The sequence below is a fragment of the Marmota monax genome, unplaced genomic scaffold (assembly GCF_021218885.2).
Source record: "Marmota monax isolate L192 unplaced genomic scaffold, Marmota_monax_Labrador192_F-V1.1 WCK01_AAM20220418_F8-fsc00337, whole genome shotgun sequence".
NCBI lineage: Eukaryota > Metazoa > Chordata > Mammalia > Rodentia > Sciuridae > Marmota > Marmota monax.
This window is the reverse complement of record NW_026691996.1, coordinates 749,916-894,094: the sequence shown is the minus strand read 5'-3', so window position 1 is coordinate 894,094 and position 144,179 is coordinate 749,916.

Below are 144,179 nucleotides of genomic sequence, written 5' to 3'. Positions count from 1 at the left end.
TACTACATGGTCATAAATCACCCTTCTAAACCTTCGAAGTTCAATGCCACCTTTTCCACATGGCTTTAATTAGTGCCTACACATACATATTCTCTCTCTCTAGCCTGTTAAAATAGACAAATCATTTACGTGAAATCCAGCAATATGAAAATACCCCTGCTTGATTTTCACACAGAGTACAGTGTTTTCCATCTCAAGGTCAGCATTCAAGTGGTGTACTGTTAGGACATTAAAAGATTTATAAGTCATAGCTAGCCTTTTAGTAGATCCTTCTGTAAAGCAAATAGAATCTTATTGGTTTATCAGTCAACAATGGGTTCCTTTTCCCTAAGCTAAAGACAGAGAAGATTAGCAAAATAGAAATGAGATGTACCTAATTAACTCCTGAGATCTCTCTAGATGATATTGCTAGTTTTGATTAGCAGAACATCGTGACTAAAATGAAAAATATGTACAGTAGTTGCAATCATGAACAAAAGAGAAATAAGTTTTCCTAGTACAGAGATATTCTAGATAAAACTAACAATGTAGTTTATAATGATACTTTATGATTTCAAATTTGTTTCAAAGACCCTTATTCCTAATGATATAACTTTTAAAAGAAAATCATCTGGATTAAGGATGTGGCTAAGTGATAGAGCACTGGCATAACATGTTTGAGGTCCTAGATTCAATCCCCTGTACTGCAAAAACAACCAAACAAATAAGGAATGGAAATCTCCTTTGGTGAGCTACCTGGATTTTCAGAAGGGGTTTGGAGGAATAATTCACCTAGTCTTGATGCTCACTTTCATCACTTCTGTGTTAATCTCCTAGTCTGTCACTCATAATAAACTTTGCAAAATTAAAACAAACCAAAACATTAAAAAATGCCTTTGTCTCTTATTTCTATTGTGTATGTGGAAACACACATTTTTTAGCTCCTAGAAATTACATTCCATGTGAATTTTAGGCCCAATTAGGATATTTATATTTCTTTGTGGCAATTACATAACTGTAAAAAAGTGCCTCCCTTTCAATAGAAAAAGACAGAAATAATTTGGGAGCTAATTACCAATTATAATTTGGATCATTTAAATGTCTGCCATTTCCTTGTACCTGTCATCAAACTATTGCATTTGATGAGAGTCTTAGCAACATCAAGATTTAAGAGGAGAAAAAAAGAAAACAACAGCTCTGTGAGTGTTTCCATTTGTTTCCTGGAACTATAAAAAAAGAAAATGAGCTCAGTCATGAAAAGGAAAAAAAAGAACCCTCAATTGGGTTATTTCCTATTGAATAATAGGTACATTTTATTAGGAGTCATAAGAATTATTCTTTGTAGTTTGAGCTTGTTCACAATTTCTTTTGCTGTATTTAGGAACAAAGCACAGCTGCATGTTGTAAACTGTTAAATTTACTAGATATTGCTGAATGTTATAGCAACACATGATGCTCCAATGGCGGAAGGGAAGGCTTTCCAAAGAGGCAATGAGTGGTTATTGTGAGCACCTCTGGGTCTATGAAAAAGATTAACAGGGTCAGATGTTCTCCAAACACATCATAATAAAAGGATGCCACCTTATGGTAAGAGATACATTAAGGCAAAAAATAAAAATAAAAACATGTGGAACTCAAGGAAAGATGTCCTACAGATGTATTTGAAGTTATTTTTTCCAAAGGCATTTTCTAGATTAGTGATTCTTAATGGGATGGTTATGGGTTTGAATATATCTGCATTTCATGGATGACAGAAGGAAGTGCTGCATTGTTGGGAAAGACTTATTCAGTAGGATGAGTTTATATGGAAAACAAATGGGGAACTTGGTTGCTTTTATAACTGCAGAAAATAGCTGGACAAAATTCTTCCGCTGAGGGTGCATAATTTTAGGAAATAGAGGGATGTTAGGTATGGGTATAAAGATGGCAAATTGTGCAAAATAGGTGAAATAGGGCTGACATTAACTCTGTCCTCCACTCGCCAAGCCATGAACGCCAACTCTTGAGATCAGCAGCATCTTGTGTCTACATTATGAGGGGAGCCACACATATTTTCAGTAGGCAGACTACTCACTTAAACACAAGTCTTTAGCAGCTAGGTTGCTCTACAGAGTTTGATCTCTGACCAAGACACAAATCACAAGCCCAATTAAACAGCACTGGACAAACATGAGACATATGAGGCTCACACTTAGCTCAGTGGCCACTGGTTCTTATCTATCTTCCACAAATCCTACTCTTAAAACTATTTTGTTATACAATGGAGCTTCCTAAATTATGGCAATTCCATAGGTATCCAACCACCAGGGGTTATCTCTGTCCACACAACGGGCATATGTTCTTCTGCCTGTTGCAAAGTCCCTTATGTGTTATGACTTTGTTTCTTTGTAAACTTGATCCTTGACTTTATTCTTTCTTCATCATCAGATTGTTTGTTTTGTTTTGCAGTCTTCAACCCATTCCTGAAATGATTCAGAAAATCTGGTAGGCAAGAGAGAAGTGGACTGACTCTACTGGTTACTAGCAAATAAGGTGTCTTCTATGCAATTATATGAAATTTATCTTCTTCTACAATGTCTGGGTCATTACTATTGTCTTTAAAGTTTTCTGCCTGAATTAAGTAACATGGTAACAAGAAATCTACAAAATAGGGTATGTGATATACCATAAGCCAGGCCTCCAGGGACCACCTTTGATGTCCTTTGGAAACTAGTGGCTCTTACCGCTACTCTCTGCTGGGTGTGTGTCCATTGCAAGTTAACATGCAAGCACAAACATTTTCCTTCTCTATCCTTATTCTAGATTCTAACTTTTAAGTGGCTATGTTCAATCTTATCTTTGAAACTACTGCTAAAATATGACTTACTGCTCTGCAAGTTGTAAGGAAATACTCCTACATACTTATGCCAAAATCTGACCTCTGGAAATCCAGTCTGGATCTAGCTTTCCAGGAATGGTTAACTAAAAAGGAATTCAGAAATGTGCTAAGAAGAAAATCAGAACCAACTGTGTCTTTTCAATTAAAAAGATTGTACATGCAGATTTGAAAATTAGAAACTGGTATCTCTTCCATGGCAACATTTCAAGTGTTTTATTTATCACACTTATATATAGAAACAACACAGTCTTTTGAAAATATGATTTTGTGTGTGCATGTGGTAAGTTTTAGCTTTTTTGGTGGTAGGTCACCAAGTGGAACAGGGATAAACCTCAGGGTATCAAGATTGCTGTTCAATTTCCTGTTCACTGTTACACAGGCATAAATTCTCTGTGTCTCTGTCCTTGTAAAGATGAAAACAAAAGTCATTCTCTCCTTAGAAAAATATGGTTGACTAGGCATCACTTATATTTTGTGACTTTGACTTTGGAGAACTAAGAGTTAGTCCAAAAGTTAGCAAACACAAAGATGAAGATAAATATTAGAGTATTAGAAGACTGTGAATATTAGTATGTATTATAACATATAATAAGTCTTAAAATATCATTTATTCATTATTTGGTGCAAGATAAATGTTTTCATAGCAATCTAGAAAAACTGAAACCTTTGCTGAGTGAGTATCCACTGAATTAGAGGTTATAATAATTATAAAATGAACATTTAGAAATTCAGCGTGATCTTTGAACTCTGGCCATGTATATACTCCTGAGGAAGTTACATTACTTCTCTGTATGATAGACTAAGAAGTAAAATATCAGAATCATCTGAAAAAGTGACTAACTTGTGGCTGAGATTATTAATAAGGTTACCAATTGTTTAATCTGAACCTAAAAATGAATCAATATAATAAACTGCTTGAGATTGGAATGATATAAAGAGAAAATTACAGTAGAAAGAAACTAGAATATGGGCTTTAGAGTCAAGCAGTTCTTGTCTTGTCAGTACCTGGTTATGTGATCAAGGACTCACAACCAATAGCTATGTCATTTACGTCATCAGTGGAATGTGGGCAGTGACAGCTACCTGTGTATGACAGTGAGGACATAAGGGATTGTCTAGTTTAGTGCCTGTCACACAATAAATGCTGAAATATGAGCCAATAAATTACACTATTGACATAAAATAATATATAGCAAAAATTATACTGTGGATAAGCCTCTAGATTGCTTCAAGTTTATCTAGTTTTTATGTGTCTACACAATTTTATTATCTGTTTTATATATAAATCATGATTCTCTTCAAACAGGTTAATAAGAATGCCAAGCAAAATACATTAATCCATTGATTAAAACCTTAGAAATATTTGAATATCATCTTATATTCCTCTTTTGTAGGTGAGCTCTGCCATTGATATTGTAATATTTTAGCTACACATAGATGGAAAAATAAATACACATTCTCAAATGGAAAATGTCTTTCACTTCACCTTCACATTTTAAGTGACCAGAAACTAGCTATTTCTCTGAATATTCTCATGGATTGTTTATTGAGCACTTGTTTAAAAATCTACTGAAGGTACCAAAAGAATCATCTGTTTAGCCAACACCTTATTAAGAATTTGCATAATAATTAAGCTGCACAAATGTTTCTGAAAGGAAATATATGTAGTCTGACCATAGTATTATGCAAATTTTGTTTTTACAGCCATTTAGTTTTTCCATAATACCTTCTGCCACTTCACAAGCAGTGCATTAAGCCATGTCAGTGCTGACAACAGCATTCAAGAGCTGGACTCTAAAGCCTGCAGCTCCAGCCGAAATGTATGGTTGCCTTAGGGGCATTCTACCTATTAATTTAACATTCTAAAACTAATTATGTATGTCAGGGTGACCTCTGTCTAATCTACATTCATCAGAGAGTCCGAGCCGTCTGTCTCTATTGTTCCCATAATAAAATAGCTGTTGATAGACTTATATAATTGACTATGTCGGAAGTGAACTCACCCTACATGACTACATGCAAATGGTGTACAGTCCCACTAGAATAAAGATAAGCAAAAAATAATCCAACTATCTTCAGTAATTAACTTTAGAGGTTTCACAACAACAGTAGGAAATATATTTCCCGTTGCCTTAAAAATGAAAGTAGGGAGTACATAGGAGTCACATCTGGAGTAATTAAAAAGTTTTCATGGAGTAAAGTTGGATAAAAGAAATATACCCTGCACATCTTTATGTAAATAATGCATATCATACTTGCCACTTATGATGGTTTGAATACATGTGGTGTCCCCCAAAACATCATTGTGAGAAAATGCAAGAAGATTTGCAGGTACAATGACTGGGGGATGAGAACCTTAACCTAATCAGTGCATAGGGATTAGCTGATGGTAACTGAAGGCAGGTAGGGTGTGGCTGGAGGAGGGAGGTCACTGGGGGCGTGCCTTTGGGGTTTATATTTTGTCTCTGGTGAGCAAAGCACTCATTTTTCTGTCCCCACCCCATCCCCCTCATTCCTGATTGCCATGTCCTGAGTCACTTTGCTCTTCCACACTCTTCTGCCACGATGTTCTGCCTCAGCTTAAGTTAGGCCAGAGCAATAGAGCTAGCAGTCTGTGAATTGAGGTCTCTGAAACCAGGATCCAAATAAAATTTTCCTCCTTAAATTGTTCTTGTCAAGTCTTTTAGTTATACTGATGGAAAAAAGCCAGGTAAAGCAGTGTTCTTTCAGTTTTTCACTATTTTATGTCAATAGTGTAATTTATTGGCTCATATTTCAGCAATGCCATGTATAAACACTCTTACACACTTTCATAAGGGACATTCATAATCACCTGTGCAATTTCAAATGTCCATTTGTTGTGGAAATACTAAGATGTGTAGTAGGTGCTTTCCTTCTCAAATATCTATGGCATCTTTTCATGTATCCTGGGGAACTCATACTATAAAAAACCTCTTTAAAAATTAATTTGTTGGTTGTACTACTGCAGCTATACTCCCTACACTGCTTCAACTTTATCTAGTTCCTATATGCCTAGACTATTTTATTAGCTGTTTTATACAAAAATCATACTTGCAGGTGAATGGCTTCCCTTTTGTTTAAAGGGATTTAGGAAAGGTAGCAGAATACAACAGTTACTAATATGGCATTATGTAAAAATGTGGATGTGTTACCAATGTGATTCTGCAATCTGTATTTGGGGAAAAAATGGGAGTTCATAACCCACTTGAATCTAATGTGTGAAATATGATATGTCAAGAGCTTTGTAATGTTGTGAACAACCAATAAAAAATAAATAAAAATAAAGGGATTTTTTTGTGATAAAAGCAACACTTTTATCAGAGGTTTTCAATCATAAATATTGATGAAGTAGCACTGCATGTTGAATATTGGACCAGGTTTGGAGGAGACTTGAAAAGGAGAGAAACAGCAAAATGTGCCTGTGAAAACCTCCCTGTCATGAAGGATCCCGACCTTTCTCCAGAGGCAATAAGCTCAATTAATTCCATTGCATTCTCCCTGAATTTTTTACTTGAAACTTACTATTTTTTTTTTCAGCTTTATAGTAGATCTAGAAGAACACAATGAAGACATGAAATATGGTACATGTTCTTGAAGGCATCACTAAGAACCTAGTACAACAGTCAGGAGGAGATCCTTTGGGGCCACAATTCAAGAGGCTTCATTCCACCCCTGGCATTCCAGAGTTGTGTGACTTCAGGCTAGTTTTTAAAACATCATGCCTAAATTTCTTCATCTGTAAATTAAGCCTACCTAGAATCATGTAAGTTTGTTATAAGAATTTACATTTAGAACTACATTAAGAAAGAGTCAATGTAGAATGCATGAGGCCACTCAATTTGAGTTTGAGGTGTGGAAGTGCCTCGACCGTAATGTGTTGTATGAGAAAATGTTTAATTATGTCTTTTAAAAGCTCAAAAAATGAGTCTAAAAATCAAGGCTAGAAAGACATAGCTTGAATCCTATGCCTACTTTGTAAAAATAGGCAAGTTGTTTAAATGTTATAAAGCCTTATTTTCGTGTAATTAAAATTCACGTAATAGTACCTATCTTATCTGACTACATAACAGTAAAATGAAATCACATGTGTCAAGCTCTTCAAGTACTGTCCAGTGTTCAGGAAAACTCATGAAATGTATGCGGTTTTGATTTGATTTAAAATAATATTACTGATGAGTGACAAATTATATTAATAAAGAAGGAGATGATCAGAATAGTGGCCCTACAGATGGTATTATGACTATCCAAAGTACCACCAACTGAGTGACTAAGAACAACACCATGATTTTGTGTCTCAGTTATGGAGGCCTGGGACCTGAAATTGAGGTGTCAGCAGGCCCACACTCAGGCAGCAGGTATTAGGTGGGATCTGTTCCAGGCCCTTCTCTTGGCTTCTGACAGTATTTTAGCTTGTGGAATCATCACTCAAAGCTTCACCTGGTGTTCTCACTGTGTGAGTTCTTTTTATGAGGCTACCAGTGCATTGTATTTAGGGGCCAATCCTACTCCAATATGATTTAAAGAATCTTAAAAAAAATCATATCTTAAAAATTACACCTTAAAAAGAATTATATCTGCAACAACCCTATTTCCTAAAAGTTCACATTCTGAGATATTTGAGGACAGGGGTTAGGCATTCAACATATAAGGCTTAGGGGGACACAATTCAATCCACAACAAATAGAGATTAATCAATTCTGGAAGGGCATAAATAGGGGGAAAATAGAATGCAACCACAAAAGAACATAAGGATAAATAAAGAAGCCCAGGTACAGTTAACTTAGGAGATAAAAAGAGTTTGCACACCTAAGTGAAGGGATATAAGGGAGAAGAGACTGCATTAGGTACAGCTGGGGTTATGCAATATACAATGACAAATACAGGCAAATCAGTTAGTCATCAGAGTAGACACAGGCTATGGCAGAGCAACCAGGAAGAAATTAGTTCATAAGAAAGTCAGAAATCGGGTAAACTGACGTCACCATACCTGTTTTCGACTGACCGCAGCTCATTCAGCCATAGAACAGGTAATTTCAGGCTGCAATTCGCCTGCGGCTTGCAGACAGATTGCTAGGGTTCAGCGCCTGGGTGCTTCTTAGAATCTGATCTTATCGGAGTGAACACCGAGCGCGGGCCGCCGAGTTCCGGCTCCCGGAACCGTCCCGGAACCGCCCTGGCTCAGGGCTGCGGAGCCTGCGGAGGCTGCTTCTTGGACCCTGCTACTATCAGAGCATACACCAAGCACTAAGCAGCCGAATTCCGGCTCCCGGAACTGAGCCCGCGGGGACTGCTTCTTGGAGCTTACACTTATAGGAGCTTACACCGAGCACGGAGCGGCCGAGTTCCGGCTCCCGGAACTTCCCTGGACCGGGGCTAGGAGCCCGCGGAAACTGCGTCTCGGTCCGGGTCCTGCTGAGGGCCGGTCAGGACTCACCCGTTGCTTGGGTTGCCCGGCAAGGGGAACGAAATGCTGCCATTCGCATAGGATACCAACATGGCAGAGATCTGATGTCAGCAGAAAGCGGCGGAGGAGAGAACTTCATCAATACCAGCGGTGACATAAGCAGTTGGTCTCCTGGTAGGGGGGGTGAGGCACAGTCACCCGAGTCTCCTCAATTTGTCGTCGAGCCAGAGGGGAGGAGCCGGGCCGCCGCCAGCCCCCGGAGCAGGCCCAGCGGCTCGCCAGTGTGGTGACCGCGTGACCCCAATTGGAGAGGGGGCGGAGCGGAGCCGCCACCCACACCCGCCAGGTGGGCAGACCCACGACCCAGTAGTACATGGGCGTGGTAGGAGGGGCAGGGCAGAGCCGCCCTTCGCGCTTGCAAGGTAAACAGACCTGTGACAGCCTGGCGGGTCAGGCCCAGTGGCCTGCCAGTGTGGTACACACGTCACCCCAACTGGAGTAGGGGCAGAGCAGATCCTTCTCCCACGCCCGGATCAGGCCCTGCCTGTGTGGTGGTCACGTGACCCCAATTGGAGTGGGGGCGGAGCGGAACCGCCACCCGTGCCCGCAGGGTGAGCAGACCAGTGATCAACCTGCAGATCAGGCCAAGGGGTCCGCAGGTGTGGTAGGAGGGGCAGGGCAGATCCGCCGCCCGCGCCTCCAAGGTAGGCAGACCTACAACAGACCGGCGGATCAGGCCCAGGAGCCTGCCGGCGTGGTACAAACACCACCCTAATTGGAGTAGTGACAGAGCAGAGTCGCCTCCCTTGCCAGGAACAGGCCCAGCGTCCTACAGGCAGGGTAGTCACGACACCCCAATTGGAATAGGGGCAGAGCAGAGCCTCCACCCATGCCCGAAAGGTGGGCAGATCTGCGACCGACCAGCGGGACAGGCCCAGTGGCCTGCCGGTAACACAGACACGTCACCCCATTTGGAGTAGGGGCAGAGTAGAGCTGCCGCCCGCGCCTGCAGGGTAGGCAAACCTGCAACCGACCGGCGGATCAGGCCCGGTGGCCTGCCGGCGTGGTACACTCGTCACCCCAATTGGAGTAGGGGCAGAACAGAGCCGCCGCCAGCTCCCAGAACAGGCCCAGTGACCTGCCGGCGTGGTAGCCACGACACCCCAATTGGAATAAGGAGAGAGCAGAGCCGCCGCCCGCACCTGCAGGAAAGATACGCAAGCAGTATGAAAAGACAAGGAAAGAAAGGACCACAAGCAATGCAGGTCAACACAACTTTAGAAGAGGTAACAGCTGCAGCAGATGGAATGTCAGATAAAGAATTCAGGATATACATGCTTCAGAGGATCTGGAGTATCAAGGAAGACATTAAACAGCAAAATCAGACAATGAAAGATCACTTCGACAACGAATTACGCAAACAAATCCAGGAAGCAAAGGATCAACTATACAGGGAGATAGAGGTTATAAAAAACAAGCAATCAGAAATCCTAGAAATGCAGGAAGCAATAAACCAACTTAAAAACTCAATGGAGAATACTACCAGCAGAGTAGAACACTTAGAAGATAGAACATCAGACAATGAAGACAAAGTATTTCAACTGGAAAAGAACATAGACAGCTCAGCAAGACTGTTAAGAAACCATGAGCAGAACATCCAAGAAATATGGGATAACATTAAGAGACCAAACTTAAGAGTCATTGGGATACAGGAAGGTACAGAGCTCCAAACCAAAGGAATGAGCAGTCTATTCAATGAAATAATACAAGAAAACTTCCCAGACTTGAAGAATGAGACAGAATCCCAAATCCTAGAAGCCTACAGGACGCCGAATGTGCAAAATCATAAGAGATCCACACCTAGACACATTATAATGAAGATGCCCAACATACAGAATAAGGAGAGAATTTTAAAAGCTACAAGAGAAAGAAAGCAGATTACATTTAGGGGTAAGCCAATCAGGATAACAGCTGATCTTTCAACACAGACTCTGAAAGCTAGAAGATCCTGGAATAACATATATCAAACACTGAAAGAAAATGGGTTCCAACCAAGAATTGTGTTTCCAGCGAAATTAAGCTTCAGGATGGAAGATGAAATTAAAACCTTCCACGATAAACAAAAGTTAAAAGAATTTGCAGCTAGAAAACCATCTCTTCAAAACATCCTTGGCAAAACATTACAGGAAGAGGAAATGGAAAATAACAATGAAAACCAACAGTGGGAGGTAGGACAGTAAAGGGGGGGGGGAAATAATCAAAGAGGAAAACAAACCATGTTTAGTAACATAAATAAACAAATATGGCTGGAAGAACAACCCATATCTCAATAATAACCCTAAATGTTAATGGCTTAAAATCACCAATTAAGAGACACAGGCTAGTAGAATGGATCACAAAACAAGACCCAACAATATGCTGCCTACAGGAGACGCATTTGATAGGAAAAGACATACATAGGCTGAAGGTGAAAGGTTGGGAAAAATCATATCACTCATATGGACTTCGGAAACAAGCAGGCGTGTCCATACTCATATCAAATAAAATAGATTTCAAGCCAAAGTTAATCAAAAGAGATAAAGAGGGACACTACATACTGCTTAAGGGAACCATACACCAACAAGACATAACAATCATAAATATCTATGCCCCAAACAATGGTGCAGCTATGTTCGTCAAACAAACTCTTCTCAAGTTCAAGAGTCTAATAGACCACCACACCATAATCATGGGAGACTTCAACACACCTCTCTCGCCACTGGACAGATCTTCCAAACAAAAGTTGAATAAGGAAACTATAGAACTCAATAACACTATTAATAACCTAGACCTAATTGGCATATATAGAGTATACCACCCAACATCAAGCAGTTACACTTTTTTCTCAGCAGCACATGGATCCTTCTCAAAAATAGATCATATATTATGTCACAGGGCAACTCTTAGACAATATAAAGGAGTAGAGATAATACCATGCATCTTATCTGATCATAATGGAATGAAACTGAAAATCAACGATAAAAGAAGAAAGGAAAAAGCATACATCACTTGGAGAATGAACAATAGGTTACTGAATGATCAATGGGTTATAGAAGACATCAAGGAGGAAATTAAAAAATTCTTAGAGATAAATGAAAACACAGACACAACATATCGGAATCTATGGGACACATTGAAAGCAGTTCTAAGAGGAAAATTCATTGCTTGGAGTTCATTCCTTAAAAAAAGAAAAAACCAACAAATAAATGATCTCATACTTCATCTCAAAATCCTTGAAAAAGAAGAGCAAAACAACAGCAAAAGAAGTAGAAGGCAAGAAATAATTAAAATCAGAGCTGAAATTAATGAAATCTAAACAAAAGAAACAATTGAAAAAATTGACAAAACTAAAAGTTGGTTCTTTGAAAAAATAAACAAAATCGACAGACCCTTAGCGATGCTAGCGAAGAGAAGAAGAGAGAGAACTCAAATTACTAGCATACGGGATGAAAAAGGCAATATCACAACAGACACTTCAGAAATACAGAAGATAATCAAAAACTATTTTGAATCCTTATACTCCAATAAATTAGAAGATAGTGAAGGCATAGATAAATTTCTTAAGTCATATGATCTGCCCAGATTGAGTCAGGAGGATATAGAAAACCTAAACAGACCAATATCAATTGAGGAAATAGAAGAAACCATCAAAATACTACCAACTAAGAAAAGCCCAGGTCCAGATGGGTATACAGCAGAATTTTACAAAACCTTTAAAGAAGTACTAATACCAATACTTTTCAAGCTACTTCAGGAAATAGAAAAGGAGGGAGAACTTCCAAATTCATTCTATGAGGCCAAATCACCCTGATACCTAAACCAGACAAAGACACTTCAAAGAAAGAAAACTACAGACCAATATCTCTAATGAACCTAGATGCAAAAATCCTCAATAAAATTCTGGCGAATCGGATACAAAAACATATCAAAAAAATTGTACACCATGATCAAGTAGGATTCATCCCTGGGATGCAAGGCTGGTTCAATATACGGAAATCAATAAATGTTATTCACCACATCAATAGACTTAAAAATAAGAACCATATGATCATCTCGATAGATGCGGAAAAAGCATTCGACAAAGTACAGCATCCCTTTATGTTCAAAACTCTAGAAAAACTAGGGATAACAGGAACATACCTCAATATTGTAAAAGCAATCTATGCTAAGCCTCAGGCTAGCATCATTCTGAATGGAGAAAAACTGAAGGCATTCCCTCTAAAATCTGGAACAAGACAGGGATGCCCTCTCTCTCCACTTCTCTTCAACATAGTTCTCGAAACACTGGCCAGAGCAATTAGACAGACGAAAGAAATTAAAGGCATAAAAATAGGAAAAGAAGAAATTAAATTATCACTATTTGCAGATGATATGATTCTATACCTAGCAGACCCAAAAGGCTCTACAAAGAAACTATTAGAGCTAATAAATGAATTCAGCAAGTGGCAGGATTTAAAATCAACACGCATAAATCAAAGGCATTCCTGTATATCAGCGACAAATCCTCTGAAATGGAAATGAGGACAACTACTCCATTCACAATATCTTCAAAAAAAATAAAATACTTGGGAATCAACCTAACAAAAGAGGTGAAAGACTTATACAATGAAAACTACAGAACCCTAAAGAGAGAAATAGAAGAAGATCTTAGAAGATGGAAAAATATACCCTGTTCATGGATAGGCAGAACTAACATCATCAAAATGGCGATATTACCAAAAGTTCTCTATAGGTTTAATGCAATGCCAATCAAAATCCCAACGGCATTTCTTGTAGAAATAGAGAAAGCAATCATGAAATTCATATGGAAAAATAAAAGACCCAGAATAGCAAAAACAATGCTAAGCAAGAAGTGTGAATCAGGCGGTATAGTGATACCAGACTTCAAACTATACTACAGAGCAATAGTAACAAAAACAGCATGGTACTGGTACCAAAACAGGCGGGTGGACCAATGGTACAGAATAGAGGACACAGAAACCAATCCACAAAACTACAACTATCTTATATTTGATAAAGGGGCTAAAAGCATGCAATGGAGGAAGGATAGCATCTTCAACAAATGGTGCTGGGAAAACTGGAAATCCATATGCAACAAAATGAAACTGAATCCCTTTCTCTCGCCATGCACAAAAGTGAATTCAAAATGGATCAAGGAGCTTGACATCAAATCAGAGACGCGCCGTCTGATAGAAGAAAAAGTTGGCTACGATCTACAGTCGGTGGGGTCGGGCTCCAAATTCCTCAATAGGACACCCATAGCACAAAAGTTAATAACTAGAATCAACAAATGGGACTTACTCAAACTAAAAAGTTTTTTCTCAGCAAAAGAAACAATAAGAGAGGTAAATAGGGAGCCTACACCCTGGGAACAAATCTTTACTCCTCACACTTCAGATAGAGCCCTAATATCCAGAGTATACAAAGAACTCAAAAAATTAGACAATAAGAGAACAAACAACCCAATCAACAAATGGGCCAAGGACCTGAACAGACACTTCTCAGAGGAGGACATACAGTCAATCAACAAGTACATGAATAAATGCTCAACATCTCTAGCTGTCAGAGAAATGCAAATCAAAACCACCCTAAGATACCATCTCACTCCAGTAAGATTGGCAGCCATTAGGAAGTCAAACAACAACAAGTGCTGGCGAGGATGTGGGGAAAAGGGTACACTTGTACATTGCTGGTGGGACTGCAGATTGGTGCAGCCAATTTGGAAAGCAGTATGGAGATTTCTTGGAAAGCTGGGAATGGAGCCACCATTTGACCCAGCTATTCCCCTTCTTGGTCTATTCCCTAAAGACCTAAAAAGAGCATGCTACAGGGACACTGCTACATCGATGTTCATAGCAGCACAGTTCACAATAGCAAGACTGTGGAACCAACCTAGATGCCCTTCAATAGATGAATGGATAAAAAAAATGTGGCATTTATACACAATGGAGTATTACTCTGCATTAAAAAATGACAAAATCATAGAATTTACAGGGAAATGGATGGCATTAGAGCAGATTATGCTAAGTGAAGCTAGCCAATCCCTAAAAAACAAATGCCAAATGTCTTCTTTGATATAAGGAAAGTAACTAAGAACAGAGTAGGGACGAAGAGCAGGAGAAGAAGATTAACATTTAACAGGGATGAGAGGTGGGAGGGAAAGGGAGAGAGAAGGGAAATTGCACGGTAATGGAAGGAGACCCTCAGGGTTATACAGTGGAGGGGGTAGAGAGAGAGGAGGGGAGGGGAGGGGAGAGGTGGGGAGGGGGAGGGTGGAGGATGGGAAAGGCAGCGGAGCACAACAGACACTAGTATGGCAATTTGTAAATCAATGGATGTGTAACTGATGTGATTCTGCAATCTGTGTATGGGGTGAAGGTGGGAGTTCATAACCCACTTGAATCAAAGTGTGGAATATGATATGTCAAGAAATTTGTAATGTTTTGAACAACCCACAATAAAAAATTAAAAAAAAAAAATTAAAAAAATAGAAAAAAAAAAAAAAAGAAAGTCAGAAATCTTAAAGGTACAGTAAAGGAGTTTAGATGCAACCTTCGGGCATAAAAATCTGGGTCTAAAATAAGAGATTCCCTACCCAGGGTACACACGGTCAATATGAAGGCAGTGTTATAAACTAGAGATAAAAAGAAATGACTTGAAATATAGAACAGGAAAGGTGTGTACATGCTGTTGGTACACATAGTCTCAAAGTGCTCTTTCATTCCAAGAGAGTGTGGGAGGCAAAGTGCATGGTGTGGCAGGTGGATGGCTGGCCCTCCTTCCTCTCGGTTTTTGTTAAACAAGATATTAATATTTATTCCCAGAAAAACCTGCTGTGAGAATTTAACAACAGAATGATATTATCTCAGGTAAATCTTTCACATGGTGAGTGAAACAAAAAATGTTAGTCAGGGTAAGTATTATTTTAATCATTGATCATTCTTAAATAAGGGAGGCAATTGACAAAATAATTGACAGAAACATCTTGTCATTTCCTGCAAAATCGTCCCTTTCATTTTTTGTACTCTCCCTGTTACGTTTCTACACTGTTTTCTCTTAAAGTTTCTTTTTTCTCTCTATTTCTACTTGTCCCTGTTAACCTTTTCTCTCTTAAAAAAATAAAAAATCTAGTCTTTTTATTCTGACATATTTAGATAAATCCCAAATGCTAAGTGAGAACACTCTTGGTAAAATTAGGGAAAGGAGAGATCTGGGTGTATTTAAAGACAGCAAACTATACTCTGTACTTTTGTTAAATCAGAACATATAGTGGTTTGTGGGAGTTGCTACCCAGTGCACGTATATTTGAATTTTAAGCTCTACTCTGGCATCTCTGTTTCCATTTGTTTGAATTCTCACTTGTTCTAGTGTGCCGAAAGAGTATTTCTAGAAATGGCTTGTACTATCATTTTGCTATTCTTTTTACCACCCACTTTCTTTCTGTTATTATTCTTCCTTTCTTTATCTCTTGTAGGGCTTGGCGTGGAATTTGTTTTCCACTTACTAAGGGGTACATGCTAAATGTCCTTCTTCCCAAAGTTGATATTTGCATTTAAAATTGGATTTTTCCCCTTTTGTGTTTGTTCATTCTTTGCATATTTTTAAATGGTATCCTCTAAGGCCTGTGCTGTAAGCTAACAGCCACTGATGTTGAGGAGTTAACAATCTATGGAGGACAGAGTCAAACAGATAATAATTCAGTGTGATCAGGGCTCAAGGAACTAAATACACAGACCCTTGTGAATGGAACTGGCGAAACTCTGAGGCAGTTGATGGTGAATCAGGTTCTGACAGGTTCTGAAGGGTTCAGCAGAGGTGTCCCGGAAAGAAAACTTGAAAACACCTTCTAGCTTTTAAAACTAGTCTCTTCTTGGCTTCCATACTATACTGTTATGGGTCAGATAAGAGGTGTCCCCCCAAAACTCATGTGTGAGACAATGCAAAAAGTTTAGAGGTGAAAAGATTGGGTTAGGAGAAACCTAACTCTAATCAGTGAATTTAATGCCTACTGGATTGGGCAGTAACTGTAGGCAGGTAGGATGTATCTGGAGGAGGTGGGTCATTTGTGTGCTTTTGAGGGTACACATTTTGTCAGTGGTGAAGGAAGTCAGTCTCTGCTTCCTGGTGAGATGTCCTGAACTACTTTCTTCTGCTATGCCTTCTGCTATAATGTTCCTCTTCACTTCTGGCCCAGAACAATGGAGTTGGCCGTCTATGGACTGAGACCTTTGAAACTGTGAGTGCCAAATAAACTTTTCCTCCTCTAAAATTGTTCTTGTCAGAGCTTTTAGTCATAGCAGTACAAACTCTGACTAAAACAACTGCAATACATCATGGAGGCCTTAATGCTTCCATAAGTAAAACATTTGCAGAGTTTTTCTGGGTCTGAGGTCCTTCTAAAAAAAAATATTAGTCTGCCAACCGCACACTACATTACAAGCCACTGTCCCCTTCTGGATATCAGTCTTCTTGTATGCAGTATGGCTCTCCCCATTACATGGCTTTAGGACCCTCAGATCTTGGGTTTATTAATTTCTCTGATATTTTTCTTCCTTTCTGGGAAGTTAATGTGACAACAAAAGGAAGAATTTTCTTTTTTTATTGTAAATAGTTGGAATTTATTGAAAACACATTCACCAACAGAAAAGAATTTTCCACAATGAGACACCATACTTTGTTTTCGTGTTAAATAAAAGGAATTACCTACAATAGACAAAACAATTAAACCTGCCTAACTCCAAAGAAGATGTGGTATAGAATGAAAGAAACGAGACATGCATTAAAAAAAAAAAATAAGGCATTCCAGGCCATAAAATAATGTCTAACCTCCTTAGAGAGAGCAATAATTATAAAAAGAAAAATAACATTTGATAGACCAGGATTTTTTTCTCTTATTTATTTCTTCAGATGTAGAGTAGTATGCAACCATATCTAAAATATGTGAGCTATGATGTCAATACAAATTTAAGTAGATAAAAACTTTAAATTCAAAGGTTAAAAATTCATTCACAATAAAAGTCCCCTCCATTTCATTCCATGGTCACCATGTTTTTCTTTATATAGCAACCAAATTTAAAAATTTCATGTGTACTCTCCTAATGATATTTTCTGTGCACATGTTTAATTATTCTTCATATTCCTCTTAGATAAATATTATAATGTATGCAAATACTCAATAGCATGCTATTCACAATTTTTTTTCATGTAATGCTGAAGCTTGGAACTAACTTCATATAAACAGAGTACTGCCTTATTCTTAAAGTGCATTATGTAAGGACTTATCATTTGTTTAACCTTATAAATTAAAACCCAGACTGTTTTTAAATGTTTATGTATTAAAAACAATACTATGTGGCAATGATAGCACCCAGTGCCAGGGATCTTCATTCCTAGTACTACCCTGAAATAAAAGACACTAGAGTTCCCTGGAGAAATGGCTTCATCTAGGGCTGAAGTAAGGACAAGTCAAGAGAGTTTGGTACATTTTGTAAGCTCCAAAAACTAAGTAGGTGCCCAAAAACAAAAGGATTGTGAACATGTCAAAGTGACACACAAGTAAACCTGAAAGAATAATATGGTACTGGGCTATAAAGCACAAAGCATGGTTGGTATGCAAACTATATGAGGTATACAAAATATTAAATATCTTTGAATCCATACAAATATATGTCGATGACATAAATGGAGGGTGCAGACAAATCTTGCATAGAGAAGAATCCCCCACATTAATGAGGGGGTATTGAATTTACACTCCTAGAGTAAGTTGCATTTGAATGTAAGCTTCTAAGAAATATAACATGGAAATGAGGTAAAGTAACTCCACAGTATAGAAACCTAACAATATGATGGAGGAGGATAATACCACAAGTGATTAGTCATATTGATAATACATATGTGCTATGCTGAGAGTGACACTCTACTTCCATGGTTGTCTTCCCACAAATGCCTAATCTCAGGCTACCCATGAGAAAGACATAAACACACACACACACACACACACACACACACGGGCATGATACAAATACCTGACCTGCACTCAAAACTACTAACATGATCAAAACTAAGGAAGTCTGAAAAATGAAACAAGGAAGTGGACACTAAGGACACAGGACAATGAAATTCAATGTGGTATCTTAGCTGAGATCCTGGAACAGAATAATGACACTAGGAAAAAAGTCTGGTAAAATCTAAATCAAGTGCAGCATTTCTTTAAGAACTGTGAGACAATGTAAGTGCCTTAATAGTGGCACATGTTCTCCTAGTAAGGTTGATGCTAACATTGGGGAAAACCAGGTGCAGCACACATGGAAGCTCTGTGTTCTATTTTTTAACTTTTTTGTAAATCTACAACTGTATCAAACTGAGAAATTTTATCTAAAAATGTGCTACTATAAATAGTCTTGTATACAGATCATTTGACATGCATGATATTATAAGTTGTAGGAGAGATTTATTTAAGCCAAACTGCTGTGATAAAGGGTTTACATAAAAACCTTGATGTCATCTCTGGCTCTTTAAATCATTTAGTCTATCCCCTATATTTAATCAGTTAAGAAATCCTATTGCGTTCACCTTCAAATTCATGAGAATCGGACACTTATCATCAACCTTTGCTATTGTGCTCCATGCCTACATTATGGTAAAAGCCTTTGAAGGAAACTCCTGCTTCCCCCTTAACTTTGACTATATATTCTCCAGTAGCAGCCAGAATGATATTCCTAGTACAGTAAGACATATCTTGTCACCTTCCACTAAGATGCTTCAAGTGTCTTCGTGTCTCCCTTAAAGTTAAAATCTTGCAAAGGCTCTGTGCACCCTGCCCTCCATCACCAGTTCGATTCGTTCCTTTCTGTCTTTCATGTCGTGCATTCTGAGCCAGCTACCTTGCTCCCTGCTGTTTTGAATGCACAAGTAAAGTTTCATTCTCAAGAATTTTGCACTTAGGATTCCTACAGCTTATGATCTCCCTCCTTCTTCTATCCACAAGTCTTGATCCCTCATCTCTTTCAAGTATTAGCTTAACTTACCAAGTATTAACTTACCTTGTCAGTGAGATCATTGACACCAGTGGTGGACAAGCCCTGCATTGCCATGCCCTTTTATAATCCTTTCTCTAGGGTCATTCTCTGTGTGATCCCTTTCCCCAAGTGTGGTTTGAAACTGAATTGCTTCTAACGAGTAGCATATATATCACAGGGAGATAGGGCATTTCTCCTGTCATGTTAGGTGATATGACAAAGACAAGGGGATTCTGCAGATGTAATGAAGGTCCTTAGTCAGTTGATTACTGAGCAGTTCAAAGTGAGGATTAACCTGAGTGAGCCTCACTTAATGAAACTAACCTCTTTTTTCTTTTCATGTATAATGTATATTTCTTAATTATAAACACAGTATTGTATGTCACATCTCTAGAACATTTTTATCTTGCATGACTGAGTCTCTATTCCCATTGAGCAGCAGCTGCCCATTTCTCCCTCCTTCCATGCTCTGCAAGCACCAACCTACCTTTTGTGTCTATGAGTTTGATGACTTTAGGTATTTCATGAGAGTAGAATCATGCACTGTTTGTCCTTGTGACTGGCTTATTGCATTGAACATAATGCCTACAAGGGTTGTCCATGTTGTTTCATGTCAGAATATCTTTTTTATAGCTGAATAATTTTCCTGTGTGTGTGTGTGCGTGTGCTTTCTTTATCCACTCATCCATGAGTGGGTATTTAGATAGTTTCCACTTTGTGGCTATTGTGAATGACACAATTTACATGGGTGCTATGGTGTCAATGTGTCCGCCCAAAAACATGCATTGGAAACTTAATCCCCATTGCAGCAGTGTAGGGAGGTGGGACCTAATGGGAGGTGTTTAGATCATGAGGGCTCCACCTACATGTGTGGATTTATGCTTTCTATTAAAAGGCTTGAAGCTGGGAATTCAATCTCTTGCTCTCAATCTTGTTCTCTCACCCATGTTCTGACACAGCAGAAAATTCCTCACCATCTGCAGCTGCTCAATCCTAGACTCCCCAGCCTCCACAACTGAAAGAAATATGCCTTTGTTCTTTGTAAATTACTTAATCTCAGGTATTCTGCCAAAGCGGTGGCATACAACACACTAAGACAATGTGACTACAGCTATCTCTTCAAGAACTGACCTCAATTATTTGGATGTACACCCAGAAGTTGAATTGCTAAACCACAGAGTTATTCTATTTTTAATTTTTTGAGGAATCTCCAGTTTTTCATAGTGGCAACACTGATATTCCCACCAACTGGGTACAATAGTTTCAATTTCTTCACAGTCAACAATACTTGCTATTTTGTGTTTTTGGTTGGCTGGTTGGTTGTTTTATAACAGCCACCTTAACAAGTGTGAGGTGATACTTCATTGTGATTTAGTTTGCCTTTTTATGATAATCAGTGGTGTTGAGCAACTTTTCACATTTGTATTTTCTTCTTTGGAGAAATATCTACTCAAGTCCTTTGTCCAATTTTTCAATCTGGTTATTTATTGTTTTGTTGTTGTTATTGTTTTATTATTGAGCTGTAGGATTTCCTTAATGAACAAACTATGGTTTCCCCACTCTGGTATCTTGGCATTCCTGTCAAAGATCATTTGACTGTATATGTGTTTGTTTTTTTCTGGGCTCTCTCTTCAGTTCCATTGGTCTGTATGTCTTTGTGAAGTACCACACTGTATAGACCACATAGCTTTGTAATATTCTTTAAAATCGGGAAATGTGAAGCTTCCAACTTTTTTGTTCTTTCTCAGGATTGTTTTGGCTATTTTGGATTCTTCTGCATTCCAAATGAATTTTAGGATTTTTTTTTCTATTTCTATTAAAAATATATATATGAGTGTTAAGAATCTGATAGGAAATGTATTAGATCTGTGGATCACTTTAGAAAGTATGGACATTTAACAATATTAAGTCTCCCAATCCATGAACACAAGCTGTCCTTCAGGAATGCTTTTTAGTTTTCAGTGTATAACCCTTTCACCTCTCTTACTAAGTTTACTCCTAAATTGTTTTGGTTTTAGAAATAGAGTCCAGGTCTTCTCTGAAGTCAAAGACTTTCATCAGCAGAGATTCTGTCTCTCCATGGCTGGTTTTGAATAAGTAAGCTACCAAGAATCCTATAGGAGAAGAAAATGAACTCCTCCAACAACTTGAGAGAGCATAGACCAAGATTTTTATCTCCTTAAGTCCTCAGATAAGACTGGAACCCAGATACAATCTTGGTTTTGAACTTGTGAGATCCTAATAAAAGAGCTAATAAACCCTGGACTTCCTACACAATATAATAAATAACATAATAAATAAATTTTATAATAAACAGGAGTGTTTTTACCAATGACTTTGATAAGCTGTGTCTCAGCAATCGGAAATAAATTCACCATCTTATTTCATGTGCAATGTCATGTTCCTGGTATCTCTAGTTTATTACTTTTTTATATTTAGTTTCTTAGCAATTGCTATCACTTTTAATTTTATATTCTGTACTTGTTTATTCTGTTTATCAATATCTGCTGTCATTAAACTATATGCAGATAGATAACCTCATATTATTCACTTCCATGAAACCCACTGCCTAGGAAAGTGCTTTAGTATAGCTGTAATGGTTAATTTGAATTGTCAACTTGTTTAGATTAAAAGATGCTGAGGATTAAGAGGCTTATGGGTGTGTCAGTGAGGGTGTGTCTAGGAATGATTGGCATGTGGGATAGCTAACTGAAAGGAGACCAAAGTTGGGTAGCCCCATCCATCAGGATGATGGCTTGGATGGAATAAATGTTGGGAGAACAAGGAACCAGCAGCAGATGCAAGCTCCGCTCTTCTTGAACAGCTTCTTGGTTGCTCCTTCAATCATCTGAGGATATCAGACTCTTGCTCTTTACTCTTTCAAAGCAGACTCTGCCACTGATTGTCCAGAGGGCTTTGGTCTTGTACTAAGGTAACAGTTGTTGATCCCTCTTGGGGCGTCAGCCTCTTGGACTGCACAGCTACTGGTTCTTCCAGCTCTCCAGCCTGCAGACAGCCATTGTGGACTATCCAGCTTCTGTTCATGTAAGCCAACCTAATAAGTCCTCTTTTAATAATTATACTTCCTTTTGATTCTATTCCTCTAGAGAACCCTGATACAGTAGCAGATCATTAGTTGATTGAATGAGGGACACATGGATGCCAGTAAAGTGAAACAGAAGCTGCCAACATGTTAGCACTCACATACATTTCCATATATCACCTCACATGCTTATGCTTTTGTTCCTGAAAGCACTCAGGGAGCCGGGGTCAATGTCTTATACAGATTCAGAGAAAAGGATCGTATGATGCTCCATTCCAGGTTAGGTGCCATCACATGGTAGAATGCATAATTTTGTCATATGTTCAGATAAAATTCAAGGTACTCTGTAGTTACTGTGGAGGGTAAGAATGATATTCCATAGCATCACTTGATTACACAAAACTCCAAATCCAGGAACTGGAAGAAAGGAACCATTTATATACTGAGCCCTGAGGAAGAAACAGGAAAAAGCCATGCTGACCAGGTAATCTGCTTTGTCAACAATCTGAGCCAACAGGCTTGGCACCCAAAATGAGCCCTACTATTTACTAGTTGTATCACAGGAGGAGAAGCTGTACAACTATACTGAAAAATCTATGATAATACCAACTCACAATGATGTCACCAGCTTTGTTTTTTTTTTTTTTAAATTTAAGTTGTAGATGGACCTTTCTTTTTGTAAATGCCTATTGTGTTTCTTTTAAAATATTTTTAGTTACAGATGAATACAAGGCCTTTATTTTATTTATTTATTTTTATGTGGTGCTGAGAGTCGAACCCAGTGCCTCACACATGCTACGCAAGTGCTTCACCACTGAGCTTCAACCCCAGCCCTGTCATGAGCTTTCCTGAGGATCAGTGGATGCAGTATAGAAGCTCCACACAGAGACAGCGTGACTTGATGGCTTGTACCTCTATCTCTAGAGTGACACCCACAAGACTAAACCCTCTACATTTACTAATTCTGTGACTTTCAAAAACTTTTTTAATCTTTTTATGTCAGGTTTTTCTCATCTAAAAATTGGGGATTGTTTATATCTTTCAGACATAAGATGAATCTTGTTGTGAAGATTAAGTAAAGTTATGCATATAAAAAAAACCAAAGCAGTTTCTAGCATATTGTAAATGTTCAGCATATGTATTTCTTTTCTATTGTTTTGTTTAATACGTGAAAATGCTTTATAAAAGGAAGAACCTTACTAATGAAAAGTATTATTATTTGGGACATTCATCGATTCGTATTCCAGTCAAGAATATAATATGTAATATAATGTGATCTGTCACACTCTAAGATTAGAAAATATTTTCCTCAAATACTATTTTCCTTAAGTACAAAAATGCATTTAGAATGAGTTTCAAAGGAAGAGTTTCCATTTAAATTTAATGTAATGCAGCCACATGTTTTCTTGCTGGCAATATCTTATTTCATTTTTAGCTTTCACCTAATTCCATATACTTTATTTTGTGGATTCATTACTATGCAAATACATATGCACTATATTCAAATACATGCTTTGAGGATTATGTTACATTATATCACTTCACAATTAAACAGCCTGCATCCAGTTTCCTCAAGTCGCAAATGTTTTATCTAAGTTGGTACCAGTTACTGAGTTAAGTAAATAGGCAAGTTCTTCCTTTTGAACTGAGGAAACACTAAAAGGAATCTCTACAGATGTTAATGATAAAAAGTTTGTTAAAAATCAATTGCAGTACTAAAAAGATGCATATCTCCTATTGAATTATACGAAACACAATTTAAAATCATCTGATGCATATTTTTTATCTATATATATGAAGATTAATTTACTAAGATTTTTCTGAGTTTTGGTTTAAAGCATCTAAAATTCTCATTTCTCTTCTTCACGCTGGTACTATCTGTATGGTATTTTTATTGTTTGATAATATCCCCAGATTGTACAAAATTAAAAAGAAAATGAGCCGGTGTGGTGGTGCATGCCTGTAATCTCAGTAATTCAAGAGGCTGAGGCAGGAGGATTGCAAGTTCAAGACTCACCTCAGCAACTTAGTGAAGTCCTAAGGACTTAGTGAGACCCACAATAAAACATTAAAAAAAACCAATAAATTAAACAAAAGACCCGGGGATCTGGATCTATAGTTACATGACTGTGGATTCAATTCCCTATAGCAAAAAGAAAATAATAAGTAAAAATAAATAATATTAAAAGATGTTTTAACATGAATGCTGCTACTTTCATTAGAACTGGTAAAATATTGCATGAGAAGAAACTAAAACCAATTGTTTGAAAGATCTTTAATAATTAAGGTCAATCTTTATGGCTTCAGATGAAATGGTATTATGAAAAAATACCTATTCATTCTCTTACTCTGAAGCAAAAATTAGGGTATTGTACATTTTGAGAAGATTTTTAAATATTAAATGCCAGTATACTAAGATTCTTGGGAGTTATTTAGAAAACAAAAAGTGAAGAGATACTTGAAATTGAAATATTTAAAACATATGGCTTTAAATATTAACTTGTGAAACACTTTCAACTGCATGTTTTATTCAAAATTAACTATATATTACTGTGGTAATTCTTTGAATTTTACCTATATAGTAGGTCCCCCTTATGCACAGGGATGTGTTCTAAAACCCACAGTAAGTACCTGAAACTGAAATCATACATAGTAAAAAATCCTACTATAATGGTGTTGTTTCTTTCATGCCCTGCAGGATTGCCACAGAGTACTATAGTTAATGCATTCATCTATGTTTCATGTGTTGTTATCTCTTTTGTATCACTACTCCAATACTTGGTGGGCCATTGATAAATGCAATAAGGGTTACTTTAATTTTTTTAATTTTTTATTTTTTTTAAAGAGAGAGAGAGAGATTTTTTTTTTAATATTTATTTTTCAGTTTTCGGTGGACACAACATCTTTATTTTATTTTTATGTGTTGCTGAGGATCGAACCCAGCACCCTGCGCATGCCAGGCGAGCATGTTATCGCTTGAGCCACATCCCCAGCCCAATAAGGGTTACTTTAACACAAGCACCACAACACGACAAGTGACCTAACTTACCAAGTTGTTTATAATCCCCTATACCTAAGCACTAGATGATTAACAGGTAGGTAGCCAATACAGTGTGAGTACACTGGACAAAAGGATGATTTACATCCCAGATTTGTCAAGACTTCATTATGTCACTGAGAATAGTGTGAAATTTGAAACTTGTTAATTATTTACTTTTAAACTTTGTATTTAAAATTTTGGAGCCACATTTGGCTATAGGTAACTAAAACTGCCAAAAGGAAGTAACTACTATATGAAGAAATACCATCATGTATTTTAAAAGGCAATTTGGCATGGACTTTATTTTATTGACTCCTGTTGCTCGGTATCTACAACAGTATCTGGAATGTACCTTGTCCATCGAATACATGTTTAACTGAATGAATGAAGGGAGTGCACTCATGTCAATATGACTTGCTTTCTACCCTGCTCCCTACCTTTGCAATTTAGGCTGAGTCTGCACTGGGCAATCAGGCACTGCATTTTGATAGAAATTCTCACTTCATCTTAACTGGTAGTGGTGAAATCACATTTCATTCATAAGGAATAACATGGGGAGATTTTTTTAAAAATTGAACTCATAAAAGTTATATCCCAAGGTGAAAGAATACAGAGATGACACTACATATTATTTAAATGTTTTCTCTTTTTGTGTTTTCTTTACTGTTTATATATACAGTACAGCTGCCATTTATAGTTTTAGTGACCTTTTGTGGTATACAAAGTAATGAGCTATGTAGATAGCTTTTCCATCACTATGACCAAAATACCCAACAAGAACAACTTAGAGGACAAAAAGTTTATTTGGGGTTTAGTTTCAGAAGTGTCACTCCATAGATAGCCAACTCCATTGCTCTGTGCCCCAAGTGGGACAGTACATCATGGGAGAAGGATCCAACAGAAGAGAGTTGTTCAGCTTGGTGAGGCCAGGAAGCAGAATGCCCCCAGTTACCTTCTTCCTCTAGCCACACCCCATCTGCCTACAGTTACCACCCAGGCCATTTGAACTAAGATGGACAAATGAGGTTATAGCTCTCACAATCAAATCATTTCTACACTGAATGTTTATTTCTGCAAAAACACAGGAATTTTGGAGGGACACCTCATATCTAAACCATAACAACTAGTTATCTCATTTTGCATATATGAATATAAATTAAAACCCTTTGAATAATTGTAAACAACTTGGTAAATTTAGGTTTGCCAAACTTTACATACAAATATTTCATAAATACATGTGTTTACCTAACTAGAATGTTAAAATTTAAGGATATTAGGTATCTAATTCTCCCCTACTCCATGAGATTCACAGCTTGAAGCCCTAATACCCAGTAGTTTGTAATGTAAATGTATTTAGAGATTTGGTCTTTACTGAGGTCATTAAATTAAAATGAGGTCATTATGTGAAGACCAATGCCAATATGACTAGCATCCTTATGAGAAGAAGAAATATGGACACAGATGTACTGAAGAAATAATGTGAAGATACAGAGAGAAGACTGCACATCTACAATAAAAGGACAGAGGCCTAGAATGGATCTTTTCCTCACAGCACTCAGAAAGAATCAGCCCTCATGACACTCTGATCTTCAACTACTCGCCTTCAGATCCACGAGAAAACAGATTCTGTTGTTTAAGCTACCCAGTTATGGAAGTCCTAGCAACCTAATATAGAGGTGGAAATATGCAAACATATATGCTTATCACTTTATTATTTAATTTTTTTTCTTTTTTATAGTATTTTGTTTCTCTCCAGTAGCTTATAAGCTATACAAAAAGATTGAGAACAATAATCCCAAAATAATAATAATTTAAAAAAACCTTAGCTGATAAAATGTTCATTGTCAATTTTACTGTGAGATTTTCTTTTCAGTTTGACTCCTGCTCAGCTACGGGCAGATCTTTATAGTGTTACTGTGATGGCAATGGCTTTCAATACAGTAAGTGACATCCTCAAGCCATCAATAAAACAGCACATTTTTCCTAAGGTAGTACAAATTTTTGGTTATAAGAACATTGTTAATACAATAGGAGAACCATTAGCATATACAATGGTATTGCTTTATTAACAGCCCTGTTCATGTTAGCAATTTTGATCTAATTTAAGTGATGTCCCCATTATAGTAGCAAATTGTGTTTTCATTAATACAGTGAGAAAGCCATTAATATGAAAATTGCTCATTCAGAATCACATTAGTGAAGTGCTTATCCTATTATCACTAAGCTGATTCTAACCTAGGTGCTAAGCAAGATGAGTCGAAGCATCCTACAGTAAAGAGGTCAACATATTTCCTTAGGAGACTCTCACTGGCTTTCTCACAGTCTTTTAATACATGTTATATTATTAATTAAAGCTATACAAATATCAACATCATTATTTGTTTATTGCTGATTCTATACATTTTATATAATGGCACATATGTCCTATAAGTTCACATTTGGATACTCTTAACTATCCTCAGCATATTCTCAGAATATTAATAAGTACTATGTATGAATTTAGATTCTTTGTGTATAAGCAACAGAATCTAATTCCACTATCTATTAACCCCCCCGCCGCCAAAACAACAACAACAAAAAGCACTGAAAGGTTATTGTAAGGGAATTCATGGAATAAACAAGGGAAACAGAAAGCAAGGGGTTTATAGGGATCATTGATTGACTCAGCTTAGGTTCTACACCAGCTTTTTGCTGTGCTAGACTGGATCTGTCTATTTTCAGTTCTTCATATAAGAACACACAAAATGCTGTAGAGGAAATCATTGCCTACCAATTACTGTGATGTTATTAAGAAGGAAGTAATGGAAGTAGGAGGCACCCAAAGTAAAAGATTCTGCTAGAGTTATAAAATACATGATGTGTATCCTGCCTCATAGGAAACTGCTGAGCTCTGCTCCCACTCACAGTGACCAGACCCTCTTGAAAGTCCATTCTCTGGATCCATGGCCATGTTAGGTACTTTAGCTCATGAAATGTGAGCGTTTATGTTTTTAATTACTGTTGCTCAACTTCCTAGTTCTCTTTTCCCTGCCACCCAAATCAGCAACCTTCTAGATGGTGCGGTTTCTGCTAAATTACAGTCTCGGAATACAGCCATGTATTTCTCACAGCCATGGCTTTGAGAATTTCTGACAAGCAGCAATATGTGCAGCAGCCAGAGGAGAACATTGCCTAAGCCGTAGAAATAGTGTGGGTCTTGTTACCATGGCCTATCCTGCACCAAAGAGATACAGGTAGGTGGTAGAAGGAAGATGAACATTGTTCAAATTCAAGTTCTGATTCTTACTGAATTAGGACCTTGGAAGAATTTTGCTAACTTGTCTGTGTATCAATTTTATCACTTATGGGAGAAGAGATGTCAAAAGCACCTGGGTAAATGTTATATGTTACCTAGAAGGAAAAAAAAAAGCTGAAGTCAGAACACTTGGAAACATCACTAAGTAAGAGCTCAGTGGGCATTGTGGCTCAGTGGTAGAGTGTTTGCCTAGCACAGGTGATGCACTGGGTTCTATTCTTAGCACCACATAAGAATAAATAAATAAAATAAAGGTATTGTGTCCATCTACAACTAAAAAATATTTAAAAAAAACAGAAAAGAAGAACAAAATATTATAGAAGCATAAACTATCCTGGTTCATTAAATAACAACTAGGACATTATCTACTGAAAATAGATTACTTCCTTTTGTCCCAAAGGATATAAAAACTGTACTTTATATTAGAATATTCAGAACTAAGAATACTATTAAAATGGAGAAAACAGAAAATATCTGGGTTGGGGTGGGTAGGGGAAGAATGCATGCAAAGGTAAGATAGAAGGCTGAGACTACCATTGATGGAGAACGTCTCCCCGCATCCTAACAACCACGTTAAAATTAAACATAGATATTTAAAAAAACAAAATTAAATTAAATTTTTTAAACAAATAAAAGAAAACAGTGTTCAAAGAACTAATGAAATTAAATAAGATATACTGTGAAATTATTTTTAGGTAGACTCTTCCAAAGATAACCTGAATTAACTTTAAGTCTGATGACTCGTAAGGTCATTTTCCCCATGTACGTACACTCTTCCTCTCACTGTTTCTGAGAAAATTCACCCGCTGAATGGAAACCCTCATTCTGTGACAGCGTTAGTGAGTGGTGGTACTATTAATTACATAACTAAGGTTCCCATTCTTGGTAAATCTACAGATTTCTTGGATTAAGAACACTAAAAACGAAGATGTGGTTGCATTTAAAATATTTTTAAGTTTGTATCTGCCATCTCTAGAATGAATCCTGATATATTCTGCTTTAACCTGATAACATTAATGTAAGAATACCGTATTAACTTCTTACCCCAAAACTTGCATTAAAATTTCCCAAAGCCTTCCCATTTATAATACCTTGCACCACAGTTTTCAGATATCTTAAAAAGTATCATGTGAACATAAATCTGCCTTGCTGCAAAAGGCATAGTTTTATGATACCATGCTACCTCTTTGGGGCCAAGAGTTTCATTTTGAGTTCTTCTCTGATAGGTAATGGTCTGGGAACATTACCTTTTGTGACTCATTTTCTCCATTTATAAAATGAGGGGGAAAAATCCAATCTCTTTTGAATAAAAGATAAAACACATTCCATGGGTACAAATTGCCCAATTTTGAAGAGTATAAATTCAAACATGATGAATTACATTAGGCTATCTCTAACTTCCTATGCCTCATGTCCTTTAAAATAGAAAAGAGGAAAAATTCATAATAGATTGTGAATGCCTCATAATTTCTTTTTGGAAAACTTATTTGATTTTCCCCTACACCTCAATGCAATCTCTTCTTCAATTTGAAATATTTAGCTTTGGATTAAAATCGTCCAGTTGTTTATGTGTGTTTGTGTGTGTGTGTGTGTGTGTGTGTGTTGCATTGAGTTAATAGCAATGTGAAAATACAATTTATGAAAGTAAAAAAGAAAACAGTTACCTTTTACTTTCCAACAGGGCCTACATGAATTAGGTAAAATATGATCCTCTGTGTATTTATTTCCAACTTAGACTAGGGTTCTTTCATCATTTTTATCATGTGTACACACATGGCATGCTATGGAATGAAGCTGTTCAACCAACCCATTAGATACACACTGTGTTTTCAATGCTGGCACTGCTAAGAAAGCAGGCTTTCCACTTGGAACCATGCCCATATTCATCCTGGGGTTACGGCCAATCGCTATGGCAAGTCTTGGGAGTTTATTGCTAATCACTGCAGGAAGTGGTCAGGCAGACCTCTAGGAGCTCAAGATTCTCCATTCTCTTTTAGGGGACAGATGTGTCATCTGAGTCACAGGAATAATGATGTACACAAACAACAGATCAGGGATGGTGACGTTCAGAAAGAATGAGGGTGAATCAGCACAGTATTCACTGCATTCTAGACTACCCACAGGTCATTCTCTCCTTCTTGCTCTCTGGATTGCCTCCAAAAATATTTTTAATGAGATTTTCATTGAATTTCAAATCAATATGCCAACCTAAAGAGAGATCTGGGAAAAAAAAAAATGAAATGTAATGGGATTACAAAGTGGAAAATATAATGGTCATTGGCCGTTAAAATAGATTTTATTATTATGTTTATTTCTGTTTTTCAAGAGGCAGAGGATATAGCATTTGTCCTTATTTTGAAGTTAAAGTAAAATACTAACAGAGTGTTGGGGGGTGGGGATCAATTTACTGATTAATATCCTGTTGCTCAATTTAAAAAAAATGGTTCTCTTTTCCTGTGGGCAATATTTTCTTATTCAGTATACTTTTTCCTGCCTGTTTCTAGTTCTATCATTATCCCATGGTGAATCTTTCCTATCTAGGATTGAACCTATTACTACTGAGGACAGGTATTCAAATCTTACCTTATTTCAAGCATAGATATCTTTGGGCTTTTTAAAACTCCTCTGGGATTTTCTTTCCAGCTTTCTAAAAATTAGGAATTCAACAGCCCCTGCTCTTTTTGGTCCTAAGCAGATAATTACCAGCAGAACTAGTTACTGGGAACAAGTTATGGTTCACAAGCTATTAAACTTTAGGCTGAGACTTCTTGACAGTTTCTTCTCAGATTTCTGAAATCGTAAAGTTTGCCTAAGTTGACTGTAACTCTTCTGCTATTATCTACTGGAAAAAAAAGCACATCAATCTACTATAGAAAGGATTATCAGATTTTTTTTTTAAAGATAAAAATTTCCTTGGTCAATTTCTTTAACGGAGTGTACGCTCATTATCTACATAGAGGCCACATTGCAGAACAACAGAAGGACACTGACTTTGTAACTAGTTTGTTGGGTATACGAAAAAAGTCAATTGTATTTATGTTCAAGATTGAAAGTAATATTTATAAAAATGTGTGGCATTATGGGGGATCCAAGAGGTGGGCTGGGGGTGGGGGTGGGGGCTGCATTCTGTGTTTCTCTGTGGCCTGAGATTCAAGTAGTGGGAACACTGTTTCTCTGGGAGTGATTAGAGGACTCCTGACAGCTGCTCCCACAGGAATCACAGCCACCATGCTGCGCAGGTCTCTAGGCCTCAGTATCAGTGCAAAACTCCCAGTCACTCGCCCACGCAGGACCTCTGGGTGTCCAAGCAGCACCACCAGCACCAGTACCTACACAGGATTCCCAGCTGCCACTCCCTGGGCAGGACACCCAGCTGCTGCCCACACACAGTAACTCTGGCCTCTATTCCCATGTGGACTCCCATCTACTAACATTGGGCTCCCCCTGTTGCCTCCACCTTGGGATACTGCTCCCACCGCCATAGTCATCACATGTGGTAGCCTGCACCAGGGGACACTGCACAGGGTCTACAGACAGCCACTAGCTGCATCTCTGAAGATTCTGCCCAATGCTACCACCGGGCCCCACATGATCTGACACCCCATGGCTGAAAGCAGCCACCTCCATCTTGGGACACCTTCATCTTCACCTTTAGTTGGGGCAACCCCCAGCTTGGGTCACCGGTTAGGGCTTAGAAGCAATATCAAGGTATCTTTGGCCCCCAAATCCCCAATCTCCCTGGCAGTTGCTAACCCAGTACAGTGCTTGCAGCCACATCGCCAGTCCAATGCTCAAAAAATCTGGCCCTGAACTGCCCAATACAAAACAGCTCTCCACGACCAGTGCACAACCCCCAGAGCACAGCCAACAAGACCTCCAGAGAGAAAGGTTCCTGACTGGGAAGTAAAAAGGGAGGGGGTGAGTGAGATACAGTTTAGAGACTAAATTAGAGACCAGGAATTGTGAAGTTTACAGGCAATATAAAGAGATAAGACCAGGCACACACATCACACCGGCCACTCCCAAAAGAGATCCTTGGGGTACAATCTCCCATCAGGGACCTGCAAATACCCAACTTCTAGGAGCTTCACCCCCCAAGACCAACTCTCCCACCCTAATAACCTTCACCATTCTGAGGGTGGAGATATCAGCAAACAATAGACAACCCCAACTATTGGATGAGAAGGGAAGCAGAAAAGATACTGATCTCCAACAAAAACAATCCTTGTATCTTCCTTAGACATATTCATTCTCTCTCTCTCTCTCTCTCTCTCTCTCTCTCTCCCTCTCCCTCTCCCTCTCCCCCCCCCCCGCCTTTACATCCCCAACATTTGTGAAACCAAGTACTTTTCATGAATTAGGCTACTGAGGACTAGGATGTCTGAAGAGTATATTACAGTTGTGTTGTATATTCTTTTATCTCCTATTTTTCCATTTTTTACTTTTCTTAGTATTTCTGTTTGTTTTTTGTACTCTACTATCTTCCCACTTACTTGTCTTCCCATCTCTTCTCCTGCTGTTAACCAACTTCGTTCAATTCCTCTTTTATGCTTCTAAGATCTAATAAGTCTATATCATCACTTTCTACACCCTCAACATCTCATCCTACACCTCACCAACAGTTCTTTGTCCACCATCAGAAACTGTAGACCCTTTTGCAAACCTACTATTTATATTGTAGATAATAATTGAACTTATCATTTCTGTATATTGTGATAAAACTGTAAACGACTTAATAGCAGCTATGTGGTTTAAGATTGTATATTATTTGTACTGGGATCTATTAATATTGTTCTCCCCCATAAAGAAGAGGTATTGGAATCCTGCAGAGGCACTATAAACCTATAGGATAAAAACTGAAATGCCTCAGAATCGCAGTGATAGAAGAAAAGACACACGAACAACATGAAATAACAAGGGAAGAAATGCTCCAAATAAACTAAGATACTACACTATTACAATCTATGGCCAGAACAACAGAAGAAATGATAGAGCTGGAGTTCAGGAAGTACATAGTTAAAATGTTTTGTGAACTAAAGGATAATATAAGAGAGCAAATACAGGCAGCAAAAGATCATTTTGACAAAGAGCTATATAAGCAAATATAGAATCAAAAGATTACTTCAATAAGGAGATAGACATTCTGAAAAAAAAAGAAATCCTTGAAATGAAGAAAATAATAAACCAAATTAAAAACATAATATAAAGAACAACCAACAGATTAGATCACTTGGAAGAGAGAATCTCAGGAAATGAAGACAAAATATATAATCTTAAAAGTAAAGTTGACCACACAGTGAAGATGGTAAGAAACCATGAGCAGAACATTCAAGAATTATGGGATAACATAAAAAGACCAAATTTAATAATTATTGGGATACAAGAAGGCATAGAGTTTTTACAAATCAAAGGAATGAAGAATTTATTCAATGAAATAATATCAAAAATATTCCAAACATGAAGAATGAATTGGAAAATCATATACAAGAGGCATATAGGATAACAAATGTACAAAATCACAAAAGATACATACCAAGGCACATTATAATGAAAATGCCTAACATATAGAATAAGGAGAAAATTATAAAAGCTACAAGAACAAGGAATCAAATTACATATAGGGGAAAACCAACCAGGATATCTGAAGATTTTTCAACCCAGACCCTGAAAGCTAGAAGATCGTGGAACAACACATACCAAGCTCTGAAAGAAAACCAACCAAGAATCATATCCAGCAAAATTAAGCTTTAGATTTGATGATGAAGTAAAAACCTTTCATGATAAATGAAAGTTAAAAGAATTTGCAACTAGAAAGCCTGCAGTACAGAACATCCTCAGCAAAATATTCCATGAGGATCAAATAGGAAACAATAATGAAAATAAGCAGAAGGAGATATAACACTAAAGGAAATACTAATCAAAGCAGAAACCAAGTCAAGTTAAATACCAAAAATAAACAAAAATGACCAGGAATACAAATCATGTGTCAATAATAACACTGAATGTTAATGGCCTAAACTCACCAATCAAAAGACATAGCTGATTGGATTAAATAAGAAAAAAAGACCCAACAATATGCTGCCTTCAAGAGACTCATCTCATAGGAAAATATAGCCACAAACTGAAGGTGAAAAGTTGGGAAAAAACACACCACTCACATGGACTATGGGAAAAGCAGGGGTTTCTATCCTCATATCAAATAAAGTGGACTTCAAGCTAAAGTTAATCAAAAGGGATAAAGAAGGACTTTTCATACTGTTTAAGAGAATCATAAATCAACAAGACATAACAATTATAAATACATATTCCCCAAACAATGGAGCATCTAATTCAACAAACTCTTCTTAAGTTCAGGAGTCAAATAGACCACAACAGAATAATTCTGGGTGACTTTAACACACCTCTTTCACCACTGGATAGATCTTCCAAACAAAAGCTAAACAAAGAAACTATAGAACTTAATAATACAATCAGTAACTTAGACTTAACAGATATATTCTATGGGATAAAATACATAGAATATTTCATCCATCTATGAGTGAATACACTTTCTTCTCAGAAGAACATGGGTACTTCTCTAAAGTAGACCATATGTTATGCCACAAAACAATTCTCAGCAAATACAAAAAAAGTAGAGATTCTACCTTGAATTCTATCAGATCTTCATGGAATGAAATTAGAAATCAATTATAAAATATGAAATAGAAGCTACTCCAACACCTAGAAAATAAACAATATGCTATTGAATGAACAATTGGTTGTGAAAGACATCAAAGAGGAGATTAAAAAATACTTACAGGTACATGAGAACACTGATACAACATATTGAAATTTCTGTGACACTGTGAAGACAATACTAAGAAGAAAGTTCATTGCATGGAATTCATTCCTTAAAAGAAGAAAAAGTCAACATATAAATGACCTACCATTGCATCTCATATCCCTATAAAAACAAAAAAAAAATCAATACCAAAAGCAGTGGAAGACAGGAAATAATTAAAATCAGAACTGGAATCAATGAAATTGAAACAAAAGAAACAATTGTTCCTCATTCTTAGATAGGCAGAATTAATATTGTCAAAATGACCATACTGCCAAAAGCACTATACAGATTCAATGCAGTTCCAATCAAAATCCTAATAACATTCCTTATAGAAATAGAAAAACCAGTGATGAAATTTATCTGGAAAAATAAAAAGACCCAGAATAGCTAAAACAATCCTTAGAAGGAAGGGTGAAGCTGGTGGCACCACTATATGAAACCTTAAACTATATTCAGAGCAATACAAACAAAAATATCATGGCATTGCTACAAAATAGACGGTAGACCAATGGTACAGAATAGAAGACACAGAGATCAACCCACATAAATACAGTTATTTCATATTAGACAAAGGTCCAAAAAACATATTGGAGAAAAGATAGCCTTTTCAACAAATGCTGGGAGAAGTGGAAATCCATATGCAGATAAATGAAATCAAGCCCTATCTCTCACAATGTGGAAAACTCTACTCAAAGTGGATTAAGGACCTAGGAATTAAACCAGAGACCCTGCACCTAACAGAAGAAAAAGTAGGTCTAAATCTTCATCATGTCAGATTAGACTCCAATTTTCTTAATAAGATGCCTATAGCACAAGTAATAAAATCAAGAATCAATGAATGGGATGGATTCAAACTAAAACATTTCTTCTCAGCAAAAGAAACAATCAGTGAAATGAATGGAGAGCCTACAGAATGGTAGTAAATTTTTACCACATGCACACAGATAGGGCACTAATTTCTAGAATATTTAAAGAACTCAAAATCTTAACATCAAATAATAATAATAATAAAATAACTAATCAATAAATGGGCCAAGGAAGTAAACAGACCCTTCTCTGTAGATGATATATAATCAATCAACAAATATATGAAAAAATGCTCAACATCTCTAGCAATTGTGAAATGTAAGTCAAAACTACTCTAAGATTTCATCTCACTCCATTCATAATGGTAGCTATTAAAAATACAAACAACAGTAAGAGTTGGCAAGGAAGTGGGGGAAGAGGCACATTCATACATTGCTGATGGAACTGCAAATTGGTGCAACCAATTTGCAGTATGGAGATTCCTTGGAAAACTAGGAATGGAAACACCATTTGACCCAGCTATCCCATTCCTCAGTCCACACACAAAGGACTTAAAAACAGCATATTACAGGGACACAGCCACATCAATGTTTATAGCAGCACAATTCACATTAGCTAAATTGTGAAACCAACCTACATGTCCTTCAGTAGATAAAGAAAATGTGATATATATGATTTTATATCCTGCTACTTTGCTGAATTGATTTATTAATTTTAGATGTTTTCTGGTGAAATTTTTTTGGATCTCCTAGGTATAGAATCATATTCTCAGCAAATAGTGATAGTTTCAGTTCTTCTTTTCCTATCTGTACCACTTTAATTCTTTCATCTGTCTGTATATATATATATATATATATATATATATACACATACATACACACACACACACACATACTCACACACACACAATGGAATATTACTCAGTATTAAAAGAGAATAATAAAATTATGGCATTTACAGGTAAACGGATGCAGTTGGAGAATATTATGTTAAGTAAGCCAATCCCAAAACATGAAATACTGAATGTTTTCTCTGATATGAGGATGCTGACCCACGATGGGAATTGGAGGAGCATGGGAGGAATGAAGAAACTTTAGAAAGGGAAAAGGGGAAGGAGAGGAAGGAAGGAAGCAGGGGACTAGGAAAGGTGATGGAATGAGATGGACATCATTACCCGAAGTACATGTATGAAGACACGAATAGTGTGACTCCACTTTGTGTACAACCAGAGACATGAAAAATTGTGCTCTATATGTGTGCTATGAATTGAAATGCATTCTGCTGTCATGCATAACAAATTATAATAAATAACTAATTAAAAAAATAAATACATAAATTAATAAAATGTGTAACATTACAGATCAGGGTGTTTGCTCACTGCAAGGCATTTTCATTAAATCCCAGCTCAACTAGATGTGGACCTCATTCTGACCTTTCCAATTTAAATTTTGTTGTTTTCATGCTTTCTTACAAAGAATTTTCTTTGTTATTTTTGCCCTATTATGTTCACCCTCCACTGTTTTGTTTTGGATACCCATACTATGACAGAATCAGATCCAGCAGCCAGGAAGGAGTTGAGTTCAGGAAGTTTGTTTAAAAGGTAATCTCAGGATCAAACCGAGGGGAGTGAGAAAGTAAGACACAGAGAGGAAGACAACCAGAGAGGAAGATTAAGGGATGATTGTTCGGTTGCTGGCAGCTGAGCCTCAGCCTGCTGACCATCTCTAGGAGATGTACAGAACATGCCTCCACTGTCCCACCTCAAGAGTTCAGAAGCTGAAGCTTTTTAGTTTGAATCCATCCATTCATTGATTCTTGATTTTATTTCTTGCACTTTAGTGGTTTTGTTAAAGAAGTTAGGGCCTAATCAAACGTGATATGATTGGGGCCTACTTTTTCTTCTATTAGGTGTAGATTCTCTGGTCTAATTCCTAAGTTCTTAATACACCTTGAGTTGAGTTTTGTGCATGGTGAGAGACAGGGGCTTAATTTCATTTTGCTACATATGGATTTCCAGTTTTCCCAGCACCATTTGTTGAAGAGGCTATCCTTTCTCCAGTGTATGTTTTTGGCACTTTTGTCTAGTATGAGATAACTGTATTTACATAGTTTGGTTTCTGTATCTTCTATTCTGTACCATTGGTCTACAAGTCTATTTTGGTGCCAATACCATGCTACTTCTGTTTCTATTGCTCTGTAGTATAGTTTAAGTTCTGGTATTGTGATGCCTCCTGCTTCAATTTTTTGCTAAGGATTACATTGGCTATTCTGGGTCTCTTATTTTTCCAAATGAATTTAATGATTGCTTTTTCTAGTTCTATAAAGAATGTCATTGGGATTTTAATAGGAATTGCATTAAATCTGTATAACAATTTTGGTAGTATGGTCATTTTGACAATATTAACTCTGCCCATCCAAGAGCATGGGAGATCTTTCGATTTCTAAGGTCTTCTTCAATTTCCTTCTTTATTGTTCTGTAGTTTTCATTATAGAGGTCTTTTACCTCTTTCGTTGATTCCCAAGTATTTTATATTTTTTGAGGCTATTTTGATTGGGGTAGTTTTCCTAATTTCTCTTTCAGTGGATTCATCACTTATGTATAGAAATATTTACCCTCTTGTTCCCTTTCATCACTGGCTGAAGATGCTTCCTGCGGAGTCATGAACTCGCTCACCCTTCAGAGTTAGACCTCATGAGGCCAAAGAAAGGCTATATGTGGAGAGCTTCAGGTACCTGTTGGGAAGAGCCATCAGTGTGCCCTGAAGCAGTGAAAACCACCCTGAGAGAAAGCAGAGTAGATCTGGCTGTGATCACCAACACCAGGAGTCACATTTCCATCTCCATAGCTCTTATTTAGGGAACAAAGTATCAAGTATTAATCTGGTTTATGATCAGTAATTCTTACCAGAGAATGTATTGCTTTTCATTATGGATAGTATGGTGGAAGTAGTTTATTTCCCACTAATCCCAATAATGGTATGCCAATGTGGCATCTAGATTATTTAAGAATTCTTCATGAACACACACATAGAACTCTGTGCTCAAAACCCTATTGCTATTTTAGCCTATTATAGCACAACATCCTTCCTCCCACATTTCTTGGAGTCCAAGATTAGATGTCTTAATCACCTGTCACTGATTTTGCTGCTTTTCTCTTACTCTCAGTCATACCTACTATACCAGTTAGATTTCTTTTATTCTCTGATGTAGGAAGATTCAACTTGAACTGGCTAACCAATAAAGAAAAAAAATTTATTTACAAAACAAAAATGTTTTAGAAGAGCTTCAATTTCAGGGGTGACTGTCCCCAAGAACTTAATATCGAGCAGGACATATTGGGTCAATCTGCATGCTTTACTCTTTCTATCTCTTGGTTCTGCCCTGAGATGAATTGTCACCTTAAAATGCAAAGTGGACACCAGGAACTCCATACATCCTGCTCATAGTTCCAATTTATCAGAAAGAAAAGCTTTATTCCTACTGATAGCTCAAATAAAACCCTGAGCCTGACTCTCAGAAATCCATTTGGAGAATTGGATTGTATTTAAATCCCTCTGAATCCTAGAACTAAAAACTTTCACTGGGAAATAGGATTATCTGATTGTCTTGACCAGAGAGGTAAGTCCCCAGTAGGAGTGTAGATAGCTTTCCCAGAGGATCATGGATTGAGAGAGAACAGAGGTTAATGTGAGTTACGTTTCCCATCATTTGATTCTCCAGATAAAAATCAAGGGATTGGTATAAAAAGAAGATGGTCTCGATTCCCACCAGTTTAGTAAATATCTATGGTTATAATGTGTCACTTCTTTTCATACCATCACCCCAATGCTGGTTTGACTGTATTCCTGCTCCCCCATTCCTACCTTGATCCACGTCTGCAAAAGCTGGTTCTTGATGGGGTTATGTCTTGATAAACCAATCTACAGTTGAAAATATCTTAAGTCAAAAAAATCATATACTACCTTTAACCCACTGAACATTAGAGCTAAGCTATGTGGCATACTGTATGTTTATCTGGTGTTTAATCTCATAATTGTGTGGCTAAGTGGGAGCTGTGGCTCACCGCCCAGCATCAAAAAAAAATAATAATAATAAGGCATATTTCTAACCTGGGAAAAGTTCAAAATTCAGTATGTAAATTTTGGTTTCTACTGAATTTGTTTGCTTTTGTATCATCATAAATTTAAAAAATCTTAAATCACATACTATCTTTAGCTTTGACCAGTTGTGATGTTTTCCATCTCAGCATCCCCCTGCAGAATAGCTCTCTGTGTCCCCAATGTAGAAATGGTCAGCAAACCTCCCATTAGATTCCTTACCCACAACTGGGATTCACACACTCCCGGGGCTATTTTGAAACACATCATTATTGATATACTTTTAAAAAGTGACTGATAAAAAAAAATGGATCAAAGACCTTGGAATCAGACCCAAAACTACGCAACTTAAAGGGTGAACACTCCAGAAAACAGGCAATGACTTTCTTGATAGGATCCCTGAAACTCAGGAAATAATGCCGAGAGTTAATAAATGGAGCAGCATAAAATTAAAAAGCTTCTGCACAGCAAAGGAAACAATTCGGAATGTGAAGAAAGAATCCACAGAATGCAGGAAAATCTTTGCTAGCTATTCTTCTGACAGAGGATTTATATCTAGAATATATAAAGAACTCAAAGAACTTTCCACCAAAAAGTCAAATAACCCAATTAATAAATGGGAAAATGAACAAAACAGATACTTCTCAAAAGAAGAAATACAAATGGACAACAAATACATGAAAAAAAGGTTCAACATCACTGGCAATTAGAAAGATGCAAATCAAAACTACAGAGACTTCATTTCATATCAGTCAGATTGGCAGTCAACAAGAATACAAATAATAATAAATGCTAGAGAAGATACGGAGAAAAAGGAACACTGTTCAGCTGTTGGTGGAACTGTAAAATAGTACAACCACTAATTGAAATCAGTATAGAGGTTTCTCCAGGTTCTAGACACGGAACCACCATATGACCCGGCTATACCACTTCTTGGTATTTATCCTGTAGAATTAAAGGCATCTTACTACAGTGATAAATTCATGCTTGGATCACATTTCTTATTCATGACATCTGTTTCATACTTACCTGCTTCCTTCATTTCCTGAAGTACTATTTACACAGGGCTGAGAAAAATAGCAAACTTTTGCTAAGGCTTGGGTCGGAGACTCTCAAGCTTTAGCACATATTACAAGCTGTTACTTATCCCAGTTATGCAGCTTACAGAATTCTTGATTCAGTAGCTCTGGGGAAGGTTCCGGAGAATGCACCCCATACAAGGTTCTCCATCATGCTGAGGTGCTGGTCAGAGGATCACATTTTGAGACCCATTTGTTTGGAGTACTAAGGAAAACCTGAGGGAGGATCACATTACTAAGCAAATAACATAATATTACAAAAAAAAAAAAAAAAAACCTTTCTAGTTTTAAAAAGTCCTTCAGCCACTTACACCTTCAAGAACTTCTCAGTAATTCAGTCCAGGTGGAGTCTGTCTCTTCCTCCTCTTCCCTTTCTTTTCACATCTCTTCCTCTCTAAAGAAATGACCTGGGAAACTCAAAATTCCTCTTCCTTCTTTCTACAGAACACCTGAGTTGCTGTACCTTTGTCTTGGACTTTGTCTATCCTGGACAGGCTGATGGGCTGTTAATTTTTCTGAAGTGATTTACTACATGAAGTCACGTCTGTCCTACTTAACCTGTTTCCACCACTGACTCTTAAACTCACAGTCTTATTCCACCAATGACATTTTGCTATTTGTTTCCTGAATCTAAGTCCTGATGTGTGTCTGTGTGAACCTAAGAAAATTATGTGTGTCTGTAGCTAAAGCAGAGGCTCCTATCCTTGTCCACATCATTTATTGTATAGGCTTTGATTAAAACAAAAGTTGACTGAATGAATAGGCACATGAATTTTTGATGTCACTTTTTACATTAACATTGGTAAATACAACCTGTATTCAGACTAATGATGACAGGACACTGAAATGACTGGAAGCTAGGATCACATTGACACTGTGAAATCACAGCTCCCAAGCTAGACTGCCTTGCTTCAAATACAGCTCTGCAATTTTATAGCTGTGTGAACCTAAGAAAATTATTTAATGCCTCTGGATCTGTTTTTCCTCATATAAAATACAACTGATTATAGTGTTTTCTTCATAAGGTCATTGTGTGACTAAATAATATCATATATGTAAATCCCTTAAACGAGGGGCTGGCACGAGAACTCATTAAACATCAGTTCCTCTTGTTATGAGGAAGTATATCTTACAAGTAATTACCACTTTTGGTTCTGACTAGATCTTTCAATTGTATTCTTTATAAGAAAATGCTCAGTTGGGAAGAAAAAGATAGTCCTGTTTTTAGGGAGAAATCTATAAGAACTTGAAAAGTTACTGTGTAGCATTAGATCAGGCATGAAAAAATAAGGAAAGGCTCTTTTAGATTTTATTAATTGCCTCCTTATTCAACAGAAAATGAGGAAAATTTCAGTATTAAAAAAGACCTTTTCAAGTTGTACTTTCCTTCAGATTGGAGGTATGCCAAATTTTAGTATTTAAGGAAACCCTCAGATAAAGTACACTAAATGCTTTCAAAATTCATTTGAAATGAATTGAAATGACCTGTATTACAGAAAAATATTTCACTGGTGAATTTTTTGTTGAGGTAAGAAATATCTTCAAATAAATTGTATTGAAAACTGATTTGAAACAGTTTTAAAACTCCATGAGCCAACTGGGGTGTGTGTGTGTGTGTGTGTGTGTGTATGTGTGTGTATGCACAGCAGTATGATCACTATTCCTGCTGTAATTTCATCTCCCTAGCTGAAGCAAGATTTGTTCAATAGTTTGGGGAACAATAAACCCCTTCATATGTATATATTTCCAAGGTAAAATAGCACTTCATTTTTATTCTCATCAAACAGAGAAAAATAGAAAACGTTTTCTTTTCATCATCCTAATTTTTACACCCCAAATTTTAGGGTTGCTTCAACTGATCTCTTCCTTATCTTAGCTGTTTCATGGGAATTATCTCCCTTCTCACCTAAATAAGCAATAAAAATATATGCTTAAATGAGTTTATTGTCCTGTAAAAATGACACTGGCCATCAATACTAGCAACTTCCCTAATGTACATACAAAAAAAGATCAAAAGACCTTATTTTTACACAATCTGAAATCCTACTAAACCATGTTATAAACTGTTTAGTATAAAAAAAATCAGATGCTTTTCATTTCAGTGACCTAATTTTTATATGTAAAATAACAAAGAAAGTCCTTGTTTCCTATCAGTTCTACAGGAAGCAAATGATGCAAAACCAATAATCTTTTAATATCTTTAGCACACCTGAATGTCTTCATTTCATTTATACAGTGCCAGATTAAGCCATTTATTTTCTCTTTTCAAAAAGTAAAGGAAACTGTGAAAGACTTTATTTAGTGAGGGTGAGGGATTTTTATTGTCGGTAGTAGTGCTGAATCATTCAGGTTTTCTTCAAGAAAATCACCCTTTTATAGAATGCATGATGATTACAACCAGAATCATATTAATTGCTGGTACATATTTGTTGTTTCTAAAGAAATCAGACAAAATGTCCATATCTCTCTTCCTGTTCCACTGACTCTCTGCTTCCAGCCAAATCTAAATGTAATCCTGCAGAGTAGCCCCTGACTGAGTCAGTTTATTCAGATGTCCAGAAACCATGCTGACTCCTTTTTCAGGCTTCTTTTCCTTCAGCAGATGTAGTAATGCCATTGGTACATCTTTGGGGAATTTTCCTTTCTGCTCTTCACCCTCATTACTTCTGCCATCTGGTCTACTTCTATTTTGCTTCATGCAACAGATGTGTTCCCACCTCCCCGCCCACCATGACCTGAATGAATCTCTGGTGGCTCAGCATACCCCAGAGTCTGGCAGGTACAGAGACAGAGTAGGACAATGCCTAAACCTTGAACCCATACAGAGAGCACTTTGTATGTGTTCAAAGCAAGGAGGAGGCTTATGTCTATACTTCTCTACAAACCCAATATATGTTTCTTTCTGTTGGATTTCTAAAGTCAACATGAAAGCTAAATCATCATTTATGGTCCCCCAAAAGCCTTACTTTACAGGATCCAAATTTCTGGAGTTTCTTTTTTGGTCAAAATATTGTGACCCATGCCACTGGAATTTGCACAACTTTCGACATGCGTGGAGTAAAGTTATGTACTAGCATGTGACTTACAGATTTGCCTATTGTTGATGAGTTACACATGTACGTATATATGGAAACTCAATAACATACTCATTCTTACAGGAATATTGAAGTATAAGATAAATTCTTTCCCAAATTAGATATTAGTTCTTTTGAGAAATGTGATTAAGCCATGAAATTACTATTATCAGTGTAAAACCACATTTAGTCCTGAATTGAGATACAGATTAGGAAATACAATAGACATGCAAAGAATGGAGAGTGAGTTCCACTTCCAGGAGAGAGGAGAGAGAGAAAAGTGATAAAAGCAGATGATGAGGGCAGTTTGCCCACTGAGATGAAAAGTCTTTATACATCTATTTAAAGCCTAAATTCCATTTAAATGTTATTCTAGATATAATGATCTGAAATAAAGATTAAAGTGTAAAAAAGTATTCCACATTCAAACCTGCAGAGAAGCTGAGGATTAGATTAAGCAGTAATTGATAAAAGTTATCAATTACACATAAAAGTTATACTTTAGCATTTAAGTCTTTCTTCATCAAAGAATCTTTTTTTTTTTTGTAAAAAAGAATTCTGCATCGTTATGCCAACATAATTAATTTATGGCACTTTTTGAATATAACAGTGAAGATATTAATTCTTCATTTTAATATATGTGAAACTTTTTAGAATAACATGCTTTGGAATCCTGCTGACTTTGAGGGTCCATCACTGACAAGTGGGCCCAAAAGATAAAGGTGAAAAAGTGATTGTGCTGGAATCTTTCCCACATGATGAAGATCTCCTTGTCTAGACCCTTTGAGGAAGAACTTGAACTCCATGAACACTGGAAAGAAGTGTACCTCTTTGGAAAACTTTTGAATAAAATTATGGATGTAAAAGCATGCTAAGGAGGCTTCCAATGTAAAGAAATGAAAATTGATAAACATCGAGGTTTCAGTATTACTCATACATCACCCTACTTAAAGGATGGTGTTTGTATCAAATAAATAAATATAATTAATTTATAGAAAAACAGACCTACCATCTGTAGACCTATTAGAAATCATCAGTAAAATGTATTTCACAAATAAACTTTTTTCCCCATATAAAATATGATCTTTATATAAATTCAGATAGCTGAGGGGAAAAAAAAAGAGAAGAACTCACTGGTTATAAGGTTAGAAGGACATGAAGCTTCATTATGTCCAACAACATTTTGTTATATTTAAAGTACCCAAATAGCAAGTTTTAAAATCTATCATCTTTTTAGATAATTATGCTCACAAGAAAACTGAGATGTTCAAACCTGAAAGAAACCAAGACTCACCTGTTTGTAGCCTATTAAAATTATGACTTTAATACCAACTAAAAATAAATTTCTTATTCAGTAGTATAAATATACCCAATTAGCATTTCACATGATGGAATAATACACATGTTGATTTGGGAAATTATAAAAACTTGAAACACTGGAAAGATTGTGGGGATATGAACATGAGATTCAGTGAACAAGCATTAGACATTTCAATTTGGAACAGGCTGATATGAGGATCAGAAAAACAATAAGGTACCTAGGGAATATTTTATGAGATGCCAAAATAAGACCTATGTGTCGTTTTTGAAGAACTTTGAACAAGGAAACAAACCACCCATCAGAGAAGTAGGCACCCTCAACTGTTTCCAGTTGTCACATAGAGTATCCACATACCACAAGGATACAACAAGACAACGGGAATGAGAACAGGAAAGCCGAGAGGAGAAATCCAGTTAAAGAAAGAATTCAAGCTCAAAACCAGAAGGGAAAGTATAGTAGCAAAGAGTCTCTCTAGATGGGCATGATGGAATCTGAGGTCAGAGTGTAAGAATTGACTGCCAATGTAAAAAGAAAGGGAGAGGTTTTCCCTGAACTCTGAAAGAAAGAAGAAAGGGTAGGTGCAAACAGAATTCAATCTTCCCAATTCCATGGGAAATGGGAGAGAAGAAACCTGAACAGAATCAAAAAGGTCTACCTTAGCTTAGGTTGAGCACAGTGAAGAACCAGTAGGAGATAAATGAAGGGGTTATTCAGTAGGAATAAGAAACAAGCTGCAGTTGAATCTACTTACCTTACAGGACAGGCTAAGAGCAGTAGTTTTATATTGAAGACTTTGACTTGTGATTTGATGCCATAATTATTTGGTCAGATTGCATTACAGAGATTATTTTTTAAAAACTAAAGTGTATGCGGCATACTTAAGATGTACAATATTATGTTCATGAGTGTACATAGAAGTAAAAGGGCTATTATAATGAAGAAAATGTACATATTCATCATCTCATGGTCACTCATTTTTGTTTCATTATTGTGGCAAAAGCAGCTAAACGCTACTCATTTACTACCTACAGTCCTGGTTTTATACATTAGGTCTCTGGATTTGTTCAATGTACATATTTGCTACTTTCAATTTCCTGATCTACATCTCATTTTCTACCCACCCTACGCCTGTTAACCAGTTTTATTTTCTCTATATATATCTGAGGTTTTTTCAGATCTTATACCTAAGTCAGGTCACACATTTTTTTTCTTTCTGTTGTGTGCTTATTCACTTAGCACAATGTCCACCAGTTTATCCAGATGTGGCAAATAGCAATTATCTGTTCTTTCTTATGGTTTATACTATTTCACTGTTATATGAATGTGTATGTATATGTGTTCATTCCTTCCTTTATCCATGCATCTGTCAATGGGTGCTTAGGTTGTTTCCTTATCATGGCTGTTATGAATGACACTGCATTTAACATGGGAGTACAATATCTCTAAGAGGAAATAACTCTATTTCCTTCTGATGTACAGCCATAGGAGGGATACTAGGTGTATATTAGTCTTAATTTAAAAAAAATAACTTTCTAACAATTTTCTGTGTTTACTAAAATTTTATATATATATATATATATATATATATATATATCAGGTTACTGAATCTATGCAAAACATACATGACAATGTACTTAGAAGAAATCTATGTATTCATTATTATTTACATTTACTAGGTATAAAAAAATCTTGAGCTGTCTTGATCAACTTTATTTCTGCCATCAGGATCATTGTTCACTTGTATTCAACTCATTTTTATTATAGGTCCAAGAAAGAAAGAGAGAAAGAACATGAATAGAAAACGTGTTTCTTCCCCAGGTGAGTTCAAAATGAGGAAAAAAAAATCTGCAAAAACCCCACAACTGAAAAGCCAGGAAATCTAGTCTGCTCCCCTGGAGGAAACAATGACATAGCTGAATCCTAAGGTAATGCTGGAAATGAGGTCACCCTGCTATTATCTCAACAAGGCATTTTCTGTTTGTTTTGTTTCATTTATGTATTGGGCTTTGGAAAAGAAGAGAAAGGATTAAGCAGTTGAAAAACACTCTATGTTTTAAATTTATACAACATTGCCAAATCTCAATGAGCAAAATACTGTTCATTTTCTATGTCTTGGTGCATAACAAATGGACACAAATATGTAAGTGTCTCTTTCCAAAACATAAGCAGGACATGTAAGCAGAATGAAGCCTTTCTAAATGCCTGGCTTACAGAATGGATATTCAGAAAACAAACAGAGAAGGAATGTGAAAAATTTCTAAGATATTTTATAATTGAAGTAAAAGGAACTTATGTAAGAAAATGGTTTCTCTATACATTGATTTTAGAATGTACAATCTGCTGAGCTGAAGCAAAAAACAGAAGGTGATCAAGTGATGTTCACAGTGAACACTGACTTAAACTTCAAGACAGGTCAAAAGGTCCAGTCAGATACTGCCAGGGGATTACCATCATTGTAAGGTTAAGCAGAAAGAGATAAATATGTAGGGCCTGGGGCTTACTGATTTCAACCTGTAAGCATAAACTACCAAACATCTCTGAAATCTATGTGCAAACCTTTAACTGACTGCCAATGTGAGACCTATGGACAAAACATGGATACTTGTCAAAAAAAAAAAAAAAAAAAAAAACTAAAAAACTCTAAACCACCTGCAGTTTTAAATGAAAGTTGATATTCCAATGGTTGTAAGTAACTATTAGGCCTGAATTATAATTTGTGTCTACATTATTTGAGTTAGAGTATAGTTCAAGATACATTCAACAGACAAAGAATGCTCTGGATATGCGTATGCACAAAGGTCATAAAAAGTACTAGAGGAATTATATTCACTTCATTTCAATGTCTAGCTATTTCCCATAATTTCTGAAGAGAGTAAGAGGAAGAGAAACCATGTGAGAGAAATAGCCCTAGCTAACTGAATGGTAAATTCACTTCTAATTTAAGAAATGGCCTGATACTGACTAAAGACCTAGTAAAAATCTAACTTCATAATCTTCAGTGGGTCACAGCCTATATAGAAGTCAATTTCTCCCTGAGGACTTAGAGTGGAATTAAAGGTCCAAATGATTTCTTAGGCAACTGCTAGGTTTCAAATATCATGATTTTAACCTAATTGTTTCTTAATCAATACCAAAATAAAAGACACTTATTGGAGGCCCAGAAAGGATTAAGAATTATTTTTGAAAAATCATAGATGATTGTAGTTCCAGAAGAAAAGTTTGATTGTTGGCTTACTCTATTCTAACACATATTCTTTTTTTACACTGATTGGCAATAATTGGCAAATGCATCTCTGTCAGATTTATTGATCATTTTGAAGGCAACCCAACTAGGTTTATATGTGGATATAATCCTGTGGGAGTAACAATCCCATGGAATACATGATATTCTCCTGCTACCCAAAATGCAATGCTTCTATATTCTAATTTTCTTTCTTGCTTCATCCACTATATTTTCAACAACAATGACAACAACTAAAACTTATTGCTTCATGCTTAGGTTGTATAATTGTCTTTCCCTCAATTGTATAGATCTTTTTTAGTGTATAAATTATTTATCATAATAATGACTTGATATTACCATGAGTTAATCATTAGTTGCCTTCTAAATATTTTTAATTCCTTGTAGTCATCAAGTCTTCTATGAAGAGGTCAGAAATTTAAAATATAATCAAAATTAAAATTTGATTTGTTTTAAATTTAAATGAAATTTACATTTGATTCAAAATTTTGCCAAATTTAAAATATAATCAGATATTTTCCTGAAACAACACTACTAATAACTAGGTGCACATGTCTATGCAGTCCTTGTCAGAGACTGAAGACAACAAATCAGAGGCATCATCTATCTGACCAGAATATCATATGACTCTCCTTTTAGTTTTCCACTTATTTTAACTATAATCATTTTTCTAAATTAAATTAAATATATATTCTCTACCAAGTCAGAGTTGATATGGAAAAAATATACAGAAGGAAAATAATAAGAGCTCTTTCATCAACTGCTAGGTTTGAAACCAGTATTGTTTATTTTCCAGCTAGAGGACCCTGGGCAACCACATTGGATTTTTGTGACTATTAAATTGCATAGATAGATAGATAAGTTACCTAGGGAAGTGCCTGATAGGTGATATAAAATCTGTAAGAGCTATGGATCCATATAATCTAGTATCCATAACATGACTGTTCTAATTTTCATACTATTTGAGGATACATTAGGTCACTGCAAAATATAATTATGTTTTCTGAGATATAAATTAATCCATGAAAGTATTTCATGTAATAAATGATTCATATTATAAAGAAATCCTCGCTGTGTGGGCTTACTTGAACAACAAAAGAAGAGCATGAATAGTTATTGCCTACACTATGCTAGAATAACATTATATGCATTTACATGTTGATTCATTTAATTTGGCAATGAAAGCATGTGGAGGACTTAAGATGTCTAACCAAGAAATAACCTCTTAACATATAGTCCTTTAACAAATATCCAAATAAACCACTTCTCTATTATCATTCTTTTTACACACACATATACATACACATATATATGTATGTATTTAGAATCTATTTTATCTCCTCCTCCTCCTCCTTTCTACATAAACTTTCATGATTTTTGTGTTTCCTAAAATCGTTAAGTTTCAAAAAAATATAAAATTAGAGGTAGATAGTATGATATGTCAAGATCATTGTATTGTCTTGAGCCACTAATAAAAAATAAATAAATAAAATAAAGATGAAAAAAAGAAAGGTAGATATTTTCATTAAAATCTTCCTAAATATTTTTACTTATTTATTCAAAAAGATACCATCTAAGGCTGGGATTGTTGCTCAGTGGTAGAGTACTTGCCTAGCACATGTGAGGCACTGGGTTCAATTCTCAGCACCACATATAAATAAATGAATAAAATAAAGGTCCATCAACAACTGAAACAAAATATTTTTTAAAAAGATACCATCTAAAAAGGCTGAGGGAAGAAAAAGACCATTAAGTACAAAGGAGACTATATGTATTCTATATTATAAGGCAAACACTGATATTTTATGACCAATAATTCATGGTCAAGATCATTTTTCCTATAGATTGCTTTTTTTACTTGATATTTTTAAGCACTCTCTCACACATTTATTCAACAAATATTTAGGAAATGCTTTTTTTTTGCATTTTTTCATCATTTTGAATATGTCTGTTTCTAAATACAGCCAACTCTAAAATGACTACTCAGTAAGACAAGTATGTGAAGTTGCTGAAAAGTTTGATGAGGATAAATTCAGCCTCATATGGAATGTTCCCCCTGACTTTGACAAAAATGCAGAATGCATATAATATGGTTTATAGGTAAATAGTTCTCTCCATCCTTAAAATTTCACAGGATTTGAAGAAATGAGGGTATTGCGGGTTGAAAGAGGAGTAAGGACAATTCTAGTTCTTAATGTTTATTTTATACTATACCCTTTACAACGGAATTTCAGATTATTGATCGGCATTGCCTGATTCCATTTCATTGTGTCCCATGAGAGTTGAAATTGCAGACTGAGATAAACTAAAAGTACCAAGTTCATCATGTTTAAAACTGCTTTTTCAGGGTATTGCTTTCTCCCAGCTCATTCAGTGCTGTTCCTCTTCCACTGATAGGTTGTAATTGCAAAATGGATGGGGGGAAAGCGAAAAAGAAAAAAAAAATGGCAGATATGGTCTGATGTGATACAGTCTGTGATGTGTGTCTGAAAGATTTATGTCCTGATTAAAGAAGCTGTGATTGAATTTTCTGATAGAAAATTGTTTTGGTCATTGGCACATGTGCCGCATATTCTTTGATCCAAAGTCTTTTTCACTTATTGCTTTGAGAAACTGAAAAGAAAGACTGAGGGAAGAAAAAGACCATTAAGTAGAAAGGAGATTATATGTATTCTATATTATAAGGCAAACACTGATACTTAATGACCAATAATTCATGGTCAAGCACATTTCTCCTATACATTGCTTTCTTACTTGAGATTTCGAGTACTCTCTTATTCATTTATTCAACAAATATTTATTAAATTCTCCTTTGTACCAAGCCTGGTTTAGGCATATAGGTTATTTCAGTAAATATCATGACAGAGACAATGCTGCCAGTTTGTAGTGATGGTTGTTAGTCAGTAAATAAAGAAAGGTACCATTGAGGGAGAATTCCAATAGAGATTGATCCCACGCAGATTTTGAAGACATGAAAAATAATGCAGATGGGGAAACTCTGAGATTTGACATAGGCTAAAAAAAAATGGCCTGTTGGAAGTGATATTTAAATAAGCCAGCTGCACAGCCATCTATCTGTAAGAGATGACAATAGTAAAACGAAGGAGTGGTGAACATCAGAACATTCAAAGAAGAAGAAGGAGAGCATGAATATAAGATCTCACATGGAGTTGAACTTTGCTTAATTTTATGGAGTATACGTTTAGTGGTGGGTGGGATATAGTGGGTGTGAGATGATGGCAGGGATAGATATTATGAAATTAGGGAAAATGAAGAGTGTTAACACAGAAGTCATTGTTTCTCAATTCTTGTTGCATATTTGAATCACCTGGGGAATACTTAAAACTGGCGCTGCCTAGGATATACATGAAACCAGTTCAGTCAGAATCTCTGAGTTGTACCGTGCATCAGCTGAGAATCACTCACATGGAGATCAACAGCCATGAAATGGATTCTGCATCCTACTCAAAATGCTTGGGAACATGTCTCCCTTTGAGTGTCAGTTTCTGTCTTATATCTAAGAGTAGACAATGACAATAAAATCCTCACTAAACACAAATACCACCATCTCACCGCATTAACTCTTTAAATAGTAAAACTTAAAAAATGACATTTACCACCACCAACTATTTAATCAATACATTCCACCTTTCATAATTCACTTTCCTATAAGCCTTTCAAACCACTAGTACCTCTTCTACCTCCCAAGGATATCCTCTCCTCTGTCTTATGATTCTCTGAGCACAGATACAGGCACCAGTGATTTCAAATTTATAACAAGCAAACTCCTTCAAGTGTCCAGGGTGTAACACCCTTGAAATCCCATGAGAATGTGTTGACTCCTTAAGCAGATTTTCTTTGCCTGATGGAGTGGAAACATTTTAGTGTACCATTAGTTATTTTTACTTTTGTGATGCAAACTTGTCTTCAGTTGATTCCAAGTATCAGGCTTATATAACACCATCAATCTTGGCTTTCAGTTCAATATGAAATTGGCCCTGGGAGTTCTGAGTGCTTCTCTCCCCATACATGCACTCTGGGCTTTTTAGGAGTTACATCAGAACAGTTCAAAGTATGTCATGCTTTTAAAATAAGCAAGTTTAAAAAATTATATGTGATCGTAATTCCTAGCCCTCTGTCTGCTAGCTCGCATTTTGCTGCCAACATGCTTTAATGGGTTGCTATCTACCAAGTTATTGATGATAATGCACTGGGGACTAGAGGTAGGGTGGAAAAAGTGAGATAGACCTGAGATGGCCTTATTGCCTTCTGCCATGAAGTTAATGCCTTCTGAGGAAGGTGGAGAGAAGGGAGGGATTAATTTGACTTTTGAACATTAAGGGAAGATTTAAGAAATCAGAATAATATTCTAAGGTTATCAAACCTTAGAAGCTAATATACTATTAACTTCATCTCCTGTTCTTTTGACTAAAAGAACTAGCATGGGGCTGGGGATGTGGCTCAAGCGGTAGCGCGCTCGCCTGTCATGCGTGCGGCCCGGGTTCGATCCTCAGCACCACATACAAACAAAGATGTTGTGTCCGCCGAGAACTAAAAAAATAAATAAATATTTAAAAAAAAAAAAAAAAAAAAAGAACTAGCACTGTTTTCTGATCCAGAAGCAAATAGTTCAGATTTTACATATTTCATTACCTTGGTATTGAAGAAAATTTATGGCAGAAAGAACCATGAAGCCAAATAAAAGAAGATTCAATTCCGCTGTGGACATTTATCAGATCCTTTGAGATTAACCCCATTGAAATACAATTCTCATTAGAAGATTTTTGTTTCCCTGAAGGACATTGACTCCCTGGTGCCCTGATCCCAAATCGGAATTTTATGAATCTTGATTACCTTGTAGAAAATGAAATGTATCTAAGAATTCAGCTTTGCATCTATTTGTGTGGGGGAGTTAAATTTATTTCCTGCCAACATCAGCAAGTCTGATTTTAGAGAATGCAGCTCATTAGAATAAGTTAACCATATTAGAATAATGCAGCTCCATTCTCCCATGCCAGCTGCTCTGGTGTTACAATGCACCCTGAAAGCCAGAGAAAACCCGCCTACACTCACCCTCTTTCACTAATTTTGTTAAGATGATATAATTGTTACAAACAAAGAGCGACCTTTCTGAGAGTCCGGGGATAGCATGCACCCTGCCATCAGGTCCCACGTAAGAGAAACTCCTATGAGAAACTGGAAAGGTACCATCGAGCCCCACATTCAAGCCACATGAAACAAAAGGAGAGTTGGTAAGCCGAAAAACAGCAGCCAGTGGTACCTTTGAATTGTTGTTTTCTCTTAACTTGAAACTGTAGACACACTTTGCTTATATTCTGTGCTCAAGATGCATTGATTCAGTATCTCACTTTTTCTGAATCTCCCCTTCAACATATATATTCTATCCCATCCACATTCCCAAGGTTGCCAGTGTTTTCCAGGCTCTTATCATCTTGACTTTTGTTCTCCAAGTTGATCTCTACCCCTAAATTCTCAGAGTCTGGCTACTGTCTCCTACACACACACACAGGCTCACACTTGTACTCATTCATAGAAAAGCCATAATTCCCAAACTTAGATTAATCTTGCTAAAATATTATTTTTATAAAATTTTGCCAACAATAGTCACCAAAAACCTATGTAATAAGATACTGACATAAAATATCAACTTTATTGTATCATTTCCCTACTTAAAAACCTAGGTGTCTCTCCATTCAGGATGAAAGAGGAGTACCTTGGTTTTGTCCGAGGTACCCTCACTCCCTGCTATAACTCGGGTTGCCAACCAGATGGAGTTGCTGAAGAAAGGCATCAATGGGACCTTGTACATGTGGTGCATAGCACAGAGTGTGACACAAGGAAAGCACTCAAAAGAGACAGTGTACTCCGTACTGGGGATGTGGCTCAAGCGGTAGCGTGCTCATATGGCATGTGCGTGGCGCTGGGTTCGATCCTCAGCACCACATACAATTAAAGATGCTGTGTCCGCAGAAAACTAAAAAATAAATATGAAAAAAAAATCTCTCTCTTTAAAAAAAAGAGACACTGTATTCATTATCATCATTTTGATATTTTAATATGCTCAAGTGTCCTTAAAGAAAATCAAGCTTATCAACTATTTCCTCAATCACTTGAAATTGTCAGTTGAATTGCCATTATCTTTAATAATGTTTCCCTCCCTGTCACCTATATATTTTACTTTTCTTTGAGATTAAGATAGGAAGAACAAGAAGGGTAGTAAAGAGGAACAAATGATTCAGCTCTCTACCTGATTTTGACCCCTGTCTTTGCTATTTTGTAGTTGTGTTCAAGTGCTTAGCTTCTCTAAGCCTCAGTTTCCCTAGAGGTTATGTGAATAATCATAATACTCTTGGACATGTGAGGATTAAAGGAAATCATGCATACTGCATATAGAGTGAAATGCATGGTACACATTCAAATAACATCTTCTGAATGAGCAAGTTCAAGTTCCATGTTCTATGAAAATCTTTCTGGATGGCCCAGCCCCTACTGGCACAATCTTTATTTTAAAATGATCTGTGCCACTTACTTGACAGAGAATCTTTGCCTTATTACAGCACCATTTGAAATATTTATTATCAACCTCAGCTCTTCAAAATGGCTTTCAAACTTTTAGACTAGCAAAGGAATTATACTGACTCTGCTCCTTACAATGTCTGATGTGATTTTTCTTAATCGTTTAATTTTTCACTCATTCATTCATTCATTCCAAAAATATGCATTGTGTTATTAGTTTAACTGAGACTACTTGTCTTAAAGCTTTGTATTTCATGATATTGGAGAGTTTTGTGGAGAAAAGACAGATACAATATTAGGAAAAGCAAAAGTAATTAAAGCAAACATATTGCTTTCATATCACTGATAGAATATGTATTTATATACACATCTCACATTTTCTATTTATGTACAGAGGTTAGAACTAGGAAGAGCAGTGAGTCCATATCATGCCATAGTTAAGAATCAATGTCTTAATGTTTTTAAATTCTAGAACTATAACTTACCATTGCCTTTAAGATGATATGAATCATCAAGGGGGATACTCATTGCTCAGTTCCCCTGGCTTTGATAACTCTTTCCTTTAAGAATTCTGACTTATTTCAAAGTATGAGCATGATTCAGAGACTTATATCACGAGACTAGTATTTCTTAATAATTCCTATCAAAATAATTTAATGTCTTTGACACATGATTGGTACTCAGGCTGTTGCTGAGCTGCTGAAAAGGAAACAGGATATTTAGGAGGGAACAGTGTGTCAGTAACAGCTGCTCAAACCTCATATGTAGAATCTGTTAGCTGGGCAATCAGTCAAAAGTAACATTTATCAAGAGCATTTATCAGGGGGAAAGGGAACACAGAGGATAAAGTCATGTTCGATTGATCCACATGAAGTTTATTTTTCCATTCTACAATGTTAAAGTAATCAATTTCTTAAATAAAGCAAAAATGTGGGTATTACTAATCCCAATGATGGTTTAAGTTTTCTAGGACAACAGAGGTATCATATTGATGCTGTAATAACACAAATGCCAGGCTTGATTGTGTTTGACAAATTCGCTGGTGGGTTTTGATTACTGGAATTAATCCCTCAGTGGGAAAAAGATGTTTTCAAGATGTTTAGTTTAGGGCTAGTGAATTAGAAGAACACAAAGACTTTCTATTTCACTGTCCCTTGACAACTAGAGATGTTTCATGGTCACAGAAAGTCAAGAAAAGAAGGCGGGGCGGTATCATAAAAGTAACAGAGTAATTAAAAAAAAAAAAACTGATCACTTCTAGTCTTGAATTATGAAACAATTCCAAAGACTCTAATTTTGAGTGCAAATGCTCATAATTGATATTTATTTAAAATACTAATAATATGTATTTTAAATGTTATTTAATTGTGTGTTTTTTAAAGACCTTTCTAACCCAGATTCTCATGCTAGAGATCATCATACAGTGAAATACCCACTACCCATTCCCATTCTGGAGCTGAAGTTAGTCAGACCCAACCTCACTGTGCACCTTGCCAAATTTGTGAATACAGTAACAGGTAAGGAGATTGAGGATAAGGCAACAAACACAGGAAGTTTTTATTTAAATCACAGATAGTAATATGTCTCAGTGTCATCAGTAGTTTCTATCTTTGGTCAATTCACAGCACATTTTTCAACAGTCTGTGTTCCAGTTGCCCAAATCAGTGATACAAAAGCATAAATATTCATATTAGCCCTTGGTATGTCCTCTTCCTCCTCTTAGATTACTTCTCTTATTTTCTACTATTCAGACTGAAGAATGTAATAGAAACATTCTTATTATGTGCATATCATTGATTATATGAAAGAGATCCCCACAAGCTCAAGAGGAATGCGATAAGATACACATTATAATCACTGTTATTTTTTTTAAAGTCAGTATATCAATATATGCTGGTTCAGATAAAACCCTTATAAACCCATGCAAAACTAGAAAGGGAACAAAAAGCAACTGAGCATATTTTTCAAATCTCTTATAAATCATTAGCGAAAAAAAATATTTTAAATATTTTTAAAAATCAGTCTATTTTTGTCAACTATACACTATGGGCAGTCATTTAAAATATTGCACAAAAATGAAATCACACTGCTTATACAAATCTTCAGTAAACAAGTCCACATAGACACAGTACACAACTAAACACAGACTGTTTTTTTTAATGAAATTCATTTTGGGAAAAAAATTATCCTCTGTAATAGGTGTTATTGAAAGGTCAATTGCATAAAGAAGTGATATAGGCTAAAAAAAAAGAGACTCCTTGGGAAATGGTGGAATCCTTTATATATATATTTGCCAACATCTTTTGCAAGATGGTGTCACAAGAAAAGAGAAGAAACAAAATTTACACTTAGAGTGTAGTATGTGTAATACATTTAACACCTTGCTCAGAGAAATTTTACTTGCAAAAGCAATTTATTTTAGCGCAGATACAACACACTTTTCTGGAAGTATCTTGTCAAATAGCTGTAAAATTAGTCAATTAAATGTTATTTAATGATAAAGGAGAAAGGTGTGGGTGGTTCTCCTGATAGAAGCATAGTGCTTGAGTATTGTTGGGAAAAATGCAGAAAGAAGGGAAATAACAACAAAGACAGTTGAGAGAATAAAAAGACAGAGAAGCAGAATTTTAGTGTCTGCTGTGAAAAGGAGGTGCCAAAATTCACTTTCAGGAGTATTTCCATGTGAGACAATGGGTGGATTTTCCATAACATCCCTATAAGGGCCTCTTATTAAAGAATCACAGAATCCTTTGAGAGTTCTAGAGCAGACTTGTTGCTTATGTTGAAGAGCAAAGGAAGGCTCATGATTGCTCAGAAATATTTGCCTTCTGTTTTGAATAGTGTAGTCTTCAAGGTTTACTGAGATGATAATGTGTTGGAATGAGGTATACAATGGTGCCTAGTTTGAGACTGTTGTCTGATCCAATTAAATAAGTGTCAACAAAATCAACCAAGCTACAACTTCCTGGTGAAATTACTAGCCAATTTAATGAGCTTCAAAAAACACTAAATTTCTTAAAAACAGAGTTTTTTTTAATGAATTGAGAATAAAAATATCTCTGAGACTATCCATGTAGTAGGATCGTGGGACTATTTTCTTATAGACAGTGCTGCAGAATATGACCAGACCTGTCATCTAGTCTGCTTAGGAAGACTGACTCCATTTTTCAGTCTCTCCTATTAGGACCTTAGGGACCTGTGACAAGTTTGCACTAATGCAAGTGAGCTGAAATGATTTGTCCCATGCAGACCAAGGTTGACATGAGGTGCATTGATGGTGGTTACTGTTTTTCATTTTATTCTGATAAAACCCTTTTAAATATAACAGGTTCTTAATACAAAGAGAGAGCATGAGTAGGGTGAGTTTTCAGAGTCGCAACTGTTGGGAAATAACAAGGAGACCCTGATTGGGTTATAGCCTCCATATTTATTGGATACTGTAACCTTTCACACTTTTTACAGCTACAACTATTAACCATGGAAAACACATTATGACAATATTTTTATCAGACAGACAAATCTGATCACTCTTCATGCTTTCTTTTTCCATACTGTTTATTTAACACCAAGGAATCCAATCTTATCTTTCCCTCACACTCCACGGCACTGAATGTTGCCCATTGATAAGAACCTGGACCAAAAGGAATTAGCCTTCCATGTATGGAAAAGTACCTTCCATACCATGTAAACTCTTCATTCTAGAAAAAGTTAGTTTAAGGCATTCTAAGGGTATTAGAAAAAAATTAAAATTCATAATACATATTAAAATACTCAAGATTTTATAGCCCTGGTGATTTAGGTTGTTAGATGTGCCAAAGGAATTTTTTTTCCCTCTGCTTTTATTTCATCTGTCATTAATTGGTGCTGTTTTTACACAGAACTGTCTTCCTCTGGAGTCACCACCTGCAGTAACTTATTATAGATTCTTCAGTTCCATTATTCATATTTGTGCTTCTGCATCCAGATACCACCCTACTGTCATCCACTTCATGTGACACATGGTGCTTAGAACTTGCAACCATCAAGAGTTGCAAAATAAAACAGGGGTCTGCTTCATCTAATGTTAATATAATTTGGCAAGTTTTCCAAGGGCAGAAGAATTATAACTTTTAAGATTCTGTGCAGCTGGCAGTTTAGAAATCCAGTAGTTACTTTATGGAAATAGTAAAATACCTAAAGTATATGTGATATATAGATATTAAGCCTTTAAATATAAAACTGATAATGGCAAAGACTGTCTCCTTAGTGTGCTTTATGAAAATAACTCCTGTTATGAGGGCATAGCATATTGCAGCAGCCTATTGAATAAATGTTCTTTGTTAACCACAGTGTCTAACATATTTTTGCAGTCACATCAAGTATATACATTTAGAAATCTCAAATCTTTTCAAAGGACTCATTTTGCAAGGCTTAGCTTTTTTCAAAGCTACCCTAAGAATACGTCTGATATATTTGATAAAACAGGTTAAATCTAACAAATCCTTTAAAATAGTTCCATTTTCCTTTCTTATTTGATGGATTCTAAACAATACATGGGAACCCTGAAGTAACCCTGGTACATGCAAACAAAGCTTCCAATAAGATTTTTTTTTTTAGTTCTGTATCCAAGAGATTTAATCATAAACATTTCAGATAGATCTTATTATAGAATAGTGTCATGTAATTAAGTGCCCAAACATAAACCTTAAATAAAGCACTTAAAAAGATGCCCCATAGATCTACACAAAGGATGTTCTTCATGTTAACAGGTGAAACTGACTGCATTTGACGGCTTAAAATAGCTAATACTTATTTAACTGAAGAATAAACATGCCCATCTTATTCCATTGAGAGCATTTATCTTCACTATATACTAACTAGAATGTTTGTAAGCCATGTTCTCCAAGAACTGACCTCCAGATATTTGACTAAAGCATGATAAACATTTTGTCTCTCTGATCACTACAAAGGGATATAAAATGGCTTTTCTTTAAGATACTCAATTTTTACTAAAATGTTGCCTTGATGAGCTGATCACTGTAACATCTGAGCTCTATTTTAAATTATATGAACCCATTCAAACAAGTGAAAAAAGAAAAAGAGGAAATTATTTTGTTAATATCTGGAAAACCCATGAGTAAATGCAGCTGCTTTCACACCAGAAAGATTAAATGCCTCATGCGGTGTCATTTGGAGGGTCTGTCTTAACTGGTTCTCTGTGAATGTGGACTTCATTGTAGGCAGGCTTCTCATTAAAGAAAACAAGTGACAGCTGTAGTTTGTAATTGCCAAAAAGAGAATCCCTCTTTCTTTTCATCCATTTTCTTACTTCACCTACCTATTACAGGCTCCGTATCCACGAGGGTGGGGATAGAATTGATGTTTGCAATTGGGGTATGGATCACATGCATGTCCCATCCATGAGGTCAGATGAACCAGGCACCAAGAGCAATAGTCTCACTAAGAAAATATGCAATAGATAACTTGCAACTGCCTGCCTTTCACATTAGAAAAATTAAAAAAAAAAATGCTGGCATTTTCATACCACATGACCACTTCTCTTACTTTCTATAGACTGAAATCATTCATTCATGATAAAGAATGGATAGGATATAACTTGGTCACAACATGCTTTGCCATACCCATTTTAGCTATATTGGAATCAAGCATACTCAGTTCATTTACTTCAGGGATTATGGAATAGAGTAAGGGTGCATGCCTTCAGGAGGTAGATAAAGCCTAAAATAAATATGTTCTTCAATAGGATGGAATAAAACATTACAGGGAGGACCTCTAAAATGCATACACACACATAAAAAAAACAGCAATAAGACAATATTTTATTTTAAAAATCATATTTTGCATAATTTTCTTCCATAAATATTGTGTATTAGTACTAATGAGTATTCCCATTCCATAATGTCATTTTAAACTAATAGGTTTGCATAAATTATATTATAGCACCTAATACATGTTAGCTAAAATAATAACAATTATAACTTTGTCTACATATACTTGTTGCGAGATTCAAAACACAAAGACTTTCCCAGCCATATTTTTGTTGTCATATGCTTTAGAGAAGAATTTAAGTAGATTTTCATAACCTAAATTCTCTGACTTTAGAATAGGGACCAAAACAATAAAGTACATTACATTTGAAAACAGTAGCTATTTTGATTCTTTAAGTGCATGCTGGATTTCAAAGGCTTAGGGAGAAGAAAGGAATATAAAATATCTTGTTCATCCTGTTTACATTTATTGCATGCTAAAATAAGAGTTGGATGGATTAAATAAAAGAGGTTATTAAAATTAAAAAAATAAATGAGTGGTAAAATTTTGGGGATGTCAGTCAGATGGCTTAGTAGAGACACCTTGCCTGCTTCCCTACACAAGAAACTCAAACAAAGGAAACAACAACTGGAGTATTTGAAGCAGTAATGGAGTGAAGAGGGATATGGCGGCAATGTCACAGAGCACAGTCACACATGATGCCTCATAAAGAAAGGTGCCACACACACACTGCATCTATCATCTTCTCTCTTAAGAACAGCCCTGGACCCAGAGGAACTTGACACAGCAGAGGGAAGGTGCAAAGGAGGCTGTTAGCAGTGCCTAACAAAACCACAGACTCTTGAACTAATTGTTGCCAGAAAATGCATAGTCCACAGACGCCCTGAGACCAGTTTGGGGAGACCAAACACATTGAATGCTTTCCCCCTTACCCCCAGGCTTCCACGCACAGGGCCATATTGAGACTCTGCCCAGCTTGGGTCCTATGAAGCAGCTGGTCCAATCCAGCAACTCTGCCAACCAAGCCCTGCAGACAAGCTGGGTGAGTACATCTATCCTCCCTTGGCCTTGTGAAGCAGCCAGATATTGCTGCCCACTCTCCTACTGCCCCAGGAAACAGCTGGGTAGTTCTATATAAGTACCCATAATCCCAGAAAGCAGACCCAGGGGCCTAGCTCACTAAGGCCCCGAGGATATAGATGCTGCTCTAATATTCTGCCCACAGAAGCAGCCAAGTAGCCTGACCTGATCAGCTTTACCTTCAGAGGCCTGCTGGAAAGAGTCAAGTAGCCCTGGTCCACATTCAGCTCCAGAAAGCAGCTGAACAGCACTGCCTACCCTCTACCAGCCCTAAAAAGCAGAAGAACAGCCTATCTGAGAAACCTGATCCTCAGAGGCCCCAAGAAACAACCAGGTGGTGCTACCCAACCTGCCCACAACCCTAGAAAATAGGCAAGCATCCTGCTCTAGATGGCGAGGCCTGTCAGGGTACCCTAGAAATTAATGGGCCACCTTCCAACACACCCACCCTACCTCATCCCTGACAAGCTATTACACAACTCATCCTGAGCAGTTCAGCCGCCTAAGCCCCTATTGGGACAACAGCATGGTTCTCAGACACTCACAGGTGCCCATCTGTGCCCATTGATAATGGTTCCGCTCCATACAGCCCTTAGACACTAGCAGCATCTTGCACTGACAGCATGTCCACTTGAGCCTTCTGGAATATCCTAACATCATGTATCTCTCAAAAACTGATAGTTTCTCTGCTTTCACCATTAAAACAGCTGTGCCTGGCCTTCACCAGCTCACCAGAGTGGAAAAACACGACCTAATCAATGGAAATTAACAGAAGCCCAGACCTGTGATCAGGGATATTGTACCCAGGACCTCAAATAAACCTGTCTGTGCCACAGTTTGTGGGCAATCCCACAAACCCCTGCAGCCTAGACTACTGAGGCAATTGCAGGCATCACTGATGTGGGATACAGCCAAAGAAGCTACCAAGAGAGCACTCTGCTACGCCCAGTTGGAACCACCATCAATGTAGCCTATTCAGTCAGCTCCCTATGACACACTGCCAATCAAAGTATTTCACTTTGAAAGCAACCCTATAAAATTGATAGGAGCAACGGACCCATCAGATAGGTAAAAATCAAGCAGCATGAGGAAACAAGGTAAAATACTGCCTCCAAAGAAACATAGAAACAGACTGAAACGGTCCCCCCACCACAGCCTCCTGAGTAAATGGGACTACAAGTGTGCCCCACAACATTTGGCGAAGAAAGAATTCTAAGAACAGAAAAAAAAATGTTGGGGGGCAGTCACATGTAAGGGGATCCCAGTTACACTGCTCAACGAATTCTCAGCAAAAAATGTTACAGGCCACAAGAAAAAGGCATATCCAAAGTTCTGAAAGAAAAATTAAAATGGCCCTCCAAGAATATTACACTAGCAAAGCTATCCTTCAGAAATGAAGAGTAAAGTCTTTGCAAGACAAACCTAAACTGAGGGAAACCATTATTACCATGCTGACTCTATAAAAATGCTTAAGGAAAGTATGACAATTCCTCAAGAAAAAAAAAAAAAGAGAGAGAGAGAAAGAAAGAAAATTGAATAGAACCACTACATGACCCAGTGGTCTCACTTCTCAGTATTTATCCAAAAGAACTAAAATCAGCATACTACTGACACAGCTTCATTAAAAGTTATAGCAGCACAATTCACAATAGACAAATTATAAAACCAGTCCAGAAACTCATCAACAGATGAATGGATAAAGAAAACGTGGTATGTATACACTGTGGAGTTTTACTCAGCCATAAAGAAGAATGAGATTGTGGCATATGCTAGTAAATGAACGGAACTAGAAAACATCATGCTAAGTGAAATAAGCCAGATTTAAAACATCAAGGGTTGAATATCTTTCTTCATATGCGGAAGCTAAAGCAAAATAAGGAAAAAACCTGGCAGGGTCAGATAACATAAAGGTAAAGGAAGAGGCATGACAAAGGGGAGGAAATATAGAATGAATTCAACAAAATTATACTATGTACATACACTAATACAACACAGTGAATTCCATCTTTATACCTATAGGGCACCAATTTAACAAATATATAAATGAAGGAAGACTAGTAGAGTAGACAAAGGGAAATAGGGGGAGAGAAGAGAAAAGGAATAGAGAAGGCACTAGGGATTGAAAGGGAGCCAATTAAATTCCATGCATGTATGATTATGTCAAAATAAACCCACTGTTCTGAATAACTATAATACACTAATAAAAGCATTTAAAAAAAATGCTTAAGGGAGTCCTTGTTAGAAAAGAAAGGAAAATAATCACCACCACGAAAGCACTTTGAAATACAAAATGCACCAGTGGAGCAGATACACAAAAGGCAAAAAGAAGAGAGTCAAATTTATTTGTTCAGAAACTACCAAGCCATAAAGATGGACAAGAAGAAAACAGAAGCAACAAAGGATATATAAAACAAACAGGAGGAAATTTAACACAATGAGAGGACTATGGCTTTACTTGTCAATATTAACCTTGAGTGTGAAAGATTGAATTTCCCAGTTAGAAGATTTAGACTGACTGAAGAGTTGCAAAAATAAGACCCAATGATATGCTGCCTACAAGAAACTTACTTCACCATTAAAGACACACATCGTCTGAAAGTGAAGGAATGGAAATGTAAGCCAGGCCAATACAAATGAGAAATGAGCACGAACAGCCACAGTTATAACAGATAAAATAGACTTGAAGTCAAAACTGTAAAAAGAAACAAAGCTCCCCATATAATGATAAAGGCATCAAATCAATAAGAGCAAATAACTATAAATAAAGCACCCAATATTGGATCTTAAAGAAAAATAGATTCTATCATAATAATAGTTGGAGCTTCAACATCCCACTTTCCAATAGATAGATCATCCAGACAAAATAATCAACAAAGACTCATGGGATTTGAACTACACTGTACAGCAAATAGACCTAATAGACATTTAGAGTGTTTCATCCAGTATCTATGGAATTCATATTTTTTTTTTCTCATCAGTACATGGAACTTTCTCCAGAATAGACCATATGTCAGGCCACAAGTTTCAGCAAATAAAAAATATCCTATTATTTACTGCCTGTGAGCACAATGGAATAAATAGAAATCAGGAGCAAGAAGGCCTTTAGAAATTGTACAAAGGCATGGAAATTGAACAACATTCTCTTCAACAACTAGTGGGTCAATTAAGAAATCAAAAGTGGCATTAAAATTTTTCTTGAAACAGATAAAAATTGGAACACAATATGCCAAAGCCAATTAGATACAGCAAAAGTAATTAAAAAGCAAGTTTATAGCAATTTTCATCTACATCAAAAAAATAGAAATATTTTAAATCAATAACTATTAAATACTTTAAATCAATAACAGACAATTGTCTGTTACCAAAAATACACAAAGGATCATTATTCTCACAATATCCTTTAAATGTTATTGTCCCAATTTAAACAAAATCTCAGAAGCATTACAATGACCTAATCAATATTAAAGGACTTTTTAAAGTTATGACTCTGGAACTAGACTGTAGATTACTCCACAGTTCAGTTCTTCCTTTAAGACACTGCCCACATGCAACTTATTTTTTTTTCATATTGCTACAATAGATCCATGTCTGTTTCACTTTATTCTATAATAATATTCAGAATGTGTTGAATATATTTTATAGGTACTCTCCTGGAAATTGGATATGAGGATGCATTTCACAGCTTTGTGGCTTTGAGGAGTCCCAAGTCTAGTGATTCCTGCCCAGGACACAACTGTTTATTTTGTCCCAAGTTGTTCTCTTCCACCCTCTATGCTTACTACTAGATGATCTCTCATGCCATCATTTCTATTTTTATTTTATGGGTGTAAACATAAGTAAATACACAGATGCAAGAAAATACATAGCAAGAGGAATATGTTTGCTTTGAACTCAGAAGGTCTGATGGCAAGAAGGTGTACTGTCTGTCGTTTCTTTAAAATACCTCTCAGAATCAGAAACACACCCTTTTTATTTCATTCCTTGATTAATAAAGACGATCACTCCCTGTTCTCATTTTGAAAAGGGTATGGCTGTCTTTTCTAGTTCCCCACTATTATGTTGTGTCTTCTCTGGTAACTTTCTTTTATAGATCCCCTGTTTTATAATTGACACCAGTTTTCTTCCTTTCTCAAAATCGTCTCTCCACTTTGGTCATGGTATTCCTTTAGCTTAAAATTTGCCCTCCTTACTCACACTTATGTGCTTAAAAAAAAGTTCCTGCTCATCTTTGAAATCTTTGTTCATATTATCCAAATCACTAGGACTCATTTTTATGACAGAAAGATTATTCCAGCACAAAGAACAATTCAGGGATTCAGGGTACGCTCTAATCTATTTATTTCTATTCTTCATATTTATTTAACTTATTTGTCCAAACAAAGCCTTGGCTTGAATAAACATATCACATAAACTAGCATAATATTAGGTATTAAGTGTTCGTTTAAAATTTATTGATGGATTAACTTCAAAGTTGCCTAAATTATACTTTAAAGAAAAGCACAAAGCCTTACACAAATATTTAAATTAAAAAGCAAACACAAAAATACAAAATTTTCCCAATTTTGACAAAAACAGATTGCTTTTGTTAAATAATTCTTAGGGTTTGAAAATGTAAAATCATTTACCTGAATAATTCAGGCACTAATATGTCACTGAGTACAAAAAAGAGAAACTTTAAGACCACCATATTTCCAAGTGGCTGTCTACATTGATTAAGTGGCAAAGGTAATATAGCTTTCACCTCTGTGAAATTCATGTGTTTTCTACTGAAATTACTCAATTCAACTCAATAGAGATTTATAACTTATTTCCCATACCTAGCCAAACATGGCAAATTTACAACCTAGAAACACTGGCATGTTTGACCTCTGGCCGAGATACATGAAAATTCTCTCATTTCATGAATGGCCTTTCCAGCCACCTACTTTTTTTTTTAACACTTTAAGATATTGGAGGCACAATGCTAGAATCTAAAATTTTTCTTTAGTGTCAAGGTTTAAATCTTAATTTGTTCAAGTCTTTCCCAGAAGCAAGACAAATTCAGGTACCTGTATTGTATGATCTACTCATAATTTTACCTTATTGCAATTCTAATGATTTCTCATTTTAAATTTAAAATATCCAATTAGCTTACAATGCCAAGGGAGAATTCTAGAAAACCTGCTTGGCCAGCAAACTCACCATTTTTTAAACCAAATGATTAAGAACCAAACAAAGGACTTTTTTTTCAAGCTAGTGCTATCAAAACCAGTGAGTAACATAAAATATGCAAAGGAGAAATGAGGACACAGGACTTCACTAACTCAACTGCTTGGTTATCAAGTTAAGTGTCCTTTTCCTGCAAGATAGTCAGTGTAAAAGTTATCAACTTTTGAAGGCTGGTAGGATGATTATGGAAAAGTAAATTGGTGAAGATTTTCCTTTATTCAGTGTTCAACCCTTCTCAAAACTTGATTTGGAAGTATCTCATTAATATCTACAAAAGGCCATACTTGATGGTGCATTTGGTGGCAAGAAGGGATTGCCAAAGATTTCTGGAACTTTGATATCTGTGAACAGGAGTGCCAATGCCAGTTTGGCTATTTGGTTTTTCATGGGATTACACCTAAGAGCATGTAAACATGAAAAGATTCTATTGTATTAATAAACAATACCTTAGTTACTTAGTTCATCAATGTTTACAGGTTTCCTGTTCTGGTCATGCTTTATTTTTTTATGTTATCTCATCTAATCCCCTCAACAAAAGATACAACGCATATCACTGGGTTTTACCTTTTACCAAGGTTATAAGCAGTTAAAAAGTGTCAAAGCCAGTAAAGAAAATAAAATACAAATGGTAGAATTTGACATGACTACAATGTGTCTTGTAAACCCATAGACTTTTTGCTATTCTCTTTATGTTTTCCAGATAACCCAGTGGGATCATATTTAAGGAAGGACTATCAGCAATTATAAATTTTGAAGACAAATTGCAAACTCTTTCTTCCACTTTAAAATTTCATTAGAACTGTTTTCAGCCCAGGCAATTTATCTTGTTCAGGAGTTAAGGAATTTCTCTTAAACATATCTTTCAGATTACACTTGAAAAGCAAAGTTTTAGGATGTAAATTCCAACCCCTGCATGCCAGGTGAAATATTACATGAGTCGTTTTTCATCTTCTTCAAAGAGGAAATGTTCTCCTCATTGAAATCAAGGCTAGAGGATTTTAAGTAACTTTTAAACTGTGTATCAGTCATAAAGAAAACACTTTTGTCACCCAAATGATCATAACCAAGATTTTTATCCTGGAAATATTTCTTGACAGCACAAGCATTTTTTTCAAAGCATTGTTTTGGTTGTTGCAACAGCAACCAGTAAAATATTGTTGATGCATTTATATAAAATGGCATATAAAACTTTTCCCCTTAAAACACTTGCTTGTAGAGTCAAAGATGACTCCATGCCAATATAAGCTGACATGGTGAAAATTATTATGTACTCTGTTTTATAGCACTTCACCTCTACTACCCATACACAGAGTGCCCACACAGATCAAATGAAATATTCAAATAAGTGTAGACATCAGTCCTGCAGACATTGGCCATCATAATGATAAAACAATTTGGTCATTAAAATTTAGGTCCACACTTTTGAACGCTATCAGTTAAAAACTATTCATGTGCAAATTTCACCAAGTATTTATCAGACATCCATATGTGCAAAACCTTAAACCAGGGGTCAATAACTATTTCCTGCACAGAGCCAGAGAGTAATTTGATTTGTGAGCTGAATGATCTCTTCCATAGCCACTCATCAGATGCTGCTGTAGCGCAAAACTTGTCATAAGCAGTACATAGTGACTGGCAGGCCTATGTTAAAATAAAGTGTTTTTTACCAACACGGGGGCAACCCACATCTGGTAAATGAGCTGTTTTTTGGCTAACACTTTTCCTATACTTTGGAGGCACAAAAAATGTTTCATGAGCAACAAACATATGATTTAAGATTTCATAGCTCAGAGGGAATGACAGTTTAGTACACTTGAAATAGAGAGATCATGAAATGACATGATAAAAATGCAACAAGTGCCAGGCAGAGAAGGGAAGATGGCAGCCACTGTGCTGGTTTCTGTCGGATGATCAGGGTTTTACCAACTGACTATTGGGGTGGAAGGGACCCCCCAGTATGCTAAAACTGGGGAATCAAGTGTCACTGGAACAATTGGACCTTAAGGGACTAAAGTAGGAGAGTGGGGAAAAGGCAGCTTACTCCATGTGGTAGGCCCTTGAATGATAAGTTAAAGAGTTTATTCTTGATATCTTTAGCTTGGTACTGGAACATTCTGCATTCAGAAGGAATATATGCCAAACTACTGAAGCTTGCTCACTTCTTACGGAATATGGTCATGGACGAGGCTGTGGGAGACAAATTTTTACCTTTTACTCCTTATCCTCCTATATGCCTTTTATTTATCACAATACACATGTATTATTTTTAAAGCAGAACAGGAAATTATTATCATTGTTTTTGTGTCTTTTATTTTTAACATTGTTGTTGAAAGTACTCATGGAAGTCAGTTTCTTCATATTTAGAATATTAGTTTTATGGTTTAGATGTTCCCCAAAAGCTCATGTGTGAGACAATATAAAGTTTAGAGGTGAAATGGTTGGGTTATGAGAAACTTAACCTGATCAGTACATTAATCCCCTGATAGAGAGATTAACTGGGTAGTACCTGTAGGCAGGTCGGGTAGGGTATGGCTAGAAGAGGTGGGTCCCTGGGGACTTGCCTTTGAGGTTTATATTTTGTCTAAGGTGGGGAGCCTGTCTCTCTCTCTCTCTCTCTCTCTCTCTCTCTCTCTCCTTCCTAGTACTGTGTTCCCAACTGCTTTTCTCTATTACAACCTTTCACCATGATGTTATGCCTTACCTCAGGCCGCAAAAAATGGAGTTGGCCATTGATGGACTAAAACCTCTGAAATCATGATCCCCAAAGTAAACTTTTCCTCCTTTAATTGTTCTTCCCAGATCTTCTGGTCATAGCAGTGAAAAATCTGACTAAAACAATTAGTATACTACTTATATGTTGCTTGATATCTGCTGTTACGAGACACAATGGAAATAAAATATGTCATACAAGTACAGTTATTTAAGGGGTTAAATAATGGTGAAGGTGAACCTCATGACACTGATGTCACCAGATTTAACCTTTACGAGGTAAGGGATGTATCCATAACATAATGCATGCTCCAGAAATATTTATTTATTAAATAAATATACAAATAATGTTTGAGTAAATATATTTAATGAATAAATAAGTAGTCTTCTCCTCCAAGTACTGTATTGCCCCCTCATCTGCAATTTTTCTTTCTGTTGTTTCAGTTATTTGTAGTTATCAACAGTCTAAAAATATTAAATAGAAATTGCCAGAAATAATTCATAATTTTAAAATCATATACCATTCTGAGCAACATAATAAAATCTTGAACCATCCAACCCATGGAACAAATCATCACTTTGTCCGGAGTGTACAAACTGTATATGCTATCTGATAGTCACTTACTATCTGTCTTGATTATTAGATAAACTGTGGCAGTATCACAGTGCTTGTATTCAAATGATCCTTACTTTACTTAAAAATGGCCCCAAAGCACAAGGGTAGTAATGCTTGTGAGTTGGTATGCCTAAAAGAAACATACAATGTCTTCTTTTAAGGGAAATTGTGAAGATATTTGTCTTAAAAATACTTATATAATGAGATTGCTAAGATCAAAAGCAAGAATAAATCTTCCACAGTAAAATTGTGAGGACAAAAAAAGAAATCGGTACCACTTTTGCTACCGCCCCTCACACTGCAAAAGCTATGGCCATGGTGCGTGAAAAGTCCTTTGTCATTCATGTTACTTCATTTCATCACATAGAAATGAGCTCATATCACATCATCACAGGAAAGGTAAATACCATGCAATAAGACATTCTAAGACTATATTCACATAACCTTAATTACAGTTTATTTTTATAATTTGCTTTTTTATTATTAGTCATTGCTAATAATCTCTTACTGTACCTAATTTGTAAATTAACCTTTGTCCTAGGTATGTATGTATAGGATTACACATATTATATAGAGGGTTTGGTACCATTTAACCTAAACTGAGGGTCTAGTAACATATACCCCATGAAAAGGGGAGACTGCTATAGTATCAAATATCCCCTCTACAATGAGAGGGGTGTAGACTGTTTATATTTTCTGAGTAGTCCTGAAATGGATATCTTTTATTTTTGACCATCAGCATCCACTCACCTCATAGGTAGATAAATCGCCTGGATTTTCTTTGAGAAACCCTCGTCTTTCACTCTGAAATTCTGTTGTTTGATGGGGCCCAGCTTCACCTAAGCCAACAGTAGGTGGCCTCTCTAGACACAATATGGTCAAGACTGAAATAGAACATGATTAGTTTTCTATAACAAAGGCTCCCTGAGAAACCACATTCAATGTTTTTGAACTTGAAAGCTAAGGGCTAGAGATGCTGCCTCTATCTTGTCACTGCTTATAGTCTCTGCATGTCATTATAACATGTAAGAATGTCAAGGAATAAGGAAACCAATGACCATGTCTTCATGACATCCCAGATGCCCCTATTCAAAACATTTTTGAAGTGCCCCACCTCTAAATTTTTTGGTTATGTGAAGCCACAAGTTGTTGTTTTTTTTTTAAAAAAAAAAAAAAAACAAATCTATTCATAATATTTCAGTTGTAATTAAAATTTTTTTGCTTTTCTAATTGTCGTCTATTCCCATCTTCCCAAATCTTCTGTACAATTGTTTTATTTTCTAATGTAAATATATTTAATGAATAAATAAATATATTTAATGAGGTAAGGGCTGAATCCATAACATAATGCATGCTCCAAATAATGTGTGCACATTTATATAACCAGTGTCACACTACATTCATGACAGTGACTGAAGGAACTGGAACCATTCAACTTTCATGTAAATTAGTTAAGATCTAAGTTCTGTATGATAGTAATTACTCATTATTAATTTGCTGGTCAATATTTTCTTTTCAGTAGCTTAATGCAGTCGATTTTGTTTGGCATATAGATTTTCTTTATTCTTTATAAACTATGCTCTGAGGAAACATTCTCCCTGCTTTTTGTTGTACATTCAAAACAAAAATGAGTCACATTTTATATCTCAAGACTCTAGAGTTACAAATAAATATATCCATTTTTTCCTGGTTTATCAAGCCCAAATTTATTTCTTAACATTCAGTTCAGTTCAGGCAGCATTGAATGTTATAATTTTTTTAAAAAAAGATTACAAAAAATAGTATAATGCTTTTTCTACACATAAGCCTAATTTTTTAAATTCCTTTTAATATTAGAAAACAGAGTTAATTAAAAAAAAAATCTTCCATTAAAAACCAAAACAAAATAAAATATGCATGGGGGTGCTTTATACTTCACTTTTTATATTAATAAATAATAACTGCAGTCTGGAGTAGTATATGCAAAAAAGAAAGTACAGAAATGGTATCTTAATTAGAATAATATTTTTTTTTAATTATAAAAGGACCAGTGGGTTCTTGTGGTTTTCCCTAAAATTGAATGTTCCTTTTTATAATTGTTTTTTTCTCTTGGTTTTTCTAAGTTGACCTCAACCTCCTCAATATTACTAACCTCTTCTACCCCAAATTTTCCATATTTTCACACAGTTATAAATAGGTCAATGATAGACTGGGCTTGGTGACACATACCTGTAATCCCAGCAGCTCAAGAGGCTTAGGCAAGAGGATCACAAGTTCAAAGCCAGCCTCAGAAACTTACTCAGGCCCTAAGCAACCTAGCAAGACCCTATCTCTGAATAAAATATTAAAACTGGCTGGGTAGTGTGGCTCAGTGGATAAGCACCCCTGGGTCAATGCCTTGTACAAAAAAAAAAAAAAAAAGAAGAAGAAGAAAAGAATAAGAAATAAAATTAGATCAATGATGGTGCCATCTTTATTTGCTGCATTGATTTAACATATAATGTAGTCTCATACTATTTCTGTGAATGCCTCCTACAAAAGAGTATTCTAACCAATCACTTTCTCTCAAAATCCTAACATTATCTCTGTACTGACATTCATATTACATGACTAATTACTTGTTTTTGAATTTTTCCCATAACTCATTTAATATTTGTATCATTTCTTGCATAAGAATTAGAAGCCATAGTAACCTTATAGGATTTTATGGCTTGCATATTAAAGGCACATAATAAATACTACTTCCTTCCTCTTCTAAACATTTATATATTCCAGAATTGAAACAAGTTGATGATAATAGGATAGCTATTTATATTTCTTAGGGACTTGGAAAATATAGGTACCTGAATATATGCTTAGGATGGTGTTGCTCAAATGACTATAGAGTATAAATTACAGATCTTTCTGATCAAAAAATTAGACAACAAAGCATATGTCCAAGCCTTCTGTATGGATTCAACTTGACATGACTGCAGCTCTTCTGTGCAGTAGACACCAGGATTGCCCCAGATTAACCCTAGTTTTCCCTACAGAGTTTCTCAGTTAAACTATAAATAGACAAAATCATTAATGAAGTATGTGAAGTTGGGCATGGTGGCACATTTCTGTAATCCCAGCAGCTCAGGAGTCAGAGACAGGAGGATCTCAAGTAAAAGGCCAATCTCAGCAATTTAGCAAGGTCCTAAGCAACTTAGTAAGACCCTGTCTCAAAATAAACAATAAAAAAGGGTTTATGTCCCAATGCTTAAGCTTAAGGTAAACCAAGGCCATTTCTGCTTGAAGTCACTTTTTTTTTAACCAATATATTCATTCCTATTTCTGACTACAACTATGGGAATCCAACTGGTTGTGCTGCTGCCCAGTAGCAGGATACCATAAGTGGCAAATAAATTGCACTCTGTACTATCCAGGTCCATCTGCTTCTCTTTCATTATTCAAGGCCCCTTGGGGCCAGTTCTCATATACTTGGGTCTGCTTGTGTAGGAAACACCTTCATTAGCTAATGACCTCAACAAAGAAAAATCTGACACACGTGTACATGAACTTATCCTTTTTCAAAGAAATACATATATTTCTTGACAACCATAAATATGATAACCCATAAGACGTCAATAACTGAGATTAATAAATCTTATGATGAGGAAATATTATTTTTGGAATATCTAAAAATTTATAATAAAGGGGTGGGATTACATATTTTTTATGCAGAATTTTTTTTCTCTATAACCTACTATTTAACATAGCCCACCTCTGACTTTGTAACACTCTGTGACAAAACATGTAGACCTCATGAAGCCCTTAGAATGCATAAGTGCTTAGAAACACAGTTATAGTTTTTTTTTCTGTTTTGTTTTGTTATTTCTACAATACATTCTAAGGAGGCAAAAAGCAAGGCTCTTATTTTCAGAAGTTCATTGGATGCCTAAAAGAAAATGTAAACTATGCTTTTTTTTTTTTTTTTTCAAAATAGTCTGTCCTGAAAGACCAATTTCTCCCAACTTAACATCACAGCCTGACACTAAATTTTGTGCACAGTGAGCTTGGCTTCTGTGCAATTTATGAGTATATGCATTACAGTGGATCTCAAGTAAATCATGAACTCTGTGTGTTACTGAGGCACTGTCAAACTCTGATTGATTTGGGCAGTTTGTAGTTAATTAAGTTCATTTCCAATTCTGTCTCTTCATCCAATTTCAAAGCATTCTATATTGAAAGCCTATTTTCAATTAGTAAGAAGGATGAAACAAAAAGAATTAATTACAAAAGTGACAATCCCCATTTAAGTCTTCATAGTGGAGCAATTATGTATCTTAAAAGTTAAGGAATTGAAGAGTTTGTACTTGTCTAATATATTCTGTCTTTGATATGTATCCTGTATATGTTAAGATATGTAAGTGTGACATTGTAGCTAAAAAATGAAATGATTGAAGTTTTCTGTAGTTACTGTAAGTTAAATAAGAGAACGGTATCTCCCCTAGTAGTTAATTATTTAGGATTATACTTAATATTTTCTGAAGGGTATAAGTATAGCAGATGTTTTTTAAATGTGGTGATAAGACACACTTATTTTGTGGCTCTTATCAATCTGAGGATCATGGATACTTTTTAAGTATTATCACTACTTGATAGTGATAATAGCTACCACTTTCCAAACTGATCCCACCCCTTGCTACCCAAGGTTCTGTGAGCCTGTGCTCACCTAAACACATAAAAGGCAGTTCTGCTATTAAAAAAAAAAAAGTGTCAGAAAGGTATAGAGAGCTCTGCCACTTACTAGGTATGATTTTGAGAGGCATTTTCTAATCTATCTCTTCTTAAGTTAAAATATTTGTAAAATGAGAATAATATTACAAAACCTACAGGGAGAATGCAAGATTTAATGGGACAGTATGTTTAGCTGGAACCTAGCAGTATTCTGTGAATGATTGTTCGTTATCATCATAAAAACAGTTAAATTCACAAGTAAAAATCAGCAAGCAGGTCCTAGAAACTTTATGTCTGTATTATCATAGCAGGGTATTATTGCTCATGGGGCCTTGGAATTGAGAAAGAGATCTGTAATTGCTGAATTTGGCTTTAAACACATTGAGTGTGACATGCCAAGGGGCTTCAATCTGGAGATATCAAGAAGGCAGATAAGATGATCTGGGGTTTTGTGAAAATATTTGAAGCTTATCAATGTTTAGGGAAGGCTTGAAGCTTTAGAAGTTTGTCAGTGAATTTTTCTTCTAAACTGAGTAGATGAAAGTTCAGATAGAGCAGAGAGAGGAAAGTGCAAGACAAGACCTAAGGAATTAACTTACATGTGAAAGAAATTGAAAGAGAATGCGAAACCGAATGAAAGGCAGAAGAAAACTTTAAGAATCAAAAACTATATAGACAGTAAAATAGTGTGAAAGCTACTATAGGGACAGGTGTTGTTGTTTATGCAAGAGGTCCTGGGTTGAATCCCCAGCATCACACACACACACACACACACACACACACACACACACACGCTACTATATTTTATTAGTTAAAATAGCATGCAGATGGCACAAGAAGAGTGAAATAAATGTCATCCAGAACAAAAGTCAAATACATCCAGTGTATAATACATATGGGGTTTCAAATTAGTGGCAAATATGAATTGGTAAATAAATGGTTTGATAACTTTTGATTGATTTTGATTAATTTTTTTTATACCACACATATCCAAACATCCTCACTAACTGGACTAAAAGATCTAGATTTTTTAAAATGTGCTAGCTAGCTGGGCATGGTGGTATATGCCTATAACCCAGAGGCTCAGAGGCTGAGGAAGGAGGTTCACAAGTTTGAGGCCAGCCTAAGCAACTTATTGCGGGCCTAAGCAACTTAGGAAGACCCTTTCTCAAAATAAAAGATAAAAAAGGGTGGAGATATGGCTCGGTGGTTAAGAGCCCAGGGGTTCAATCCTGCATACCTCCCCCCCAAAAAAGTACTAGTATATATTGGTGAGAATGATACAAAACTCAGAATCCATAAAATAAAAAATGATAGATTTGAATTATAACAAAGTACTAATTCTCTATGATAAAATTATCACAAAGGAAGTTAAAACAAAAATAATTAAACAGAAAGAAATCTTACTGACATATGCAAGATCAATGGTTAATTTTATAAAATAAAACCAGCTCCACCAAATCAGCTTCTAAAAAGCTTAACCATCCCAATGGAAAAATGGACAAATTACGTAAATGGTAAATTCTAGAAAAAATCACAAATAAGGTCTGGGGATATAGCTCAGTTGATAGAGTGCTTGCCTTGCATGTACAAGGCCCTGGATTCAATCCTCAGGACCACAACAACAACAACAACAAAATCACAAACAGTAGAAATACAAAAATATTAACCTCTTATAAATAGGATATAACTTTTCCTGCTTATCATATGAACAGAAAACATTAAAAGAATGAGACATCCAGTGTGGGCAATAACAATATAAAAATGCATATGCTTATATTCACTCAGCTGGCAATAATTTGGTATAACTGTTCTGGAGTCTAATATGATACCATTTGTCAATATTATAAATGTGCATAGCCTACAACCCAGCTAACCCTGCAATACTAAAACCACCAATATTTCCATTTTCATGTGGAATTACAAATATAAATTAGATAAAGAAAATTTAGCTATGTTAACAAAAGATTCATTGTAGAATTAACAATAATAAAGACACAAAAATTGGAAAATATCCATTATTAGGGAAATTATAAATCCAAAAATAAAGTACTTCTAAAAAAATGTTAAAGAATTAAGTAAAACTACTACTTAAAAGTATATCAATAACATTAAAAAAGAAGCTGGGTATACATATGAACATAAATATATGCTGAAGCAAAAATTTGCTGATCAATTATTATTACAACAGTCATAAAACTGATTAGAAGAAAATAAAAATATTTTTAATTACACATTTAAAAAATTAGTTGGGTTATTTTCGCACTCAGATTTATCAGAAGTTTCCCCTAATGTATATGAGCTGCTTTTACATCAGAGAAAAAAAAATATGGCCTTGGATCAAGGTGGAGCTATAACTGTAAGGTCAATAAAAAAGTTAATTTGGGGTAGACTATCCAAATTCATGCCATCAATAATCTATTAATTGGCACCCTTACCAAGTGTCTTTCACTTTTTGTGCCTCAACTTCTTCAAGTGCAATGAGAATAAAAATACCCATATGTATTATTTTACAACACAAAAAATGAGCCATCAATAAGATACTGAAGATAACAGATCTGCTTAATGCCTGACATATTGTGAGACTTCTATAAATATGCTACTCTGTTTTTCCTGAGTGTTTTTGTTGGTGGTAATAACAAGGGAAAGCAAAAGAAATGTCTGGCTTTGGCATTTCAAAGGAAGATGAAGTGAAATAAAGAAACTGAAAGATGTGAAATCTATTTCCTCCAAGCTATCACCCAGTTTCCTGAAGACAAAGACTCTATCAACATGATTTTTCTTCACTGCTCCTTCCATGGTCCCTACCAGCCTCACCTCCCCCTTTCCTTAAAAATGTCTCTGGGTGACCAGCTGGTCTCCATCTCCCTCTTTCTCATCTGTGCTTTTACACCAGCTTTTTTTTTTTTTTTTTTTTTTTTTTTTTTTAGCTAATGGGACTATCCTTACCATCCTGGGGAAATCCAATCCATTTCCCAAATAGCCTCTCATTCTTTTACACCCTTCTTCCCCATGTCACCAGTTTTCTACACATAGGTAGCACATCCGTCCAGTTACTTCTCACCTTCTGCCTTTTACCACCATTTGCATCAATGTAGAGAACCCTATAGGATAAGCTCTTGATGATGCAAGTTGAAACTAGGGAAGCAGGGGGTTGTATTAACATACATAGTAAAGTGTCAGGGATTATAAACAAAATGAATTATGAAGAAGGAGGGACTAAGGAGAAGGCAAATACAGCACTTAATGTTTTGCCTAGGTAAATCCCAGTGCTGTAAAGAAAATGTCACAGTGGGAATTACCTTTAAAACTGAAGAAGTAGAATCATCTCCATTTCAACGCCCACTCCTAACCAACAACAATAAAAAATAAAAACAACAAGCAGTGGAGAAAATCCCATTATCAGTGAAATTAAGCAAAACCACAATCCCAAACCACAGAATATGAAGATTAAAATACAATTTGAACCGAATCAATGGGGAGTATGGGGAAAATATATATACATATTTTTTCCCAAAGAGAGACCACTGTAAATGACATGCCTTAAAGAACAAGGGGAATTGTGAAAGAGGGCATATGCCAGCATTTCCTTACCCTTACCAAGGGTTGGACGTCAGGCTAAAGGAAGATCCACACAAATCTGCATGCAAAATAGATCAATAGGATGGAAGGTAAGGGGGAAAGTAAACATCATAGGTAATGATTGCAGCCAGCAACATAAGGATAAATTGATGCAAATTGTAATGCATGCAGCCTAGAAGAAATTCATTACTTTAAAGAGAAATGTAGATTTATGAATTTTTCTCAGAAATTAGCAAAAGAGTACACAGCTGTTAGAGAAGTAATTGAAAATGTGGTCAAAGAGCTACTCCTCTAACAGTGAAAAGGTCATGACACTTCACAGGTGAAATGTTTCAAACTTTTAGGAACCAGATAATTGCTATTGCCATGTTATTTAAATTGCCCCACACCATTAACTTGGTTCATAATAGTTTAAAATAAAACCTTTCCCAATTCTTTCTACAAAGCCAGAATAACTGTGGTGCTGAACTCTAATAATAATTAAAAAAATGAAAGCAAAGCTCATTTATTAATATCAAGATGAAAACTCTGAGTGAAACATTATTCAAGTTAATCCAGGAGCTTTAAAAAGAATTATAAATAGTATTCAACCTTAGGCTGCTGAGAAGGTTAAATATTGAAAAATGTTTTCATTAAGAGTTTAGGGGTGTACACTTAACTATGTAAAAAGTTAAATCAGAATTGTATAAAATTTAGTATCCAGTCTTATAAAGCTTATGGTAAAATAGGAATTAATATGTTAAACATATAGTCACATAAACAACAGCCTCTCAGCTTAGAAATATTCTCCTTAAAGATATGACAAGTCAAGAATCCCCAACATCAATATATGTGATGCTTTAAGGAATTCTTAGTACTATAATTAGGTAAGATATGATGTGACATAAAGGAAGACATAAAACAATAAGCCTACATTCACAGAATTTGACAACATTCCACACAATCACACACACACAAAAATGATATTGTTATAAGTTTACCAATAAATAGTAAGGAATCTCATATTCTATCTTTATGCACATTGTTCTGTACTTTCTCAGTCCAGCTAGAGAGAGAAAAATGTAGAATTAAGATATATTCAGAGAAAGGCAAATTATTGAACAATTAAGACCAGCAATATTTGCAGGTAAATGGATGGACTTGAAGAATATCATGCTAAGCAAAGTAACCTAGTCTCAAGAAACCAAAGACCAAATGTTCTCTCTGATAACTGGATGATGATCCCTAATGGGGGGGAAGGGGGCATGGGAAGAATGGAAGAACTTTGGTTCCTTGGGGGAGTAGAGGGGAGCGAGAATGGGGGCGAGCGAGAATGGGGGCAAGCAAGATGGTGGAAGGAAATGGACATAATTACCCTAGATACATGTATATCTGCACATATGGTGTGACACTACATGTGTACAACCAGAGAAATGAAAAGTTGTGCTTCATTTATGTAAAATGAATCAAAATGCATTCTGCTGTTATATGTACTTAATTAGAATAAACTAATTAATTAAATAAGATCAGCAATATTGCACAACATAGATCCTGGGTATAGGGGTATAGCTGGAAGATAAAAAAAATGATACAGAAGAAATGGTGTGGAGAGCAGGGGGTGGATATGGTAGAAAGTGAAAAACTGAAAAGTTTGAGTACAAGTGAGATTATTTGGCTCTGAGTACCAGGGAAATATCCCAAAGTAGTTTTATGTGACTCATTGGCAGAAGGCCCTATAACAGCGGATGGGTGGGAAGTCAATTGAAATTAAAAGCATGAGAAATCAATAATTTCAGAAAAAGCAAGAGGTAAATATCCCATTTTCTGGATATGCTATGAACTCTAAACAAAATACTCCTAATTGCAGGTCAAACATCATCTCCTTTGGACACAGAACATTACACTATGCAATAGTGTCCAGTGATCTTTACTTTCCCTGCTGAAAAATGATCTAACAGTGTCCTTCAACCCACATGATAGAATATATAAATGGAGTGCCATTTTGAGGAAGCATTAATTACGACTGTAATAGTGTGGTTGTTAAGAATGTTAGATCTAGATTTTTCATTAGTTTTTAATAAACAAATGAAAGTCACATATATTTATGGTGTACAACAAGATGTTTTGAGACATGTACATTATGAAACAGCTAAATTGAACTAATTAACCTATATATTAATTCACTGATTTATTTGTAGCAAGAACACTTAAAATTCACTCTCAGCAATTTTCAGGTAAGCGATTTATCAACTAAAATCACCATGTTCTCCAGTAGATCTCTCATGCTTCTTTCTACTAATGGAAATTGTATATGTTTTCATCAACAGCTTCCCAATTGTTCCCTTCTCACTTCCAAGTGCCCTCCAGTCCTGGTAACCACCATTGTATTCTCTGATCCCATGAAACAAACATAGTTCTAGAGTCTGAGGCCTAATCCAAATCCTAGGTGTGTTGCTGCACATTCTGTGTATTGATTTTGTAGGTATAAAATGTGAATACTGAAAGTGCTTCTTACACAATCTCATTGTATTAAATAATTACATGACAGGTTAAAAATAAAACTCGGATTTGGGTGTACTCTATAAATACTACCTATTTTACAAAATACATCTGTTTCTTGAAAAATGGATTGGTCTGCCATTTATAGGTTTTCATAATTAGAAATAATGTCTTTTAGTTCCCACTTACTTTATGGTCATATAATAGAAAAAGTATTTCTTTTGTTTTTGGTTTTGGTTTTGGTTTTTTTTTTTTTTTGGTACTGAGGATTGAACACAGGGATGTTTAACCACCAAGCCACATCCCCAGCCCTTTTATGTATTTTATTTAGAGACAGGGTCTGGCTGAGTTGCTAAGTACCTCACTAAATTGCTGAGGCTGGCTTTGAACTTAAAATCCTCCTGCCTCAGCCTCCTGAGCCACTAGGATTACAGGCACATACCACCATGCCTGGCTGAGAAAAACATGTCTAATATTAAACATATATAATACTAAATAAACCACATTATTATGTTGAAAGATCGTCATACTTAAAAAAAAAAAACTGTAATGTCACAGTGACACTTTTTTCATGAATCCTCATCAAATTTCATACACAATAAAATATAGATTGTGCTTAGTTACATGGTGAGCAATTATCCAAAGAAAAGTTTTAAAAAAAATAGTTGCTGGATTTCAAAAATAACTATATTTACCACTTCAAAAAACCAAAGAGAGAAATTATTTAGATGAGACAGATTTCTCATCTTTAACAAAAATGTAGTTTTGTTCATTGCCTGCTATGTCTCTTATCAAAGGGATAGTCAGCTTTATATATTTCTAATTTTTTGCTCCTTTGAACATAGAGTCATAACCTGAATATGCCCTTATCATTTCTTCTCAAAACAGGAATCCTGCTTTTCTGCCAGCTGGTTGTTTATATGGCCCACAAATAGCCCACCAGGTGACACAGGATGAAAATGGCTTCCAGCTGTACCCATAAGTCTACTGAGTGATGAAACAGCTTTGTTAACTTGGCTTATTGGATTTTAAATTGTCACCTATTGGCAATTCGTCACTGGCACTGATATCCATGCCCTAGAGTGAAGATTACTGCTGTAACTACTGGTACTCTCTTCATCACCAGCTTCACAGCTCACCCTGGCCACTCAGAGGAAGTGATGTTTGAGGACTCTACATCACACCTCCATCTTTAGTACTAACCTGAAAATTGAACTATGAAAAAATTGGTGCCGGATCTTCTACTGTACATTTCACAAATTCTCAGTGATCAAATAATATCACCCAAACATGAAATCAGTCAGTGGGTAATTATGACTGACTATGAAAGAAATGTCATCAACTAATCCAAGTGTCTGAGAAATTTATCCGGTATTTGTTATCCCTGCTGCCACCAGGGTAGTGTCCATCACGACTGATTTTTATCTGAAGTACTGTAGCCACCTCTGAACTGGTATGCCTTCTTAAAGATCAATGGAATTGATCTTTCTAATGCATACATTTTCCAGCCTCCTTTTACCAAACCCTTCAATGACTATTCAATGCCTGTATAACAAGTTTCTCATTTTTTAAATTATGGCTCATGTGACCATTTTAGATCTAAACCCTGCTTATCTCATCACTCCAAACTATTCTCTCACCTATCCTTGTCCTACACTCTATGCTATGACCAGACATGACTCCAATACACACAAAAATTTTGTATCATTATAATCCTCTAAGCTTTGAAACTTGCTAGTCCCACCACCTGAATTTTTCCTCTGTTTTTCCACTCGATGACCATGATTAGATAAATTCTATTTGATTTTCACATATGCTCAGAAATACTACTTCCTGGGGTTGGGGCTATAGCTCAGTGGCAGAGCACTTGCCTAGCATGCATGAGGCACTGAGTTTGATCCTCAGCACCACATATAAAGAAAAAAATAAAATAAAGGCATTATGTCCATCTACAACTACCAAAACATTAAAAAAGGAAAAAAAAAAAAAAGAAATACTACTTCCCGTTGGAAATCTTCACTGATTAATACAGTTGATTGCCTCCCCAACTTTATCTTGATATTCGTTCACTTCATACCTTGTTGTCTATCCTTTACCACTCCATTTTAAGTATTTTAACTGTGATTTTGGCTGAATATTAATGTTCCTAAAGGCAGAGATGGTTTCCATCTAGTTGATTTCTAAACCTAGAATCTTGCTAGTACATAGTAGACTTTCAGTAAACATCATGAATGAATTGATGAGTTACATAACATTAAGTTACATAACATCACAGACATTCAGAAGAAAGTTATGTGAACTATAACCATCAAAGGAGCATCTAAGAACAAAGTAGGATTTGATGAATAAGTAAAAATTTAACAGGTAGAAGAAAAGGAGAAAAGCATTTCATACCAAATAAAGCCAATTTTGCAGCAAAGATTAAAAAATGATATGTTAAATAAAAAGCAGAGGTTTGAACTACAAATGTAGTTCACCGGTAGAGCACTTGCCTGGCATGCACAAGGCCCTAGGTTCAATTCTCACTATCATTTACAAAAAAAAAAAAAAAAAAAGGCAGATTTTCATGACAGAACTTTATCTGCATATTTTATATTTTCATTCATGGGAAAGATGAGTGTATGATGAGGCAGATTATGAAGAATCCTTAAAAGTGGCAGAGAAGCAAAATAGTTCAACTATGGATTTATTTATATTTTGATTACATGTGACTTACTGCAATTTTTAATCAGAGGATGCTTGATATTGAACAGATTGGAAAACAGTCAACTACTATCTCATCAAATATTGTATTTTCTCATTCTCTTCTTTGTGCACTTTCACTACCCTTTTACTGAACACAGATAATACCTGTCCTTTGCTTCTCCATTCCATAGTTTTATCACATTATTTCTGCATTATACTGTTAATTATTTTTTCAGGTCTTCTTTTAATCCACTAACCATGTATTCAATTTTCTCTAATCTGCTATGAAAACTAACCATTGCTTTTTAACTTTGGTACATTTTTATAATTCTTTTTTTCTTTTCCCTCAAATAAGTTCGTTCTCATTTTAAAAGCAGGAGTGGTGTTCTTTTCCATGTTTTAACTTTTAACATGTAGGGGTATTTATTTTACATTTTTATTGAATAATTCCATTATCTGAAATCCTGGGGCTCTGACATAGCTGTTTATAGTTCAGCTAACTGATGTTGCTAATGGGCTTATTTTCTGACATATTGTAAGTTTGGAGTACCCAGGCTTGGTCCATGGGGGTTCTCTGTAGCCTGGGTCAAAAGAGCATCCTGAACAAAGAATTTGTTTTCACTGCTGCAAGGTAAGGATCCTCTATTCTCCCAGACTGAACCTGCATATGTTAATTACTAATTTATAGATTTTCAGAATTACAAAGGAAGCATGAATGTAAACCACACATGTAGCATGAAGACTTATGAATGGTTAGGAATCCTTAGAAGAGGATTTTGTTCAAACAGAAATGGCCAGATTAGCTTCTCTTTGCAGTTGGGTGGATATTTTTTCTTTGACTTCCCACCTTTTCCTTAAGGTTATGGTCATTTGAGGCTCTGTTCCAGCTCCTATATGGAATCCCAACCTCCTCTCCCCTTCAGCTGTATAAGTTAAGACAAGCTTTTAGTTACCAAATGGGAAGATGCCTTCAGGTAAGTCACAATCTGAGTGTAGTTACTATTCTGGAGTTTGAGCTACCCCTTCCTTTTAACTCCCTGGGGAGTTTTCTTACCACCTCAATCCCTTTAAGGGCTATAATAAAATACTGTGAGCTGGATAATAAATAAATCATAGACATTTATTTCTTACACTTCTGGTAATTGAGAAGTTCAAGATCAGGATACCAACACTGTTGGTAGAGGGTGGCGAGCAGCTAGATCTCTGGGACCTCTTTAATGAGAGCACTAATCTCATTCGGGAGAACTTTGTTCTTATGATCTCATTACCCCCTCCAAAGACCTCTACTCCTTTTTTTTTTTTTTTTTTTTTTCTACTAGGGATTGAACCCAGGGGCATTTTACCACTGAGCTACATCCCCAGCCATCTTTACTTTGTACTTTTTTTTTTATTGAGACAGAGAGTTATTAAGTTGCTTAGTTAGGGCTTGGCTAAATTGCTGAGACTGGCCATGATTTTGTGATCCTCCTGCCCCAATCTTCAGAGTCACTTGGATTACAGGCATGCACCACTGTACCCAGCAAACACCATTACTCTTAATACCATCACTTTGGGTATCAGGATTTCAACATAAGGATGGAGGAGCACATAAATTAGACCACAGCTCTTACATTCTTAAAAGCTCAGCATCTGAGAGGATACTGACATACAGATACATAGATAGATAGATAGATAGATAGATAGATAGATAGATAGATAGATAGATAATCGTCAGAATGTATACCACCTTTCTTTGTTCTTTCCCAAGTTCTAGGCCTGGCTACCAATCTGCTTCTGATTCTGAGGATATCTAAATATTCCTCCCCCAATTTCCTTTTCTGCTTCCTTGTTTTGTTTAATACTTATAGTTACTGTCATCTACCACCATCCACCCTCACTGCCAGGAACATTTAGTTGTGGATATAGGGTCTTGGAATGAAAAGTTACAAGGAAATAAAATTTAGGTAAGCCAGAATGAATTAGACTCTTTGCAAATGCTACATTTTAAGACTAGTATTGCTTTCTGGACCAAGATATACACCTCAGTTGGTTCCATAGTCTAGCTATTGCGAATTGAGCTGCTATAAACATTGATACGGCTGCTTTATTGTAGTATGCTGATTTTAAGTCCTTTAAAAGTCCTGGGTCAACTGGTGGTTCCATTCCCGGTTTTCTGAGGAATCTCCAAACTGCTTTCCAATGTAGTTGTACCAATTTGCAGTCCCACCAGCAACATATGAATGTACCTTTTCATGCTAAGCAAAATAAGCCAATCCCACAAAACCAAAGTCCTAATGTTTCTCTAATATGTGGATGCTAATTCACAATAAGGTGGGGGGGCACTAGGGAAGAATAGTATTACTTAGATTAGGTAGAGGGAAGTAATGAGAGGGAGGGGAAGAGATATGGGGATAGGAAAGATAGTAGAATGAAACAGACAATATTACTGTATGTGTGTGTATATATATATATATCTATATCTATCTATCTATCTATCTATATCTATATATATGCATGACCAATATGATTCTGCAACATGTACACCCAGAAAAAATTAGTAATTATATCCCATCTATCTATGTATAATATATAAAAGTGCATAAAATTCTATTGTGATGTGTAACTAATTAAAACAAATTTATTTTATTTTTAATTTCAAAAATCTACTTAAGAGCAATTACCAAAACCTAGGTATTTTCTTCTCCCCCTTTCTGCATTTTAGAGGTGAAGCTTAATTCTAATTCTCACTAAGATACCAAGGATGCTTCCCTAAAAGCAAATATATATACATATATATATATATATATATATATATATATATATATATATATATATATGAAACTAAAAGAAATCTTATACCAGATGTGAAGACCAGCTTAAAGTCATGAAAACAACTAAAGTTGACTAAATCTTCATATAATTAAATAGCCTTTCCTACTAGAATTACTTTTACATTAAATCACTCTCATCATTCAGTTGGTGAGCTTTTGTTATTCCAAGTACATGATTTTATAGTTACTGTCACAAAAAGTCTGGGGGTGTTTTTGGTGATGGTGTTGCTCATGTTGTTTTGGTTATTTTTTTTTTTGGGGGGGGGGGGTTGTTTTGTTTTGTTTTGGTACCAGGGATTGAACCCCAGTGTGCTTAACCACTTAGCCACGTCCCAGCCCTTTTTATGTTTTATTTTTAGACAGGGTCTCACTAGATTGCTTACAGCATCATTAAATTGCTGAGGCAAACTTTGAACCTACCATCCTCCTGGCTGGGATTAAAGCATGTGACACTGCACCCGACTGGCCTCAAAAGTTTTCATATGTTTATCTATACTGCATTTCTTCCACTTACAACAGGAAGTAAGAATTTCTGTTACTCACCTCCCAACTTCTTGTTATATTCTCTTTATGTTCACTTGACCCTCATTGCCCATCATGACTTGAACAATTTTTAACTCCCCTTTACTGTATTTCTGCCCCATATCCATTGCCATCCTATTGACTATGGTATGTACCTGATTTTTCACAGCTGAGGCTTTGAGCCACTCTGAACCAGGTTGACATCTGGGGTTGGAGTCTGAGTAGCTCAAATGAGCAAGCATGACAGGCCCACAGGATGGACCCAAATAAAAAACTCAGGCCCCAAGGTTCTGGTAGACTTTGCTGGTTACCAGAATTTGATCATGTCACAAACTGTTGCTGGGATGATTTCCACAGTCTTTGCCATTGTTCTGGAGAGGACCACAGGAAGCTTATATGTTTGGGTTGGGTTTGTCCTGGACTCCATGTGATGTATCTTTTCCCTTTCCAGATTTTAACCCATCTCTCTTGACTGCACTGGACTATAACTGTGACTAACAGTTTTTCTGAGTCCTACCAGTGAGTCCTTTTAGTGAGTCCCTAAGTCTGAGAGTGGACTCAAGGGACATACAGTCCAGCAAGCCTAACCTCTTCTTTCTGGGTCACAGGAACAGCTGTCATTAACTTTCAGGATCTGAGAACCCTTTACATCTGAATGGAATCTGTAGGAAATCTGACAACTCTGTTTCAATTTACTGCCATTTAATATTTTCCTATTTGTTAATGTCTATACACAAGTTTGTATTCTTCTTTACCTTTTACTCACCCTGACCCAGTTTAATTCATGGCTTGTTTCTATTCCAAGGAACTATCTATTTTGGAAAATAAGCTTCAATGCAGAAATTTCCCTATTTTTAGCAAGCATGGTAGGTACCTCTTGGGTATCCTAAAAGTTGAAAACATAAATTTCTTGACTATAGCCTGCCTATTTTATCAGTTATCTATTGTTCAGAGATCCTCAGCCCAAGTGCTTATAAATGCTTCATCCCTCTCTGCTTTCTTCTCATATAGACTAATATCAAACACCTGTGTTTTCATGCTATACACACAAACTGCAAGAATGTGGAAAACATTCATTGCATGGGAAGTTGGATGATCTGATTTCTGTCTTAAAGATTAAATAATTGAATAAGAACACTAGAGATTAGGGTTTTCTTGGGTTTTTACAACTTATTAAAACTATTTTAATTGATTAAAAGGCAGAGTTTTTAAAAACTTTTTAAATAATGGCATCAATAAACTAGTCATAACTGTTTTTCTGCAGCAAAGATTATTCATTTTTGAAGAAAAATAAATGATATTGGGAAACAAAATGAGCAAACAACTTGTATTTCCTATTTTGATTTTTTTAATGTTGCAGTTTGTTTAAACATCACCCATGCAGTAACCTGATATTTCTAATTCTGAAAAAAGGTGAAAATAAAATAATTAAAATGACTCTATAATCATGAAACATATTTTAAAATTTCTTCAATAGGCCCTATTTCAAAAAGTGTACTCATCTTTAAAAAGACATAAAAATCAGTGCTCAAAATAAGTAATGAATCAACTATTCCAATAAAAGCATCTGGCAAATCACTACTTATGAAATTATGTTTAATAGTACCTTAAACTAATGAAATAAAAGAGTTCTGTTGAGTAGTAATCATTTTTCCATCTCTATAAATTCTGTTTGTATAAGTAATGAACCAGTCCTCTGCCTCTGTAGAGTAACCTCTATGCACATTATTATTTGAATGATCGCCCTTTTGTGGCAGATTATTTTAAGTCGAACTGTTACTGTAAATGAATTTGCTTAAATGTATGGTTCTAAATTAGTGAACATAAATTACAGCACCATGATTTGTCATCATGTTGGTTGATATAGGATTGCATTTAAATATATTATAATTGAGAAATGATTTGAATACTACATGTTCAGCCACTCTGATAAGTTATCATCCCTACTGCTATATTTAGCCTCTTCATGGGACTATAGCTTTGACAATTCAGAAACTGACTAAAAGCCTCTAACTTCCAGATAGTTCATTGATAGTTAAAAGAAAGACTGCATAAGTAGCACCTCAGTATATGGAAGACAGCCTTTAACTCACAGAGCTCACTGGACAAAAGATATTTTTAAAACCTAGGAAAAGCAAACCCTAAATATCATCATAACTACATGTAAATGTTCCAGTTTATGGTGCCTGATACACTCTGCATTAATATCCTCCATAGTGCTATCAATCTGAAAGTCATCCAGTAAAAAAATTACCATTCAACACGCCTCTCCTCTAGCTAGTCAAAAAATTTCTTCTCATTCTAGAAAGCCCACTTCTCTTGTGAAATGTGGCACTCTCCTGAGCAGTGAAAGTTTAGCTCTGGAAAAGGTAATGTGTCATAAATGTACAGAGAAGCACAGATAGGAGTAGGAAATAACTATCTTTCCTGTTGGTTCAATAGAGTACATGGATTTAGAATAGTGTATGGAAGTTCGAGTTAAATGCCAGAGAGAAAAGACTAGAAGATTTTGTATTTCTCTGGAAGAAAAAAACCACTATTTTTCAGACATGTTAACTGAAAAGTTATGCCCAAAGGATACATAAAAACCTTAAGATTTTCAAAATAAAGATTTGTCTTGGGTAAGACAAGGCAAGTGGAGGAGAGAGGAGAAAACATATAGTCAACTTCTTTCACAGTCTTAAATGAATGCCTTAATGTGTAAAGTTGCCTCTTCTCTGGCCCTTCAAATATCAGAATTATTTGATTTATAAATCATTTTTATTCAATTTACTGAGTATCACCAATATTCCAAGGCCATACACAGTTCTCTTAGTTTATGCTTTTTTTTTTTCATTTTTAACACCATGATATTCATTATTTTCTTATCAGGTCCACATGATGGTTATAGAGTATGAAAAACTCTTATATACTAAACTGGGCATCAAATTCACCATTCTAGCACAAATGGAAGTCCAAATAGTTGGATTCAAACAATCATATGTTTACTAATTTCAATGAAAATTAAATTAGACAAAAGTGAAGAGAACTTATACAAAATTAGTTTCTTAATAGAAGTTTAAGGTGCAAACTTTTTAAATCCCTAAAAACAGTAGTGGTTACATGAAAAAAAAAATGTTTCAAATCATTCATATATTTGCTCCTCCAGCTTTAGGTCAGGCAAAAACACTGCAGTATTAACTAAGGAATCATCAGTGTTCAAATGAGTGTCATTTATAAAGTTGTGTTTTATATTCCCCACTAGAGGGGTGTGTGTGGGGGGGAGGGGGGTTGCATGTGCTAGGAGCTACATCTCCAGCCCCAAGAGATTGTTAATAGTCATTTTTTCCCCCAAATGCCTGTTTTCCTTTCTCAGCTAACTAGATCATGTTACATCTGCTCCATGGAGATAAAAAGAAAGCTAATACTCAGATTTTAAGTGTCATTATCCATGGTCAGCAAAACTGCAAATTTTAGATAAGTGAATCTATACATGTATTTGGTATTTGATAGGAGTCAATGGAAGGCATCAAAGCAGGAGGGAGACGTGCTAGGATCAAGTTCATCCAAATACCATAAGGAAAGTCAGCTCGGGGAAGGCAGATGTGCCTAGTAGTTAGTGGGCAGCAGATATTCTCCCTGAGGTCTCTAAATAGGTAGTGGCATAAAACAAATTCTTGATAAGTTGATGTGTCAGATTATGAGATTTTATTATCAAAAAATAGGGGCGTGTGAATTTATTTTACGTATAAGAAACAATTAGTCTTGTTTTATAGTGCATTTCATAGACTAGCAAAATAGGAGCAAATTGATATATTTTATAATTGAAAGAAAGAGGCAGGGTAAAGGAGAGGGAGGGAGAAAGAGAAGAAAAATGGAGGCAGGGAGGAAAGGAAGGAAGGACAGTGGAAACGTTCATTCATGGATGAGCAAAAGAGGAAGCTAAGCAATAAAGTCGATTTGGTTACACAATCTGCAACTGAGGCTGGGGAGGATCTGTTGGGGGAAAATACACATCCTCCCTGCAGGTAGCTAAGGGTCAGGTTCTATGCCCGTTTCAGGGAACACAGTAGGCAATAAAAGCACCACTGTTCTGCCCTGCAGAGCTTAAGAGGGAAAAAGGGTATTTTAGCAAGCTGTCTATTAGGACAGGAATGAACACAGACTCCAGTAACATGAGCATCAATCCACATGGCTGGCTGGGAAAGGAGGTCACCCAGGCACAAGAAAGAGACCTTGAAAAGAAGGAGGCAGTGATGCTCTAAATGGGTAGATAGAGCAGCAAAGATCCCCATCTGGCCGCAGAAAGAGTCAGCAGATGAAATCAAGGAAGGAGGTAGAGGCAGGCTGCAGACTACGAAGGTTGGGGAGGACTTGGGATGTTCAGATGAGTTGGGAAGACCTTAGAGTCTATTTGGAAGAGTGACAGACAGGTTGTGACACATGCTATTAAAAGATCACTCCACCTGCTATAAGGAAACCAGACTGCAGACTGACAAGAGTGGGAGCAGGAGACCAGTGAGGAGGCAGTCTTGTATGTGTCTTTCTCTGTGGGATCACGGCTGGTACACCTTGTCAGACAACAAAGAGAATTAGTTATATTTCATTTACCAAAGTGATTCCAGGCAGATCATTGTCATGTTAACTTTTTGTAGGCGTTATTTTGTTGCAAAAACAACATTTACAAAATTACACAGAAATTCAAGGCAAAAAGAATAAATCAGCAAAAGTAAAATTGCCAAATCAAATATATGTGTTGGTTCATTTCCTAACCATTTCAATGTAAATATCTATGTCTAATATTTTATTTGCAGTCATATTATAGATCAAATCATATAATCTATACTTTTGTACATTTCACCATGAAAATTTTCCTATTTCGTTGTTTTTTTCTCTTCTCTATATAGTTTGCTCTTTCATTTTATTCCTCTACTTCCCCATAACTAACATAAATAGGCTTTCATGAACATTCTCATGCCTTTCTTAAATGCTTTTTCAAAGAATGTAGTCTCAAAAATAGTGTTTTGCCTCATCAAAATATATTGTGTTATTATAACTTCATATTCTACTTGCACAGTTTCTAGGTTTAAATGAGAAAAAAAATCTTGCTTTAAGAAAAAAAAAAGTGTGCCCAAACTATTTTGAGGATAAACAAAACTGTTTAGTCACATTAATAAAGGCCAATCTGTTTAAATATGGGATTTCTATGGGGCACATTCGCTGTCTGGGTCATGAACTCTCTTCTTCTTTCTTCCTCCAAAGTCTCCCTGCAGCTCTTCTGAAAGGGAAATAATGTGTTTGTAAATACATTTGTTATTTAAAATGCATTCCAAGAATGGTTTTAGTGAAGCTTATTACTAGAATTGCATTTGCATTACTAAGTAATAAGTACTTACTCCAAGTACTGTGTGTGCACGGCCATCTGGTTTAATAACACATCCAGGGTTGAGACAGCTCCCGGGGGCCCCATAACTCACCGAGATCCCCCAGAGGGTAACACTAAATCAGCAGACCCGCAATTTGGAAACACACCACTAATCTGTTCATTGGCCCTGAAAACAGCTTCCTCCCTTTGGAAGTCATGAAAATGGATTGTTAAAATTGTAGGCAGCAGCGTATTTCCCTTAGCCCTTAGCCCCAAAATTCAATATTTGGGGGAAAACTCTGGTGCTTTGATATTTTGAACATTTTATTTTCTTAACTGTCTTCTGACTTCATTTTTTTTTTTTTTGGACAAAGGGAAAATGTGCTGGTGGGAATAAAAGCTTCTTAGAATTTTCCACAAGGTAATTATTGGGTGCAGTGGAAGGAGCTAATCCATTTTAGTGGTATTCAGTTAGGAAAGGTATCAATTATTATTTGCAAAAAGAATGATTCAGTTGAATAAGTCTCTTCCACAAATGCTCTCTTCCTTTGAAGTATTTCATAAATATAATCTATAGGATTTATATTCTCTATTTCTTTGGAGTGAACTATAAAACTACCCTCTATATAAAGTTTCAAACTAAGTTTATAAATGTACATATGAAAAAATGTGTAAATGTATATGAATATATGTACATATATATGATCTGCATCTGTACATTTACACTTACTTTTCTAAGAACTCCCCAGAACAAATAGTTTGTGTCTAATATGATTTACCTTGATATTCATGTTTAATATTCTCTAGAATATCATCATCAAGTATTTGAAAAAATTCCTCTACACAAAATATTTTTCATTTCATTATCCTATTCCTGAAAGTTTGTTACTTTCATTCCATTTCTTCTGAAGGAAAAAAAAATCAATGTGCAAATATACAATGTCAGTCAGTCTCCCTCTGAGATCTTTTATAGAGACTTTACTTTTTGCTTCAAGTGCATGATTAAGTGAGTGCCCTCTGTCCTTAGTATATATAATACAGTAAAAGCCTTGAATTCAATCCTTTAATCATCAGTGCTTAAAGGAAACAGCCCATTCTGAGTTCTCTAGATACGTTATCAGCTGTACCTTTAAAAAAGACTTTCTATTTTAGAAACAGAATTTCGTCAAAGAATTATCATGAACATAAGATCTAACTGAGAGAAGCTCTTACCCAGTAGGACCTGAATAAATTAATTCCCTAATCATAAAGATCATTGATTTTCTGCACATTTGACTTACATATTTAACCAGAAACAAAGAATCAATTTACAGTCAAACCAAATGTCTCCATAAATCTTCCAAATTTAAACTTCTAGCCCATTTATATCATAGAATAACCAAGCTCAATAACTCCTGATTTTTCAACATCAAACAATGCTTAATAGAATTCTAAATCAGTATCTCAATGTTCACCATGTCACACTGACCAGCAAGAAAAGGTTAGTATGTTAGATCAATTGTAATGTCTTGTTGCTTATAATTTTAAAGTATACTTAATTATAAAGTCAGTATCCTCAGGAAAATCTACCATATTTAAGTAGCCTATTTAGGGATTTAACTAATTTTTTAGTACTTTTTAAATTGACATTTTAGTTTTTGACAATGTAGCAAAAAACATTTTTTTTAGAAGAGTATTTTTGAGGGCCAAGTAAACACTTTTTTTTCCTAACATTCATGTCATTTGGACTTTACTAACGTAATTAGGAGCCTACTTATTATTGTACTGTGGCAGGATTAGAAACAAAAACAGAAATCGAAGACAAGACTTCCCTCTATGAAATCAGTTAGGCAACACAAAATTACCACTTCCCAGTGGACTCTCATTGATGGACAAGTATGTTCACTCTTAAACCGAGTAGCAGAAGCACTTCATTTTCAAAGTTACATTTCCTATATGAGACAACAGGTATGCAAAAGCCCCACCAGGAAGACATTCTTGGTATTTCTTATCATAGGAAACTTCACCCCATAAATTCATATGCCTCTTTTACTGATATAATTCATTTAGGTAAACATTCTCAGTAGCTCGCTCTCTTCTTAATTAAGTCAGATTAAATTTAAAAAATGATGCTATGATTTGAATAATTGACACTCCCCCCCCCCAAGATCCATGTATGAAAGATGTGGTTCTCTGCCAATGGCCAATTGGGAGGTGGTAGAACCTTTAAGAAGTAGAGCCTAGTGGGAAGTTTTAGGTCATCAAGACTTGCCCTTGAAGGGGATAATGAGATGCCTGAATCTTCCTCTTTCTCACACTCAGTCATGAGACAAATGAACATCTTTCGCTACACACTTCAGTCAGGAAGTATTGCTCCACCACAGGCCCAAAGCAACAGGCCAGTTATTAATTGAAACTTCCACAACTGTGAGCCAAATAAACATTTCCTTTTTAAAGTTTGTTTACCTCATGTGTTTGTTATAGTAACAGAAAACTAATACAGCTAGAACTATTTTTGTATCTTAATTTTTAAATATTCTTTAACCAATAAAAGATATTATAAGCTGAATAATGTGTCCTCTCTCCCCCCAGATTCTTAAAGTGATGGTTTTGGAAGTGAGGCTTTTAGAAGATAGATTAAAAAGAAGGAGCTCTCGTGAATGAGATGAGTGCCCTTATAAAAGAAACCCAATAGAGATACCATTTTCCTTCTTTCATGTAAGGGCATCAGTGAAACAGGAAGTAGTAGACCCTGGGCAAACACTGATTCTGCCAGATCCTTGATCTCAGTCTTCATAGTCTCCAGAAGCATGAGAAATAAATTTCTGTTGCTTGTAAGTTACCCCAGTCCCTGATATTTTTGTTATAACAAATCAAACAGACTAAGACAAACAGCTATTATGAAGAGTAAAATATAATGGTTATTGCCATTATATATTACAGAATATATAATGGATATATAGAATGTATGGGTTTTGTATACTATATATTCTATAATACATAAAAGGGTTTTGCCTTTATATTCTTAGTTCCCCTGAAACATCTGCAAAGTAATCATATTATCATAATCTTCAGACATCAAATTTGCTAAACTCTTGGTATTTAGTCATGCTTACATGAAAACTGTTAGTTACAACATCTAACATTCTTTGTATACTCCATGTTATTCTGAATAAATGACAGAAGTTTAGTCAAAAATATTAATATCCTTTACAGTCCTTTATATTTCTTTTTACATTTTCAATAATTTTTCTAAAAATCTAAATACAGGGATAGAGATGTAGCTCAGTGGTGGAACACTTGATAGAATATGTAAGATCTTGAATTCAATTCCCAGAACTACAAAACAAACAAAAAATCTAAATGCATGTTTTAATGTACCTTCATAGGTCTGAAATTGGAGATTGTGGCAGTTCAATTTGCAATTACTTGTATTTGTTCACATTGCAATTTTCGTCTTTATTTACTGTCAATGTAAGCAAAGGGACATGCTTGTGATGCACCTATTTCTCCACCAGGAGCAGTGTGGAATGAGGTGGGCCCTAAGAGTTACCACAGAATTTTTAAAGAGCGTTGGGTATGCTCAATTATACCAGTTCAAGCTCTATAACCTTAATCAAGTTACTAAAGTTGTGACTTAATTTTCTCATTTTCAAATGCATGTTATAGTGGTGTCTAGATCATTCATGCTATGGGGCAGCATCGTATCCCCACAAAATTCCTATGTTGAAGCTCTAGGCTACAGGGCAATGATTCTTGGAGACTAGGCCTATGGGAGGTAGCTAAGGTTACTTGGTGTTATGAGAGTAGAGCCATCCTGATGGGATTAGTGTGCTGAAGAAAGAGAACATCAGAAAGCATATTCTCTCTCCCTTCTTCTCCCTCTTTCTTCCCCATTATACCTCTGCCATTTGTACATGTCAAGGAAGAGAGACTTCACCACAACCCACCATGCTAGCTGCCTGATCTCAGTCTTCAAGCTTCCAGAATTTTAACAAACTTAGTTGTTTCAGTACCCTGCCTATGATATTTTGTTATGACAGCCGGAGCTCAGACAACAGAATCGTTTGTGTGTGTGTGTGTGTGTGTGTGTGTGTACACATAACTACATTCTATCTATGTAACTGTGTTAGACATCTTTTCATCCATGTGACCCAAATAGATGACAAGAACAGCTTAGAGAATGAAAAGTTAATTGGGGGCTCATGGTTTCGGAGGTTCTTTCCATGGTCACTCAGCTCCTTTGTTCTGGGCCCAAGGCAGTTATGGTAGAAGATCATGGAGAAGGAAGACTGCTCAGCTTATGGTGACAAGAAAGCAGAAAAAGAGCACAAGGAATCAGGGACAAAATATGTAAACCCAAGGAAGACCCCCAGTGACACACTTCCTCCAGTTCTGCCCCAACTGCTTATAGTTACCACCCAGTAATGTATTCAGATTATCAATTCATAACCTGGATTGATCCACTTACTAAGTTATTGCTCTACTAATTTAATAATTTTACTTTCTGCATTAATACAAGAAATCTTAGCAGGGATACCTTATAGCCAAACCATAACCATACTCATCTATTTTATGTAACTATATTTGTATGTATTACACAGATGTATTATACATGAATGCTTTATATCACATAGTATAAACTATATGTTATATAAAACCAAGTATAAACTTCCTATATAGTATATGTATGTGTGTATGTATGTATATATAGCATATATACAATACATGTATATTTTTTACCAAAAAAATGAGTCACTTAATGTAAAATGCTTAGAACATCATTGCAAAAATATACTTTTTTTAAAATTTACTTTTTAGTTGTAGTTGGACACAATACCTTTATTTTATTTATTTATTTTTATGTGGTGCTGAGGATCTAACCCAGGGCCTTGCACATGCTAGGCAAGTGCTCTACCACTGAGCCACAACCCCAGCCCAAGCACAAATATACTTTAACAATTATTTGGCATGTAAATGTAAATACAAAAATCTCCATATATCAAAATTCAACTGAATTTTCTTCTTACAGTTGCCGGTAACCAGCAACTAAGAGAGCTAAGGGTTTTCTAAGGCTTCCAAAGTGGCTAATCTTATGTAAGACAATTAAATGTAAGCTACATGTTTAACTTACATCATGTTTAAGGAGGAGTATTCAAGGTGCAATTTTAGAGTTACAATATTTAAAAGCAAACAAATTATATTTCCATTGGTCTCATATTCCCATTAAACTCATGTTAATCCTTATACAAGGGCAAAATATTTATTTGGTATTTATGTGATGTGTGTGTGTGTGTGTGTGTGCGCGCGCGCGCACACACATCACATGCACTAAAAACAGAACCCAAAAAAACAGTAGAGAAAAATTGTTGTTTGGTTATTAAGACATTTTCAGTCTCTAGAACCAAGACTGTTTCCTATGGGCTACTTCCATGGAAACCTGCAAAGCATCTGCCCAAGGTGTTAATGGAAATTGCATTGGTAGTTTTTAATGGAGTCTGTGAAGAGCATTTTGAAGGCAAAAATATTTTAAATAGTACTTAATGCTAATGAGTATATCCAGAAATGAATTACTGTTTTTTTTCAAATTATTCATTGTCTATAGTTAATAATATACTCCTTTCATGGAATTCCTTTAAATTTTTATTTACTAAAAAGAGGTTTGTTTTGCTGTTTTGGAAAAGAATGAATATATCTGGTAGCACTTTCCTTTGAGATATCTTTTTATGTTCCTATGTCTATACTCCAGTTCTTTGTCACAAGGCTTTCAAAATACTCCTTAGACTTTAGTTCCCATTTCCTTCAATCTGAGACACAATATGAGCTAGTATAGTAATAAGAGGAAATATATTTGCATTTAGATACACTAATTAAAATTCCAGCTCTTCTATTTTGTAGACAAATGAGTTGGGGAACATTACTCAACTTTTCTGAATCTGTTCAACATATTATTTACCCCATCTTTCCTTCAGTGACATTTTCTCACTGGTTACAAACAGAATTCCACTTGTTCTTTCAATCATTCAGTTCCATTACTACTTTACCTGCCCCTTACAATGCATTTATCTTCCATATGCACCAAACTAAGAATAGTTTTCCCTTGCATTGTTTAACCCTATTCTGTAAATCTTTTGTTCATGCAATCTTCTTTACCTGCTATTCAGGCATTTTTTTTAATTAAGAAGCTCAATATCTGTCTATCTATCTATCTATCTATCTATCTATATTGTTTTACATGCTGTACTCTTGATGATTTATTTTATGACAAGAAGAGGAATCTTGGAAAAGAATGTGAAAAAATATTATGAGGCTTTTTTTTTCCTTTGCAGTTGCCCTTTGTCATCTTGAATTTGTCCTTCTCATATTTTAGTGCATGACCACTGCAGGCTTCTTTGGCTAGCCTTCCTGATTACCACAGCAGCTAAGTTGTATGAGTGATGTTGAAATGATGTTCCTTAAATTCCAAACAAACATTCCAATACCAAAAGCTACACCAAGGAATCATTCATTTATCCATTGTCTTACTATATACTGCATGTTTACTCTTTTATAGGTGTTGGTGACCACCAGGCTCATGTTTGATTAATATTGTAGACTATATTTTTCTTTTAAACTATTGTGGATACAAAGGAAAAAGAAAATCCACAGGATTTGCCATGGCTAGACAAATACGAAAAAAACATATGCACCTTCAAGTTTTGTGTTTTTCTTCAGTATATGTATGCATAATTTTTGTCACTGGATTTCTTTTTTTAATTTTTTTTTATTAGTTATACATGACAGTAGAATGCATTTATACACTTTGGTGTATCATATGTAGATGGGATATAATTTCTCATTTTTCTGAATGTACATGTTGCAGAATATTAATAATATCTGTTTCATTCTACTATCTTTCCTATCCCCACATCTGCTCTCCTCTCCTTCTTTCACTTCCCTATACCTAATCTAGGGTAACTCTATTCTTCTCTAGTGCCCCATTGTAAATTAGCATCCACATATTAGAGAAAACATAAGGCCTTTGGTTTGGGGGATTGCCTTATTTTGATTAGTATGTATTCTGCAACTCCAAACATTTACTGGCAAATGCCATAATTTCACTCTTCTTTAAAGCTGAGTAATATTCCATTAAGTGAGATTTATTAACAAATTAACAAAAGGCCATTTTCATTCAACCTGACCATTTTCTTTTTAAAGTTTTGATATTTCCCAAATCATGGCTGTCTTTACCACAAATTTTTCAATGATACATAAAAATATAAAAATTGTCCATATTTATAGGGTACTACGTTAAGATCCAATACATGAACACATTGTATAATGCTTAATTTAGGTTAAATATATTTATCTTCTCAATACTTATCATTTTTCTATGGAGAAACTTACAAAACATGATAGTATTCAATGTTTTCAAATAAACAATAAAATTCAGCTAATTTTGTGTCATGGTGTTTCAGATGGAGATAATTCACAATAACTCTATGAAAAAGGACTATGAGATAATTACTTCAAAATAACTCTAATAAAAAGACTATGAGATAATTACATGGAGTAAGTTGTGAGATGGTGTAGTTGGGATCTTACCTTTTAAAATTGTTTTGACAGTCTCTCCCTTCAAATTATATTATTAATCCACTAACATTTACTGATATGTTCAGTTCACATCTATCATTTTATTTGTTTTCTACCATCTTCTTTCTTTGATTGCTGCTGCTGTTGATTTGTTCTTTGGTTTCTCTTGACTACTTTCCAGGACTATTGTAATATTTTTTTAAATTCCATTTTTAAATTTTATGTTGGCTTTTTAGTTATGCGTATTGGTACTTTAAAATTAGTGCTGAAGATTATAATAGACTTCTTAACTTAAAAATCTCATCTATGGTAATCATGAAAGTTTACCTAAAGTATGGAAGTGTTACTATCGTGTTGTTACTCTGTGTGATATAAACTCCATAAAGCAATGTTCGAATATTCCCTTTAGTCCATTTTAGGGTTTAAAGAAGAAAAGAAAAATAGCCTTTTGCCTTTATACACACATTTACTGCTTCTGGTATCCTTCTTCATTCTGAGAATTTAAGTTATTGCTTTGTTTCCCTTGGTATCTTAAGTTCATTAGATCTTGACATTACTGGCTGGACAACCTTCTTCTTATGTTTAATATATAATTTATAGGGATTTTAGCTATGTTTCCTAGAAGTCATAGGAAGAAATTGATCTATTCCATCTTGTGTTCTTTTATATGAACATTACAACACAACAAATTGGTTATTTCTTATAAAAAATTTAATGATTTGAACTGAAATCACACAAATTTAAATATCAATTTGATGAATTTTACTTGAATGGTTGCAAATAAGGTTCTTATATATAGTTTGTTAAATATATATTTCTTCATATTTTTCCTAATATAATGTTTCCTATTATTATCTTCTCTTTATTTCTGGCATATAGGGACATTTTTTCACATGCATCTCAGAACTTGCAACCTATTGAGCTCCAGTTAATGTTAATAGTTTATCTGTAAATTCTCTTGTTGATGATCTGTCAATTATCATATAGCATACAAATAAGGACTGTTTTTCCTCTTCTTCTCCAACTTCTTATTTCTTTTTCTTATTGTATTTTCTAGGCTACCTAGGGCTGTACTGATTTTATAACATCTTTGTCTTACCTCAGATTTGTAAGGACATTCTTTCTCTATTACTGTATAAGGAGACTTTTTGTTAACCACAACTCAACATTTTTTTCTCTTAATATATGGTGTTGTACTGCACAAACTCAGAAACATTAAAATTTGGCTAAAGGAAAGAGATATTGATGATAGATTCTAGTCAAAGTGAGGGAGACCACCTTCGGGCATATTATTTTAAAATCAGCGTATTACTTTAAAGAATGTTTTTTTTAAAAAAAAAAAAAAAAGATTTTAACTCAAGCAAGCATTCAGATTTAGTACTTTTTACTTTTAATGTCCAGAGTTATTACTGGGTAGACCAGGTAACAGAGATGTGAGTATATGTTACTTATCTTGTACTCTTAGATACATGGACTAGATATCTTTGTTTAGAATATTCATTTGTTTGCCTCAAATATGTAGAATTTGTGTTTCACACAAGAGAAAATGTTTTCTGTGTCTATTTCTTAACAGGTAAAGTATAAACATGCTTCAATTCAACTCAATTTAACCCAGATATCAAATGGGGTCCTCATGACCTTAAAATTGTGGTAGAAATTATTCAAACACACAAATTTAATGCCTGAGAACCTCACAAGATTTCTGCTAATTTCTGCTGTTAAAGCATGGTTCAGTTCCTTCAATGTGCACTTCATATTATGTTCTACCACGTCACAATTAGTACAAATCTTAGACTTTATGCCTGATTGGACAGGAGGATTCATTGCACCAAGAATTTCATAAATTGGCTTATTAGGTTCAGATCACATCAATTTCCACACTGAATTCCACTGACTTGCAGGCTAAATAGTTATTCTTCTATCATTTTTTTCTGTCTCTCTGGTGCAGTTGTATCTACATCAAGTCTTTCTATGTCTTAGCAGTTGCACTGCTTTATATTTTAAAGTCATCTATAAAAATAACAAAATTTTCTTCATTTTCCCTCACATGCAAAATATATCACTTTGCACAATTAGTATTCGTTCCCAAAATAATAAAAGATATATGCAAACTTCTTCCATGTGCATCTCCCATCATTTCTCTAAAATGATTTGCTTTGTGGTGATTTTATAATCACATTTTTAAAGCTGTTGAATAGTAAAAGAACGGAAACTTTTTTAATTTCCATGCAACTTTATCATGTTGAAAAGAATGCAACTCATTAAAATCATACTGTAAATCATATTTTCAGAGCATTAACCTAGAGAAAAGCATGGCAGAAAATCAATAGTGCATGAAGCTTGATGCCTTTCATATATCGATTTACATGTCATTTGTTTGCAATTATTGTTTAAATACAATTCACTCTTTGCTAATAGGATACAATTATCACCAGTGCATACTTAGTTTGGACTTCCACATAAAGGGCTTATACCAAAGCTCAAGTTCATTATTGTTTTGACATGGAACACTAAAAAGTATCTTAACACAAATGGAATATAGCATTTGTTTGCACATTCCACTCATATATACTCAAATCTACATTGCATTCAAGATCATCTTTCTAATATTTATCAGTATGAGATGGGGGTAGGCCTTCCCTATGACAAGCAGCAGGAAAAATGGATGACCTGAAAACTGTCACTTATTTCATTTCTGCCCATTGAGCTGTTTGTAGAATCACCACCATGAAGGTGCTAAGTATGATTCTCTACCTTGAAAATAAAATATTTCACCTGCTTTGTTTAAAAGAGATTAAGGAGGCTTCTCAATCCAAACCAAAGATTTATTTTTTCCTTTCCTGGGTTGCTGTCCCCAAAGAACCTTTTTGTGGGATGGAAATGGTGCTTCATTTGTTCATTCTTGATCATCAAACTTGAAGCAATCAGGTGGAATTATATCAGAAGCCCTGACTTCATCATTCCCAACCAAGGGTGAAATGGCCCAGAGTCAGTGCTTCCAATGACATGAGCTGGCCCAGAAATGGACAAGCTGGTTCTTATGTGGCTGTGCTTGATCCCGTCCCAAAGACCCTAGAGGAGATGCCTGGAGAAGGTGAGTCTCCCTATCAAATGGCCCTTGCACTCAGCTCTGTCATTGGCCACACAATTAAATAAAAGTCTAAGTCTAGAAGAAAGATATTTTTTTTCCTTTTTGCATTTATACTTCATGCTTAAATCACTCTGACATTAATATGAAAATTCCATAGGCACACTTACATGTCCTCATTAAAAGATAAAATTAGATATGAAGTGACAGAGTCATCACCAATCTGCCTCCGAGAAAATGCCCACAGAAATAACAGACTCGGTGCAGATTCTAAGTAGTTCAGTCTGAAAAATTCAAGATATGAGTTCTTTTTAGGAAATCCGTATCAAAAGTATGCTCAGTCATATACAACATATCCCATGCTGTTTTGATCAATTGAAGTCATTCTTCTGATTCTGGACTTTCCAACCAGTTTGCTACAAAATTCTTCTCTTTGTCAATCTTGTGAGGGATATAATACAGAAAAGAACAAAATGAAACAAACTTGAATTGCTCTGTCCATGACTGGTTGGAAAGTAAAGTCCTCTTTCCTGCCCCTATACCCATGCCTCTTGAGAGACAGACAGACAGACAGACAGACACACACACACACACACACACCACAATTTCCACAAGGTATTTCATTAAAAATGAAATACTCCATGTCATTTTGGACATAGTGCAATAACTAAAACTGTATAATACAAAATCCATTCAAAAAAGCCATCTCCTTTCTTTATTTTCAAAGACGTCAATTCTTCCCAAATCCAGGCAGGAGGCATCAAGTTAAAAAATGCTTTTGGTACACAGTACGTAAGTTTCAAATATCTTTTGAAACCAACCATAAACAATCCTGGCCAAAAATTATTTTAAAAAATATCTCTCAATGTGAATATTTCCATGACTTTTAAAGATACTCCCAGATTAGAATTCTGGTTTTGATACAAAGAAATAAGCCAACTGAAAGCCAATATTCTGCACAAAAATTTTAATGTTGGGTGAGAAGATAAGAAACTTTAGGGAGAGAAACCAGAAATTTATAATGCCTGACTTGTATGAAAAGAATGAAATAAGAGGTACATATTCTGCTGTGGAGATGTGATTTACAATCTAAAGTTAGAAATCTAAGAGAAAATAGTACAGGAAAAAATTTGTTTCACATTCCATCACCTCTACAGTCCTTTCTTAAATTTTAACTTGGGAAGGGTATACATACACCATAGCAAGACATGTAGAGAAGAGAACTGAACATTTAATATGCTTAATAAAATGGTATTGTGTTCTAGATTTGCATATCTTCTCTGTATTGGAATGAAAACTACCTTTCCTAGGAGTGATACATAATTGATCTAGGTAGACTGCATAATTGATCTAGGTAATTTGTAGAAAATTAGAAAGGGATCATGAATCTAGAAGATACCCAAAGAGGTTAAGATTCAGGAAGCAGTATACAATATTTTGCTCTGAAATAAAATGCAGAACTAATATTTTCAATTTTCAGTTAAAAAAAACCCAGTAGACTGAGAAGTGTCATTTCTCATTTTTATGTGTGTGTGTGTGCTTAAAAAAATGAATAAGTTGCAACGTCATCAAGAAAAAATACAAGAGAGATTTAGCAGTAGTTGAAAAGACCTGCTGAAAGTGGGGGGTGGGGAGGAGTAAATGTATCATACATTGTCAACGGCACTCTGAAATTGTGTTCAAATATGTCCTCAGCTGCATTCATGCACAAAATGCTGCAGAGACATGGTATTTTATGCACATGAAGTCCTTTAAGAACTATCCAACAAAGTGTTCTTTAAAGCATCAATAATCAGAGGAACTCTGGGAAAGGTAAAACCCAAAGGAATCAGCCTCTGAGAAGGCTTCATGGAGGAGAAGGAAGCTAAACTAACTGATCTGAATGAGAAGATAAGTGAAATGCAGCCAAAAGTAGAGGGAGGGAAGATTGTGTTCTAGATGAGAGAATACTTCCAAAAGGAAGTATTAATGTTGCCTAATTGGGGCCAGAGATTTTCCAGGATCTATACCATAGGCAAAGCCATCTTTAGTTTGTAAAGAAAGATTCAGTTTGAAGAACTGTGGATAATATCAGGTATTAGGATAAGTAGTTTAAACACTTTGTTCATAACAAGAAAAATGACAAAAACATCATAGGACAGAAAACATCAAATGCACATGCAATTCAAATACAATTTCTTGGGGAAATGGCAGCAAAATCATCCCCCTTTTACATACGAAGAAAATGAGGCTTAGAGGAGGTTACTTAGATGACACAGATCAAAACAAAGACGGGTTGCAAAAGCAAAGATTGGAATCCAGGTTTGTGATTCTAATTCTTGTGCTCTTAAGCAATATAATATTTTAATACCTTATGATAATTTTATAAAATGTATAGGCCTGGTCTCCAAAAATATTAAAGGAGAAGTGAAGCCTGTTGCATTGATTATAATCACAGATTTTTTTTAAAAGGATTTTCTTTAATGCTAAGTGGAAGTTAAAGGATAGGTAAAAGAAATGGGTAGAATAAATAATCAGCTGGTGCTGAAAGCAAGAATCACCTCTTGAGCATTGTAGGGTTTTATAAGTTGGGTCAATGTCTGGATCTTTTCTACATGGTAATGGAGAAGCCACCAGAACCGCATCAGCCAGTTACATAATCGGATGCACATTTTAAAAATATGCTCTGGCTGCATCGAGGAAGGTGGATTTGGACAGATGGTAGTATGGATACCATTTAGCCATCTAAGGAAGGAATCCAAGTCCCAGATAATAGTGCCCTGATTTAGGAGGCAGAAATAACAGGGACTCATAACTGAGTCAAGGAGACCTCTACGTGTATGGGTTGAGCAAGAGGTGAAAGTAATTCCGCCTATAGAGTCAAGAATCACAAAAGGAGAGTAGAAATGATGGGGTCACTTTGGCCTTGTTTGAAGTGCTTTTGTGGATTCAAGTAGAATTAACTAATGGTTGAACATACTGATCAATTACTCAAGAAGTGAGATCTGGCCTGGATACATAGATTTGTGACTAATTAAAGCCTTGAGCATGAAAGAAGCTTACCTAGGATGAACAAGCAGAGTAAAGAGAAAGAAAGGAAGAGGCATTAACCCTGAAAAAAGAAAAGAAAACACTTTGAACAATTAAGGAAGAAGAAATTGCAGAAGGGATGAGGAAGGAATGTCTCCTGAGAGGAGAAGCCCAGAGTGTGTGAAGGCATTGAAAATTTGGTCATCATGTCAAATGCTCATGAGTGCTGTAGTGGAAAAGGGGACAAATAAACATGAAATCAGCATTTTCAAATATTACTAGCTGTGCTTCCCAAAAGGAAGATACCAAATTATAGTGTATTGAGAGGTTAGCCAAAATCAACAACAACAACAAAGCAGAGCCTGAGTTATGCAGGTTAGTAATTCTCAATTACCAGTGCTAATGCCTAATCAAGATGTCATCTATCAGCTGGGCCTGGTGGTGCATACCTGTAATCCCTGCAGCTCGGGAGGCTGAGACAGGAGGCCAATCTCAACAATTTATTGAGGCCCTGCCTCAGGACTGGGGATGTACCTCACGTGTAAAGCACCCCTGGATTCAATCCCCAGTACCAAAACAACAACAACAACAACAAAGCAAAAAACATCATTTTTAAAAATGTAGTTAAATTATTTTATTAAATTATGACACATAGCTAACTTTTTTTTGTATTTTTTTTCAAACTGTAAATACATTCATTTTATAAAATAATGTTGAAAGAAGGCAGGCTTCATTGATTTCAAGTATTATTCCTGGTTAAAGCTACATACTTGTTAGGGTTTCCAACAATTTGCAACCAATTGTTAGTGCTCTTAACTGTCTGAATCTAAAGGGACGGGTATCAGGAAGAATGTCTGGGCAATCCCTGATGGGGACAGGGGGAAGAATAAAGGTGGATGATACTTGATTGTGAAGGCTTTTGCTCTTTTCTAAGTTGAGAGAGCAGTTCTGAAGGGTCAGTAGAGAGGTATTTGCATTTCGTCTTTGGCAGTTTCATTATGCTGTCAATTATTATAGTGCAATGTTCTAATAGGAGTTTCATCATGCATTCAAATTGGAAAGAGGGATCATTTAGCCGCCACAACAAATTGAGCTCAGCAGGCTTCATTTCAGGAACTTCTGCGGTGTCAAGTGGTCAGTCCTTCAGTTTTAATTTCTAGATATATGAGATGCAAATTGCATGATCTTTTCTCCTCTGATAGTCAAAGCAAATGGCTCCAATTACATTCTAACATACCCTTAACTGGGAGGTAAATAACATTATCAGCTTGGGATGTGGTAGGATGAATCACAAAGAAAAGATTAATTATCTTGTAAAGGTATTGTATTATCTTAATTGTTCACATCACTCAAGCTTTTCTAATTACAAAAGTAAATATCAGCAGAGGCAGGTTTTGGCCTTACAAAAAAAAAAAGCCTAAACATTTGCATGAATTATACCTTTTCAAATATTTAAACTTGATAAGAGAACAATCCATTTATACCTGTTCTCCTGAAATTGTATTTCTCAAAAATTGTAGTTCTTTTACAAAAAGTGAAAAAAAATAATCAAGTAACACAAATTTTTCAATATATTGATGCTACAAGCAAGCCTACCAAATCATATCCCTATAGCCCACTACTGCTCAGTAGTTTCCAAAATCTAAAATGCTTTTCTCTATCAAATCAATTCCATGTGTCCTTTTAGCCCAGTGATTTATTTTCAAACTCAATGGAGATTACATACAATCCCCTGGTTTTCTTCCTTTAAGCAGCAGCTGTCATTTCTTGTTCAGAACATTTCCCTTTCCATCTTCCTGATTAATGCTTTGTCTCTGGACAAATTTAGTTCTACTAAACAATCAGAATCAGATTTGGCCTCCTAGACTTTTGTCTTACTTCCAAGAAGTTTATCAGACTCTCCCACGAGCTGGGTTGTACCAAAAGCCATGCCATGGAGTGGCCTAGGTGATAAGCAGGAAATCCCTCCTAACTCTGAATGGTTTCTCCAGAAAGCCCCTGGCACATAGAGTCAGAAGCTTTGCTTCCCTTAGAACATTTCCTCTATTGGTTTATGGTCTCCTTTTGAAACCTTGTGGTCTAGAGTTTGAAGAACAAAGGCTTTGAAGGCACATGGATCTGCATTTGAATCAGATTTCAAACTGTTTCTATAATCTCAGGTATTGAATTTTTGCCTCTGTATCTCTTTTATTACTTACAAAATAAGAGCATTGCCAATTAATTAGAGTGCTTTTAAGGCAATAAATAATTCCATGTGTGGCATATACTTTGTTCAGAGCAAGACCCATAAATACCCAATAATTATTGGCTATATTATATTGTGCTACTATGATACATAAAAATGCTTCTCTTCTGAAACAGTTTGAAAGCTATTTCTGGAGTAAGAATCATAAGTGAAAAAAAAATGCTAGTTATTTAAAATGGTCATCTAAACTTGCCCACATATCAAATTCTTCTCTGGGTTCTAATTCTGATGTGTCTCATTTTGTGCATCTTCAAAGTGGAATGAATTCAGAGGCTGACGGACTGTAACACACTGTTTCCGTAGCTGGTTTACCAACTCAGTGATCTGCAGCATTTCACTTAGGGTTGTTCTCTTTTGACAGGAAGGCTGGAGGGAGATGATGATCCTAAATGCCAGGAGGATTTTCTGCACAGGGGAAGAAGCCCTGAGCATCTGTGAGTAGCATGCAGAACAGATTGGGAGGGTGTGAAACTCAGTTTAGGAGTTCAGTTAATGGACCCTTAGGTTTGAGTACAATATACCATGGAAAGGATGAGGGATGAATTCATGTGTAGCTCAGTTGGGGAAACCAGTTCTTAAGTCCCATTTACATTAGCAGGATATCTTTAACAGTTAAAGTGTTGGATGAAATCACAACCAACATGTACGATTTTATGAATACGATCTCTGTATTCTCCAGCCAGTTGCCTGAAACTGAAGCAAAAAAACATAGACCTTATTTGCCCTACCAGTTATGTTTTTCTAGAACAGCCACGAACTTCTGCAGTGAATCATTGTCTCAGTCTTCAACTACTTTCTCCTTAATGCAATAATTTCTATCTAAACTTCAAAGCCATCCAATATCCTAACCCAATCTTCACTCCTACCCCTTCCTTTTGTATGACAAAAAAATAATGACTCCTTTAGAAAGACATATAGTTGTCTTAAGACCTTGTTTATTTCTGGCCTTTTGTTCATGGTTCACTTTAAAATAAAGTGTGACATATAAGAAGTTGGTGCTAATAAGACAGTCATTGTAGTCCTGAACCATTGTAGTAATCACCTGATTCCTCTAAACTTTTGTTTACCCATCTGTAAAATGGAGATAATAATAAGTTACATGTTGTAGATTGATGTGAGGACTAAACAGATCACTTGTGTGACAACCTTGGCCTTGGTTTCTTAACCAATGTGACTCATATGGGTGGGCTCAGCTTTTGGACATCACCTAGATCAGTAAGAATGAGTAGTTCAAGAAATTCACCTTGTCCCAGCACAAGAAGAAACAGGCATTTCAAACTTCTCCCAATCTTGAGCTTCTGTTTCCTAAATTTCCATCCTAAATTCCAATCTAATAGCAGACTGGGCAATTCAGGCTGGAAAACTAGTTGCATGATGTGACTTCAACAACTCAAGTAAGAGGAATAGCAACTGATGGGTATCAGGAAATATCTTTTCTTGTTTAGGCTCAAGACAGTCATATTTCTTGTTCATGCATTGATTATTAACCTGACTTCCAAACTTTTCTCCCTATCCATCCTAAAGGTAGAGAAGCATGTGTTTACATCCCTGATTACTGTTTACTTCATCTGCCTACATTTTCTTAGGATTTCTTTTCACCATAAGGTGCTATCCAATTCTCAAGCCAATCAAGGCCCAAGTATCCTTAGCCTAAATGACACAGCACTGGTTCTTCTTAATCAAATCCCTGTGGTATTTTGACCATGCTTACTCTTAAGTTTCAAGAATACAAACCGTCTGAAAGTACTCTCACTTCTCTTTCTGTTTGGCATCTTCCCCTCCTGAGTACAGGGAGACTGGTACAGTGTCTTCTGAAATTATTAACCTCTGCGGGTTCTATCAGTGGATCTTCATTCCTCTCTTCTCTTTCTGTGCAATACTCATTCATCTCATCAGTCCTTCTCATTCAACATTCAGCATGCTTGACACCCAGTATGTTTGCAAGGAAAGATGGCATTTCTTTATTATTCTGTCCCAGGCATGATCCTAGCTGCTGTTGTTACCAAGGTGAAAAATGTACTGTTTTTACTTGCAGAGAATTCAGTTTCTGTTTGAATCTGTGCTTTAAATCATGTCTTTTATTAACGACAGGGACTGTTTCCTGAGAACTCTACCTTTTATTTCCCATTCCCCTGTGGATGCAATGACAAGCAGATCACAATTTTAGGCAGAGGCTGTTGGATGATTTTTGTAACCAAAAAAAGTGGTGAAATAACTTTACCCCAAATGCCTCTCCTTAGCCCATAGGAAATTAAATATTATTTGCAAAACTAGGAGGTAACACCTAATGTCAACTGTGTAACCAGAGAGTACATAGGACTGAGGGGGAGGTACCCAAATAGCCAATCATATTCCTATCTGCAGGTCAATCTTTCACCCATGTTTCTATATGGGGATAGATGTACCTTAAAATAAATACTCAAATGTAGCAGGGTCAAGTTTCTGGTATATGAAGATATTCTTTAAAATTTGAAAATGGGTATTTGGCCAATCAAGGTTAATGGCATTTAGCTTAGAAAAGTAAATGTGATTCATTTTACTCATTTCACCAGACTGAAATCTCCTTGAGAGAGAGTTTTGTCTGCCTTCCTCATTTCTTCAACCCCATTGTCTTGCATAAGGCCTGATGCAGAATCTAGGCTCAATAAATATTTAATGAAAGAATAAATTCATTTTGCTACCAACTTACCACCTGGGAAAAAACAAGTGGGTAGCAAAGAAATTTAAAAGCAACAGGAAATTGATTTGTAAGATTGAGAAAAACTCTATTCTGAACACAATGGAAAAATATAAGGTTAAATGCAAAATAAAAATAAATCCATACTGTCACCCTCCAATAAATCCATATGTGCCATCTGTCTCCAATTGATGGTAATTATTTTCCAAGTTGAGAGGTATTAACTAATGAAGAGCAAGAACTGAAATGCTGACTTCGTAAGATTTCAAAAAGTTGGGGGAGTTACTTTGCCTTAGTTCTTTAAGTTAATGAAATCTTGTTCAAAACCATCTACCAGCCCTTCATTCAAATGTCACTTTCTTGATTGCTTTTGTTATGTGCCATTGAGTCATAGAGATTTCACGGCTGACTCATGCAGCAGTGAGGTGATAAATCATAACCACCAAACAACGTCAGAGAAATTACAAATGATAGAAGGCATTTCAGAGGACAGCCTGTGGGAAACCAGGTATTTATTTTCACTTTGCACCAACTTCTAAATAGCCTATACTTGACAATGGGAGTTGTCAGAAAGCTAAGAAATTATTGCTAGCTCCTTGCTATTCCTTGCTATTCCAGCACAAGACTTGCTAAAAGTAGACAATTTAGTTCCTTTGTTATTCTATCTAATTAAAGCAAGTTGAGAATTATAAATTCCAAGAGAAAGGGCTGGAGGTGCAGCTCAGAGATAGAGCACTGGCTTAGCATGAGTTCAGCCCTGGGTTCCATCCCCAGCAGCGCAAATGAAACAAAACAACAGCAACAAGAACAAAAAGAAAAAGAAAGTAAAAATTAAAATTCAGGCCTTTGGTGAGGAAATTTGTTCCCATTTTTTTAGAGATGCTTCCAGTGTTTTTTGTAAGCAAAATGGAAAAAGAAAAAAATAAATAAATAGAAACAGTTTTTCAGGAATAAAGCTATACTTTATGCATGATTCATCACCTAGGACTCAGTTGATCTCATCCATATATCATTGTAGTTTAACATTTGTGCATGAATTTTGAAGCAACATTCAAGTAAGCGTAAATATTGGACACAAATACCAAACAGCATTTAAATGCCTAAGTAAGACTATTTACCAGTTGTGTATGTAATGAACATTTACTGTATACATTTCATATAGTTATTCAAACTATAATGATGATCTCTTCATCCAGAGCTTCCCAAATTGTAATTGAGTGACACTGATAAAATTATTCTACCATGGAAGGCAAATGGTGTCTCTCATGCAAAATTAGTCATGATTATGTGAAATTTCAAAATTCAGTCTATAATTCTATCCTATAAGCACACAGAATATCCAAGGACAAAGCCATCACAAGAAGCACACAGAAGATATGCATGTCTATACAAAGTTATGCTCACATAACTCCAGAGAATTCAGCTTGTGTGTATTTCAAAATAATGAACATCTTAGTTCCTCATTGATTTCCTTTTTCTTGACTTTGCCTAAAATGTGTCTTGTTTCCAATGAAGTTTTAAAAATTTAAAAATGTGCCAAGGGACATTACAGGGCTCCACACAGTAGCAAGCCTCGTAAATTCACCTTTGCCAATCCTTGAGCAAGGGAAGAAGAAGAAGAGTTGAGCTATTTACCAACTAACAATGTGTAATTACTGCCACTTGAAGCTCTCACAGTAATGTACCATCATCTCTGGCGGACCCTTAGAGGAACACAGGCTTACACATATTCCCATTCTCTTAAGAATTGTGCCAAGAAAGAAGAGCTGAGAAGGCATCTTCTTCAAAATTCTGAAGGGAAACTAGCCTCTAAGCAGGCACTTTTGGTGCACTATGCATTAAAGTGTTTTAATAGCATCCATTTATCATTTTAACAGCAAGCATTTACTAAAAGGTGTATGACCAGGTGCAAAGAAGAAAGCACATAATGTATCCTGAGGCTTAAATTTTCAAAAGACAATGTGAAGTCATGTCAGAAATGGGAAATGCTGTCCTTTTTTCTTTATTTGCCTAAAGCATGTGATTTTCAAGTCCCTGCTCTATGGGAGACAAAAATGTTTTATCAGAACGCTATCAATTGTCTTTTGTGTGAAGAGATTTAAATGAGACCCAATCAGTCAAGTTAACTCAAGGTTATATGGGAAATTTTTGACTGTTGGCCATGACAACATAGTGAAGGTAATAATGATAACAATAGATACTGTTTACAAAAGTCAGTTTACTTACTGCTTCTTACATTTGTTATTGAGGTGGTCCTGAAAATGTAGCCTGTGTCCTCATTTGACACTCACAATCTGCAGAATGCTAACTTGCTGTCTGGATGGCATGTGGAACATAGCCAAAACTGTCACAGTTTAGCAAATAAAATTACTTTAAAAATGATTTAAATCTTTGCTCTCTTAAGAAATAGGAATGACAACTCAGGAGGCTAAAACAGAAGGATTCCAAGTTTGAGGCAAGTCTCAGTAAATAAGAGAGATCCTCAGCAACTTAGTAAGACATTGTCTCAATATATATAACTAAATAAAATAAAATACAAAGGGCTAGAGATATAGCTCAGTGGTAAAGCAACCCTGGTTTGTATTCCCAGTACCTCCCTCACCCCACCCCCAAAAAAGGAAACAGCAAAGAGATAATGCTATTAATAAACTTTAGCAAAACATTTCAAAATTTGTTTTCCTGCTTGGAACAGAACCACCATTTAACCCAGTTATCTCACTCTTTGGTATATACCCAAAGGACTTAAAATCAACATACTACAGTGACAAAGCCACATCAATGTTTATAGCAGCTTAGTTCATAATATCTAAACTATGGAACCAACCTAGATGCCCTTCAACAGATGAATAGATAAAGAAAACATGGTATATATTTAACAATGGGATATTACTCATCCATAAAGAAGAATGAATTATGGAATTTGCTGGTAAGTGGATGGAACTTGAGACTATCATGCTAAGTGAAATAAGACAATCCCCCCAGAAAACAAAGGCCAAATGTTCTCTCTGATATGTAGATGCTAACACACAATGGGGGGTGGTATATTAAATAAAGGTGAATAAAGGGAAGGGTGGGGGACATGGGAATGAATCAGATATAACTTTCCTATGTTCATATATGAATACATGACCAGTGTAACTCCACATAATGTTTAATTGCAAGAATGGGATTCTAATTAGAATAAGTTACACACCACATATGTACAATATGTTAAAATACATCCTACTATTATGTGTATCTTAAAAAATATTTGTTTTCCTTCATCATCCCAATGCATTGAGAGTATACTACCCAGCATTTCATCACAATATATATGTCTATACCTGAATTTGTAAGTGATCCATCTGTTTCCTCTGTCATATACACATATAACCTACCACAGTATTTTGTTTACATTTTCTCAACAGGTTATCTGCCTTCTGTCAATGAAAGCCATTCTTCTTTCCTTTTATATTCTGGTTAACAGTTTTGACTCATGTTAACATTCAACAGGTATAGGACAGAGTGGCACTTGCCTACATAAAAAAGTCAGAATATCACATTGCATTTTGAATCATGAAGTTTCCATTGACTCAAAGTTTAAGATAATGGAAAAACAAATGGTGAATAGCATAAAGGAATTAAAGGAAGTAAAGGCGTAAGATCTCATTAAGCATTAGTTGAGTCTAAGACACCTATTATTTAGTTTGGTGATTATTTATAAGAAAGTTAAATAAGAAGCCACACTGGACTTCAGAGTTTTCTCCATTGAAAAATCGCAGAAATGGGATTTCCATATGCCCTGTGGTTATAATTTCTAGGAAGATTTTACAGATTCACATTTGCTTATCCCAAAGTTTAATGTATTACATAAGACAACAGAACTACTCTACATTATTTAGAACAGGGATAGCAAACTTTTTCTTTTCTTTTTTAAAGGGCTAGATAGCAATTAGTTAAATTTGTGAGCCAGATTGCTCCTTCACTTTATTCAACTCTGCCGTGGTAACAGGAAAGAACATAGGTTATATAAGGAAAAAAAAAAAAAAAAAATATATATATATATATATATATATATATATGGATACAATATGTTTAAACCTTTATTTTATTTATTTATTTTTATGTGATTCTGAGGATCGAACCCAGTACCTCGTACATGGTAGGTGAGCACTCTACTGCTGAGCTATAACCCCAGCCCACAGGCTACATCATGAGTGGGTATGATTCTGTTCCAATGAAACTATCTACCAAAAAGAAAATACTGCCATAGATTATGATCACTGTTGTTTTCCTGGGTTGGCTTTATTTTCCTTCTGCTAGGTTTAGTACCCAGATCCTGTACACTTAAAAGCAGTGTCCAAGCCACTCCCCTCATTTTTCCCTCTGAAGGATCAGGTAAGGATCAGATACTATTGTGCAGTAGCTTGTCTCTCATCCTCAGTTTCACACTTGAGGGACCAGGAGCTGATGAGGTAAAAGTCTTCCTAGATCCCAGGCATGGTTGTCTGCCTTCAAGGCTCATGTTCTTTCCTCTGGGCATGGGAAACTCATTTTTAGAGGCCTCTACAAAGTCTCTTCTTATGCTTAGTGCTGCTCCAACTGTGGATAGCCCATTTGAGAGTCTCTTGGCTCAGCTCTGGCCCCAGGTCAACCAATTTCTATAAAGAAGCTAACATGTTATATCGTTGCATGTTACACGATGAGTGTATTTGCTTATCAAAAAAGAAACTCTGGAGTCTGAAACGGCTTGAATATGCAGAGTTCAACCCTAATTATGTATTGAAGACATCAGGTCAGGCATTTGACAAGAGATCTCAGAAGGACACACAACCAGTCACACTTTGTAGGCCTAATTCATCTACTCATAAATAATACTCAAAAACATCTTTCTCCTTTTTTTCTATGATATTACAGTTTCTGGAAATGGCATAATGGAACCACATGTGCCCGAGGCATCTTCCCTGCCTCTGCCCTATGCTGTCTGCAGTGCCTTTGGAAATTAAAGGCTGTTAACAAGGCCTCTAACTCTGCACTGGAGAACTCAGTGATTCTTTTCATGAGTTTGGAATAATAGGGAGCCCCCATTTCTTCTCCCTCCCTGAGTCTTGTCCCATCCTGATCTTTGTGACTAAGATCCCAACTTATAAAACTCCTCTCATGAAATACTAATGCTAGAAAAAAAGGACAGCACTATGAAAAGGCAGTGCAGATATAATTCACTTTATTCTCCAGTCTCACTTTACAGTGCTAAGAATGGAAAGTGTTATGGAAGGGTGGGAATACAGGAAATGGACCAGAGCCTGTTTGTCACTGAACTACAGGTATGTGTGTTCCTCTTAAACACCCTTAACTCAAATGTATGATTCACACACCCAAATGCACCTGTTGCTCCTTGCATGAAAAATAAAAGTCAAAATGCATGTACAGGGATGGCTGAAGAGTCCAGGAATGTGAAGACACATGCAAAATACTTCCTCTCATATTCCACTTACACACTCAGAAGCAGATGTCACCACTCTGCAGTCCATGTTTTTAAACACACACACACAAAAGCTGCTGGACAAGGACACAGACCCAAGCTCAGAAGTCACTTCCCAGCAAGTGAGGCAGCAATCTCTGCTGTGACTTTGACTTTCGCCCCACAGCTGTGGTGAAACTCACATTATGGCTGCAGGAAAGAAATTGTTCCCAGGTGAGAAGTAAATTATCTGGCTTGGCACAGAAGTGTTGAAAAGGCAAATTTCACCCGCTTTTCTCTGGACAAGACATTTTTGTTCAAATATCTCCCTGCTACCCTGTCAAGTAGTTGCCCACATGTCCAATTTATATCCTGCTTCTGGAAATGATTTCCCCTGGAAATACACAGGGGACCTGAGGGCCAAAGTGCATACTTCCTAATTCACTAATGAGAGGATTTCAGAAAACCTCCAATGTGGTTGCCTTGATTCACTGATTGATACATTCATGCATGGATTTATTCATTCATTTCTTCTTTTATTTCACAAATGAGTTCCCGAGTGCTTACTGTTGTGCCAGGCACTATTATAAAGTCTGAGACTCTAGAACTGACAAACAAGGTCACTGTTCTTGTCCTCACACAGTGAAGACAATGAAAAAGTAAACAATAAATGAATCAGACACAGGCATTCTTATTCATTTCACACTTAGCCTGAGTACAGTATTTCAGAAACCATTGTTCTAAGGTCCTTCAATTGTGGCTTCATGCCCTAAAGAAACATAGAATTTTATGGGGTGGCAAGCATGCAAGTCATTTACTATAATATAAAACATAACTTTTTAAGTTCTATAATAAAGATACAAGAGATGTGTTGGCAGAACACAAAGGAAGGCATTTATGGAGAAGTTCTGAAAAAAGATGTTGTTGATGATAGCAACTAAAATTTCATCCAGTACTCAGGTCATGCAGAGCACTGTTGTAGTTAATTCACAATGTTACACGTATGTGAATTCATTGAATCTTCGTGACCCTTGCAGAGGTTCCCAATCACAGTGTCTTACACCAAATGCTGACATCACTGGATGCAAATTATTCAGGACATGGGTAATGTTTGTTTGTGTGTTTGTTTTTCCTTACCAAAGATAATGCAAACTGTTAAAAGCCAAGTCATGGAAGCATCTTGGATCTGGATTTGTAGAGGTTGGTAGAATTTAGTTTGAGAATTTTATGCCTCATCAAGTGACAATTGAGAACAATCTTTTGGATCTTTTGGACAAACATAACCCAATAATATATCAGTAAAGTAATCAGCATTTCCAGGACCTTATGGATTTACCTTTGTGTTTTTGCAAAAAAAAAAGAGAGAGAGAGAGAAGGCATATTACAAGTAATGTAAGCAGGAAAAAATAATTCTGCATCATCAGTAACAACCTTCTATAATAAACATGAGGCCGTGACACATCATAGTGGGCCCCAGTGTCACAGACTGTCATAGCCTGCGAGGTGGCCTATAAAGAGGGAAGGCATGATATGATGGGAAAGTCCTCACTTTATGCCAGATGATTTGCACTGGAATGAAATTTAATTGGTGGGAAATGTCATCGACACTCATATTTCTAGAGTGTCATATTGAATTCCAGGAATGGACAAAGTTCACTGATAAATACATATTCTTTCTGCTCTGAGGAATATTTTCTAGATTCTGAGTTTTTTGCTTTCTTTTCTGTTAAAAGGTGGTTAGACATCCTTTTCTGGCTTCTGTAAGCTGACCTCGAATTATCCCCCCCCTCTGATTTTCTCACATGATTCAGATACTATTTAGATAATAGTACAGTTTGAACAGCACTTACATTTCAAAGCTTTTGAAGTGTACTACTCTGGAAAAAAAGATGTAAGCACAAGTAACAACATTAATTTAAATTTTATTATATAAGATAATCTTAATTAATAAAATGTCTTTATTTCATAGTGATAATTACTGAACACCTATTATGTTTATGTTTATATATACACTAAGATATATAAACATTTTCCAATTCATTTTACATGACAAATTTAAGTTATAGGCATCATTATCATTCCTACTTAATAAATTAAGAAGTTGAATATTAGGTTAACCAGCCTGTCAAATGAATCCACTAGTAAGAATCAAGGCCTGATTTTAACACTAAGCCACTTTGGTTTTCCTGTGTGTGTATTGCATATATGGCATATTTAAAATGTATCGAGGGTGTGTGTGTTCTATTTGCTGTGGTTATAGAAGTTGTCCTAAAAATGAGTGGTTAAAATAATGGTAACACTGATTTTGCTCACAAATCTGCATGCGGGCAAACTGTAGTAAGAATAGTTTGTTTCTGTTGCCTTCAACAATCCCGGTGTGGTTTAGAGGCAGGAGGATGGAGACCACTGGAAACTCCTTCTCTGCATTCCTGGAAGATGTCAGTGTGGACCGAGTCCTTCATTGGGGCTCTTAGCAGAAGCAACCTCACATGGTTTCTCTATTTGATCTGAAGCTCCTCAGAACATGATTTCTCAGTTTCAGGGATGGGGAAAAGAAAAAGGAAAGGAGGAGAAGTGTTGGGAAAGGTCTTGAAGAAGTTCTTCTATATTTCACTGAAGGCAAGATTCTCTGGTCTTTTCACATTGAATAAGAGGAAAATTAGTCAACTCCTCTTGATGGGGGAATTGCAAGGTTTTGGAAGAACACATGATCCACAAATATTTCCTGAACCATTTTTAGATACAATCTTCTTCAATATATAACCCATATAAGAGCACATATGGCTATGTATGAATATGAGCTTTGTACTCATATATAATTTGTTATTCAGAAGGATATGTGTCTATATATTCACATATATCTTGATATCATGAGAACCTTCAGTCTAGCTGCAACAGACCATTTAGAATCTAACCACCATTAACTTCCACCCTAAGGACTACATATTCTCATACTCAGTTCCCCCTGGTCAACAAGATCTCAGCCCTTCTATTTCAGAAGATGCTTGGTTTGTGTATGCTTCACCTTATATTACACATGCAATGTGCTAGCTAACTTGGGAAAATAGATAAAAAAGAAGTGGTCTAAAGGAAAAGGACTGACAAGGGCCTGTAGTATTAGGCCTGTTCTGGTATCATGGCTCCACCCCTCACTAAGCTAAACAATGTTGGGGACTTTATTGGGATTCTTTGAGTTTAGTTGTCAAATTCACAAAATAGGAACATTACTGCATTTCTCATAGGACTATTGTGAATTTCATAAAGTAGCATCTATAAGCTAGTGGTGCAAGGCCCAGCATTTAGATCCTGCATAGAAAATTGTATTGGAGTTAAAATAAAGAAGGAAATACAAGTGCTTTTAATGGCCTATATGATTGTTCAAGATAGATACCCTGCTAATCTCCTTGGCTTCATCTTATATCATTTTCCACCAACTCCTTTTATAACAGAGAATTAGAAACTGTATGTTACTAAAAGCTCCAACTCTTTACTGGGGCCTGCAGATGCCCAGTGGGTAATTAAAACCTGAATAAAGTTTGGCATCTTTGACTTCATTTTGCATCTGTCTTCAGATTCCTCCTCAGCCCCATGCATAGGCATGTTAATCATTTAAGGAGTATTCATCTAAAACCTGATAATACGAGGCTTATTAACCCTAAATTTACCTAACCTGTCTCCCTTCAAAACTGAAGATACCAAGATAAGAGTAGCCGAGGTATTTCCAAGATTTTCAGGGACATTTAAATGCCATCTTTAAAACATCCTGTCCCAGACCCCTGGAAGAGCACCTAGAAGTCTCCAGTCGTTTTGCTATATCTTCCAGAGACAGCAAAACCTTGCAAGCAGAGCACCCCATGACCAGGCTGTCTCTTACCAAGATCAGTGTTGACTGACCCTTCGAGGATCACAGGTCTGACAAACATCCTGGGCAGCGAAGGCAGATTGCCCCCCCACCTCAAGCCATGAGGACTTCTCTGAAGCCACCTCACAGAACCAGTACCAAAATGACCATCAACCAGACCACCATTTGACCAAGACCACTTACTTGTGCATACCTCTCAGCCCTTATTCTCCAAGTGTCCAGGTTTTGGAAAAAAGTAAAATAGCTGATGAGCACAGAAGAGCAAAGTTCTTTCACACAACTTTTTTTTTTTTTAACTGTTATGGAATCGCTTAATAGTAAATTTGATGCTGTGCAATTGAACATAAGTCATGAACAATGCTGTTAGGTGTCACTAAACTATGGTCATTCTTCCTCTCTGTAAACCTAAAGCTCATGTCAGTGCCCTGAAGACAGGGCTGCGACACTGGGTGCTACTTTGCCTTCCCAACATGGCCACATTGATTAGTTTCTCTCGTGCTTTTTCACTGTTACTTTTTCTGTTTGACTTTTGGGGAGAGTGGCTGGACTGATTTGTTGGCACTCCAGGGTCCAACCTCTGGTGTAGGACTAGAGGAACACGTCTTCATTCACTCTGTGGTCTTCTCTCCATTTCACTCAATGTGTCCTTGTCTCGAAGCTGTTATATTTGTTCTTCTCTTCTGAAAAATCCTTTCCTTCAAGCATGGTATGGTTAATTCCTTTCCATCATTCAGGTAATTTAACTCATCTCATTGGGGAGGACTTTTTATGATCAACTTCATACCCAAAAGATCCTTTTCCTCCCAACAATTCTTTATCATGTTATTATATTTATAATCTTCCTAAGAGTTCTTACTACTCAAAATTATCTTTATTATGGATTTATTTGCTTTTTAATTATATCATTCCCCCACAAGATTATGAGCTGTGTAACAGCAGATAAGAGCCGTGACCTTCTCTGTCTTGTTTCAGGGCCCAAAGCAGAGCTAGACTAATATTAAGCCCTTAGTATATATTTGATGGATGATGGATGGATGAACATATATGTATATGTGCTTAAGTGTGTCTAATGAGGACAAAGGAAGGTGAAAAAAATGAAAGATTTAAAAGAAATAGCACATGAAATACATTTCAGTGGGAGAGATGAGACTGTGACATTCACCTGCTGTCCCTCATTGGAGGAATACAACAGGAAGGGAACAGGGTGACTGCTCTTTGTTATCCATAGGACTCACACTGGAGACAAATTTACCCCATGTGGCAGTGAAGCCATAAATCACCTTTATCTTTTCCTTGATGTTTCTCATTTTTTTCCTCAGGCCTTATGGATGTGTAACCTAGGGATTATCTCTCTTCCTTTACTTCTGGTCTTTTGGGTTTAACTCTAGGTATCTGGCTGGATGCCTCTGTATTGAGAAAATTTGCCTTCTTCTTCCAGGAAATGTTTCAAAAATCTCAAAAAAAAAAAAAAAATGCATTGAACATGCAAATCATTTCTCCCAAAACAAAGCAATTCTAAAAATTATCCATGCTTGCATAAAAATACATGATAAATCCATTGGACTATTTTCACTTTTCTGTCCTTTAAACTGGAGCTATCTGGCAATTGAAAATTCATCAGTGTATAAGTAAATTTATGTGTTTGTGAATGAAGCTTCTAATTAGCACACACAGTGAAGTGTGGAGAGTCTTCCGTGTAACATTCTCTGGCTGAGGTTTAAAACCAAGGTCTGTCCTCTGAAATATGTGGACAGCTGTTATGTGATTCAAGAAAAAAAAAAATACTAAAAGGAAAGAAAATAAGTTGTTACTGTGGGACTGTGGAGTGGAACTTGACTGTATCTCCAGAACAGATGTTCCAGGTCTGGGACATTTTGCCTGGTGTCATTAGAGGCTTCATATCCAAAGACTCCTGGGGTGCTGTCTGACTGTTTTGTTTAATTAATAGATCTCTTTGCAACTCTAGCAGCAGAGGAGCCAGGGGACTAACACTAGTGTGCTGTGCCAATCACTTCACCTGCAAACTGTGCAGAATGTTACAGTCACCCTAGCTGGCCTTAGACTGGTCACCAGACCTCCACAGGCCTCAGTTTTCCTGTCTTAAATAGAGAACTCTTCCTTATTTCACAGAGAGCTATCAGAGAACCCAAACCAATGTATTATTTGCTTTTGGAAAAGATTATTTTTTTAAAATCCTGCTTAATGTCTTTTTTTTTTTTTTACAATCATTATAAATTCAGGGAATAATTACTCCAGGATTAGAGTTACATAATATGATATTTTTATAATAGTTTAAAAAGTGCATTTTCATGACTCATGTTCAATATTCAATATCAAATTTAGTATTAAGCAATTAAGTTTTTTTAAGATTATGAGAGAGAATTTTGCTCCTCTGTTTATTAGATACCCTATATTTTCTCTGAAAGCCTGGACACTTGGAGAACCAAGAATATGAACAACTCAATAGGGTGCTTTGTACATCAGTTAAAAAGCACCTTTCTTCCTGTTCTACTGATTTACAAAAGGATCAATGATAAGCACTGTCCCTAAACTCCATGCCTAGCTTCGCAAAATACCATCTTCAGCTATTAAGAGGATATTGTTTTAATATTGACAGGGCAATCCAAGTGTTTCCCCTGAGTGGCAGCTCCCTGTTTTCCACCTGGTAGAATATGGTTTCCTAGTATCCTTGAGAGCAAAGCATTTCCCTCTCCATCTTCCCATCCCAATGGAAAATATTTTTTCTCTTGTGGCTTCCTCAAAGGAAGAGACTTCCTGTTCACTTAGTTTGGTTCCCTTGTGACCTGAAGTCATTTCACCTATAGAAGACAAATGACTTCAACCCTCAATCTTGAGCTTGAATTGCAATACAAACCAAATTAGATAAAATAAATCAATAATAACCTTGAAGGCCAAATTCACTTAAGTAACATTTACAGTACAATTGCCCACTTTGTCCATATACTTTAATCCATTAACACTCTACATTTGGCACCTGAATAAATATGTTACCCTAGCTGAATATGAATGAACCAGGATCCCGTCATTATTTTGTGTTGAGTGAAAGGTTAGTAAATTTCCATTTCTTTAAAAAGGAAGTGATTTTGAAATGAAGCAAAAATCTGGGGATAAAGCCTCAGTTATTTGACCAGCTATTGAATGCTCTCATGGCTCCCTGATGACTCAGAAGCTTCTATTACCATAATTATATGGACCACTGTATTTACACCTCTTACTCTATGAACCTCCAAATAGATAGCTCAATGCATGTATATTTAGATTCTAACTTGGAGCAGACCTTAGGTAAGGACACAGATACATATGCAAAACTATGCTATGGAAAACTTGGGTTTTGTGCTCACAAAATGAACAGGTCATCTAAGTGCTACTGTGACTAACATAACTAAACAATCTTCAACATTTCAATTTGTTGCAGCTTCATGTAAACCACAAGTGAATGAATCTCTCCAATGGCTAAACTGTCAGTAGACTATGTCACACTGAACACAACTGTGCAGATAACACTTCATCCAATAACTGGTTTGAACTTTGGAAAGACTATTAAACCAGTATCTTTCAACCAATTTTAGAGCCATAACACGGTGTCAAAAACTTCCTCGTAACTGGAAAGGGTTGATATTACAAACCTAGTTCCAGAGGTTTAAGAAATTGAATGAAAAGCAGGTGCAAAAGTCTGTAATACCACTGCCTTAATAGAGAGACAGTAATGCGAGATTATTTTCTCTGCTGCATTGCTGTTTGGGGTTTTTTGTTTTTTATCCAGTGTATGGCAGACTACTCATGGTTGAACTTTAGAATAAATAGCACAGTGGTAAAGGAGGTGTTTCAGTTACGAAGCGCAGACTCAAATATTAGCCTTCTACTTCCTGAGTGCCCATGAGAGTCTTTAAACATCTTTTAGGCTTATTTGTAAAATGTGTATAAAATCAAGACCTAATTCCTAAAGGCATATCATGAAAATTAAACTAAATGAGGGAGAACAGAGAAATAAAGGGAAGGAGGAAGAATGAATATTTAAGTAGGAAGGAAGTTGGCTGGCACCACTACAATGGGAAAGAAGTGGAGCACTTGAACCATTTGTTCCTACAGGTGAATCCATCAACTTTTCATCTAGGTGGTCCTAATCCATATGCTGACCCTGAGTATGACAGTCATATTTAAGGATATGCAGTTTTGCTCGAAATGGCCAGAAAATGTGATCTCTTCCATCTCTTAGGATAACTCATTGTATTATTCTTAAAACAAGTGTGTGTGTCTTTAATATGTCACCTTCCTAAAAGATTCTCAGTAGATCATTTGTAAGTATCTTAATTTTCATCATATGTAATGACTTAAAAATCTCAGAAAAATACAGAACGCTGCCTTCTGAGTCAGAGGGTATCACTGATGTGCATGGACCAAAGCATACAAACTGGCATATGTTGAAGATGACAGTTGCTCAGGGACTATCCAACAGGCACAGGAGAACATTGGGACAGTGCTCAAAAGTTCTCAGCTCCTTGAGATTGTCATTGATTCAGTAAAAAAAAAAAGCTCAGATTCCAGAGATAACTCATACAATTTATCCAAAAAATTGCATGTATGCACAGGGGGAAAGTAACAACAAAGAAAGAGAGGAAGTATTTCTGCTAAATCACATGGAAAAAAATTACAAAATGAGTATTTTAATAGACAAAGCAGAATGTTTTTACTGGTTTAAAAATGCCGCAGAATATTGGCAGTAAGAGTTTGCATCCAAATAGTCAAACCTAATTGTTTGTGAATGCAACATAATTGAGTCTTCATTGTAAGAGCTTTAAGAAAACCAAGCAATATAACATGAGATTTTATGACATTAAAAACAAATAATTTGTACTGAGTTATTATGTTTGAAGAAACACCCACCCACCAACCCATTAGATTTCATTAAAGATAGACAAATTGTTAGATGTTTTGTTTTGTTGCTGCTGTAACTTCACAAAAGATAAACCCCTTTTCTTTGAAACAATTCCTACTCTTAGAAATAAGCTTTCAAAGTATGTATTGAAATAAAGCCACACTTATAGTAAACATGACAATCATAATTACTAGTTGCTATTAATTGTACTAATCACTCTCAGTGGAAATTAGAATATTGTCCCCAGCTCTACAATAGAAAACAAGGTCCAAGCACTTTGAAAAATGACACTTAGTGGCATGAGTATAAACGTATGCCATTAACAAGGCATTCCACTCAGCCAAAAAAAACAAAAGGGATTCACAATAATTGGACATAGATCAAATGGAAACACACAACTAAGAAAAATAAATGTAAGTGACTTTAAAGAACTTTAAAATGATTTCCTACCTCTGCCAATTGTGAGCCCTATTGCTCACGCAGCATTGGAGGAAGAAAGGCTTCAGCAGATAAGAATGTTATGGTCACACACTCTGGTGTAATCAAACTCCAGCGGTTACAGCAAGAACAAAATGTCAACTCTAACTACCTTATCAAATTCCCCAAGTCTGTGACCCACAAAATAGTCATATTCGTGTGGTCATGCCCAGAGCCTAAGGGAAATCACTCAGGGATATCTGATAGAAAACCAAATGCAAGGTATTCTAGCTTTTAAATGCACACAGAATCGTTTGACCATAATGATCAACTTATCCCAATTTGCATGGGACTTACCTGGTTGGAGCCCTGGTATTCCTGCATCCTGGAACAGTTTTCTGTCCCAATAAATGGATGGTTTACTACCCCACGACTCAAATTGAGCTTTCCATTACTGCTGACGTGCTTACCTGCATTTCCTTTTGGCTAAACCACACATGGAGCCAAGGCTCTCTGTTTTACTGTTCATAAGAATCACCTGGAAAGCTTACTGAAGCACAGTGGCTTGAGCCCTATTCCTGAGAATTCTAATCCCACAGACTGAGTGGGGGGAGTCCACCAATTTGCTGTTCTGAAAAGCTCACAGATGATCCCACTGCTGCTGCTGCTTCAAGTACCACATTGTAACACTGCTGCAATACTTAGGTATATTTTCCACTTCCCACTTTCCCTTTCTACATCATGAATTTCCTTTTCAAGGGTATGTGTGCATGAACATATTGTCTCTTAGAAGCAGAAATGGTTCTCTGTGACGAGAATGATGACAATGTAACTATAGGAAAATTTATCCAATAAGCTAGTTATTTATAAAACATTTAAAAGTGTAAAAGTTTTATTTACATGAATTTTATCAATTACCTTAAGTTTTTCTAAAATGCTTATTTATTAGCAGAATTAACAGAAATAATAGGGAAACAGAGATAATAAGTGTGGTCCATACCAAAGTTTTTATTGTAGCTATAAAACTAGATTATCCGTAAACTAGTTTAAGAAGCCCCGCTACTTTTCATAATGGAAACCTCAACTGAATTTTATTTGCAGATCTCTGTTTCCCTGGGTCAATTCTGATCCTAACTGCCTAGAGTCAGGACACATCCCATAGGTTAAGCCTGTGGGTCGTCCCACAAGTTCATCTCCTCCATGACACCCTCCTCAGTTTCTATGATGCCTAGAATGGTTCACAGAACTCAGAAAAGCACTTTATTTACATGCACTGGTTTGTTTTAAAGGGTGTACAGCAGGAATAACTAAATGGACAAGATGTATAGAATGAGGCACAGAAAGGGTCATGAGCAGAGCTTGCATTACCTCTGCAGGGAAGGCATTACTCAGGGGATCTCCAGCTCAGGAAGTTCTCATTTACTGGGTTTTGTGAACATTTCATCATGTGGAATCACTGATGACATCATTCACTATCTATGATTGAGCTCCTTCTCCAGCCCTGGGTGGGGGGTGGGAGAGGTGGTGCCAAGTTCTGACCTTCTCAACACTATTTTGGTTTTTCAGGAACTGGGAACAAAGAGCAAATATTTACTTCTTATTTTGCCACAGCCAAAATTTATTTTTATTTTCTCACTTAAACTGTACAATATAAGTCATGGGAGAAAAAATATATCAAAAATTTGTGAGGGATTCAGTTTCAAAAGTTACAGTCTTGTCTCCTACACCTTCTATAAATATCGTCCCAGCCAAAGATCATCAATGTCCACAATGCCACCAGGTTATGATGTTCCACCTATTTCTGCTACTGTGGTAGGGAATTCAGTGAATACATTATACAGAGACTTTTCAGTAGCAGAAGCTAATACTGAAAGAAATTCTCTGGATAAATCCATTTAACTACAATATTGTACTTTGTCAGCATTTCAATTTATTGAATGCTGAATGTACTGTTTGCTTAAAGATAATCTCTACACATTCAACATCTTTTTATAAATGCTAACATTCATATACAGCCTCCAACTTACTGCTTTGCTCCTTCTGATGTGATAAATTTGAAAATCAATGCATAAGCACATTCATTCATATACACTGTTCAATCTTTACAGACTGCCTATGGGAATAAATTCCTGATGTTTTGTATTAAGCTGAAAATACTGCCCAGTCCCTGGTCAAAGTTGTTTTTATTTTTAATCCCCATTAACATTGCACTAAATTTCCAAAGTCTTTTCCAAATTCGTATCAACAAAAACAATAATATCTGCAGCAATGACATGTTATTTATTGAGTGCTTCCTGGTATACTGACCTTGTGCTATGCAATTTACTTTCATTATTACTGTTAATCTTCACCAGGGCGAAGACTAAGAGAAGGTGAGCAAAGCTTTCACCTTGGGTGCACATTGGAGGGGCCATCAAAGACTTACCTTGTAATCAAGATAAACAATAGTGGCTAGGGAACCACCTCATTGGCAGAGCATGTGCTTAGCATATGCAGTGCCCTGGGTTCAATCCCTCTGCAAACACACAGAAAAAAACAGATAAATGATATTTTAGTACATTAGTAATATAAATAATGTTGTGAACAAAATATCAGAATTTTAAAGGCTAGATCAATCCTACTGATTTTTCCTTGTCTTCCAGTACAGCTTAGTGCAAAGACATTGCGGATTTCTCACATTAACCCTATTAGGTACAAAACGGTTTCATTCCCATTTTATGAACAGAAATCCAGAGAGGTTAAGTAACATGTCTGAGGTCACAAAGTTGTTGATTGGTATAGCTATATATTGTATTTTATAGCTCTTCTATTATGGTGCTACACGGCTTCTCCAGTCCACAATATTTATTCAGTACTTATGAGTGTGATATCGGGGGGGGGGGGGGGGGGGGGGGATACAGGGCCCGGCCTGAGGTCATTGGTTCACAGAACTCACTGAAAATGATTATATTCATATCTTTTATGACAGGGAAAGGATACAGATTAAAGTCAGCTAAGGGATTAGAGTTGTGTGGCACAGTCTGGGAAGTGTCTAATGCGGAGCGTAAAATTACCCTTTTCCAATGAAGGCACAGACAGAACTCCCTCTTCTTTCAGTGATCTGTGAAAATACATCCAGTACTGCCAGCCAGGGAAGCTCAAGAAGGCTCTGTCTGCTCAAGAGGTCTTTATCTCCATAGTTTGTATTGAAACTCAATCACATAGACATGGCTGACTGCCAGTATGTCTGACTTTTGGTCTCCATTCCCTTTAGAAGAAGAGCAGATACTATTAGCCCAAAGTCTTTTATCACCAGTCATGATGTTAGGCTGCCCTGTGTGGCCCAGGGTATGAGGTAAACAAAGTTACCATCACCAGGCAGGACACTCCAATGGCCTAGGGATTGCCTCCCAGGAGCTAAGGGGCAAGACCAGATCTCTCTGCCTAAAATTAATTTTGGAAGACTCCATATGTCAATCCTGTGGGCAGGAAAGAAACAGGGCTATGAATAAGGAAATAGATATGTCCTTTGGAAAAGAAGGTATAAATCTTCAGCAAGTGAATTAATATGACCCCATGAAATTAGAATGATCCAAATTATCCAGATTCTTGGAACCAAAAGTGAATAATTATTTGGACAACTATTCAAAATTTGGGGGATCAGAAGAGTTCTAGATTTGGAAATTTTTTTGTGGGGGGGAATATTTACATACATATACTGAGTTATCTTGGGGGTGGGTATTTTAAACATGAAATTCATCATTTATGTTTCATATGTACCTTATATACAGGCCTACAGGTGATTTTATGCTATGTTTTAAAAATTTGTTTCATGTTTATGGTATTTTCCACTTGTAGCATTATGTTGGCTCTCAAAAAACTTTTCAATTTTGGAGCATTTAAGATTTCAGATTTGGGGGTTATGGGTGCTCAACAAGAGGTCATATAATTAAGAAGAAATAAAAGAAAGGTAAAAAAGAGACAGAAGGAAAGTGAGTTTATAGCTTCAGTCTAAAAGCCTCATGCTAAGGGTCTCCTGTTCAGACTTTTCCCCACTAAGCCAGTTTCCTCCCAAGGTCAGTCACACATAAATGTCTAAGAAATCTACAAATCTTCACTCACAATCTTAAAATTACTGGAAATTGCCCTATGCTATGTACTAGCACTTGTATTTTTAGACTAGATTAGGCAAAAAAAAAATGAAGAAGACGACGAGGAGGAGGAGGAAGAAGAAGAACCTATAATATAGGGTATATCCCAGTTATCTAGTTCTCAGATATTGGAAGAAACATCAATCTAGGGATCCTGAGAACAGCCAGACCAGCACCATCTTTCTTGACATCACCACCCTGATGCCACCTCCACACATCTTCCCAGTACCACCCCTCACAAGCTTTTCTTTAAAAGAAGATCCTGAGATGCCAAAAGTGCATCTCACTCTGCAGATAGCATATCCTCCATTGAATTGCACACTCCTTGCTTTCAGGAGAAAATCTCTTGTCTTCATGGGCAGCCAGATTTGCTTCATATGCCCTGCTTTGAGAAAGAAGATATCTTGCTTGCAAAAACATTCACAACTGAAGTCAAGAGATCAAAGATGCACCCACATCCACATATCATTATTTAATAAGTAGCATCCATCAGAGACCAAAGCTGTTCCACAGATCCTTAACATAGTTCTGAAAAAGTTACAGAACCTTGTCTCTCTTGTCTTAGCCCAAGAGTTAGAAAGAAAGAAATATCTAAGATATGGGAAACATGCCATTGTTATGAGAAGGTTATAGGTGCTATATAAACAAAGCTTTTCTTTAATAGCTGTGTTTATTTAATATATTTCAGAAAATTTTATTATAAGCATATTTGAACATATTAAGAGATAGTACATAAGCTTACAAAATATCATCAACTTAAAGAATAATATTGTTACTTTACAAATGAATAGAAGAAGCCCTACCTGTAATATGGGAAAAATCAGTAAGGAAAAAAAAAATGTAGTTTAGGAAACCTTGAAAGAGTAGTATGTAGATTTTTATCCCATTTTTCTGAATGTGAAGATTTTAATTCTATGGTTGTCAGAACATCGGTTTCTGAAATGGAATTTTATCCATGTTCAATTTAGGCTTTTATTTTAAAATTTCTAAATTGAGGAATTTCCTCAAGCTTCCTTGTTTTGCTAGAGATCAGCTTTGAAGGGGAAGATAGAAGAAAATTCTCCCAGAACACAGAAAATCTGAGCATTCAGAAATATTTTTAGTCCTGAATTGCTTGGCTGATAAAATTTTTCTTTTCAAAGTTCCCCTGGTGCTAAGTATTATCATCAAATGCTAACAACCTATTGTTCCTGTGCCTCCCAATTCTCTTACCTAGAAATCAATGAGAGAGCTGAAGTGGAGGGAGGTGGCCTGGTGGGAGGGTAGCCAGTTCCCCAGGGATCCTCTCCCACTTGAGTGTGACCTTTAGGAAAGGGTCCCTCCTCTGTGCACCTCATTTTCACCATTTGGGAGGGATGGGCTGGTGACCTTCTCAGCACCTGGTGGGAGGAGTGAGTTCCTGTTTGCTGTAGCTCAATCTCTTGAAATGCAAAGGGAGAGGAGGTGAGGATCAGCAGGGCTGCTGGCTGTTGTCAGTGATCACACAGAAGGAAGAGAGCAGGTGGTTAGCTGGTGGAATGCAAGGGCCCATTCTGCATAAGGAGGAAGGTATGGGCTGTGCTTGGAAACCCCACAGTCCTTTGTTGTGACAGAGCACAATTAAAATGAATGAGTAAATGTTAAAGGAGGAGGGGGTGAAACCATCTCCTCAAATTTTCCCTTTCTTTTTTCTTTCCAGTTTACTTGTTTGTTTATAATGGGTTAGGAGAAAAGCAGCATTGAAAAGACTGAATTTTAAGGCTCATAAACTAGAAGGTGGAAAAGCAAGAGTGTGGAGTTATGGAGGCTTTAGAATGGACAGACAGATGGGGTTCTCAGCCCATTACTTCCTGTGTAAAACAGGAACTAACTCATCCTCACAATGTTCTAAGATGTAAGAGGGTAGAATGATAATAATGACCTTTTGTTTTATTGGGGAAAATTAAAGGAGATAAAGCCCTGAAGTATAGGAAACACAATCCTGCCTCTGTTATTATTGGTTTAGTGTGACATGTTAAACTGGCATTTCTTCAGGGCTGGGGGTGCAGCTCAGTTGAAGAGTGCTTGCCTCACATGCCTGAAGCCTCAGCACAAAACATAAATAAATAATTTAAAAGTTGAATCAAATGGCAGCAACAACTACTTTGTTTGCATTATGCCATGTGAGATTCAAGAGAGATAAGGGAAGTATGGATGACTTGATGTCAGTTGAAAGCCTTTCTGTCCCTGGGAGTTTTAACTAAAGATGGCCTCCATGCTCTAAATTTTAATACCTGTATTTTGCAGTGTTTACCAACACCCCCACATAATTGTTACCGCTGTTGACCGGTGCCAAGTCCTTGCTTCCCCAATGTTGAAGTATAACACCAGAGAAGCACAACGAGGCAAGGTCAGAGTGAAAAATAGAAGTTTATTAAAGGACAGCAGAAAAGACTTCTCCCAGAGGAAGAAGGGGACCCAAGAGGTGGAATCCATTGGAGGGCAAATGTGCTCCCCTTTTTATAGTTTCTTTCAGTGATGGAATGTAGGTGGGAAGGCCCAAGGGGTGGGACACAGGTGGGCCAAAGAAGTAATCTGGGCAGGAAAGGACTTTTGAGTCAGCATCTTCAAGTTTGCTGGGAGCTGTTCATTAACACTTCTTTGGGATGGGCTCTGGGCCTTGGGCTTTTCCTGGACTTCATTAACATCCCATCTGCATTTCCCGGAATTCATTCTCAACATGGCCTCCATTTTGGATTTTACTTGATATTAGACCCGATTTACCTAACTACACTGACTACCTAACTTTAAATCTGGCTTCATAATCAGAGTCTCCATTTTACTTTCTCATTGTCCCTCTATCTCCAGGCCTGTGTTCTCAGGGGCATGGCCATTCCCTGGAGCCCTCTGTATCAAAATTCAGATGCAAAATTCTTTCCTCATTCTATGCACCTAAGAAATCTCATCTCTGAATATCCACAAGCTTAGAAACTTTACTGAAGATCATGAAGCAAAGTCTCTTTCCACCACAGCCCCCATCCTCTGTCCCCCACTCACCCCTCCAGGGCCAGCTTTTACAAAGACCATCCCATAATATGCCATCTGCCCTGTCACTCAGAGCTGGCTGGAGAAAGACTTTCTGATCCATTTATCGCAGCTGCTTTTCTAATGAGACTGTCTCTGACCCCTGCCCCTCAAAGTATCTTCCTTAGCAAATGAAAATGAACTAATTCTAAATTACCAGAATAGGTAAATTATAATAAAATTGAAATTTTATTTCCCAGTCAATACAGGTTATCTTTATGAAGACTCATCCTAAGTCACAGACTGATGTTGTTTTCCAAAAGTGCAATAAGAACTAGGGCATATTTCTTCCTAAAAAGACCTGGCAGCCAGGAGAAAAAAAAAAAAAAAGTCAAGATAGCATTTGGCTACAAGATGGTGCCGCCAGTGAAGGGTGGGATTCATGGAAGGGAATAGAAGAGGACCCCCACTTCTGGAGAGGATTCAAAAGGCACAGAAAGATAAAGAGTTAGGAGGAAGATAATTTAAAATAATTTAGAAAGATGAATAAAGGATCATTTTTAAGTAGAAGAAAAGCCACTGCAACCCACCAAATAAAAAGACAAACATATTTGGAATGGAGATAGGTTGAGGGAACAGAAAATAATTATGCTTAGAGGCCAGCAAGGCATTGAGCTTGAATTTGTACCTCAATGTATAAATATTTCTAAAAGTAATGCAAAATTAAAGAAGTCCTGTTATACTGTTATTGAAATGAGGAAAGAAAAAAAATCTAGTTTAGATTCATTCATATGGAGTAAAAACAGGCCTGAAAATCTCATGCACATTCTCATTTTATATAACATAATAGTTTATAACTATAGAGACAGTAGAAAGATCAAGAGTTGGGTGAGGGAAAGCATGGGGGGTGCGTTAAGGCAGAGAAACTGTTCTATATGATATTCTAAAGATGGTAATATAAACTTATGCATTTGGTAAAACTCAGAAAACTATACAACACAAGGGTGAACCCAATGTAAACTACAGACTTAGTTAATAATAATGGCAAGGGAGGGAGATATGGGAACTCTGTATTTTCTACTAATTAAAAAGAGACACATCAACCAATTTCAATTAGTTGTATTTTGATCCTGATTTTAACCAAGTAACTATAAAAAAAAAAATCTTTGAGACAATTGGAGAACTTTGAATATGGATGGTGATAGTACTAGGGAGTTATTGTGCAATTTGTTTGATGTAATATTGGCATCACTAAGTTTTAAGCTCTTACCTAAAATAATGAAATGATACCTGGAAATCCCCTTACAACAGCCTAGTGGTTGTGGGGGAAGAGGGAAGCAAGGAACTACAATGAAGAAGGGGAGTTGGCTGAAACTAACTTGGCAAAATATTAGTGATCATGGATGTTGGGTAGTCAATAGGAGCTTATTATTTCATTCTCTCTACTTTTGTGTATATTTGAAATGTTTCATAATAAAAAAGTTATTTTAAGGCAAAAAAGCAATAAATATGAGATAATAGTTTAGTAATTAATTGATAATAAATAATTACAACACATAATTATATGAGCTTTATGATGTCATGGTATTCTGCAAAAGTGACACATGAAACATCTGCTACTGAAAAAGAGGTGAATCTTTGATGATATGGGAAAACCTCAAAATACAGTTTTCTTAACAGAACTCAGAGAAGACTGCACTGAAGAGATGAGAAGTTTCATTTCTCCTGCAACATTTTATTTTTCTTAAGTATTTCAAATATAAACACAGGCCCTATCTGCTAACCTTAAGAAGAAATCTAGATAGGTTTTTATCTCAGGACTTATTTGCCTAAAAAATTTCAGGAAATAGCATCTGTTCTTCAGATTTCCTTGACCTTATTCTTCCTACTCATGCTTGGGTTCAGGGATCTTAATTTTCTTTATAAAACTGCAGCACCAATGGTGTGATGAGTGTTTGTGTAAAATTATTTCCCTCTACACTGTAAGGTCATGTAAAGAGCATTTGACATGCCCCAGTGGCGAGTCTATCCTCTAGGTGTTTCATTAGCACCTGAAGGTTCTTAATCAGTTGTGCACACTCCAGAGGTGGCTGTAGTCAGTGCCTGGAACATCACAATATGAACAGCCACCTTGTTTATTGGTTAGTATGAAGGGTGTCAGAAATGAGTTTTTATAGAAACATCACAGAAGTGGTCTCACGGAAAACGCTTTGCTGAAAAGTGTTATTGATAAACTTAATACTGCAATGCCTCTGGGTTAGCAGGGTAGATCTAGAAGTCTTGAGTTTCCACTTACATCTAACTGTGGGAGGAAAATATTTACTAAAAGAAGTTGATCAATTTTGAAAGTCAGTATTTACTTGGGCTCCTGAAATTGTAATCTGTATAAATACTCATGCTTGCAATCATGCCTTATCGAAGTCATGCCACTTTTGCACTGTGCTGACTTTGATCCTCAAGCAATACCTGGCAATGTCTAGAGACATTTTGGTTGCCACAGTTGGAGGTGGGAGTGCTGCTAGCACCTGGTGGGTAGAGGCCAGGCAGGCGACCAAATGTCCCACAATGTAAGACAAACTTCCATCGCAACAAAAAATTACTTGACCTCATACTCTGAACTATAGATAAATATAACTGGAGTCAAAGCCTTGAAAACTGATGCAACCCTGTCTTGTAACTTGTCTTCAGGAGAGGCTACATTTTGTCTTCATTTCAGAATAACCTCTCCATTCCTTTCCAAGCTCTGCTCTCTCTCTCTCAAATCAAAATCTAAGGAGCGTTGGAGAGTTGTCTTCCAAACAGCTCATTCATTATATAAATCTGAATTCCTAAATCATGAAATGAAGCAAAGGAACCCCTACCTAAGGCTCTGCAGACTTTCCAAGGATTACTCTGTGGGTATTTACATCCCAGTCTTTAGGAGGTTGACAGTATTAAGAATCTATGAAGTCTCAATACCTCAATAAACTACCCTTCTTCACCCTGGTTTGAAGAAATCACAAATTCAATCCAATGGTTCTAGGACAATGACATTAGATCTTTCTGGTTCTTTTCTCATTTGTTTGTTTGCTGCCTCCTCCCCCTTTGGAGAAGGGAAGGGATGTGGACTAGCATGCAGGTGTTACATAATGTCAATAGTAATAACAGAAGTAACAATAATGATGGTTCTTTGCAGCACAAGGACCACTTTCCTAAATTCCAGGAATTGTGGGAAGAATGCCCTTTATGCCACTGTTAGTTTTCTCATCCCCTTTATAAAGAAGGTATGTTACTTCTAATCTTATTAATTAGGATATGTAGGTGAAAGGTGGTGATTTTAGGTTGCCCAAGTTCACATCAACACTTAATAAAATGGAGGGATTCTGATTCAGTATATAAATCTCTAAAACCCAAGCTCAGAAAAATTAATTCACCAAAAACAAATTTAGTATTTTCAATGTACTAGGCACTTACTTTGGGCACTTAAATCACAGAGCAACAGGGACACAGATCTCTTTTCCCTGGAAACACTAACATATGTTACCATGTTAGTGACAGTGTCATAGAATTGTCAAAGGGCAGTGTTCAATGGTGTGCATTTTGGAAAGAGATAAAAGAGTTGATGGTCAGGGACCAAGGAACAGAATAGAGCTACTTAGTCCACACAGGGGTTACAAACAGCAGCATGCAACCAATTAATTGTTATCCAAATAATATAGTGACAATCTGGAAAAATGCAAACTACTAAGGAGGGGCTGCTACAAACAGTTAAAAGCTAAGCTTGAGATCAGAACAAGACTCTAATCACTGCTTCATTACCTGTCAGCCATATCACTTAAGGCAAGTGAACTACTCTTTCGCACCTCAGTTTTTGCGTGTGTAGATAGTACTTATCTTAGAGGATAAAACAAAATAGTGTACATAAAATATTTAGAAAAAGTCTGGAACATTATAACAATAAATATGGGGTGTTTTTACTATCAGTTGCCTACCTCAGTAATTCAGACTAGAGTATTTAACCAATCTTCTTCTGCCTGCAAACAGATAGTGTTACCTGTGAAATAGGAGAAAAGATGATATATTTTCCAATGGCCTTTCAACATCGAAGCACCTGGAATTATCTCATCAGTAGCATGTGGATTATGTGGAGAAGTTTCAAATCCTCTTGATTTTCATGGAGGTCTGCCACAGCAAAATTACTAATGCTTTAATCATTAAACTAATCGCTTGTCATTACTTAGGGAAAGAAATTTTTTTCTTCACTGATTTGGGCTTTCTTCATAAATAATGGTCATCAAAGTTTAAAGAAAGAAACCACAGTTTTACATATTGATGTCCAAAAGGATTTCAAAGCTAGGTATGTGAGGGGTATTATCCAGCAAACATTTTGTATCCCCTAAGGGAACAAAGATATTGTGTCACCAGTCTGTAGCCATGAATTAGGAGAAAAAAAGTAGTTCCTTAATGATGCTCCAGTGGATTGTGATATAAGGCAGATCATAAAATTGAGATTTAAACTGGAGAAGACCAAAGGAAGAAATGAAAATTAACTTAGGCAGTCAGAAAGTAAAATTGAAAGGGCAAGGAAATGAAACTTACAGAGGAAATACAAAACCACAGAACGAAGGAATGTTCTTTGGATATTAGCATGGTGGTAACTGAGCTCCTAAGTGCTCTATCGATGAGTGGAGCCATCATTAATCTTTTGTGACAAGACACTTTGGAGTAACCAAATTGTGATAGTCCCAGGCCCTGAATATCCTGCATTATCCTCAGGATTGAAGATGACTTCTATATACAGTAATTGTTGTATCGTGTTTCTCCATTGCAGTACATTTTAACAGAAATGGCTTTCAAAAGCTGTCTTAATAAAAGTGATTTAGGGGAAAAAAATACCCAACTCTAGTTATTTCTTTTTCACAGGGTTCACTTAGATATATTTGGTCTTGAACTTCTCTTCAGAAGGGCAGTTACTATGCCATTTAAAGCTGAAGTAAGAATCAAGAGGCCTGCATTGCACTAGGTTTTTTAGCACAACTCCCATTCTACCAGCTGTATAATTAGCATGCTTTCCACATATTCTACATATCTTAATTTATGACATTTAAAAATTCTTTGTGAGAGATTTTTAGGAAGAGGTTAAAATCAAAGATCCAGATCCACAAATCCTAATCTAAGCTATTATCTCTTGGTAAAAACCAGAATTTGTAGCAATTGGGAAGACTTTCCTCAGCAGATGGAAGAGAGAAATAAGGCCTTGCTATTTGTACAATAATTATAGAACTTTTGCAGAAAGATGGAAAATGGCCGGGGGAGGGGGGGCAGAAATCAGAACCCTTACAATGTGTTCCTCTGCATAAAATAGAAACCATATTGTGGGGCTGCGAGCTTTGGAATAACATTCTGTATTTCATATCAACTGTGTTTCAACTATTTTTTATTGTGACCCATAAGCAAGTTATTGAACCCAGCTACTCCATGAGTTAATAATAAATAATAATAATAGTACTTATTTCCTTTAGAGTTGTTTTGAAAACTAAATAGTCCAGGTAGAAATGCCTCACAAACTGGCCTACCCAACAGGGAATATTTACTGAAGGGTGGGGACTTGTTGTGGGTTGAATTGTGGCCCTAAACAATATGTTCATGTCCTGAATCCTGAAAGCTTGTCCTTATTTGGAAAATAGGTCTTGCAGATATAATTGTAAATCTCAAGAGGAGATTATTCTGGATTACCCGAATACCCCCAAATGAAGCAAATTACTCATAGAAGACAAAGAGGAGACACACAGAGAGGAAGGCAAAGGCAGGAGCAGGCAGCGATTACTATGATGTGGCCACAACTCAGTGCAGGTCAGGAGCCAGCAGTATCTAGGACCAGACAAAGAAGAATTCTCCCCCAGAGCTTCAGAGAGACCACAGAGCTAGTGGGATATTAACCTCAGGCTTCTGACCCCCAGAACTTCAAAACAATACATTTCTGCCATTTTAAGCCTCCTAGTTTATGGTAATTACCAGCCCTAGAAAACTAATGAATAATTTTTTAACAGGTTTTTTTTTTTTTTGGAAGTACAATTCACGTACCATAAGTCCTTCACTCATATGCAATTCTGTGGTTCGGGGTATGTTAATAATTTTTTAATATTGTGGTGACATTTATATAACAAAGCTTGCCAATTTAGTAATTTTTAGACATATATTAAATACCACTAGTTGCATCACAATGTTTTGCACCATTGATCTCTTTCCAAAACTTTTCATCACTTAAACTAAATCTCCACAGCTATGAAACAATACCCAGACCCCGCTTCCCCCCATCTTAGTTACCTGGTAACCTCTAATCTATTTTCTGTAAAAGGGCTTTTTTCTACTTCAACTCTAACTGCTACTACTTCTAACATACTAACAACATTTGGAGTTGTGATGGTGCATCCTGGTTCCTAGTTTCAGGTGATTTCCAATAAGAGAAATTGCCAGAGAGTGACCTGAAAGTGGAAATGTCTGCAGATTCCCCATGTGGGTGCTGTGGGAGGCACCCATCAGCTGATTTGGATCTTGAGGACAAGGAAACCAGAGTCAATAGGCTCTGGGATCAATCACACAAGCAGGGCTGCTTCTCCATCTGGTTCAGATTTTTGTGTTTTGATACATCATCTCTGCTTTATCAGTGGATTTGGCCCTTCTCTCCTCCTAGTGACAGGTGGTGGGCAAATTTGGTCTCCAGGAATTTTATCTAAAATTCATAGACTGTTTCCTTCATAGAGGAAGGGGATCTAGTTCACGTTCCTCTTCATGTGAAAAAAAATTGCCTAAAATGAATTCATTATTCACATTTTTTTTTTCATTTGAAATATGGTTTTCTGGAAAGAAACTTTCCATGAAAACCATAGAAAATTCTTTTTACTGGTGGTTTTATTTATTTTTTTAATTAATTTATTTTCATGGTACTGGGGATTGAATATAGTGGCACTCAACTACTGATCTTTATCTCCAGTTCTTTTCTTTTTTTCCTTCCTTCCTTGCTTTCCTTTCCTTTCTTCCTTCCCTCCCTTTCTTTCTTTCTTCCTTTATTAATTTTGAAACAAGGCCTTGCTAAATTGCTAAGGCTGATCTTGAACTTATGACCTTCTTTCAGTCTCCACAGTGGCTAGGTTTACAGGTATGAGCCACTAAGCCAGCTAATGGGTTTTTCTAAAGATAGTCAAGTGTAACGACTGGGGCTTGGATCATAGGGCAACTATTTGCTGGAAAATTTTTCTTTATTTTGGAAAACAAGATGCCCTTGTTGAGCCCTGAAATTCTGTGTATGGTGTAACGACAGTCATCTCTAGATACAGGTCCTAATACTGATATATATGGCAGAAGGAATTTAGGCAACATACTTAAACATTCTATGTCTAATTTTTCTTATTCTTAACAAAAGATACATTTTTTATGTTGTTTTATTTTTAGTTATTGTGAAATAAATCCAGGATTACATCCCTATATCCTCAGCCCCCCCCCCCCCCCGCTTTTTTTTAATATAGGGTCTTCCTAAGTTACTCCCCAGGCTGGCTTTGAACTTGTGACCTGCCTGCCTCAGGCTTCCAAAGTTCTGTGATTACAGGCCTGCACCAATGCGCCCAACTGAAAGGTAATGTTTGAAAGTATTTCTTAGAATTTTGAGGACTGATTGACATCAATTGTTTATTAGTACAATATATGGCACATGAGTGTTTAAGAAATGGTATTTGAAATGATCATGATAAAAGGCTAGAAATCTAATATAAATATTAAGAAGCCTTCAAGCTTCAGAAGCTCTCCTTCCTCTTGGAGACATATTAAATGATTTTTAGGGGCATGTTCTTAGACAGCCTTTGAATTTTGTATCTTAAAGATATGATCTGTGACTTGAAATTAGAACCACATTGAATGGCCCTTTCCCCTAGCAAAATATTACCCTCCTCATTCAGTAGCAATATACTTTGAATATGAGATGGCCCCCAAAATTTCTCTTAATGCAGTAATGGAGGTGAAATGATTAGATTGTGAAAGCTGTAACCTACTCCGTCCATCCTAGTTTGAATGGACTGCTAACTATAGGCAGGTGGGGCATAGCTGGAAGGGGCAGCCATAAGGGAATTACTGAGGAAATGCCCTGGAAGGGTCCACCTTCCCTGCGGCCCCTTTTTGTCTATCTGTACTTGCTGACCCTTCCCCATCAAGTTCTGCCTCACCTCAGGCTCAGAGCAATGGAGTCAGTTGTCTACGGACTAAGATCTCTGAAACTTATAAGCCCCAAATAAACTTTTCCTCCTCTAAGTTGCTTTTGTCAGATATTTTGGTCACAGTGACACAAAAGCTGACTAAAACACTGACCCAGTGAGCATTTATGAAGAACACACCATATCCAGAAGGCCAAGTTCTGTGCTTTATCTCAGAAATTCACAGGGTAGTGGTCTATAGACATACAAACCAATCAGTAAACAATAAAATAAGGGTTATAGTCGGAGTGTTTGCAGGGTGCTGATGGAAGTTCTAAGTGGGCATGCAACTCCACCTTGAGAAGGCAGAGGTCGTATTTAAGGATTCTGAAGTGATATGTGAAACATAAGTAGGAAAAAAGGAAAGATAAGTTCAATGTGCAGAGAAGGGTCAACATATTTGAAGATTTGTGTGTTTGCTTTATATACAAAAAAAAACAGATACCCAAGGGAGTATGGCAGGAGCCGAGACAACCGCCAACCTATCACTGAAGACTTTGGCATTTCTTTAAAAAATAAAGGAATTCAGTTATGATATTGTAAATAATAGAAATCCTGATTACATATTTTTCTACCTATCTCTTTTTATATTTCCCACAAGCACCAACTGAGCACCTGTTCTGTGACAAGGGCTTTGCTTTTCCTGACAAAAGGCTGAGCCCTGGCCTTTGAGTGACTGAAAGCCTGCAACCACACCATGATGGATGGATCAGGGACAGTTCCAGAGGCAAGTAGACGGCCATCTGCGAGAACTGTGAAAAGGCTCCTGACCAAATCTTGGCAAGGTCAAGCAAAGAGCTGGATCAAGTGTGCTCTCCACCGAGCCTTTAAAGATGAGCACAGGAAAATGTGAAGAAAGTGTGTGTGGAGAAGGGAGTAGGCAGAGAAAGTGGTAATATGCAGTCCTACCATACTGAGGCAGGGGAGAGCACTAAGAAGAGTTCAGTGAAACTGAGGCTTCTGGTGGAAAGGGGAAAATAGCAGGAAACTAAGCTGAAGAGAGAGGAAGAAGGAATTCATGTCAAGGGCTCACTAACCATGTTACAGAGCTTGGACTTAATTCTGAGGGCATTGGGTATTTAAAAAGGTCTGTGCAGAGAAGTAGCAAAATATTATTTGTACTTCAGCAAGATCACTCTGGCTACTGGTACAGAAATGCTTGAAGGGTAAAGCTGGAGATAAGAAAACCAGCTAGGAGGCTGCTGCACTAATTCTGATAAAAGATAAGGGTGTCTTAAATCAGATAGTGGTAGTGGGTTTAGTTTGGAGAGATATATAGGAGGAAGAAATGACTGCAGGTGGTAATGTGAGAAGTAAAGAACAAGGAAGAGTTAAGGATAAGCCAAAATATTAGGCATGACAGCACAGTGACTGACTATTTTCATTCTGGTGGGGAATTCAGAAGAAAGAATTGTGCTTTAGAAAAAAATGATGAGCTCAGTTTTGAACACATTAAGTTGGACAGATGGTTCCTATGGACTATTTACATCCTACCTACCTAGGAGGAAACTAAAATTCAGCAAGTACATGAGAGGTATATTTGGAATTTACCAGCAAATCGGTGGTCACAGAAGCCTTTGGAATATTAGAGAATGCCCAAGGTAGAGAAAATAATGAAAGAAAAATAGAGCAAAAGACAAAGCCTGGGAAATATCAGCATTATTTATGAAATTAGAAAATGTGGGGGGGCTTGTGCTAAAACCTCGCAGGAGCAGGCAGAGAGGTAGTAGGAAAGCAAAAAGACAGCATCAATACATTAACCAAGGAAAAGCAAGAGGAATAGCATCAATGCTGTCATGAGTTAAAGACAATTAAAAATAAGAACTAAAAAAAAAAAAAAAAACTATAGACATATGAGACAAGATATTCAAGAAAAACTGACATGTTCAAGCAAGAAATTATGGGGTCTAGGCTAGTTTAATGGTAATAGGTAGTAGCAGGGGACTAATTTGGAAATATTTAGAGATTGCGGGTACAAACTTTAGAGATAAGGGATGAAGGATGACTAAGAGTCACAGATAAGATAGTTAATTTAGTTAGGGATTTGATAAACTGAAAAACAACTGAGAGATCTTTAGCACAAAAGAGAAGCCAGAAGAAGAGAGATCTGATAGAGAATCATCTCTAATCCTGTGAGGGCAGAACATGTACAGGATGAAAAGAAGAGAGAGACTAGGGGAGAATTCTGGTAATATCTCTCTATACAAGATGAGAAATGCCTAGAACAGTGTTTGTGGGTACGGGAGACTGGTATTAAGTCTGCAGGAAGCCTTAATTACATAGGGTAGTTCTGGGCTAACTCAAGGAAATCTAGTTCTTATTCTATTTATAGTGTGTAGCTAGAAAGAATAGATAAATACTGTTAGAAATACTCAGGATTTAGGGATGGGATTGTAGCTTAGTGGTAGAGCACATGCCTCGTCTGAGTGAGGTCCTGGGTTCAATCCTCAGCACCACATAAAAATAAACAAATAAAA